The following is a 144,179-nucleotide window of genomic DNA, read 5'->3' as shown; positions in this document are numbered from 1 at the left end:
TTGTGCGGCGCGCCGACTTGACTGTTGCTTTGAGTATGTGCCGCCGCCGGAACACGGCGCGGTATCCTTGTATTCTCTGCATGTTTACATGTAGCTGTTAGTTTCTCTAAAGTATGTCATTCCACAAAAATTTTAACGTTAGATATGTGATGTATTCCCTTAGAGCGTCGAGATTTAAGAGTTTCTACTTCAACAGTGTTATCATGTATAATTTTGCGAATTCTATATGGACCGTTATAAAACAGAAAAAATTTGCGACACAAGCCTTTTCCTCTGTGAGACAAACGGTGAGACTTAATTAATACCTTTTGACCAATTGACAAGATTTTTAAACGACCAGGACGTTTCGCTGATTTCTCTCTTCTAGCAGCCGCAGATGCAATATTTCGTAGAGCCAGGTTGACAACTTCAGAATGCCGCAGTTTCCGTGTGGGCGGAAAAGGAACGATTTCAGAAATGCGATTTGTTGGGACTTTATTTTTTAATATCAATAGAGGCGGTAAAGAAGTTGAGTCATTAGGAAGTTCATTCAGAATGTTTTGAAAAATATGAAGATACTGATCCCAAGTTCTGTGATTCTGATGACAATAAAGACGGCACAATTTATTGATTTCCTTCATCCATCTCTCTGAAGCGTTAGATTGAGGGTGAAAAAGTGAAATAAAAATTGGTTTAATCTTACGACGCCGTAGAGTACGAAGCCAAATTTTAGAGCGAAACTGTGATCCATTATCTGATATAACCTTATCAACATGACCAACTTCTTTAAGAAAATGTTTGATGAAAGCGTTAGATACTGAACGAGCTGTTGCTTTGCGTAAAGGTGTAAAACACACATATTTTGATGTCAATTCCACTGCTACAAAAATGTACGCAAAACCATTAGTAGATCGAACCACTGGACCGAACAAATCAACTGCAGCCATCTCCTTTAATTTCGCTGGAATGATAGGAAACAACGGTGCTCTGTGAGAAATTGTTGGCGGCTTAGCCTTTTGACATAATTTGCATTTGGCAAGAACAGATCGAATACGTTTTTCCATATTACCGAAGTAGCAATTTTCTCGTCATTTATGAAAGCATTTTCTGGGACCAAAGTGCGCATAACTAAAATGTGTGTACCAAATCAATTTATTGACCACTCATCAGGAATACAAACTAACCAAACAGAGTTGTCGACCGATTTTCGTTTGAAAAGAATATCATTGCGAACTAAATAATACTGTCTCATCGCTGCGCTTTCCTTTCTCCTCCACTTCTCCTTAATGTCCTTCCAGATTGGATCCTTATTTTGCTCCTTAGCGATGTCCTGGAGCGAAGATGAAATAAAGTTCTCAAACGCAACACCTTGAATGTACATCACACAATAATGGTTTTCTTTGCAGTCCTCTTCAGCACTTTGTTTCAAACCCATAGGTGCACGTGATAAAGCATCAGCAACAATATTTGAAGATCCCTGTATGTAAACAATACTAAAATCAAATTCCTGTAGGTACAGCGCCCATCGTGACAATCTTCCATGAGTTAATTTTGTCGACATAAGAAATTCCAAAGCTCGATGAGCAGTGTAAACCTTAGTATGTCTACCGAACAAAAATGTGCGAAATTTTGTGAAAGCCCAAACAACAGCCAAAGCTTCAAGTTCCGTAATCGAATAATTCTTTTCGGATTTAGAGAGAACACGACTTCCAAATGCAATAGTCTTCTGTACTACAACGCCGTTTTCTTCTATCTCTTGAAATAAATGTGCACCTAGGCCTTTGTATGATGAGTCCGTCGCCAAACAAAAATCTTTAGACAAATCCGGATGTGAAAGAAGTGGAGCAGCAACTAAAGCATCACAAAGTTGTTCAAATTCTGACTGAGCTTCCTCATCCCAACACCAATTAGAATTCTTTCCAGATAGTTCACATAAACGAGGTGTGGCCAAATTGTCCAATCTAACAAAGCGTCTAAGAAAATTACAGACACCAAGGAAACTACGAACATCACGTTTTGTGGTAGGAACAGCATAATTACGAATAGCGTCTAGTTTCTCTGGATCAGGAAGAATACCGTCTGTAGAAATAATGTGACCGAAAAATTTCACCTGAGAACGACCAAATTCAGATTTTTCCAAGTTCTCTGTAATGCCAACTCTTGCAAAAATACGTAATAATGAATCCAAAATTTTGTTATACTCGCTCCAAAAACGTTTAGCAATAAGAATGTCGTCAACATATGAAGTAATATTGTCACGAAGATAAACAGGTAAGATTTCGTTTAAATTACGAATGAATGCTGCAGAAAATATAGTAAGTCCAAACGGTAATTTCCAAAGTCACTTTTGGGTAAAACAGTCAAATCCGGTTATTGTTTACCTACTGTCTAGATAGATTGATAGTAGAAGAGTTGTTTTTTTTTTAGATGCAAAGAATAGTGAAAGAGTAGGCAGCGGCGCAGAAAACTAAAAGAGAAATAGCACCACTACAGCTCGGGGCCCTGTGAGCGCTACGACACATATTCACTTAGTGTAGTGAATCCCCTGAGGACTTTAATAGCTGTACATAATTTTCAGTTTGTGACATAGTGGCACATCTGGCGGAAGTGCGTACGTAAATTGATCTAACCATGAACATGGATGTATGTCATTCTTAGAATTGCGGAAGATCTTAAATTTCCGAACAGTCAAGAAGTGTTTACAGTCAAAGTTTTCGCCTCGTGGCGACAAAGACCTACCGCGTCTGTCCCAGTCCGAATGTCGATTATTGTCAAGTTCGCGCGCTTGGCGCTCTCTTGTTGCGTCCCGTAAATAAAACAAATTACTTTCTTCAAACCCCTCTGTTATTTGTGATTCTAAATTTCTTTTGCTGTCTTTTCCTACGATTTCGCCTTCAATTTGTTTGACTTGCTTTTTTAATGCCTCAAATTCCCTTTTAACGCGTTCATTAAATTTTCCCTGATTGTCAACATGTTTATTTATGTTCTGGTACTCTTCGGTCTCTGCAAATGGTAATGGAGCTGTATCATCCGAATCTCTGTCCCCATGTAAACTAAGATTTGTCAATTTATCTGAAATCTCCTCAACTCTTTCTGATAAGTCACCTATTTTTTCTTTCTGTTAACTTATGTCTTCCGTAAGTGTCGCGACTCGGGTTTCAGTATTGACACATTTGGTAGTTGACTGTTCACACTGTTGCGTTAAGTCATTTGGTACTGATTCCTCAATTCTTTCAAATACTTCTTCATTATCGTGTGCACGTTGTAAATTTAACTCTGAAAATTTTTGAACTATCACGCGATCTTTTTCTTCCTGTTCCCTGTCCTGTTCCTCTTGTCTAATTCCTGTTGAAATTAAACTATTATTGTGAGCCTTCAAAATCGGTTGTACTTCTTCTCTAATTTCTTTCTTTGATTCATCTTTCATGTTTTTGAAACATGTCCCTGTTCGTGAGCCTAACTGTGTTTCCATTGTTTCCATCTCGGTTTTATTTGTTCCTATTTGTGATTCCCGTGAGTCTAACCGTGTTTCCATTGTTCCCATATCAGTTTTAATTTCAGATCGTAACTGTGATCCCACTGTTTTTAATTCAGATCTTAACTGTGATCCCACTGTTTTGAATTCGGTTTTAATTGTTCTTCGCAGTGATTCTAACTGAGATCCCAAATTTAATATTGCACCCAACAACTGCTGCATATCTTCTGTCGTTAATCTCGTATTCTGAAAATTTTTTGATTGTGAAAAATTTTGAACTAGTTCTGGACTATTTTCCCTGCTTATTAAATTGTTTTCAACTCCATTATTCATCATCCTGTTCTCCTGTGTTGGCGAGTTCGCCATGTTAACAATTTCGTTATTCTCGCTATTCATCATTTTTGCCTGTTTCGTCGATCGCGTAATCATTTACAAAACATACAAAGCTCGTCACTATATGAAAATTACACACAATGACACTTTATCTCCAACAATGCCATTCACACGAAATGTTTCCCTCAAACACGATTAACGAACAATTGAAATAATTGCACTAAATTGTCAAACCCGTATACAAGATAACAAAATTAAATTCTGCAAAAAAAAATACCATTAGAAGAATGACAATTACCAAATCTACACATGCAAAATAGACTACAATTACTAAACTACAAATTACTACAACAATACTACTGTCTACTATTTTTACAATCAGAAGAATTCCAAGGGATGATCCGAAGCAGCGGTCGCCACGTGCATGGGGGCTTAATTAATATATAATGAAATAATTTTAATTTTTTGTTTTTAGTAGTTGTTTGTCCGATTACGAAGTCTCGTAACGGTTGGCCCTGACTAGTATTATTACGCTATCTGACTGCATAGAACAATAACAAAGAATGAAATGGAAATTTTCATTAACACAATTAATTAATTAAGTCCCCAGCAACTATAAAACCTACGAAACCAAAGCACAAGTGTAACTGTTCTGCGTGTGGAAGTATAACTCAACGTACGCATCTGGCACGGTTCTTCTTCAACAACACAAGAAATTTTAAATATCATTTATACTGAATTAATTAAAGAAAATAAAAATACCATAATTACTCAAGAGAACCAGAATTACACTCTAATACAAGAACACAAGCCAGATGCTTTGTTGACTGAACCTGTAATGACGCATTATTTAAAACATGGAAATAATGAAAAATAAATCAAGTTTCGTTACCTTCATATATTGACCAAAATCACTCTAATCATTACAATATATCTCCACACCGACTCGCTATTACCACATCTCAACAAGAACTTTTCAGTATCACATCTCAGCAAGCACTCCCTACTAGCACATCTGAACACGAACTGACTACTACGAGTCCTCGACAAGCACTCCCACTACGACATCTCAATGATCACCGCCAGTGGAGGTGGCGGAACAATGCTCTCTAGCGATCTCTGGCGCTGTGGCTCAGTGTAGCCACCTTTCAATATCTGCTTCAACTCCTCCTACTTACATGTGCCTTTCGAGCCAATTTACATATAGACGTCTTTGGGTTCGGAATAATTCTTCGACAAAAATGTGCAATAACTTCTGTAGTGCAAATGAAGGAATTCTTTCTAGTCTTACATTTTGCACAAATCCATATGTGCGCCAGTTTTCATACAGATTCTGTATTGATCTCTTTGTTAGTAATCCTCTATCCAGATATTTCGCCTCCATAGATTTCGAGAATTTCCTTAATCCAACCTATTTTCACAAACGCTTCCACAATTTCAACTCTTTCTTCTACCAAGAAAGTCATTTTGCCGACTGCAAAGAGAACTGTCTAACTTCACTGATGAAATAAATTGAAAAGCTGGCTGAAGAATCCTGACAATCGACCATTGCCTAAAATTGTCAATTGTGGTATCTTTTTACTCTATTTCAAGAGTCGAAATATTGCATTCACGTTCAAAGAGGAGAGGGGCTACTTTTAACTGTGCCATACTGTGCTGTCCTGTGGCTTAAACATCAATAATTCATAATTAAAATCAGATGATGATGATGTTGATTTGTTGGGTGCTCAACATCGTGGTCACCAGCACCCACACAGTTTCCAATCTTTCCATTGCCTGCCTCACCACTACCCGAATGATGAGATGACGAGGACAACACAAACACCCAATCCCTAGGTGGAGAAAATCCCTGACACAGCTGGGAATCGAACTGGGGATCCCAAGATCCAGGGGCAGCAATGGTAGCCATTAGACTATATGCTGCAGACAATTAGAATAGCTAATCCAAATACAATCTGTAGGAATATGAACTGAAATAATCACATACGATCAGTCGTAGGTAAGGTAAATGGCAGATTTCGCCCATTAGTGGAATACTGCAAATATTAACATGTACAAAGTAGGATGGCATGAATGGTTTGATGACTATAGGTAGAACATTATGAAAATGTTCAAAAAATGAATTTGTGGACTCTTGAATGCAGATGCCAACAATTCCATGAAAGTCAACATATAAAATTTCAAGAATCAGTATTAAGCAAATAATCTGGAGTTATTCTTCAGGCGTCTATCAGTTGCTGCCACAGAAACCATGAACACGAAATTAGACTAGCTGCAGCACACACAAAGCTATTTAAACCATCATTATTTCTGATCCATGTATTATTGGTGAGTGAATAAAGTCTAACATGTGGTATTATGCTAAGTACACTCTGCCATGCACTTCACAGTGGTTTGCAGAGTATGTATGTAATATGGTGTCATTGTCCAACAATGATGTGGTAATTAGAGACAAAACAGAAATTCTGTTTTTTAAGGATGGCAATCGAAACTGACCATGTATTTTTGTTAATTTTTTTATTTATTTTTTCGAGTTTCTTAGATGTTCTCAAAGAGATCTTTAATTTGCGATGGGAGGGCAACAAAAATCTTGGTGTAGTTATATAAAACGCCCTTCTGCAGCATACTCTTTTTTTAGATCATATAGAATATTGAGGGAACATTAATATTTTTAGTAACAATACACAACAGGGAACAGTTATGTTGAGCAGTTTTAGTAAACGTCTGAGGATTTCTACACAGATTTCTCCGTGACTGCCAAGGACAATCTCCATACATACACTCCTGGAAATGGAAAAAAGAACACATTGACACCGGTGTGTCAGACCCACCATACTTGCTCCGGACACTGCGAGAGGGCTGTACAAGCAATGATCACACGCACGGCACAGCGGATACACCAGGAACCACGGTGTTGGCCGTCGAATGGCGCTAGCTGCGCAGCATTTGTGCACCGCCGCCGTCAGTGTCAGCCAGTTTGCCGTGGCATACGGAGCTCCATCGCAGTCTTTAACACTGGTAGCATGCCGCGACAGCGTGGACGTGAACCGTATGTGCAGTTGACGGACTTTGAGCGAGGGCGTATAGTGGGCATGCGGGAGGCCGGGTGGACGTACAGCCGAATTGCTCAACACGTGGGGCGTGAGGTCTCCACAGTACACCGATGTTGTCGCCAGTGGTCGGCGGAAGGTGCACGTGCCTGTCGACCTGGGACCGGACCGCAGCGACGCACGGATGCACGCCAAGACCGTAGGATCCTACGCAGTGCCGTAGGGGACCGCACCGCCACTTCCCAGCACATTAGGGACACTGTTGCTCCTGGGGTATCGGCGAGGACCATTCGCAACCGTCTCCATGAAGCTGGGCTACGGTCCCGCACACCGTTAGGCCGTCTTCCGCTCACGCCCCAACATCGTGCAGCCCGCCTCCAGTGGTGTCGCGACAGGCGTGAATGGAGGGACGAATGGAGACGTGTCGTGTTCAGCGATGAGAGTCGATTCTGCCTTGGTGCCAATGATGGTCGTATGCGTGTTTGGCGCCGTGCAGGTGAGCGCCACAATCAGGACTGCATACGACCGAGGCACACAGGGCCAACACCCGGCATCATAGTGTGGGGAGCGATCTCCTACACTGGCCGTACACCACAGGTGATTGTCGAGGGGACACTGAATAGTGCACGGTACATCCAAACCGTCATCGAACCCATCGTTCTACCATTCCTAGACCGGCAAGGGAACTTGCTGTTCCAACAGGACAATGCACGTCCGCATGTATCCCGTGCCACCCAACGTGCTCTAGAAGGTGTAAGTCAACTACCCTGGCCAGCAAGATCTCCGGATCTGTCCCCCATTGAGCATGTTTGGGACTGGATGGAGCGTCGTCTCACGCGGTCTGCACGTCCAGCACGAACGCTGGTCCAGCTGAGGCGCCAGGTGGAAATGGCATGGCAAGCTGTTCCACAGGACTACATCCAGCATCTCTACGATCGTCTCCATGGGAGAATAGCAGCCTGCATTGCTGCGAAAGGTGGATATACACTGTACTAGTGCCGACATTGTGCCTGCTCTGTTGCCTGTGTCTATGTGCCTGTGGTTCTGTCAGTGTGATCATGTGATGTATCTGACCCCAGGAATGTGTCAATAAAGTTTCCCCTTCCTGGGACAATGAATTCACGGTGTTCTTATTTCAATTTCCAGGAGTGTAGTTCTTCAACTCGCTTTGGTGCATAGAACACTTTTTTTTTGCTAGTGGTTGATTTCTCCAGAATATTATAACATAAGCCATTCGTTGATGAAAATAGCCAAAGTATGCTTTTTTATCATGCTTATGCCATTACTGTCAGATATGATTCTTAAGAAAACGTTACTTTGCTTAACATTTTGCAAGGGTAATGCCACTTCAATTTGCTACCATTATGCAGACCCAGACCTGTAAAATCTCATGCTCACACATTTTCAGATTTATTTCGTGTGTACGCTAATACTTGATAAAAAATGAACATAATTTCTCCTGTCTAGATTGAATGAACGACCATTTCTTTTAAAACAGTTTACCACACCTGCAAAAGTCTTATTTACTTCCTCACTTAATATATTCTCCATGGAATTACTTACTGATGCAGTCGTGTCACAACCAAACATGTTGGCTTTCCATGTTCTGTACATAGTGGCAAAGCATTAATAAATATTAGAAATACCAATGTACCCAATATTGAGCACTCTGGTACTCCATTGCAACTCCAGTATGAAGGTACATGTCGATAATGCATTTCTTCCAGCTATCTTCCAAACAGATTAGATCAAAGACATTTCCCTACTATAGTATTCATTCTTGAAGTTTCAGCTTTATTCAAGAGATTGTGGTAACTAGCACTGTCAAAATTTTTTGAAAGGTCGCAAAATATTCCATCTGCCATCATATTGTCATTTATGGATTCCAAACCATTCTCAACAAATGATGGTATTGCATCCTCTTTTGATATGCGCTTCTGAAAACGACACTGGTTATTGCTAAGGATGTAGCATTGTTTTACTAGGATGTCCAGCCTTTCTGCTGCCCATAAATATTTCCAGTATCCTATAGAAAACTGAAAGTAATAAAATAGGTCGATAGTTTGAAATATCTGTTTTCTCCCATTTTGTGGAATGATCTTTAAATGCACATTTTATTCTGTTGGGACCTACTCGTTACTCAAGTGACATATTAAAAATATGGTAGCGAACTTTACTTATTTCTCCACAGCAGTACATGAATAATTTAATGAAAATGTTGTCAATTTCAGCAGAAATTTTGCTTTTTAAAGACGAAATTATTTTTTCTATTGCCTTCACTGCCGTTGTCTGAACATGTATCTCATCTGTTTTTTGCTTAGAATGTAATGTAAGAATTAGTTTACTTACAGAACCCAATTGCCCTGCTGGACATGCTACTGTTAAGAAATAGTTATTGAAAATATTAGTTGGCAACAGGAACGTCCACTATATTGCTCCCACATCTTAAACTAATCATTTCGATAGCAGTTAACTATTCCCTGTTTCATTTTTTACATATTTCTACACAGTTTTCATTTTGTTATTAGATTTATTGGTTTCCTTTTTTAAATGCATACTTTTCGATTTTTGTATCATCTTCTCTAATATCTTATAGTACACTTTATATTGCCTCATAACTTCAAAGAAACCATCTCAGATTAGATTAGATGAACTTTTCATTCCACTTGATCCATAGTGAGAAGATCCTCCATAATGGAGAACATGTGAAAAAACAAGAATGCAATAAATATTTAAAATGAAAAACAAATGTGCTAACATATCTTCCTTAAATACACATGAAATTACAGTCATGAATGTAGAATGCATAAAAAATTTAAAGATATTTACATTTTAAAGGTAATAAATAATAAATTGAAAAATAATTTTACGATACTTATTTACAACTACTGCACTTAATTTGTACAGAATGCAGATTGTACTGATAATCACATTATTTGATATTATTAGTAGCATGTGCACATCAATTCGTTCTACTAAAAAATTATGGAGTACAAGGAGGTGGCCACCAATAATTCCTTTTGCTCCTCTATGAACTGAACTTTATTGCTAGTTAAATCTTTATGGCTGCTGGTGAGATACTGAAAATGTGTGTTGCTGAACAACAGACGCTTTCTGGACCAAAGTAAGTAATGTTAAATACCTGTGAAGACTATTTTCATTTCTAATACTGATTCAATGAACTGAGCTATTGATTTGAAAAAGAGGTACATCTTTAATGATAAATTTCATTACGAAATAAATACATTGGGAAGCGGTAGTTAATATCCCTAGGTCCCTACACACACCTCTGCAAGATGTTTTTGGGTCCACACCACAACTTATTACATGTTTTTGAACTTGGAAAACTTTAGCTTTGTTTCACGGGCTACCCTAAAAGACCATATCATATGGCATTATGGAATGAATGTAAGCATAATATGCCAGGTTTCTCGTTTTTATGTCCACTATGTCTGACAATATGCACATTACAAATAGAGATTTGTTTAGGTACTTCAGCAGTTCTGTTGTATGTTCCTCCCAGTTGAATTTATTAACAAGCTGTAATCTCAGAAATTTGACACTGTCCACACTTTCTATCGGTTTGTCGTCATAATTTAGGCTTCTACTGTGTGAAATCTCTTACAAGCTCTGAATTGCATGTCGTGTTTTTTATGCTTAGTCACAAAGAATTGGTTAGGAACCATCTATTAATGGCCATGAAAATTTCATTCACCAGTCTTTCTAAGACTACAGTTGTTTTGCTTTTTATTGCAATTTTTGTATCAACTGCAAACAAAACAGATTTTGCATCTGGTAATGTTGTTGATGAAAGGTCATTAATACATACAGGAGAAAGTAAGGGCGCTAATATGGAACTTTATGGGACTCCACATGTAATTAGTTCCCAATTGGATTTTGCCTGAGAGCTCAGTACATGTCTCTATCCTGATTACACATGTCAGAGGTATAGGATTTGAACCATTCTGCCATATTTCCGGCCACAGTGTAATATTCTAGTAAACTTAATTGGATATTGTGATTTACATAGTCAAATGGCTTTGAGAGCTCAAAAAAATATCAGCAGCATGTAATTGTCTAATCAATTAAGCAAAAAAATGGTTCAAATGGCTCTGAGCACTATGGGACTTAACTTCTGAGGTCATCAGCCCCCTAGAACTTAGAACTACTTAAACCTAACTAACCTAAGGACATCACACACATCCATGCCCGATACAGGATTCGAACCTGCGACCATCGCAGTCGCGTGGTTCCAGACTGTAGCGCCTAGAACCGCTCGGCCACATGGCCGGCTGAATTGAGTACATTTCCACTGTATGTATAGGCAGAATTCTCAATACAAGAGTCCTTTACAAATCCAAACTGCAACTTTATACAATATATTATTTTCTGTCAAATGGTTAAGAAGTTGGTTGCATATTATCTTTTATAAAATTTTTGAGAATGCTGGGTGGAGATTTCTTTATCTCCTTTCTTAAAGGAAGGCTTAACTTCAGCATATTTCAACCATTCAGAAAACATTTCACTAATAAATGACTGGTTACACAGGCACTTAACATGTTATTAAACTTTTTAATTAACTATGTTCATATTTTATTATAATCACTAGAATTTTTTATTTTAAACATTTTATGATGGATATTACTCTACCCATTATTTGATGTACATAAATGTTTGTGCATAGCAAAAGTTAAACTCATACTGAAATGTTTATCATTCTCAAAGTTTACCATGAGTTTCACTCACTGACATGGAAATAAACACTATAACTTTCCAAATTCGAAGAATTGAAAATCTGAAAGTCCATCTTACGAAAAACAGTCAAAAATAAAGTTAAAACTCATAGTTATAAACATTTTTCTTGATATCAGTGTGACATATTTCACTGTGCTCAATGAATCAATTGTAACTTGTTATGTGATCACCATGGTCATTCTTGTGAGCAACGAAGACAATCTTCTCTAAGCTGCTACAGTTAATTCCAGATTATCTTCACAGGGATTCCACTTCACTGTTCTTCTGTGAAGGCATAGCTGGATACGCTGTTCGTATAGTTAATTTGGATGTTGGGTACTAGTGATCCTTTTTTGATAATGTTTGTTGCTGTTGAACTAACAAAAAATCTAATATCAGGTTGCTGGAAGAAGAATCTTAGCCCCACCAGCAGGTGCATATATGTGGTGCACCCTCATACCCAGTTTTTGGATATGTTAGTTCCACACTTTTTTATATTTCTCATAGAAGTCACTTGACAATATCGTTAACCTCCTCTAGAGCTAATGCATTTCTGGTGGCTGGCTGAGTTAATCTCTGAAAAGTCCTAAAGTAGGTGGTTTTGCCTGCTTCAAAGCTGCTCCTTAAAGTCTCTATGTAATACCAGTAGTCCTCCCATTGTGAAATTTAAGTCAGTGCTTTCTGCTTCACATGTGTCCCTACTTCAGCTTGCTCCTAACCAGTATACAAACAGTAGTTACACCGTCAGAGACATATTTGCAACGAAATCTACAAATAGAGTAATTTGTAATTCTCAGACATCTGAACCAGTATGTCTGCCCATGACATAATTTTCATGACATTCTCGCTAGAACGTCCAAGAAGAAATCACAATGGACTACATACACAGGCTTCAAACACATTAATTTATCTAAACTTGCAACTGAGCACAAGAAACTGTGCGGAGGTGTCATCTATTCCATTCTCGGACATAAACGAAAAACTTCATGGATCCACTAACAAATTTATTCAACTATATGACAAAAATGCTCCCCCAAAGACCGTAAAAGTAAGATGAAAACCAGCACTTTGGCTAACTGAAGAACTAAAACAGCTCATGAATATCAGAGTCGCTGCAAGTCGGGCATAAAAATCATATTGCTTATAAGAGGAATCGGAACAGAGTCAGCCAAGTTGTGCAAAATGGAAAAGCCAGGCATGCCCATACAGTAAATGACAACAGAATCAGATCAGCTGTCCTATAGGAAAATATAGTTGGTCTTTGTAAAGGCAAAGTAAAAGCTGCATCTGATTCAGCTATCTCATCCAAAGAACTGAACTGGTACTTCACGTGGGCTACAATCATGACTGAACAACAAACGAAAAAGACTCATTGATTACTTCATAGGGGTACATGACTAGAGCAACAAAAAATTCTATTTAAAGCACGTTACTTACAGTACCGTTAAAGAAGCTATCGTGCATATCAGATCCATCATGAACATCAGATCAGTACCTAGTGGGCATGACAGTATCACAGTCCATGTTGTGAAGCTTACTATTGAGCCAATACTGCTTACTATAATAGACATCTTCAACCAGTCTTCAACCATGAGTGTTTTCCTGAGGCCTGGAGACAGGGACTATATAAGCCACTACCAAAAAAGGACATTGCCACAGCACCCCCTGATTTCCATCCTATTTGTATTGTTCCTGCTCTGACCAAGGCCTTAGAATATTTAGTCCATAACCAGCTAACAAACAACCTAACCGCAAACAATCCACTAGACAAATACCAGTCAGGTTTCCATAAACATCATGGCACAACACTGGCCTTAATAAAGGTACCAGATGACCTGAAACTTGCCGTTGATGCACAAGAGGTGACCATCATGTGTTTTTTAGACTTCAGCAAAACCACTGACACTGTTCACTTCGACATTTTACTTGCCAAACATAGTGGTCTAAATTTCTCGCCAAGTGCAGTGCATTGGTTTCACTCATACCTGATGTCTCGGCAGCAATGCGTCATGTCTGGCACCATAAAGTCACATGGAGGCCTATAGTATCAGGTATTATCCAGGGTTTGGTTATAAGATCCTATACGCTTATGTAAATGACATGTCATCAGTTTTGACCTACTGAAAATACCAAATGTACGTTGATGACATCCAGTTGTACCTTAGTGCAAATCCAATAAGCCTGAAGACAACTACTGAGAACTCCAATACTGACCTGTGTGCACTATCAAAATGGTTGCAGGACATGAGGTTAAAGCTCAACCCATCCGAAACCCAAGTGGTACTGGAGTAGTGTCACAGGCTATTTTGTAGGAAACAGCATATTACACTCAAGGTTTAACTTAGCCCACGAAATATGTTGGTAGTCTTCTTAACGTGTCAGTTAGGCAAAGAGACTGGGCAGTGAACTGTGTGGGAAATTTTGTGCAGAGATGAAGTAACCCACTGCTGCCATGTATATGGGGAGTGGTATGGTTGTTGAAACATCGCCACCAGCTGTGATATTGGGTTGCTTACTCCAAGCTGGTGCCATGCCAAAGATGAGCTCAACCCATAGAATAGCGCTGCAGACGACAAGGTGTGATTGGCTTCTGCTCCTTGCAGATGTTTCAAATGCTGTTGATTTGGACCCTGGGTGAAGGTCTGTCACACAGAGAACATTGTCTGCTCTGGCAATTGTAACATTAATCCAATGTTCTGCAAGATGTTAATGTGAAATGTTATTTAGAGTGCTGAAGGATATACAGTGTGGCACAGAAAATGGGAACATTTCCAAAAGCCAATAAAACTATAAGTGATGAAGGAAAGAAATTGCATTCATATTAATTGAAACTTTACAACTTTGCCCTTTACAAAACATTGATGGCATTTATCATTTTTAAAAAATTACCTCCTTTAGATGGCGTCCTCCTGTATGAATACACTCGTGAAGTCTGCTGTTGAGGTCCTCATTGACCGCTGCAACATCTCTTTTGGGATACTGTGAATTGCGTCCGGAATTCTCTGTTTTAACTCATCCAGGGTTCTTGGTCGAGTCGTGCAGACTTTGCTCTAGAGGTAGCCCCACAAGACAAAATCCCAAACGGATAAATCTGGCGATGTCAATGAATCGTGAGATCACACTGTTGCCAAACAGTGCCATTGATTGCCGTGCCGTGTGCGATACTACTCTGTCCTGTTGGAACCAGGCTTCTTGAACGTTTGGAAAGTTGTTCAATGCAGGTATAACGAAAGTTCGTAACATCCTTACGTAATGATCGGCATTGACAGTTATTGTGTTTCCCTGTTGATTTGCGAAAAAATACGGTCCGATAGTCCCATGTGGTGAAACACCACACCATACTGATACTTTACCATTGTGTAAAGGGCTCTAATGAACGTCATTAGGAATTGGGTTTGTCCAGTAATGGTAGCTTTGTTTATTCACATAACCTGTGAGATGAAAATGTGCCTCCTCTGACATCCACAACCCATTTAGAAAATCATCGCCATTGTTTATTTTTGTTATAAGACTTCTTGAACGTTTGGAAAGTTGTTCAATGCAGGTGTAACGAAAGTTTATTCCGTGTTTCTATGGAACGGCATGATAACATCATAAATTATGAAAACCTTGAAACTCCCTCTGCGCCACTACCAAACTATCATTGTTTTTATAAAATATTTTTATGGCTAACACACGCTGTTGTCATTTCCACTGATCCATGGTTACCGTACTGAAATGGTGGACTGTTTAGTAGCTAACTTTCACAAACCCGCAGTGCTGCCACCTGCACATGGCTGCAACTACTCATTTCGAACACTCCCGTTATTCTTTGTCACCCTGTATAAGTTGAATTGACATAAAAGTATTTGATGATTTCGTGAGATTAGTTGGAGAACAGCCTCTTTTACAGTTGCATGAATACTGCCAGGTGAAGAAGAACGATTAGCAGGGTGGAGCAGAACTGAATAGCGGGTCGAGTCCAAATTATTTAATGAAATCGTAAGTATTCAGAATACTAGATGAGACAGTGTAAGTACTTGCACATACCTTGTATGTAAGTACAGAAATCAATGAAGCTACTGCAATGCCGCACTGGATGATCATTCTGGGCTCATTAGCCTGAATTCTTGGGAATCCCTACCATCTTTAATGCTAGATGGAACAAACATCAACTTCTCAACTAGAGAAAATAATCTAAAAGTAGTAATGGAAATAATCTAAATTGAAATAAGTATATAACTGCAATTTGCAAGAAAGAATCAGTATCTCTCTATGCCCTAGAAAAATGCAAAAAGCTCTTACCTCTTGAACTGAAAAAGAAACTTGCCCAATCACTTACAGAAATATTATCCTGCAAGGCTTTTTATGAAAAGCTCATGGCACCTGGAAATGGTTATTGTTGCCTATGTTCGTTATATCTTTGGTTTGACTCTCTCATCATATTTCACTATCATAAGCACAGCTAACCCAGCTGGGTGCAGACTGGCGCACACATTTCCATACCCTCTCTCTTTACTATCTTATCAATGTACCCCGTCTCCCATATCTCTCCTCGATATTAATGCTCTTGTCTGAACTATGCTACGCTGTTCCAGTGAAATATGTCTGCCTGAGTGCCTCGTTTTTTACTTTTCACCTTTTTTTTACTGTCAGTCATACCCAACCTTGTGTCATACATCTACCTGCAACAATGCTCTGAGGATACATCCCTTCTCTAGTACTATGACTTCTGTAAATGTAAGACGTGCAGATGCCAACTTCCCCAGTTCATCTGCTTCGTTAAACCTGTGACACTGTTTTCTTGTCCTCCAGGTAAACCTTAAGTCCTCCCAGAAATCCCTTAAACAATACTTTAACAATGTCTCCTCTTGGTGGAAGCTATGGTTCATGTTAATTAGTTTTGCCATAACACAGATATTAATCACTGCATGAATCATTTGCATGTTCTGTTTCCTTGACTTCCATTTCAGTATACACAAACATTCCTTCCAGCTTACTGCCCACTGAAACTGCTGGGACTAACTTTCGACTCAAATTACTAAATGAACCATGTGTTTATAATTAAACTTTCCTATTTAAAACGTTATAGCATGGAAACTAATTACTGTATGAATACAAACTTGGTAGCATTAATGTCAAGATTATGTGATGCATGATTTCCATGTGTCACAGCACCACTGACCAGTTCCAACTATGCCCACCACACGCCGTGATTAGTCATCATGATTCATAGTCTCACACCCCTGACCAGTTGCAGTACAGTTGTTTATGTGTCAACATGAGCATTCCACATACTCACATACCCACTCGATCACCCATTTACAATTGCCACCACCAGGTACTCAAAGAGCAACAAAGTGCATACATTTTAATCTTTTACTTTAGCTTGATCTTAAATATTGCTGTAAGTTTTACAAATCATGTAGACTGCAATGTGTCATAGTGGCAGCTGACAAACTGTGCCCATGGGAGAATGCAAAGATCTACAAAGAAAAAGAAATTACGGCAACCTACTGCCAATGAAAATTGAAAAGTCATGGTCCTGTGAGAGTGTAAATTAGAGGTCTGCATTATCTCCGATTTTTACCGGCGAGTCCTGCTCGCCCCTCTGGCTCTCGGGAGTATGCGGCCGAGCGTCCTCTCCCGCCGGCTGTGGGCAGCCGATCGCCAGCGCTCGGCCGAGTGCGCCAAACGCTCGGCCGGTCGCCAGTAACCGGTGGACTCAGTGCCAGCGAGCGGCGCTTCGTCACGCTCCTTGAGAGCAGAGGCCACCGCTTCACATTAACCACTCACTTATTTCTTTTACAAATGTCGTTCGTTGTTTACTACTAGTTCTATGACCTAAATAATACACTTCTATATGTTACATTTGATATTTGTTAATATGTTGCAGACTACTGGAGTTTCGCCTTTGAGGTTATCATGTATTCCAGTAATTGTAACGTTAAAAACTGTAATGTCTGTATTTAGTATTTTGTTCCGTTCGGTAGACAAACGGGAACACAGTAGTCTAAACATGGACTATGTGTAGCCTATCTCCAAACTCGGCCACGTATACGGTTTACTAATATTGAATGCAGGATCGGGAAGGAATGACGGAGTTAAAAGTAATACTCACGAAATTTTGTTGCACAAACGTTAATTTCTGAACAAATTATGACCTGTAAATAACGTTACAAGTGAATCATGACTATACAATTCGTTTTTCGTCATTGGTGCTCCTTGATACACAGGCGTCATTTGTGTTCAAAAAATGGCTCTGAGCACTATGGGACATATAGCTCTCGCTACTATAGCTCTTGCTGATAGTAGACACGAAAGGATTTCAGGGGCTTCGTCTTCTAAAAACGTCTCTTGAAATGTGTGACGAAGCGCAGTCATCAAGCAGCGCTCAAAGCAAGGCAAACGGCCGTAAGATTCAAGTGCCTTTTTTCATATTAGCTCCTTGGTCGGTGACAAAGTAACATTTCGTAAGATCATTCTTGTTAATTCCTAACTCAAGCATCCGCTCTTGGATTTCGTGCCGTATGTTCTCTCCTGTCTTAGGTACGTCCGGAAACTCGGTTGTTATCAAAACAAGCGTTCCTAGATGACACACATCATTCACATAATGCGACGTCACAGTCAAAAAATTTCTCTTCTTGTAGTTATCAGACCACAGATCAGCGTCTTAAGCGCACATTTTGTTCTTTAAGGCACATATTAGCTTGGGCACCATTGTCACCCGTATTTTGTCTGCCTTTTCTGTAATTTGCCGCGATACAGTGGTGGGGTGCGGAAGAACATCTTCTATACTGACTTTGCCGTAAGTGGCGCCAACATTGATGAGTTCCTGCGAATAATTCTTGAAGTCAATCTAACTACAAGTATTTAACGGTAGCAAATCTATTCCACTCATATCGATCAACCTATCAACAACTTTTTTTATGCTACTTGGTACTGCAAGTGGCCGGTGGACTTCTGCTCCGCATTTACGTTTGCAGTGCTGAATCATACCTGTTGTGCTTGACTGGTACGAAAGTATGGTATCACATATGGTACATTGCACGAAACCAGGAGAAGCCTACGTGACAGGATCCCACTACAAGTGCAGATTTCCAAGCTTCACTTTTCGCCTCCTCTTCCGACATGTCTTTCTTCTACATGTACATCTACATGATTACTCTGCAATTCACATTTAAGTTCTTGGCAGAGGGTTCATCGAACCACAATCGTACTATCTCCCTACCATTCCAGTCCCGAACAGCGCGCGGGAAAACGAACACCTAAACCTTTCTGTCCGAGCTCTGATTTCTCTTATTTTATTTTGATGATCATTCCTACCTATGTAGGTTGGGCTCAACAAAATATTTTCGCATTCGGAAGAGAAAGTTGGTGACTGAAATTTAGTAAATAGATCTCGCCGCGACGAAAAACGTCTTTGCTTTAATGAATTCCGTCCCAACTCGCGTATCATATCTGCCACACTCTCTCACCTATTACGTGATAATACAAAACGAGCTGCCCTTTTCTGCACCCCTTCGATGTCCTCCGTCAATCCCACCTGGTAAGGATCCCACACCGCGCAGCAATATTCTAACAGAGGACGAACGAGTGTAGTGTAAGCTGTCTCTTTAGTTGCATCTTCTAAGTGTCCTGCCAATGAAACGCAACCTTTGGCTCGCCTTCCCCACAATATTATCTATGTGGTCTTTCCAACTGAAGTTGTTCGTAATTTATACACCCAGGTAATTAGTTGAATTGACAGACTTGAGAATTGTACTATTTATCGAGTAATCGAATTCCAACGGATTTCTTTTGGAACTCGTGTGGATCACCTCACACTTTTCGTTATTTAGCGTCAACTGCCACCTGCCACACTATACAGCAATCTTTTCTAAATCGCTTTGCAACTGATACTGGTTTTCGGATGACCTTACTAGATGGTAAATTACAGCATCATCTGCGAACAACCTAAGAGAACTACTCAGATTGTCACCCAGGTCATTTATATAGATCAGGAACGGCAGAGGTCCCAGAACGCTTCCTGGGGAACACCTGATATCACTTCAGTTTTACCCCATGATTTGCCATCTATTACTACGAACTGCCATCTTCCTGACAGGAAATCACGAATCCAGTCACACAACTGAGACTATACCCCGTAGGCCCGCAGCTTGATTAGAAGTCGCTTGTGAGGAACGGTGTCGAAAGCTTTCCGGAAATCTAGAAATACGGAATCAACTTGAGACCCCCTGTCGATAGCGGCCATTACTTCGTGCGAATAAAGAGCTAGTTTCGTTGCACAAGAACGATGTTTTCTGAAACCATGCTGATTACGTATCAATAGATCGTTCCCTTAGAGGTGATTCATAATGTTTGAATACAGTATATGCTCCAAAACCCTACTGCAAACCGACGTCAATGATATAGGTCTGTAGTTCGATGGATTACTCCTACTACCCTTCTTAAACACTGGTGCAACCTGCACAATTATCCAATCTGTAGGCACAGATCTATCTGTGAGCGAGCGGTTGTATATGATTGCTAAGTAGGGAGCTATTGTATCAGCGTAATCTGAAAGGAACCTAATCGGTATACAATCTGGACCTGAAGACTTGCCTGTATCAAGCGATTTGAGTTGCTTCGCAAACCCCTAAGGTATCTACTTCTAAGAAACTCATGCTAGCAGCTGTTCGTGTTTCAAATTCAGGAATATTCCATTCGTCTTCCCTGGTGAAGGAATTTCGGAAAACTGCGTTCAATAACTCCGCTTTAGTGGCACAGTCGCCGGTAACAGTACCATCGGCACTGCGCAGCGAAGGTATTGACTGCGTCTTCTTCAGGACTAATGAGCCGCTCCTAATTCTCTCCATAATACTTCTCTTCGTTTCATGAATGGAACGTTTACGACCTATACTTGGTTTATCCATAACGCTGTCTGCGCTGCTCAAAGCCAGGTCGTCAACTGCGTTTACACGCAGTTTCTAATTCGATTCGGCACTGTAGAGCGCGCGGCGGTTGTACTGTCACCGGCCGAGATTATGAGTACGCTCGATCGCCCGGAAGTGCTCGACAGTCCAACCGATAACCGAGAGGTGGAGGACAACCGGCCACAAGGTGCATTAGACGGCCACAGCCGTATCGCAGCGTGGGCCTTTCCCAGCCGTCGAGCAGCGGCACGAAATGGGAAATGCTCGAGCGGTTGTTTTCATCGAAATGCAGAGCTCTAGTGTAAATATCGAATTTAGCAACAGCAGAGCCAGTGCACCCAGTTCATAGTATTGGTCCTTAGTGTATTGAGAAACTGGCATCCAGTTAAGCATTTGTCGAGAATGGTAGTCAAGGAATTGGCTGTGCTTTCCCTCTCCACAGCTTCACCTAAGATGCCTCTTTGGCAGAAAGTTCTTGTGATTTTGGCACTTCGCCATAACAACAGATTGGCTCCTCATTAAACTGAATTACAGCCTGCAGTTTGTTGGCACAACACCAGGTCATTTTAGATGGTCTGAAGTCTAAGTTGGACACTCGTGCTGGGTGTTTTATATAACAACTCTGTCTGAATACCAGTATGGTGAAAGTTAAATATATAGACAGGGTGGCAAATCTGCTTTATACAAAGTGTGCAGCAACTGACAAATTCGAGTCTTGTGAGACTCTAGCAAGCATTCGGTGTTTTCATAACAGATGATCATTTGTCCTAATATGGCAAACTGAGGAGTGATTTCAGAATATACATATGTGAAACTGGCATAAACTGTACAATGCATCTGTACAAATATTTTTAGTTTCCTTTGTTGCTGTTCTGATCAGGAGATTTTAACATTATTCTGTCTAAAAATTGTAATGGTAAGTAATTCATATAATTAGTCCAGTGTCAGCCTTAGTTATTAGGAAGAATGGTGCTGTTCCTGTTATTACACCGTATTTAAAACTTAGCCTATAGTGGTATAAGAAGGCAGATAGTGTCATTCTTGTGGGACTGATTGTAGTGTGCACTTTGAGGTACATATAGAAAACTAGCATTAATTTTTGTGTTAGTTTAGGCAAGATTAAGGTCTCTACCCTCAGTAGCGTTAATTAAGGTTGATATGAAACAGACATAAAAGCAGTACGGTACATTAAGAAGAGACAGTGACAATTTTACATGTGTATAAAATTGCCAGTCAGAAGGAGAAACATTGGACCAATGTGACGTTGCCAATTACCAGGGTAAGATTTCTCCTTTTTGTTGTATATTACCCTTCAGATTTTTCTGTTGTTGTGGGATGCTACTTATTACTTCAGTATATAAAAAAAGGTTTGATTCTTGGAAACCACGTAATCAGCATCTTTACATTATTTGTACTACAAATTTTGCAGTGATATGGCAGTGTCCAAGTCTGTTGTCAAAGTTTATCTGTTTTTTGGTCCACAGTGACTTTACTCACAGGTGGCCTCAATGTTCCCCAAACCTGTTTCGCCTTACGAGATATGGAAAATAACTTGGTGAAATATAATGAAATTCCAGCGAATGAGAACAATTACATTCAAATATTTTGCAAACAGTAAGGCGCATCGCAATTCTGTTCATGTCAATGAGCCTAGAGTGACATGAACTTGTGCCACTGTTTCGAAGTTAATGTTACGGCGTGTAGGGCAGGGGCTTTTCTTGCAAGTTGTTATATGATTTTAGTCAAACACTATTATTTTTATGAAACTCTGCTTGCTCGAATGAACTTTTATCATTCTACATTTTTTTTACTGGTTACATCCATATTTGTAAGGAGAAGTTTCTTTAAAGTCTCTACAGAATTTAACCTCTGTAGTCTGTTTGGTTTGCAACACTTGAGTTCAGGAGTATATGTGGCATTCTTTTGTTTTTTCCGTTGAAGTCACACATGTTATCTTAAATATGTTTGGTAACGGAATTGTGTTATGATGATGTTGGATGTTCAATAAATAATATAATATTTTAATATACTTCGCCTATACTCGTAAATTTTATTGAAATAATAAAAAATATACCGTAATACGACACTAATTGCTCTGTATGTCAGCAGCTAGATATTTTTTTTCTATGCTATGGACTGTGCTGTTCAATTTCCAATTACGTAACAGATACCTAACGGAGCAACATTTGATTGAAATTTGTTCTAATTCGAAGAAATTAATTGTGTAACTGATCGTTTATGTAGGTATGTTACTGCTGCTGATAAATTTTCGACATCTTCCGATGTACAATTATTTGCCTTGTCGAGCGAGTGGTGCAATAGATGAGTAATACCATCAGAGTTGAGGACTGTGGTAATATGCACAATATTAATCTGCGTTCCATAAATAAATTGTTTTGATAGTTGAATTTTTTAAATTCTGTTCCCTAAATTTTGGAAGTTTTGATATTATGAAACTCAATGTACACACTTCCATTACGTACCTGCATAACTTCGTCAATACTGCACTTATTTGTCAGGGCACTCAGAAACAGCTGTAGATGGTGACCAATAGGAAGCTGCCTTCCATTCACGTGACCATACTGTGTGTTTTCGTGGAAATGCACTGTCAGCAGTAATAGTAGCGGAATATGCCAATGTCTTGTCCGTAATTAAAGTAAGTTCACTCCTAAAGAGTAATGTCTCGAAACTGTGCAAAGAAATATTGGTTTTCTGCCTTTTGTTAGTGCTAATCGCGGATAGTAAAGTGCATGCACGAATGGCCAACACTGTGAGTCGCCATTTTCTGCCGAATCAAAATTAAATGCCTCCGATGGGAGAATTATAGACGAGATTTAGTCTCTTCGAGAGATTCGAACGTGTATGGTGCACGGTTTTAGTGATTGGTGTAACTGATATCATGTAATCATTAACTGCTTATGGAATTGCATAAAGTGGGATAGTAAAATTTTATGCGCGTTTTATATTTTTATTAGAAGAGTAGCCAGAGTCATTCCCTACATATATACCGTATGGTAAAGAAATTTAATTAATCTTTAAATCTCTCTTACAGTGTTCTCGTGATTTTGTCGTGATTGATAGTGCCTAGTGGTTAGCAATGCCAATTAACTTAAAAGTGGTGTCCGGTTTGCCTCGTGTAATATTAAGTGATAGTCTATATAGGGACGTGTATTTACAATAAATTATAAATGTTGCTAAGTGTCATATTTTTACTTGTGAGTAGATTAGTTTGTGTTAAAATTCAAAGGTAGTGTGGGTTCCGTAAAAAAAAAAGTAAGGGGGGGGGGCGGCGGCGAAGAGATTCAGGGAGAGAACGTTTTTGAACTAACGGCAGCACTTTAAATCATAGTTCTGAAAGTACATATAGTTAGGAAATATTGTTATGTAGCTAAACAGTTATAAGCTAACAATTATTTTTGCCTTGTTTTTACCAGTTTTGAGCTTCTTGCCATTGCGAAAAGAAAGGTTAGTTTTAAGAATGATAATGCTTATAAATTTACAGCAAATTGTTAATAGTATTTAAAATATTTTGTTGTGGTCCATAAATGCTTTATTCAGCTTTGAGAGTTTCTAGCATGTAGTTACTTCCATTGGGCAATTGTATAATTTGAATACACATCTCCACTTCATTAAGGGGTATCGTTAAAATTCATTTATAGGTCTACAGATTTTTTTTGAGAGTAAGGTGTAACAGAACAGGGCAACTGAGGTCTCCTATAAATTTAACATGAAAACTATTGGGAATGCTGACCTAAAGTAAAATCTTAGATGTGTTTTCCATTGTGTGTACAGAAATAAAGGGTGGAAAGATTGATCTGTATGTAGCCCAGTGTATACCTTCTCACCAATTTTACGCATTTCTTATTTTCAAAGTTAAAATTCCAAGGTAAATTCAAAAACTTTCATGTAACAGGCAGATAAGAATATTTTGGTGCATATATCATACATGAATTATGAAAAATGCAAAGAGTGGCAGGTGTGGGGTGAGGCACAGAAAATAAGCTAGGTCCACTTCACTTTCATGTAGGCTAAGTTAAATAATGCAGTTTGTACTGCCTGTTGGGTGACTTCTGTATACTGAATGTATAAATGGTGAACACCTTTTATTCTTTTTACGTAGTTCAGCTGTGACATTGTTAGGAATGTTTTCACTGTGCAAGTGAAAATGTTCATAGTTTGATGTATATGGTACAGCAAACCAAAGTAACACACATGTTATGTGAATGACATCAAATATACAATTTTTGCGTTCACTTCAGATTTTGTAGTGGTAGAGCTGGGCATCTAATACAAATTACTAGTAAGGCCAATGTGAACTGTTATTACCGTAACTAACTTAAAAGCGTGTAGGGTGTATCAGAGTAGTCAGTTGAAAGCATGTGAGTGACAGTTACTTGGTTTGGTCAGGATGATTTAGTTTGATACATAGAGCAGAGTGTGAGAAAGAGATGACTGTATCCACTTCAAAACAACACTGTAAGTTGAGGCTAAGTTCTGAATTTGCTCAAAATTCCAGACTGGTGAAAGATAAATGTCCACTATGGCCTTGGTGTGATGCTGGTGAATACACTGATGAAGCAGTGAAATTCATGATACTTAATGGACTATCTGACAAGTATTGAGGAAGTTCAAAGTGCCAAGCTTCCTGAGGAAATGACAGTTGTAATATAGGTCAATACAGGAAACTGTGATATTTGGTATTACAGAAGTGTCAGATTTCACACTCTGCTTTGACCCATGACATAAAAATGGCTACTTCCAGCGTATACAAAATGATAACAATGATGTCACTGGATACACATGCCAACAAATGCGAATAAAAATGAAAATGGCACAATAACAACTCACTCCAAAAATAAAATGAAACTAAGGGGACAACTGCAGAAATTTTAGGGCTGGGACAAGTTAAGTATACAACTATAAAAAAACCCTCACCTTCCCAAAACAAATAATATCCAAAAAAATGTAAATTACAGCATTCTGCTACACCAACAAAACTACAGGCATTGAACATTTCCCTTAACCAATGTAGCTCAGCCACAGCTACCAGTACCAAAAACCAACACCTACAACTCCGAAAAGTGGGACCAAAACAACAACTCAAACCAAAATACCCCATGTTCACTCCATCAGTTAAAACAAACTGATGTACCATTAATATACAACAAACAAAACATCATAATTGCTATAGAATAAAACCAAAACAAAAATTACTTACCAATAAAAGCCTCCAGCAGTACTATCTAGTTTGCCCCTGCTGCCCCCCCCTCCCCCTCATCACCCCCCAAAAACATAAACCTCCCCGGTCTGAGCCACTGAAACTCTAGTCAACCTCACGTTGTCACAAACGGGACACCTAACATATTCGGCTATAAGACTAAACATCTGCAGAAACTGTGTGCCAGATGTCATATTGTCACCTATCATGGAACATTGATACACTCGTAAACTTCACTGTCGTATCCATACCTAACAAATAACACTGGCCAATGGCAAAATTTCTTCAAAAATGTTTACTTTGATAGCTGATCTTTATAGATTTTTATGAGTTGAATCCAAATCTAGCCTTAGGTTTTTTGTATCACCCATAGTTTTCGAGCAATTTGCTTTTTATTATACAGTATAAAAATCCTATGCTATACAGTAAAAGGGGAAATTAATGAAACGCTTTGATACAACATAAACATGGTTTGTATTTACAGTAAGCTACTTAAAACAATATGTGTTAATAGAGGTTTAACTTGTCAGTTGGAATTGGTTTGGTTTTTCCTTCTCTTTTTTTTCATTGAAGCTTCGTTTGTAGCTTTTTCTATGATGAGTTGTTCGTTGAACTTCTCACTAAAGTGACCAAAAGTAGTCCCCCAACATGTTGGTGTTCCAGTGGCCATGGTAGTGTTTCTGCATCACTTTAATGTTCTGGTGAAAATGCTCTCCTTGCTCCTCACTAACATCTCCCATATTGTCTGGGAAGTAATCAGGGTGACTGCTCAAAAAGTGAACTTTCAGGCTCATTAAACATCCTAAAGCTTTAATCTTCTTTAACATTGTAGCAATAATAGAAACATATTCTAGGTCTTTTTCATGTTCTGATAACTTCATAATGACTTGCTTGAATGAGAGCCATGTTTCTTTCTCAGTTAAGGTCATTGTGGATTCAAAGTTAACATCAAACATCAATTTTCTAATGTCAGGTCTGACAAAGATGCCTTCTTTTAGTTTAGCTTCTGAAAGGTGTGGAAACTTTTGGCAGATATATATAAACATGGTCCATCATGAGGCAAAGCCTTTACAAACTGTTTCGTTAGACCTAACTCTATATGTAGAAGTGGTAGGAGTACGTTTTTTGGATCTACAAGGTTTTTGCATAGAATGTTCTTCACATCAGGTTTTAAACACTCCCTCACAGGCCAGTTCTTTCTGCGCCAGTGTTAATCCCTAGCCCTTCACACAAGAAACATGGAAATTTGGTAAAGCCGCCTTGTTGACAAAGGAGCATGCATATTACTTTTAGATCAGCACATATCATCCAACCCTGAGCAGACTAGCCTATTTTATTTAGCACTATTTCTAGGTTTCATAGCCTTCTTTCATATGTGCAGAATTTCCGACAGGTATAGACGCATACATGTTACCATTGTGTAATAATACAGTCTTTAAACTAGTTTTGGATGAATCAATAAACAGCCTCCAGTCTTCCTTTTTGTATTCAATACCAAACTCGTCCATCAGACTGGGAATGTTTGAGCAGTACACTAAATCACCTTCTTGTTGAAAAAACTTGAAAAATTGCTGCTCTCTCTTTCTGTAAATGTATATGCTGGTTCTAACAGCCAATAAGTTATTTTCTTTTAATCTAGAGCCAAGCAATTCAGCCTTTTCTTTCATTAAGCCCAGATTCCTAACAAAATCGTTAAGCTCGGTCTGAGTAAACAATTTGGGCTTTAGACTTTCTGTATTACAATGGAATTCAGCATCATCTGATTCATCTAAATCAGATTGTACATCAGAAAATACTTCTGTTGGAATAGAATTTAAATCATCTGGTGGTTCAGGAACCAGCAAATCTAAACCATGCCCTACTGGTCGGATGGCTGATGGAAGGTTAGGGTAGCTTATAACCTTCTTGTTTTTTGAATTACGACCAGTAATATCAACACTGCAAAAGTAGCAATCATCTGCATGATTCTCAATATCATCTACATTCATTACACCTCCTTTTTAAATTATTTTAACTGTATAAAAGCTGTTAGTCTTTAAAAAATCGATTAATTTAATAAATTTAACTGTAAAATGTGAAGAAATGGTGGGCGATAGTTTTTTAAGTATCATATTTGGATTTCGCACCCTATAAAACGTAATAATAAGCTATTTCCAGCAAAAAAGTTTTTCCATCATTGGCCTGTGTAATCAATAAAAAAATTAGACTACTTTCTGCGCAACAAACACCAAACTAACCATATCTAACAAAAATGCAAAATATGCAAGCAGGGAAAAAAACACTTAATGACTCATTGAAAGCACTTCTACAACCCACATTACCATACCAACTACCTAAACTCAAAACCACATTAGCATGATGACGGCCAAAAACTGAAATGAACCCAATACCACACGTTAAACTCAGCACATCCACCACCAGAGGGCACCATCAGATACAACAGCTTGACATCTATCAGCACAACCAACTCAAAAACGTCACAAACCACACCACTATTACATCATGATGGGTGGAATGAGATTCTTCCATTGACCCCAATAAAATTGATGCCTCTACAATGGATGCAGGTTTAGAAAATATATACTTCCATCTCGTCTGGACAGTGGAAATGTTGTTACACAACAAATTGGAATTATTAATGGAAAATCATTTTGATCATTCATGTAGCACAAGAAATATAGATAGTAGTGTTCTTTGTTATATTAAAATCATATGCTCGCTCTTTCCAATATGTGGGAATGAAAATCAACAGGACATTTTAATCGTGAGGCTAGGTCTACTGGAAAAGAAGCTACATGATACTCTGATACAGGAATGTTGCTGCTCGGTGGAAGAGTTTGTGTAGGATGAAATACAACCAATGTCAGTAATCATTTCTTGTTACGTAAATACACCTATTACCATTCATGAAATTCATTCTGACTGCCATTAACTCTCAGGAAAATGTTAAGTTTAGTATACTACTCTTACCTCAGTAGTTATTAATTTATGCAAGCAAATTCTTAATGTCTCCAGAACTTTGAGATGAATTATTCACCGTTCATGGAAAATGTGCACAAAGATCAACAGTAAAGAACTGCATATTTGTTCAGTTATCTGCATTCATATATGGAAAACAGGAAAGTGTAGTATCTTGATTACTGCAGTTTCAAAAGGAGTCACATAGTGTTTGATCAAAAAAGGTTTAAATAGGAAAAGAGATGGGTTAGCAGCATAATTGGAATTATAAATATAACAAACTATTATGAATGAGACCCTTCATTTGTGATAGTAGTGTGAAAAAGATCAGAACTCATGATCAGCAGTCATTTGCTAGTGTGGTTTAACTTGCTGATTAGTTTTCTGCGCTGCAGCTTTACCTCGTAATGCTAATAATGATTGTTTATAATTAGGTATGTCCTCAGCTGTAGACTGCCGGAATATGTATTGCTGATTTACTAGCACAGTGAGGCTTTGAGGTACTTTCATGTGCTATTTTGCCTAACATTTTTGTAGTTCACTGGTACAGTACTCGAATAACATTTGCAAGTCAGATTAGATGCGCATTTTGGAAGAGTGACGTCCAAATTTTTGACTTGCATTCCTAATTGAGATTTCTGCAGTTCTCATAAATCTGTTAAGGTAAATAAAGATGTTCGTTGATTTCCTTCCCCAGCCTTGTCCTGCCAGAGCTTATGCTGTCCTCCTTATTTTCCTCCCTTTTTATAGTTTGTAAGAAGTCTGGGATACTTCCACTGATGAATCGTGATGGTTAATATTTATTTATGGCCATTATCAGTTATTTTTCTTGTTGAGCACTAATAAATGAAGTAATCTTGCAATTTGCCGTACTCTGCAGCCCCTCAATGTGTCAATAAAGGAAGATTATGTGTAGAAACATTGGTTTAAAAAAAAAGTTTGTAATGGAAAATTGTTGTTGGAATTTACGTAAAGAGGAAACAACTCGTGTGTGTGTGTGTGTGTGTGTGTGTGTGTGTGTGTGTGTGTGTGAGAGAGAGAGAGAGAGAGAGGGGGGGGATTTGTCCCATAGTTGGTAATGTTCTGGACAGAATAGAGATACTTGAAATGGATTGTTAGATAAATATTAGGTGCAATACAAAGTACAGAGGGATTTGAGGCAGAGGAAAAGATAGGAAACACTTTTTGAAATCTGAAATAAAACAAAGAAACCTTATTAAGAACAAAGTACTAAATTTAGAAGGCTTTCATTGCAGAAAAAATAAATCTGTAACAACATGAACAGAGGAAAGATAAAGGCAACATGAGGAAACAATGGACTACTACGGGAAATGGGGGGGGGGGGGGGGCAGCAGAGGGGAGACGAATGTTAATGTAGGATGGGTCACCATAGTCACGCATCATAGGAAAATGGTATGTGGCAGAAGATATGCTTTTCTTGTATAATTTTTCATATATAACTTGGCTTCTTTGAACCATTCTATTGTGAAAGGACAAGAGGAAATCATTAGAGAGCTTTGTTCTCTATTTTGTTACAGGGATTAAAACATCTGTGAAAAAATCTTTGTTTTGTCAGTAAGTTTTACTCACTTAATTTGTTCCTGCGAATAAGACATTTCTGATAGCTCCTGAACAAAATTTTTCTTAATTTGTGATAAACATTAAGGTCTGCAAGCTTGACAATTCAGAAGTGTATTATGAACAATTAACTTGCATAATGTTTTTTTTTTTTTTTAAATAATATATAGTTAAGTGTTAAATGTTATGTGATACCTGGACTGTCTTGCTGTAGCTTACATTTTATGTCCAACTGAATGTACAGATTAGGGTGAATGTGAGACGAGTGATTTTGTGAGCAATTTTACGGTTTCTCATTTTGTATAATAAAGTATGTCGTGACCTTCTCCATTAAGATGACTAAATTACAGAGTTGAGGTAAGTTATTTTACTCCTTTTTGATTTATTCCCATCTTCTTCGACACCTGTTGGTTTGCTGTTCATTATTAATATCGTAAAATGGATAGATTTTTGTCAACTTTGCGGTTTTTTTACCTATGGAAAACTACCCCCTTAGACTAAGCTTATATAGGCTAAACAGTTTTGTAACAGTAAGCCTCAGTTAGAAGTTAAAAGTATTTTGAGGCTGCACTGCTAAACCACGTGGGAACATGAAACTTGATGTATCATTTTATGCCCTAGATATTAATAGTCAGTATTCGACTCCTTGTATACATCTAATAAAGCTACTAATGCATTATTCTCCTCAAATAATATTTTTCACCTAATAACGTGTGACAAATTCATTCTTAATACTGTTTTCATTGTGTGTTTTTTCACCAATAACATTAAATGGAACTTGTTCATACAAATATCATGTTTTTTATTTTTATTTTAAAAGGAAAATACAAGAAATGAAAGAAGTGTAACTTGATAATTTTGCGTTAAATAGGTTAGCGAGGTGAAGATAATTTAAATTGTTTGTAATCCTAATTTGGCAGTCTGGTGATTAAAATGATATGCATTATAATGTAATAAAATGCTGTAACAGCCCAATTATGGGAAGAAAGACTATTACTTACAACAATGTGGAGTTATATTTTATTTCCGATAGAACAGTTTTCATGTTTGGTCTGTAGTTAATTGATTGGTGACTGCATGAGTTATTTTGTGACTCACTTGGCTTACTCTACAGATGTGTAACTGGATTTTATTAAAAGCTAACAGCATACTGAAGCTGGTAACATGCGGCAAAACAAAGCTTGGTCACCTTTTCACCAATATTATTGGAAACAAATTGTCATTTTGAATATTGATGGATATATCTACATTATTTCCTAGGTATCTACTAAGATACATAAATTAGTAAATAAGTTGTGTGTCCTTAGATAATAACTTTTTGCCGTGGTGTTATAAATCACTATCACGGAAACAACACTGATTCTGCAATGAAACATCTCACATAGTCTAGTACGTCAGTTATTGATGGTTAAAAGCATGTAACTATATGAACTGTCACTAGTAGGACTTACCATGTTTGTACATTGATGTCCTTTGGTACTCTCCATGTACCACTCATCATATTCTGTTACCTCAAATTGGTAAGCACTCGGTAAAGCTTGGCGAGTTTATAAAAGTCTATAGCAGAATACAATGGCAGGTTAAGATTTGTGTGTTTCTATGAAAATATGTTGTAATGTTGTTTATACATTATTTCATCACAACACAACAAAGTGTGCTACTACAAAAGAAATAATTTTATGCTGCAGCCTACATAACCGGCTACTCAAGTGTAGTGGTGACTTAGGCAGGCAGAGAAATCTTCACTGTATCTGGAATTGTCAGACATCAACCAGAAAAATGTTTTTCCAAGTTTGAATGGAATACCATTATTCTGAATCACACCAAATAATTGATCAGTTTGTTTCAAACATGTACGAAAGATTGAAATTTTATAGTTGAAATGTGGCAGTTCTGTTTCTTTTGTGTAAAAATTTAAATAATTACATTGAAAGTAGAATGTATAGACTCCGGCAAGTTTCCCCTACTGGCTTGGAACATAAGCTGAATATATTTAAACATATTGTAATTTCTGTTCACCTATTACATTTGGGTGGGCGGTAACCACAGTGGTGATTTATCTGAAAAACTTGATACTCTCAGGGAATTAAATTTTACCTGGAAAAATCAGGGAAATCTCAGGAAATTTCATAAAATCTTGTGGAATTCTAGGTCTTTAGTAGCATCTTTTTTTATTGTATTTTATTGAACTTAATTAACCACAAATTTTAAATTACATAATATTTGAAAGTGTGTGAATTATATTATTCCATATAAATTATTGATGTCTAAAAACTGCAGTTAAACTACTACTTATGGCTAAATATATCTTCTGAGAGTAAAGAAAAGTTATTGTGAGAAAGAATAGTTGTTATTGTGAGATGCTGACCCCTACCCCCAAAATCCTGTTGATTTATCAGGAGCTTCTGATGTCATCATCTTCCTCAGTATACCTGGGATTCTCGGTGATATTTTTTCGAAGTTTCAGCAGCAGTGCTGATAACAAAAATGTTAAGTTAGTCCTCGGTAGTGACTGACTTAAGTAGCATGTTTTGATAGTTGTAAAACTGGATTTCACTTAAGATCCCAAGTGTAAATTCTGAATATACTGCAGCAGAAGTACTTCTGCTATTGCAGACTGCAAAATAAGATTCCTTTGTGGTGTATTACCAGGAAAGTAAAAAATTGTGAAATGGATTGTAAATTACTTATTTTGTCTTGTAAAAGGTACCTCACAGGGGAGGACTAACTTCACTGTCACCAATGAAGACTATGTAAATTAAATTTTAAAACATGAAATCTTAACAGGTTGCAAATTACTCAGTACTCTGGTATTACGACCATGCCTGTCTTTGGTAAGCACTTGGTCCTTCACCTCAGGAGTCCAAATTCTACACTAATAAAACGCTTAATCAAATATCATCCTGACAACATACAATGAGTGCAGATTGATGTTTGTTGTTGTGAGCATCCCTGTACAAGCATTGTGTTCAGTCATAACCTCCCCCCCCCCCCCTCCCTCTCTCTCTCTCTCTCTCTCTCTCTCTCTCTCTCTCTCTCTCTCAGCCTGCATATGGTTAAAAAGCCTATGAAGCTGATACGTAGCAATTAAGTGAATCTTGAATTCTTTCATAAGCCGCATTCACAGTTCCAAATATCAGTGGCTAATCAGGATTGAGTTGCCATTGATTGTATGTTACAACTATGAAGTACAATTAATCAGTTTCTAATAGGAGGTACTCATGTGCTCTTGGAATATCTGAATGCTCTTGTATGAATTCTACCAAGAGTATTTCATGGTGTGAGTTTAATTATCTTAGTATTTCATGGTGTGATTTTAATTATTCAAGGAAGTTTTCATCACATAGCAACCACATTATACAAGTGTACACACGTCTATGGGAAATTTGCTATGATTAGTGACACTATCAGTTTGTTCAAATTATTTTGTGTACTACTGTGGCAGATTTACAGTGCCAGTGAGTGAGAACCATAAAAATATTACTGGAAACAAAAACTAGATAAATCTGAACTGATCAAGGAGAGAACTGTGAGAATTCACAGCCAAATTGTAGGCCGTAAAATTGTGCATAACTATGTGAATAGAGTCTTTTAACTTGTCACATTTATATCATTGTTGTCTGTGGAGAGGCATGATTATTTTTGATTTTCTAATAAATATTAATGCAAAAGGTAAAATCAATTGTAAAGGTGATAGTAATGCATGCGTCTCCTCCTAATTTACAAAGGCTGGGTTTGTTGTTTTCCATTTTTCTTTGTGGGGTTCCTATTTTTAATTTTGTATTATGATATCTGTGTTATTGAGCTGTATTATTGAGATATGCTATTTGGTATGAGCTGTTATATACCAGTTCTGTTTCCCGGCCTTGACAACCACTCACTGTCAACTGGCCACTGTGTCATCCTCTGCCATATGGCATTTCGATGCAGCACAGAGAGGCAAGTGGTCACCACATTACTTTTCCTCATTCTTCGAGTAGCTCCTCCGTTGACATCATGAGCCTGAGTGCACCAAGTTCCAGGTCCTCCCTGAAAAGAAAATCCCTGGCTAGTGCACGCCTTTAGGCCTACTGGTTCTACTGAGTTTGGTTTGTAGCAATTTAGCTCAGTTCGAAATTTGGTCCATACAGACTGCCATTGGCATGCAGTATTTACTTTGATGTGTGCCGTTTTTTATGTAAACAAAACTGAAAAACTATGCTTGTAAGAAGTTCCACATATCTATTTGAACACGTAACTTGTTGGTAGTGCAAGTTAAGAGAATAAAAGCAGAAAAGGAAATTATCCAGTGGCAGGAATGAGGAGTTAAACAGTTTTCTTTGAAACTGTTTCTTAAGACAGTTGTCAATTTTAAAAGTTTTACAGGTCCAGCATTTTGCTCTTCTATGATCAGAATGTAGAATATCTGCACAATTCAAGCCTATTATTTAGAAATGTACAATCCTTTCCATTAACATGACTACCAGAAATAAATTTTAGCTTGTGGTGATGTAGTAAATTGTATATAAACTTTAGCTGTTGAGTCTGAGTGCACTCACTTTTTGAGAAAAGTTAAACAGTCAAGCTATTGGCAAGAAATGTGAAGAAGATCTCGTACTATCTTGTAACATAGGTGATACATATTTTGTACAGTGAAGCAAAAGTTTTCTAGTAAGCAGACACTTTCCTTCCACCCAGCCTCATTCAGCAAAGCTGTCGATTTTCATAGTAGTACTGTTGCAGCACCTTTATAAGATACCTGAAGTGCACAGAACTTGTTCAGACAATGCACACAGTGAGCTCTTATCCAAACAAGCAACTGATGTAAATTTTCAGCGCTTCCAGATGCATAATTTGTGGTGTCACCGCCAGACACCACACTTGCTAGCTGGTAGCTTAAATCGGCCGCGGTCCATTAGTACATGTCGGACCCGCGTGTCGCCACTGGCAGTGATCGCAGACCGAGCGCCACCACACGGCAGGTCTCGAGAGACGTACTAGCACTCGCCCCAGTTGTACGACGACTTTGCTAGCGACTACACTGACGAAACCTTTCTCTCATTTGCCGAGAGACAGTTAGAATAGCCTTCAGCTAAGTCCATGCCTACGACCTAGCAAGGCGCCATTAGTAACATTGCATGTATCTAAAGAGTCTCACTTGTATCGTCAAGAGCGGTGTACAACTATGATGGATTAAAAGTTAAGTATTCAAGAAGCTACGTACTTTTCTTTATAGCATTCATTACGTATCCTGTTTCAGACCTCACTCCATCCTTCGTGAGTTAGCGCGTGCATCTTGGCCACCTCTTTCAATTAGTGTATGTAGTGTTGGCAAGTCTGCCGACACTACATAATTAATAAATCAAATTTTGGGCATGTGACCCAGTCTAACATTGTTTTCCTAGCTGTCAATATAAAATTGTCAGTTTGTACATAGTGACCGTCCTTCCCTGGACAGTGTCTCACTGAGACATTACTGCATGTTTTGAACACATCAGCTGTTGATTATTCAGTATAGTTTCCCTGCCATATTTATATGATCTGATATTACCATCTTGTGCTTCCATTTATTATTCTACTAAATAAAATTGTAGGAAACATCTGCAAAACAAACTGCATCATTATATTGCAAACAGAAAGGTGATTGCACGTCTTGCAGTGTACTTTCCACAATGTTAGTGCCGTTCATGCTCGTGTATAACACGTATTTTTAGTGATCATACTCAAAACAAGCAGTTCATTTCAAGTAAAGCTGAATTCCATCCGTAGCAGCAGTGCAAAACATGTACTATTTTGCAAAGTCACAATCACAAAAAAGGCAGACAGTATAATGGAGATAAAACAGATTCTACAAATATTCATTAAATTGTTTTTAATGTTATAAGCTGAAGAAAATGCCTTTGGTGAGGAAAACTGCACGCGGTAAGACAATTGTACACTAAGATCGTGTACTAAGATAGTTAAGTTAGAGCTCTAGAGACATTAGTTATCAGTATTACGAAACTTGATTGAGATAAAGTGTACAGTACATCATCAAATACATACAAAGCAAAAAATACATTTTTCTGATTGACAGAAGTAGCACTTTCAGTAATGTAGATGTTTGGTCACTCTGCTTGTGGGCCTGTGTATAGTAACACTCGTATCTATGACACACACACACACACACACACACACACACACACACACGTATACAGGGTGTTACAAAAAGGTACGACCAAACTTTCAGGTAACATTCCTCACACACAAATAAAGAAAAGATGTTACGGGGACATGTGTCCGTAAATGCTTAATTTCCAAGTTAGAGCTCATTTTAGTTTCGTCAGTATGTTCTTCCACCTACGCTCAATGGAGCACGTTATCATGATTTCATACGGGATACTCTACCTGTGCTGCTAGAACAAGTGCCTTTACAAGTATGACACATGTGGTTCATGCACAATGGAGCTCCTGCACATTTCAGTCGAAATGTTCGTACGCTTCTCAACAAGAGATTCGGTGACCGATGGATTGGTAGAGGCGGACCAATTCCATGGCCTCCACGCTCTCCTGACTTCAACCCTCTTGACTTTCATCTATGGGGGCATTTGAAAGCTCTTGTCTACGCAACCCCGGTACCAAATGTAGAGACTCTTCGTGCTCGTATTGTGGACGGCTGTGATACAATACGCCAGTCTCCAGGGCTGCATCAGCGCATCAGGGATTCCATGCGACGGAGGGTGGATGCACGTATCCTCGCTAACGGAGGACATTTTGAACATTTACTGTAACAAAGTGTTTGAAGTCACGCTGGTACGTTCTGTTGCTGTGTGTTTCCATTCCATGATTAATGTGATTTGAAGAGAAGTAATAAAATGAGTTCTAACATGGAAAGTAAGCATTTCCGGACACATGTCCACATAACATATTTTCTTTCTTTGTGTGTGAGGAATGTTTCCTGAAAGTCTGGCCGTACCATTTTGTAACACCCTGTATATTTAATATATAAAAGAGCAACTGATAATAGTTGAGGATAAGTTGAGTGGTTACCAAGACTTTGCTATGAATGTGGCATTTTTATAGAATAGACTCAATATATGCTATCAGAAGAAATACCGTTTTGTAAGATCAGTGGAGGGTAGGGAGGATGTCAAATTCAATGAAATTTGCCAGTGGAAGTTTTCCGGGAAGGGCAGTGAGTGGAGTGGAGAGGAGTGGATTGTGTTGACTGGCAGTGGCTGTAAGAGGTGGTACAGAACATTTCTCAATCTAAATTTTACCAGCTGTCAACACCTGCACTTGTTACACAATACTAGAGTGAAACTGGCATGTTTGCACTAGAGAGCCAGTGCAAGATTGAAGAACAGTGAGGACTTCCAAATTTGATGATTGCGAGCCATGGCTTCAACCAATACATGAACAATAGTTGTTAATTGGTCATTGCTAATAATCCTATTTGGAATATCACAAATAAAAATGGTTTGCTTCCCTACAATGTGTAAAAGATTAAAGTTGTAAGTGTAGAAGATTATCTGAGCTAAGTGAATTTTTATGCCATGTAATTAAGACCGAACTCTCATCTGTACTTTTCTTACAACTCTGTTAGATTTTTGTGTTACCTCCTTTACTAAATGGACATAATAATTTAGTTTTTGTAAGTAGAATTGCCGATACACTTGGAAAACTTTCATCTAAATTGGATTTGGTAGCAACAAAATGTTTATCATATTGAACTTGGCAGGGCAATTTGTCATATGTGCCCTGAGAATGACGTTACCGGACCATTTTAATGTAGTATCTGACTTGGTGGGTAAGTCCAAGACCCTTGGTATATAGGGCTGCACCCAGTTTTTTTTAATATTTTGTATCATCTTGGGCAATGATCTGTTGATGTGAAAAATGAATAGCAGCACTGTGGTTCATGGTCCATGTTAAATTGTAGGTTTCCAGTAACCGGCTGGATGAGTCAGTTCCAGAGTTGGAGGAAGGCAGGGCTGTAACACCTATGTGCAGTAGAATGCTGTTATTTTCAGACCAACCTTTAAGTAACTGATAAAATTACATTTTTAATATTCGTACAATTCTGGTTTGTGTATGTAGAGCATGAAAAATCTTACAGAAAAAGTAGCAGTGCGTATTGTTTACATAGTTTCTTGAGGAAAATGGAAGGGCATATGAAGATAATAAAATAGTCATATTAGCTTGTATGAAAAATGAAAGCAATTATGCCCAAAAAACATTTTGTGGTATGCTGTACTTAAAAAAAAAGTAAAGCTGCAATTGATCCAAAAGTTAGTTTGAACACCATAGTGGTGTACTAGGTAAGGAGCCTATACATTATCTTCCTCCGAATTGTGAACTGACTACTCGCCCAGCCAATAACAGGGGAACTATCTGCTTAATGATAGTCCTCAAACCATAGTGCTCCGTTGCATTTTTTTCACATCGACACGTCATTGAAGAGCTTGGCGACACTAGTAGTAGTAGTAGTAGTAGTAGTAGTAGTAGTAGTAGTAGTAGTATAATGAATAAGTAGCAGCAAAAAGTAGCATTGTGCTTTCCTGATTGCTCTGATGGATTTCCTGTTACATCTGAAGGAGAATAAAACCATAAATTTTGACTCAAAGGAATTACAGGTATTGGCTGCAAGTGGGAATTGATTGAAATCAGTAGGGAAAGTTGAAAATTTGTGCCAGCCCGAGATTTTAACCTGGGTCTCCTGCTTACTAGGCAGCCGTTTTGACCATTAAGCCATCGGCACACAGTGGTCATTGCACCTGCACAGACTATCCTAGCACGCCTTCCATCAGAGCCAAGTTCTCAACTTATCCACACACTCATAATATAGCACTCCTTTCCTGTTATCCTCTTTACTCGCAGTGTTTTGCTAATTCCCATATGAGTTCGAGCCTCGTGCACATCTGCACTGAAGAGATCGATGGCCGTCTTGGTTTTCTTATGTGTCAATAAGTAAACAATTATAAAAGATAACTCTGTCAATCTCCTTCTTTCCAACACGAAAGAAAGCTTGTATTTCTCAGAAATAATGAAATGCGTCAGTTGAAGAAAGTGCTAACCCACAAGAGCGTCTTTTGCATTGCTGCAATTTATGTGTTTGGTTAAATTCAAAGACTAGAACAACCAAGTACAAGAAGACAAAACAATTTATATCATAAGCAACATTTTCTAGTGATACATTTGAAACTATTACCTGCAGAAAAAGAAAAAAAGGGAAAGAAAGAGAGTGCGAAGCACCAAGAAGGGGAGGAGAAAATTAACTGAAACTTCACAAGTTGAGACCGTTATGTGATGGTGTTCCGCCAATATAGAGTCTAATTTACAAACAGTATGAGCCCACTTATCACTATGGCATTGGACCCCTCTGACCTGGGTGCGTGCATTGTTTTGATGGTGAGGGTTGCCACAAAGCCATGTCCTAAGGTGATGGCCCACAACTTGTAACTGTACTTGACATACTGGCACTGGAACAGAATGGACATGCAAGCTGCCCTCACACGTGTTGTATCAGGGACAGATCCTGGTATCTTGCTGGCCACGGGAGTACCCCAACATTGAGCATACAGTTAGTAGACACGTGTCGTGTGTGGAAGATCATTGTGCTGTTGAAAAACTGGTGCCACGTGAGAGGTAACACGTGGGGATGCAGGATGTTTTGTCATGATGCTGTCTAGAGTTCCCTTGATCACTGCAAGCTGTGACATGAAGTAATACACAATGGCGCCCCACACCATGAGACCAGGAGTAACAGCTGTGCCTCTCGAAACATTGGAAGACTGGGACCTCTCCCCAGGCTGCCACCACTTCATTGATAGTGTAGAACCACAATTCGTTGTCAAAAACAATGTGATGCCATCAGCAGTCCATACTTTCCAGTCACATGGTCAGTCCTAACGCAGTCATCTGTGTTGTGTTAAAGGTAACTTATGTGTGGAATGTGATTCTTGAGTTTCTCCCGGCGTATTTGATAATCAAAATATGCACGGGTGTACTGCCGGTCTACAGTGTCCAACGGGCACAATATTTTGGCGATCATACATGTCGCCATCATAAGGTGAACTGACGGACTGAGCTCCTGTGAACGTGTCGGCACGGAAATCCGTGGTGCAGGATAACACAGTATCTTGAGCAGAGCGTACATTATTTGTTCTCATATGGCAGCTGAAGATGAGAATGTGTCGACATGTCTTGTGCACAATATGGCAATCCTCCCCTATGGAGGTCTGATGTAGCAGACTTAAACCTTGACAAGCACACTTGGCCTCACGTTCCAAAGCAGTCCGATATTGGGTGGCAAGTATCAGTCAAAATACCCTACAGATCTGGATATTGCACGATTAAACGAGCTGGCCAAATTGAGGCCCAAAATGAGGGCCCTTCCAAACTCTGTCAGATGCTGATTATGCTGTCTCACACAAATACGGCATCCTAAACAGCGATCGCTCGACGTCTGACACTGTCCGCACTACTTATTGGTAACATCACTAATGCACTTTGGCCATTCTACCTGTCACAGAGAATTGCAATTCCAATCACGTACATACTTGGTGGTGTGTACGAGTATGAAGACATATTGACAACTGATGTGTTCTATGGGTGCTTCACAACCCCCTCCCCCTTTTTTATGCATTTGAAAAAAATGGCAGAAATAATCATCAAATTAATCCTTCCTAAATTGAAACTTAGTGTACCCCTTCTATTAAGATTGCAAAAAATTTTTGATTTTAACAGTACATCAGTTAGTAAAGCAAACTGCAATGGCATTATGATCAAGATTTTAGACAAAATGTACTGTAATAAATGCAAATTTGAAAGTACAGTGAGTCGTGTGTATTGTTCAAGATTAGTGAATTTTTCCATTCGTATTAGCTGTATTTTGTTTTTGTCCTGGAATGGAAGCTCTTAATTTTTTTTACTTACAGATGCTGCTGACAGGTTGCATTTCCCATTGAAGTATGTGTGAAACATACTGTAGACTAGGCACTGACTATCAGAATTTGAAGCTACCTCCATCCTCTCATTGGTAAGTACAATTAGCACTATTGTGCTCATCATATGGGATAAAGGTTTTTAAACAGTAGTTGGACAGCTAACTTAAAAGTTAACTGTTTAGTCTTTAAGCAAAGTAATTCAACATCAAGAAATAACTAAAGGTTCGAAGGGCAGGGGGCAATGGAATGCCATTTTACACTGGGAAGTGCTTCAGCTGTGTTAACAGCCACTAAAATATTTTGAGGCACATTGCTTAAATAATCTGCAAAGTATGTTCCTGTGTGAAGAATTGTGCTGAACTGTATACTGAGTTTCCTAGTTAATAGGCAAATGAGAAACTTTTACAGAAAAGGTAAGAAGTTATATTGTTTTATTGAATGGGAAGACTGAGTGCATTAGTTCATGACACTGGGAATAAGACAACTAACCAGTTGCTGTGCAAAGTCTTGTGATTTGGGGCATATAAATTGCTCAATAAATTCAGTCACTCAATTATCTTTTAGATATTTGGGGTTATTGCTTTTTGTCTTTTAACAGTGATTAGGAAGGGAGCTTTACAATTCATGATAATGAAATGTGGCTCTTTTTGCTCTTTGGTGATGGGGGCTGGGGATGGAGGGGAGCTGGGGGAAGCAACTTTCAAGTGTCATGTATGCTGCATTGCAAGATTTTTTCCTAACACTTAATACTGCTATAATTCGTGATGAACTCTGTATGAGAAAAATGCCGTGCTGTTGCATGGCTTGGATTCCATTTTTAAATGGTAGGTTAACATCACTCTTTTTGCCTCGCCCCTTTGTTTTCTTTCAGCTGTGGAGTGGAAAACTTCAAATTGTGGCTGAAGGTAAGATTACATCATTGCAAAGAGAACCATTTGCAATAACATGCTATGGTCTTAGCCATAAACTTTGTGCAGACTTTCTTTTTCTTTTCTTTATTTCTTCGTTCTAAAATGGTTCTAAAATGTCATACTGACAGGCTACTTACACGCTTTGAGAAATAGCAAGAATATTCTCTCATTGAAGTGGCACGTTCAGTTGTGTAATTGGACACTATAAATCTTATCATTGGGAAATTGACAGTTGATGACTTGTCTTGTAAGATATCACATTGTCTTTTGTGGTTTGAACTACAAACATTCTGGGCCATTCCATGCCAAGTGGTCTGATTTCTTAAAAAGTTTCTACATATCCATAATGGATTTTGAATAAAATGTGTGTAAACATTTGCATGGGTTCTGCAAACTTTGCTAAAGTTTTATTTTGACTAGTTTAATATTCCCATAGATATAGTCATTTGTTTGACCCCATAGTGCAGGTTTCAATAGTACACCCCTGAGTTTTTCAGTCATTTTGGGACAATCTCTTTGGCAGTACTTTCTTAAAAGAAACAAAACTGGGTGATCTTGTACAACTTTTTGTGCTTTCTTACATGGAATACTAAAAAAAAAGATTTCATGAGCAATTTTCGTATAGATGATTTCAAGTGAAGTCGGCTGAAAAAATTATCGCATGGAAAAAAATGTGAAGTTTATCATGCACTTACTTCCAGAGATATACAAAGCTAAACCTGAAACTTTGTTTGTGATAATTTACGTTCACAGTGTCTCAGAATACCATGTTTCATTATTTTACTGGTTTCCAGGGGTGTACAAATTAAAGTTTACATTTTGTGTAAAAGCACCAAAAATAAGCATTTTTCAGCCCAAATTTACAAAAAAATACTTCCTGTAAACTCTTTCAAACAGTTTCCAATATAAAGACCATATTGTAAACCACGTAAAAACTAGATTTACTTCTGCAGTGTGAGCATATAAGGGGCTAAAAAATAATAAGATTTAGGTATGTTTTACAGTTGTTTAGTAATGTTTGGGGAAAGTAAAATTGGCAGTCGTAATGAATAGGAAGTGAGTTTGAATCAGGAAACTTAAAAACTGCGAGAAAAGAGTCTTTTGCTATTTAAAACATGTCTAAAACATTGAGCTCGTTAAACTCTTTTCTTATAAATAATGGAAGTGCATAATGTATCCAGTAATAAGTATAGTCTTCTCTTTTTTTGTGTCTCGAGGTTATCACTTGAGCCTGCATGGCAGTTAGCATTCTGCAATCAGGACACTCTGGACACAAAGTAAATGGCAGTGTATGAATTTATTGAAGAAGGAACAAAAATTTGGAATCTGCCGTGCCATCATTACAGTGCTAAATATCAGATCTTCCATCTTTAAGCCCGTAAATTTGATCTAAAGGACGATGAATTTATCATCCTAGTGAATTCTGCCAAAAATTGTTCATTTATCATTCAGGATGCAGCGCAAGGTTTCCACAAGGAAACAGACAAGTATCAAACCATGTGAAAACACAGTTTGCCCAGATTTCCCACACCCATTCTTTCACTAATGGCTCCAGCACCCAGCACAAAACTTTAAAAAAAATTTCTTGATCTGTGCTATCATAAAAGAAGCTTTGAACTGACAGCAGAATGGAATTGTGTTTCTCTCCAAGTCATGGAAATTTGCCTTGCAGAGGAATTGGAGAAATAACAAAGTGATTAGCAAGCAGTCTTGCAAAGGCCTGTTAATAGGCAGATTACTGTACATATAGATTCGTTTCGCTTCTGCACTGTAAGCGTTAATGAGATTAAATTTGCTTTCATCACCAAAGAAGACATTGATGAAAATAGTCACAAGAACAGAGATTTAAATATGGGCTCACTCTATCAGAAACTAGAGAATATCAATTTTTTTCCCAACTGATGACATAGAGCAACTCAGAAAGAACTGGACACCTTATTGTTCTATGCACCAACATAGCCCAGAAACTTCATTTTGTTGGTCATCATTGAGTGGCAAGTGCTAGAGTCCAGAACAGCACATTATTGCAGTTATTCCAGCTCCATCAGTGACGGCAGTTGCTGGCAGTGCAGTATAGTTTTCGCAAACTAATGAAACTTGTAAAAAAAATTCAAGTAACTTGAAGTAACTGTAAACTTCAGATCTTAAAAGAAAACTTGTCTAGCTTGATACTCTATGAAAACAAACTCTTATCATACCTGAGATCCCGTGGTAAAGAAACTCACCCATAGCTGCTGTTGCACAGCTTCTGGTATGGCACCCATGATGATGGGGGGGATGCTTGTTCCCTCACTTTAAAGGAAATCAGCATTAGTGAAGCCAACATGGACCATAGGAACACATTTACACAATTTTTGAGGAGTACCTGTATGTCCCACATAACCAGCGAACTATGCAAATCTAAAATAAGCTATAGTTTTGGCCAGAAGTAAACAAGCACATCAGTAGCAATAAAAATAAAAAGACACATTCAGAATTCTCATTAACTTCAATTCACTTCAGAAATGTCAGGCAGACTGTTACGAACATCACCAAAATTTACACATGTGACAGTGGTGTAAAAAGGCAATTTGTAAAATATGTGTTCCAGCTGTTGTGCAACAGTTGTACTGCTGTGATCTCTATTGTCTTGCAAATGCACAGCTAAATTTTCAAGTTTATTACTAGTTTTAAGTGTAATTGTTGCAATAGGAAAACTGTTGAAATATATTGTCATGAGTTGCAAGAAATGACGTCCTCCTTTGTTTTGATTTTTTGGGTTCTTCTGACTTGTACTATCTTCCTATTTACCAGAATTTTTGATTTTCAGGGCCTTAGGCTCACGTTGCAAAATTAAATCTAGTTTTTTAGGTGATTCAGAACATAGTCTTTCTAAAGAAAATCGTTTAAAAGAGTTTGCGGAAAATACTTGTTTGTAAGAGCGGGCTGAAAAATACTTTTTTTTTTTTTTTTTTTTTTTTTTTTGCAGTTTGTATCATAGTTGCAAAATGTGCCCTCAATGTGTAAACTATTGGAAAGCAGTAGGAGAATGAAATTTTTATATTCTAAGACATTGTGATAGTAAATTATCACGTACAAAGTTTCAGGTTCATCACGCACTTACTTCAGAAGACATAAAAAGCTAAACTTCCCTCTTCCACCCCCACCCCCCCCCAGCGGCAATTTTTTTTTTTTTTTTTTTTTTGCCAACTTTCCTTCAAATTATCTGTATGAAAATTGCTTATGATCTTTTTTATTATTCCATTTAAGAGAATGCAAAAAGTTGTATAAGATGACCCAGTATTTTATGTTTTAAGAAAATATTGTCAGAAATATTATGTCTCAAAAGCTGGGAAAATTCGGGGGTTCACTATTGAAAGTTGCATTTTGGGGTCAAACAAATGACTTTCTCCACAAGTATTGAATTGGTGGTGATGATGGAACATTACCTCCCTGCCCCCCTCCAAATCCTAGCAAGCTATGTTGAGCTGGAAAAAAATGGCCAAGTGCCAGTAGGACTCTTATGTACAAAAGGAAATGTCCCAACTGACTGATTCACTGACTCCTCATTGCCCAGCCCAAACTGCTAAGGATAGAAACTTGAAATTTGAAGGGGTATTGATCTTATTCTGTAGGCATCATTTAAGAAGGGATTTTTTGATATTCCATCCCTAAGGGGGTGAAATAATGTATTAAGGGTTTTTTGAAGCTAGACCTATGGAAATTGGTATTTTGTTTCTTTGTCAAAAATGAAGAAATGTGTATATTAGCATTGGAAACTTAGCCACTATGGGTGTTGAATAGTGGGTGAAAGGTTTTTGAAAATATGTCAGTATTAAAGAACTACTAAAGTATTTTTAAAGCTAGGTGTATGAACATTGATATTTGACTTCTCGGTTACAAATAAAAAAAAAAAAATTATTTTTGGAAACTCAAGTCCTTAGGGGGTGAAAAAGGGGATGAGATGTTTTATGAAAATATTTAGTTATGAAAGTGTTTTTAAAGCTAAATTTATGAAATTTTGAATCTGGATTCTCAGTTAGAAATTTAAAAAATGTGTTTTTCATTGTTTCCGGAAATTCAACTCCTGTGAAAGTGTATTATGGGGTGAAGCATTTTATGAAAATATTTCTTTGTGAAAGTCAAACAACGGAAAATCCAGGGAGGAATGTAACAGTTATGAAAAAGAAAGTTGCCACTCACAATATAGCGGAGATGCTGAGTCGCAGATAGGCACAACAAAAAAACACACTCACAATTAAAGTTTTCAGCTGTTAAGGCCTTTGTCAACAAAACAAAAGCACACACACACACACACACACACACACACACACACACACACACACACACACACACACACACACACTCTCTCTCTCTCTCTCAGGCAACTGAAACCACACTGCCAGTGTGTGTGTGTGTGTGTGTGCGTGCGTGTTGTGATGATGAAGGCTTTTATGGCTGAAAGCTTTAATTGTGAGTCTTTTTGTTGTGCCTATCTGTGACTCAGCATCTCCGCTATATCGTGAGTGGCAACTTTCCTTTTTGTTATTGTTTCATTGTGAAAGCATTTTTAAAGGTAAATTTTAAAATTGGTGTTTGGCATCTTGGTTAGAAGTGAAGAAATATGTGTTTTGCTGTGTTTGGAAATTCAACTCCTAAGAACGTGAAGCAGGGGATGAAAGTTTTTACGAAAATATTTCCTTACATTAAAAAAAAAATTAGAGCTAAAATCTTCAGTGTCAGTTAGAATTAAAGAAATATTTTATGGGAATATCACTGGATGCAAAAGGCATGATTAACAAAATTGATGTTCTCCAACTACCACAATTTCTTTTTGGTCAGAAGTACTTTCAAAAAAGACCAAGGCCTTAATTAGCATGAAAAGCTTAGAAGACATTGCTGTTTGTGAACAATGTACAAATTTGACTAAAGTAAAATAAAAAAAAATCTATGCAGGCCTTACAGTGTTTGTGAACAAAGCAGCGGGCACTAAGCTAGTTATGCATATATGTTGAGGTGCCAAGTCATGGAATAGTGTTACGCCAGGAAGTTTCATATCAGTGAACACTCCATGAAAATTTAATTCTGGAAATTCCCCAGGCCGTGACTCATTATGTCTTCACAATGTACTTTCTTGGAAGGAGTACTAGTTCTGCAAGATCTGTAGGAGAGATTGTGTGAAGTTTGGAATGTAGGAAACAAAGTACTAGTGGAATTAAAGCTTTGAGGATGGGTTTGAGTAGTGCTTGGGTAGCTCAGATTGTAGAGCAATTGCCACCAAAAGGCAAAGGTCCTGAGTTAAGAGTCTTAGTCTGGCACACAGTTTTAATCTGCCAGGAAGTTTGATTTGTACATACACAGATAGTTGTAGTATCGCATACACCAGGTATAACAGGCCAGTGTATTGACGGAGCTGGAATTTGTATTCTGGTGATTCATGTGTAAATGTTGGACATGATTATGGCTGCACAGTGGAAATTAACAGACTTTGAACACGGAATGGTAGTTGGAGCTAGACACAATGGGTCATTCTGTTTCAGAAATCATTACGGAATTCAGTATCCTGTGATCCACAGTGTCAAGTGTGTGCCAAGGATACAAGATACAGGCATTACCCCCTCATCACGGACAACGCAGTGGCCAGCCTTCACTTAATCACAGAGAGCAGTGGCACTTGCGTAGAGTTGTCAGTGCTAACAGACAAGCAGCACTGCATGAAATAACTGCAGAAATCAATGTAGAACATAAGACGAATTTATCCATTAGGACGGTGGGGCCAAAATTCGACATTAATGGGTTGTGGTAGCAGATGACCAATGCGAGTGCCTTTGCTAACAGTATGAGATCGCCTTCAGTGCCTCTCCTGCGCTCATTACCATATTGGTTGCATTGTAGACGACTGGAAAAGTATGGTGTTGTCATCTGGTCAGATGAGTCCTATTTATAGTTGGGAAGAGCTGACGGAAGGGTTGTACTGTGGCACAGACCCTACGAAGCCAAAGACTCAAGTTGTCAACAAGGCACTACGCAGGCTTGTGGTGACTCCATAATGGTGTAGGCTGTCTTTGCATGGAATGGACTGAGTTATCTGGTCCAACTGAACCAGTCATTGACTGGAAACGGTTATGGTTGACTCCTTGGAAATCATTTGCAGCCATTGATGGACTTCATGTTGCCAAACAACCATGGAGTTTTTATGGATAATAGCGTGCCATATCACTATCTGCAGTTGTTTCCAATTGCTTTGAAGAACATTCTGAACAATTCGAGTGAATGATTTGGCCACCCAGATTGCCCAACATGAATCCCATCAGATGTATATGGGACATCACTGCGAGGTCAGTTCATGCACAAAATCCTGCGCTGGCAACTCTTTCACAATTATGGGCTGTGGGGGAGGGAGTGTGGCTCAGTATTTCTGAAGGCGACTTTCGATGACTTGTTGAATCCATGCCATGTTGGGATGCTGTACTACACTGGGCAATAGGTGGTCCAACACAGTATTAGGAGGTATCCCATGACTTTGTCGCCTCAGAGGACATAGTTCATCCATCCTGGGAATTGAGAATCTTGATGGTTTTTGTCTGTTGCCAATATTGGTACTAGCAAAATAATGGTATTGAAAATTCCAAGACTTTCAAGAATGATTGAGTTTTAAGTTTTACATTTAAATTTTTTGTGTAATTTTGCACTTACTATTGTAATTTCTGAGAAAGACAGGTCTTAACAGGGAGACAGACTGACTGTCATATAACACATAACAAAAAGATATTATTCTTGTGAGTACAGTAGAACATAGCCAGAAATAACTTCCATAATCAGCATTCCTCCATCCCTCTCTTTCATTTACACACAGAGCCATTGTCACAGACTTGGGTTGGCAGTTGTAGTGTTAAGTAAAATAATTCATTCTATATGGGCTAAATTATTTTATCAAAGATTGCTGCTATTAAAATAACTCACAAATAAATTGCGAGACACATGCATTTTGGGCAAATGCTTTTTTAAATTTTTTATTTCTCTGAATTTCTCAGAAGTTGTGCCAAAGTGATGGCACTTATGCAAACAAATTATTGTATTAAGGCATATAACATATCTTATTGTTGTTATTAAAATTACAGATATATGTTTTAATTTAAAGTAGGTGTGATGACAAGTTACATCACTGATGGTGGGGTTGGGGGGCGGGGATTGAGGGAGTGGGGAGCAGAACAGAAGAATAGTCACCACACCTCCAGAGGCGAACCCCGGATCCACAATTGAGGCTGAAGGAGAAACTGTTGTTGTTGTGGTCTTCAGTCCTGAGACTGGTTTGATGCAGCTCTCCATGCTACTCTATCCTGTGCAAGCTTCTTCATGTCCCAGTACCTACTGCAACCTACATCCTTCTGAATCTGTTTAGTGTATTCATCTCTTGGTCTCCCTCTACGATTTTTACCCTCCACGCTGCCCTCCAATGCTAAATTTGTGATCCCTTGATGCCTCAAAACATGTCCCACCAACCGATCCCTTCTTCTGGTCAAGTTGTGCCACAAACTTCTCTTCTCCCCAATCCTATTCAATACCTCCTCATTAGTTACGTGATCTACCCACCTTATCTTCAGCATTCTTGTGTAGCACCACATTTCGAAAGTTTCTATTCTCTTCTTGTCCAAACTGGTTATCGTCCATGTTTCACTTCCATACATGGCTACACTCCATACAAATACTTTCAGAAACGACTTCCTGACACTTAAATCTATACTCGATGTTAACAAATTTCTCTTCTTCAGAAACGATTTCCTTGCCATTGCCAGTCTACATTTTATATCCTCTCTACTTCGACCATCATCAGTTATTTTACTCCCTAAATAGCAAAACTCCTTTACTACTTTAAGTGTCTCATTTCCTAATCTAATCCCCTCAGCATCACCTGATTTAATTTGACTACATTCCATTATCCTCGTTTTGCTTTTGTTGATGTTCATCTTATATCCTCCTTTCAAGACACTGTCCATTCCGTTCAACTGCTCTTCCAAGTCCTTTGCTGTCTCTGACAGAATTACAATGTCATCGGCGAACCTCAAAGTTTTTACTTCTTCTCCATGAATTTTAATACCTACTCCGAATTTTTCTTTTGTTTCCTTTACTGCTTGCTCAATATACAGATTGAATAACATCGGGGAGAGGCTACAACCCTGTCTCACTCCTTTCCCAACCACTGCTTCCCTTTCATGCCCCTCGACTCTTATAACTGCCATCTGGTTTCTGTACAAATTGTAAATAGCCTTTCGCTCCTTGTATTTTACCCCTGCCACCTTCAGAATTTGAAAGAGAGTATTCCAGTTAACGTTGTCAAAAGCTTTCTCTCAGTCTACAAATGCTAGAAACGTAGGTTTGCCTTTTCTTAATCTTTCTTCTAAGATAAGTCGTAAGGTTAGTATTGCCTCACGTGTTCCAACATTTCTATGGAATCCAAACTGATCTTCCCCGAGGTCCGCTTCTACCAGTTTTTCCATTCGCCTGTAAAGAATTCGCGTTAGTATTTTGCAGCTGTGACTTATTAAACTGATAGTTCGGTAATTTTCACATCTGTCAACACCTGCTTTCTTTGGTATTGGAATTATTATATTCTTCTTGAAGTCTGTGGGTATTTCGCCTGTCTCATACATCTTGCTCACCAGATGGTAGAGTTTTGTCATGACTGGCTCTCCCAAGGCCATCAGTAGTTCCAATGGAATGTTGTCTACTCCCAGGGCCTTGTTTCGACTCAGGTCTTTCAGTGCTCTGTCAAACTCTTCACGCAGTATCTTATCTCCCATTTCATCTTCATCTACATCCTCTTCCATTTCCATAATACTGTCCTCAAGTACATCGCCCTTGTATAAACCCTCTATATACTCCTTCCACCTTTCTGCCTTCCCTTCTTTGCTTAGAACTGGGTTGCCATCTGAGCTCTTGATATTCATACAAGTGGTTCTCTTCTCTCCAAAGGTCTCTTTAATTTTCCTGTAGGCAGTATCTATCTTACCCCTAGTGAGACAAGCCTCTACATCCTTAAATTTGTCCTCTAGCCATCCCTGCTTAGCCATTTTGCACTTTCTGTCGATCTCATTTTTGAGATGTTTGTATTCCCTTTGCCTGCTTCATTTACTGCATTTTTATATTTTCTCCTTTCATCAATTAAATTCAATATTTCTTCTGTTACCCAAGGATTTCTATTAGCCCTCGTCTTTTTACCTACTTGATCCTCTGCTGCCTTCACTACTTCATCCCTCAGAGCTACCCATTATTCTTCTACTGTATTTCTTTCCCCCATTCCTGTCAATTGTTCCCTTATGCTCTCCCTGAAACTCTGTACAACCTCTGGTTCTTTCAGTTTATCCAGGTCCCATCTCCTTAAATTCCCACCTTTTTGCAGTTTCTTCAGTTTTAATCTACAGGTCATAACCAATAGATTGTGGTCAGAGTCCACATCTGCCCCTGGAAATGTCTTACTATTTAAAACCTGGTTCCTAAATCTCTGTGTTACCATTATATAATCTATCCGATACCTTTTAGTATCTCCAGGATTCTTCCAGGTATACAACCTTTTTTTATGATTCTTGAACCAAGTGTTAGCTATGATTAAGTTATGCTCTGTGCAAAATTCTACAAGGCGGCTTCCTCTTTCATTTCTTCCCCCCAATCCATATTCACCTACTATGTTTCCTTCTCTCCCTTTTCCTATTGACGAATTCCAGTCACCCATGACTATTAAATTTTCATCTCCCTTCACTACCTGAATAATTTCTTTTATCTCGTCATACATTTCATCAATTTCTTCATCATGTGCAGAGCTAGTTGGCATATAAACTTGTACTACTGTAGTAGGCATGTGCTTTGTGTCTATCTTGGCCACAATAATGCGTTCACTATGCTGTTTGTAGTAGCTAACCCGCACTCCTATTTTTTTATTCATTATTAAACCTACTCTTGCATTACCCCTATTTGATTTTGTATTTATAACCCTGTAATCACCTGACCAAAAGTCTTGTTCCTCCTGCCACCGAACTTCACTAATTCCCACTATATCTAACTGTAACCTATCCATTTCCCTTTTTAAATTTTCTAACCTACCTGCCCGATTAAGGGATCTGACATTCCACGCTCCGATCCGTAGAATGCCAGTTTTCTTTCTCCTGATAACGACGTCCTCTTGAGTAGTCCCCGCCCGGAGATCCGAATGGGGGACTATTTTACCTCCGGAATATTTTACCCAAGAGGATGCCATCATCATTTAATCATACAGTAAAGCTGCATGTCCTCGGGAAAAATTACGGCTGTAGTTTCCCCTTGCTTTCAGCCGTTCGCAGTAACAGCACAGCAAGGCCATTTTGGTTAATGTTACAAGGCCAGATCAGTCAATCATCCAGACTGTTGCCCCTGCAACTACTGAAAAGGCTGCTGCCCCTCTTCAGGAACCACATGTTTGTCTGGCCTCTCAACAGATACCCCTCCGTTGTGGTTGCACCTACGGTACGGCCATCTGTATCGCTGAGGCACGCAAGCCTCCCCACCAACGGCAAGGTCCATGGTTCATGGGGGAACTTGTTAAATGAAACTCCCTTTTTCATTAGCACATCAGAATATCCCAAGTATTATAGTGAAAAATAGACATGTTACTTAATTGCTGTTCCTTGGCAAAATCTTGTTGCAGAAAATTATTTTTCCAATCGTCAGTAATTGAAACTAGTGCTTCTAGATATAAGCAAATAGAAATAAAATATTTCTTCTTTGTAATTGTTGTTATGGCCTGGGAGACTGTATGCAATCCCATAACTCCTCAACCAATCATTTCTGTTCTTTTCACCTGTAGTCCATTCTTCTTTTCCCCATCGTCTCTGTATCCAAGCTGATATCATCATTCCATACTCCTGTGGCCTTTCTCGGCCATATGCCCGCCACACATCCTGAAACTGCTGCTTGCAGTAGTCTTTCCCATGTTAATTAGGTGTGCTTCCCACGTCAGTCTTCTTTCCTTCATCTTGCAGCCAATATCACCTTTTAAGTATAGGTCTGCTAGTGCCTGATATTTTTTTTTTTATATATATAGCTTTGTGACTGATTGTTTCTCTTGGGACCAAAGATTTTCCTAATATTTTTATCTCTAAGACTAGCAATTATTGTTCATATGTTTTCCGTAATGTAAATGTTCCAGACCCATATACGAGGCAGCAACAGAATTACACTCTGGTATAGCTTGATTTTAAGGCGTCTTGAAACTGCTCTACTGCACAGCATGTCCCACAAGCCAAAACATGCTGCGTTTGCCGCTGCATGGCTACCAACTATTGCGGATTGTCTAATTGTTTCAGATTTATCACCATAATTAAGAAGTTACTAAAAAAGTTGCAGAAATACACATTTTACAATGTGATATTAAAAAAATTGAATAGGTACTGTTTACATTTCGTTAATCATAGGCTACTAAAATGTTTTTTAGATTTTTATGATTTCCTTCCTGAGGATGTAGTAAACCTGTCTTCGAATGATTTATCACTAGGGCTTACTAGATATGTTATTCATTCCCTCTGTGTTGGCTTAAAGGATAAGAATAAAACTGCTTTTGAACCAAGTGAAATTACAGGGTCCAAGGCATTCATTTGTAAGCTGTTGGGAGTTTTTCTAAGTGGGTGACATCACAAAATGTGTAGTTCACCTGATTATTCATACTTAATACAGACAAAGCTGCTGCTATTACAGTAATGCCCACCTTCAATTTTTTAAAATTGTGCCGGGAGTAAATTATTATAGACTGATGAAATTTTCCATAATTTTGTGGCATTCTGTGTTTAGTGGTTTTATTCACATTTTTTAGAATTCACCACCAAAACACTAGTGTTTGCTGCTAAGAATTTTTTTAGTTGTTTTGTCAAAAATGCAAGGAATTAGACATTCTTTTGTTCCTTTGGCAAGTATTAGGTTTCCATTAAAAAAAAGGCCAGACAGATCATAATGCTAAATAAAACAGTGAAAATCATATCCAGAGGACTAAGTGAACAAAATAATACGCTTCTGTAAATGTTCCAGATACCAATAGTCATGGATTTGCTTATTGTGTCAATTGGAATGAAAAAATGAAACTGAAAAAACCACAATAAAAAAGTGTACTGTAAAAGTAGGCATAGGTAAGTTTTCTGTATTTAGGGTCAGAAAGTGGAATACAGCATTTAAAGGCCTAAATTGGCTTCTAATTTTTAAAGTTTTCCAAGGGAGGGGTCCCTGTACTGTCCCTCTATATTTGCCATGCGGTTGCTGACAGGCTATTCGTAGATTTGTCAGGTATGCTATTGCAATTGTTACCTTAATCTCAATTTCCACTCTGTTCTGCATACCAAAAAAACTTCTCCAGTATTTAAAAATGCCTGTTTAGAGGAGACTTCATCAACTGTTTAGTTGCACCCACTTGATCAGCTTCACCTTTGGCAATAGTAGCTGCATCATGAGTACATGGTTTCAACATAAAAATGTACATAAATGGACATGAATGACACCAGAAGGGCATACTAAAAACCAGATAGACCACATGTGTATCCAGAAGTGGTGTGCAAACAGCATCAAAGATAAGCAAATCTGTAGAAGAGTGGACTATGGCACTGATCACTTCCTGGTTACAAGTAAGAGGGACATTAAATTTAAGATGGTGTGTAGAATAGCTATATAGGCTACATATTGTGATATAAATAGATTTAAAGAGATAGAATTAAAAGAAAATACCAGTTAACACTACTAGGAAACGTAATGCGACATAAAGATAGGAGACAGTGATAAGGAAACAACAAACAGGGCAGGCTCCAAAGTTCTAAGCAAACAAGAGGTCAGACATTGTGTTGTTCAATAGTGTGTGCTAGGAAAAAAAGAAGAAGAGGGAAGGTTTGCTAGGAAGAAGTGGTTAGGAAATATGAGGGATCAAGGGTTAAAGGACAATATATCAGAATAAGTAAGGAAATGGTAACTATCCTAAGCCAGGACAAACAGAAATATTACAAGGAGCTAATACAAGAAGCTGCAGAGGACTGTATCCATCATAGGACAAGACATGTATTAGAAAGTAATACAGAAATAAAAGGGAAAGAGAAACAATTGTTAAAGACACACAGGGGAAGATCCTCACGAATGGTACTGAAGTAGCATGACAATGGGCAGAGTACTTTGCAGAATAACTAAATGGCAGTGACCCCATTGAGTCTTCTTTCATGTGATGTACCAGATACCATAAACAGCAAAGTAGAGATCTCCTGCAAATAAGAAATACAACAAATAAACACAAACCTAAAAAACAATGAGGCTTTCCGAGAAGATCAAATTTTGGGGGCACCTGATAAAGACTGGGGAACTCGTACTGCTTAAAATAATTATGAAATTACTAATGAATGTTTGGGAATATTAGAGATTGGGATGACTGGAAAACAGCTGTAATCTGTCTCAGACTGAAAAAGAACTGCCTGGTACGTGATAATTAATTAGAGGGATTGCATTCCTCGATGTAAGCTTCAAACTTCTATCTCAGTGTCTAGTGGTCTTAGATGCAAAAGGACTTACAGAGGACTGACTATAAGTGTGATTTCTGAAAGAACAGATCAACTATAGATCAGCCTTTTATACTCACACAGGTAATAAGAAAGGTTGAGAACCTAATGTTTGTATTCAAATGTTTTTGGAAAAAAAAAAAAAACCTTGTAGGAGCATAGGGGCACAGTCACTAATGTCTTGAAAGAGTTTGTTTCCACAAAAGTTAATACATCTAGTGCAGATGTGTTTGGAGGAAATGGAGACTAAATGTCAATAGAGGAAAGACAGAGCATTTTGAAGCCATATCTGACCTTAGACTTCAAATAAAATATTTAGAAGTATTATTTAATTAGCTTTTTTCCGCTCTTCTCCCACGATTGAGCAGGAGGAACCTTTTGTTCCGTCATGAGGGATTGCAGGCTGGATAGTGAGAACTATGCTGTTGCAGAAAGGTAAAAAGTCTCGAGTGTTAATATTCTGTGATTTCGTTTTCGAGATTGTGTTGTCAGTATTTTGTGTTTACGTGTCTGTACACGAAAATATACTTATCCAAGACATTTTGTGGCGAAATGACTACAAACAGAGACAAACACAGAAGTTGAATTGTGAAATAATGCATCACAATTACGTTAATAAAGGAACATGGAGAATTTCTACTTATCTTAATTATGTTCATTCATAATAGTGACAGACGAAAAAATAAATTTGCTTCGCTCAGATTTGTAATACAGCGAAAGTGCAGAAGACATTACTTTTAAGTAGAAACTGAAGCGAAGCTGCTGGCGATAGTCATTTGTTTTATGGAGCCATAGAAGTATCATTAGGCGTTTGTTTTGTTGTGCAAAGATAAGATGCAATCAAAGCAGACAGTTTTCATAGAGCGGGAGGCGGAGACACTCGTGTAATTTCACTTATTGTTAGCTGTTCGTAGCCTACATGACCGAAATTAGGAGGTGAATGGAATACAGCATCGAATAAGTATCACACCATTTTATTTACAATGTTGATGCGTGCGAACATTATCTAGTAGTTCTTAAATATTATGGTTCACGTTTTATTAGCAGATCAAGCGCATCCATAAGTCATACGAGTGAGTGAACTTGTAGGGATTATGCATATCACAGAAAATACGTTGGGAAGCAATAAGCATTCTGCAGCCTTTATGTTGCGGTAGTTTTGACATATAAGCAAAATTTGTTGGCCCTCATTAGGTGACTACGGCATCCCTCAGTAGTCGTGTGCTTTCGTTATGTTTCGGCTGTCTCCGCAAGGTTGGTACGTGGTGGGGGCAGGCGATAGGCTCTGCGCTACCAGCAGTCGACGAACAGCAGCTGTTGCTACATGGCGGTGGAGTGCTGTGCGCTGTGAAATGTGCCTGTCGCTGCTGGATAGTGCTTGTCGTGAAACTGTTGTCAGCTGACAAATAGCTTAGGCGTAGCAGAATTTTAAAATATTCAGTCTACGTGTGACAGTTGTAGAGGACGAGTATTCTCGTAATCTGGTAGACGTCCGTTTTGAACTTTACGCGTCTGGTGAGTTACGCAATACCTGAAAAAGTGCTGTGATTTGCTTCGTGTTTTCTATACAAGTGCATATTTGTCAGAAATAATTGTATTTTGTTTGTTATTTATGAACTGTTCTCTCTTTCATTCGTAAATACGTATGTGACGCATTGTCCTTGGTGCCTCCTGTTCAAGATGGCGGATTGCTGAATCAAAGCAATGGCATTTTGCTTGTTAAGAGAGGAGGTAGGATTTTAAAGAAGCTGTCATAGCCGAAGAGACTAAGAGTTGAGATTCTTCAAATGGTTTTATGCTGTAGGTTATACCTTCATTGAAAGGGAGCAATACTTTTCACCCCGGAGCTATTTGTGTTCGGGCGGGTATTCTAAAGGATGAGAGCTGTGGCACAAGCATAATTGTATCAAGAGCTCTGTGTTTTGTTTATAGACAGTGTGCGCAGTCAGCATTCCTAGGTAGAGGAAATTCATATGTATTGCGTAGGAAATGACTGATAGTTATAGCGACTACGTTCAATATTTTATGTAGCACATTTCTTAACCACTAACACGCTGCACAGATACTGGTTCTTGTAGGATGCCAATTCACGAAAGGATAATTTAGCATTAACCGCTAATGGTGAGAAGTTTATTAGTGAATGGTTCATATGTTGATTGGCTGGGGCGGCGACGTTGTACACTCGCCAAAATGCTTGTATTTTCTGATTCGTGGCTGCTTAGACAACGTTTTCCTCCGTACGTGCGTGAAATAACTAGGATAGCATACCTCTGCACAGTGAGAGTAACCCTGGTTGTTACATGTTAGTTTGTATTTAGTCTAACATTAGACATTGCTTGTGATTTGTGGCATTTTACGGCTATAAGAAGAATTTGTTTGAAAATGCATGTCCGTACTATCGTGACCCTACAGAACCGTATAATCAACATCTGGTTTTGAATTTAACAGAAATAGGATACATTAAACTTTTGTAGAGATATTTGTAGAGATATTCAGTGTACAAAACGGTAGTGAAGATTCCTGAACTAGTTCTGGATGTATTTGGGCAGTTATTCTGTTTCATCTGGCTCAGAGAAGCGAGTTACAAGAGTCTATGAAAATTTGGGTGTCAGTCAAAATTGGTGTTAGATGTCATGGCTATACTGCTCATGTAACAAGATTTACAAGCGCTATTAGTATTCCGCACGTCAATGCCTAAAGAGCCTTTAGTTTGTTCTATGCCAAGTCCGATAGGTAGAAATATTCTTTGGTGCTGGTGGGATTCATCCGATGTGGTTTTGATCAGTTTCGTACCATCTGAGCGATAAAATTGCTGAGAGTAACGAGCATTTTCTTTCCCTTTGGCAGCATCTTTTTATGGATGTCAGCTGATGACTCCTGGGTACATCTGGCAATTTTCCCAGCAACATTGGCTCGTGCAGAAGCATTGGACTTGTTATTGGAGGAAATTGCAGTTTAGGGCATTTGAATGTTGCGAAATTTGCACAGCCCGTACTGCTGAGAGACTAAGGTTAACCAGATGGAATTCGTAAATTTGGGTGGCCTAAAATTGTAGCAGCTAGCTATACTGGTTATGTTGTAGGTTATCACAGATGGAAAGTTCAGTTCCAAGTGGTTTTCAGTTTCCGATGTTAGGTACAAAATCGTTAACGTCGCTCTGCAAGCGATAAATTTCGGACACTTTCATACTATGTTCGGCAGGTACTTTGGTTCCGCAGTCAAGTGATTGATAAAATGAATTAATATTTGCGCATTGTAATTTCCTTGAGCAGGTTATTGCAAATACGGTTAGGTAGTAAATATACCCCAAAATGCGATGTCCGTCTTCAGCGATGGTATTATTATTATTGCAATGTGTTGGTTACTTCATAGTTCCCGTTGAAAGGCAGTTGATATGCGCCAGTTTGTCAGGTATTTTGTAAATTTTAATGATATAATCGGCCACTACTTTAACTTAGCCTAGTTTCAATAGAATATTTTTATTTTGTATAGTTGTCCTTCGAACTGGGTCTATGATTTTGCTTCTGTATTTTACCAGTTATTAGTCTGTTTACTCGTTGCTGTGTGTTGTGACCTCGTTTCTTCAGTCATTTCGCAAGAAACGGAATCCCCGACTAGTCGTCACCATCTACGTGAATGTTCTCAACACTCGTATAGGCTAATGTGAAGATTTAGGCTGGTAATGATCTTCGCTTGACCCAGCCAGCTATTTACTGCTCTTCCTCCAGGTCTTCTGCCTTCGATTTAATCATGTAAGATCGTCTTTTATATTATCCCCATCTATCCTCAAAATATGGCATGTGGGACAAAGGCTATTTTATAATCTACAGGAAAACTCAACTCATGTTCTTTCAGTTGGCTATCTGCCTCAAATTCATAATTCTCCAGAGTACCGTTGACTGTCACAAAACTTTATTCTGCAGCGGGTTTTGTGGTGTACGTTTACTCTGGAAGACAATCTTGAATTTGAAGCAATTATTGAAAAATGCGAGGTTTTTAAATTCTGTAAATCTTCATAGCAAGATTTTTATTCTTGTAAGGTATATTACTTTTGAAGCGCCTAGTCACAACAGAATATTAGTTGTGCCATATGCGTTTGACCTTTATTCTTTGAAAAACATCAGCAGCAGATTTCGTGGATATTGGCTCTTTGTCCTTTTATTCACTTCGCCATCTTAAATAGCGAACTCTTCTAGCAATAAACGAGGGGCATTAATGTTCGCTTTAAATGTGTTCCCTTGTAAGCTCAAATTTTAGGGAATGAGTGATAGGTTGAAATGCTTAGATATTCTACTGATTAATGGCTCCTGAGAGGGACGAACATGGTTTACCCGCCCGGCCAACTGCTCTTCTGGCGTATGGTTACATTCGCTCCAACAAAACTGCTACACCACGGTTCATCATTGCAATGTGGCCTGCTTGTGACGTCAGCCCTTTCTGCCGTGACCAACGGTTTTTGTTGAAATCATGTCTCCTTGGCAACTCCTATACCATAGGTGAATTCTTGATTAGGAATAAATATATTATATGCATGTTGTGCCATTTAAGGGAATGGGGTAAATAATAGAAATATTGATCTTTAACACTGTACTAAAAAAAAATCGTTTTATATTTGCATTTCTTGTGCAGTTGACACGTTCCACATCATAACGGCTACCGTACCGTGCGATTGGTCAATGGAACAAGCAACCAACTGTGTGGTGTGAGGTTTTGCTGACGTCAGGCTAAGCACGGCTGTTTCTTCGATACAGACGATCATTCAGATCGACGATGTAACTTGCTACATTAGTCCTGGCAAAGGACAGTTATCCTTGATAAACTAATCAAGACTTCGTGGTGGAACCGGAAATAACAGCGCAATTATTCTCCGGTTTTGGGGGCGTAAGGAAGTTAAGCAACACCAATTAGACGTTAAACCCGTTTTGTACTGAAACACATTGTGGCATAACTATACACAGGTTGCCCCGCCCCGAAGAGCTGTACTGGAAGTGACGTTATTGTTAATTGACGGACTGTTAGTCAACAGAGAACCGACATTATCATGAGAGGTAGGGCAAATAACGTAAGCTGGAGACAAATTACCACCTGCCTTGCTATTAATACCTTGAACTTCAGAAATCGTTCTCATTAGATTTTTTGAGAAATGGTTGTCGAGATACAGTACTAGATTATCCATAAAGGTGTAGGGGTATTGTTTGAAACAACTTACACCTTCGGTTTCAACTAGTAAACTTACAAATGCGCGTGGTGGTAAATGTGACACAGGAGTCGTTACGATTTTCCGTAGGTTGTACGGCTCGGATCGTGTGCGCATGCGTGAAGTCACGCACGGCTTGTGTGAAAGCCTTGTGGGCTCTGGCATGTCATCAGTCAGCATTGTGAGTTGGCCGCGGAAAGTCCCGTGACGAGGACAGAGGAGTCTATAGTCGCTCCTGTATACAAGCAGAGAGGAATTTGTCTAATATAGCATTCCTATGAAAGTAAAGTTTCAGATCACAGTGTACTCATTAATGACGTACTCGACAATCCACCCTTGTAATTGTTAGAGGCTTTTTCACGATTTGCCTCGAAGGAGCCAGTAAAAACAGGACAAAAAAGAATGAGTAGGATATATGTTGCTGGTCACTTTTCTCAGTATAAATTGATATATTTGTCTTAAATTGCTCATGTATTTCACTGGAAAGGGGAGCGAACGATAAGTAGAAATGACTGCACTTTGTACTGGCCGTGCTTGCTTTTCTCTGACGCATGTCAGTTGCGGTGGTACCATAGATAAGTTTATCGCTCAGTTTGCAGCGACGTGTTGGGTGCGTGCTAGTGCAGACATTTAGCACAATTTGTTTCAAGCTTCCGTTTTCTTCTGCTATGGAATTATCAGACTATGGCGTGCACTTAAACCTGGTTGTGCGTGGCTTAGTGGGAAAGAGGTTGCGCGTCTTCTGTCGTACATGGTCAGATTACTAGTGTGATTAAAAGAGGCCGTGCGTCGTAGGAAAATATTTACCTCTTAAAGGAACTCGTGCAACACATTGCTTTGGCTCGTTTGAATTCTCTCATTCACAACCTTCAGTTATTCTAATTAGAGGGTCGTCCCATAGTTACCAAATTCAAATATTGTTGAAGTTGAGGATAATGTCATTTATGATACTCATAAGTAACCTGAAAAGTTAGGATGTTATAATGTAGAAAAAAATCTAAGCAAAGGAATGCCATGTATGAGAACATTTCACATCATTGGTGAAAACACCTTCAAAACTATTTCGTTGGTAGCATTACAGAAACTTGACCCAATTATGTTACTATTTGTATTGAGGTTTTAGGAAGTTAATCTTCTGAGTTATTAAACATGAGGTTTTTCTTTGGTATGACTCTTTCGGATAATATATATCTGACACTTGCCATCAGTGGTCTCGAGAAAGTGCTGACATTCTGTGATCATGGGTGGTGTGTTATGAAGTGGGAGTTGGGTGTAGCTGTTTCCTGTGCAATTTAATTTCCAAGTATAGCCATCTAATCCTAAACATTCTTCTGTTCTTTTCTTACTGTCATTATCATGTAGCTTCTGTATAAGGCAATACACCATGCACTTTCAGGAAAGCTTTCTATATACCTGAATTTATATTTAATGAAACATTTTTCTACTAAAGAAATAACATTTGTGACTACATTATATTTGTGACTACATTTAAAGCTATTGTACTTCTGGAGTCCATTATTTTGTTGCGTAAGTAGCAAAACTTAACAAAATAGACCCTTTGCCTACAATCATTTCTCTTGTTTCACTTTTGCCACTCTTACAACCTCCTGTTCAAGATACTGTCACCAAGTGAGGTGGTGCAGTGACTAGCACACTGGACTTGCATTTGGTAGAACAATGGTTCAATACTGCATCTGGCCATCCTGATGTAGGTTTTCCATGATTTCCCTAAATTGCTCCAGGCAAATGCCCGGATGGTTCCTTTGAAAGGGCACGACTGACTTCCTTCCCTGCCCTTCCCTAATCTGATGAGACCAGTGACACCGCTTTCTGGTTTCCTCCCCCAAAACAAACCAACCCAAAATACTATTGGTTCCATTCAAACGATCTTGAAATGCTGTCATCTGACAGTTATAAGACTTTGACAAACATTATTCATGTATTCTCCCACAACTTAAATTCCTGTAAAGTAATTTGATATGTGGAACTAGACACTGCATGAACCCCATTTGCTAGCTTTTCATCAGTGCTTGTATTTTAAATTACAAATAAGTCAAAGAATGTTAGTGAAATGAGTTTGCAGATATCCATCTTTATTTTTAAATTTGGATATGTGACTAGGCATTATCATTCAGATTCTTTCATCCTGAATCTGTATATTTTACATTTGTGTTCTTGTTATGCTTGGGTGTTAAACCTTGTGCTGGAATTGGGAGAGGGAAATGATAAATTGACCTTTCTGTACATCACACCTAACATGTTTTTGTATGTTACAAATGTTCTGCAAAAACTGATGGATATTGATATATTCCGCTGTGCTCAAATGTCGTAAACAACGTATAGGTTGAGGAATTCATATTCTTAAAGCTGCACAGTCTGCACAGATCTCGTACTTACCATGTGCACACCAGTGTTGAAACACTGCAGTTTGCTATATTGTTTGTGCATGAGGACATCAAATCTTGGCCCCCCGAGACCTGTAGATGTTCAGTGAAAAAAATCTGCTGGCTGAGTGAACCACGATCGTCACATCATTGTTTTAGATGGTGGGAAAGTCTGAAACACTTGTGCTCCTGCTTATTTAATGCGATGTTTTGCTCTCTTAAAGGCAGAGGCCAGTCTCTTGTGACTTAATTTCGACACACTAGATGGATCCGTTCGATAGTAACTCTTGTGAAATGGTTTGTTTTCAAAAACATATTGGATCAAATGTCATGACGTAGAATTTGTTTTGAACCAATTACTGTCGTTAGAACATATAAAGAAACTTTAGTCCATGTGAATCAGGCCGTTACGTTAGTGTTTTATTCCAGTTGGTATGAGATATAAGGAAGTTACAGATTTATTATAGTTGCTTGATATAATTAGTCCAGTGTGCATACCTAAATATGTTTGACACATTCATGGAGTTTAACGAACATTTTTGGTAGTGGTACATAATGACCAGAATGTATTCACAGCAGCTGCTTTGGGTGGCTCCCGATGAGTGTTCTGTAGCTTGTCGGCTGTAGTAGGTCATAAGATTTGTCGTCGTTTTCATGCTATGATGCTTGTAAGCTGTAAAGAAGGATGTACCAAGTATAGGGGTGTGATTATGCTATTTAACTTAATTTTTCAGTAAAGGAAGCAGTCTTAAATCCTTGCCCTTGGGGCCATTCCTTTCCAAGGGGTATAATTTTAAAAAAGGTTCCCGTGTGACATTCAGATTGTGCCGAAATTTTGTGTTAACATTTGCACGTGTCCCCAGTAAACATGGATAAGATTTTATTTTCACCAATTTAATAATTACATAGATTGCCATTTGTTTCACCCTGTAGCATAGCTGTCAACACTGCATACATGATTTTTCTGCAAATTGGACACATTATCTCCAACAATATTTTCTTGTAAGAAACGAAACTAGTTCATCTCGTTCAACGTTTTGCGCTCTCATAAATGAAATAATAAAAAAATTTTCTGAGTGATTTGCATATGGATAATCTGAAGCAGTCAGCTAAAAATAGGTGCTTGAAAAAATGTGAAGTTCAACTTTTTGTATCTCCAGTAGGGATTCCGGGAACATCCTAAAACTTTCCAGTACAGGGTTTCAGAATGTAAAATTTCATTCCCCTACTGCTTTGCAATACATTACAAATTGAGGGCAAAGTTTATTATTTTTCAAAAAATGCCAAGTGTTTTTCGGCCTACTTTTAAGGGTCTTCTGCAAACTCTTAAACCATTTTCTTTAGAAAGACAGTGTTCTAAACCACCTGAAAATTATTTTTGATTTTGAAGTGCATGCATATAAAGCTCTAATAAAGATCAAAGTGGAGGTGCATTGAAAATGAGTCCATATTCTGCTTGCATTAAAGTTAAATCTGACAACTTTTGTTATGTTCTACAATGGTTGAGTACTCTATATGGAAGATATTAGAAGTTCTGATGACTAGAAAATGGGCTCTAATCAGAAAAACAGCAAGTTTTTTATATTGCTACAGTATTCAGCTCTACAGAATCATTTTTATAAAAAATGAAATGGAATAAGGAATCCAATACAAAGAGTAGTTTACTTTTTTGTGCCTCTAATGATTTGAGGTAATCACATTTTAAATGTTTTGTGTTCTGTGTTACCAAAATCTCTTCCCAAGTAATCCCATCAGTAACATCTGGCCAGCAGTAGAATTTGCTTCATGACATACAACAGCAAATTAATGAAACTTGTAAAAATTTGCAATAGCTTGACATAAACATATTAGGGTCATAAAAAGACCCCTACTAGCTTTGGCCTCTGGTACTTACAGAAATCTATCAGCTGGGGATCCTGTTTAAAGAAAGAAACCCTTATCAGGTTTGGGAACCTGTGGTAAAGAAAGTGTGTTCCTGCTGTTGCACAGCTGTTGAGGGTGGCCCATATGGTTACAGGATAGTGGTTTTTGCATTTTAAAAGGAACCAGTGGTGATTAAGCCACCATTGATCATACCATCACATTTATAAAAGTTTTCATATGTACATTAATTTCCTACATAAACACAAACTATGCTAACAGAAGATATTCTATGCCTTAAACCAGAATTAAACTGGCACATCAGTAGAATTACACAATAAAAATACAAACAAATAATTCTGTGCAACATGAATGTATTGCAAAAATGTCAGATTGCTGTAGACTTCACCAAAATTTACACAGTATGACTGGTGCAAAACTGAGGCTGTTTTTGTGTGCTGCAGTTGTTATAGAACAATTTTATTACCGTGGTCTCCATCGTCCCAGTAATGCATAGTTATATTGTGAAGTTTATAACTAGTTTGATTCAGTAACAACAGAGACACTGAAGTAGGTCACAATGAGTCATGACAAATGACACCCCTTTTTGATCTTTTTACTGTCTTGGTCTTCCTGACTTCTTAGTCATCAATGCTTTAGATGCTGTCTTTCCCTGAGAGTACTAAAAAGTGTACAACATAACAAAAGTTGAGATTTGAGTACCAGTGGAATATGAACCCATTTTCAATGCGCTTCCACCTCATCGTTGTCTTTTAGGGCCTTATTGGCTCATATTGCAACACCAGATAGTTTTTAGGTGGATTAGATTATGTTCTCTCTAATGAAAGTGGTTCAAAGTAGTTTACAGGAGACTTTTTTATAAGTGGCCAAAAATAGCCATTTTTGGTTCTTTAGCAAAATCAAATTTACCCTCAAATTGTGACTTATTTGAAAGTACTAGGAGAATGAAATTATATATTTGAAGGCCTTGTATTGGTAATTTGGTGTGTGCAAACTTTCAGGTTTATTCCACAGTTACTTCTGGAGATAAAGAAAGCTAAACTTAATGTTTTTCAAGTGCCTGTCTTTTTTGGATAACTTTGCTTCAGTTTATCCATATGCAAATTGCCAAGAAAATTTTTATTTCACTTAGAAGTGCACAAAAAGTTGTACAAGGTAGCCTTGGTTTGTTTCTTTCAAGAAAATATAGCCGAAGATATTGCCTTGAAAGTTACCTAAAACACATGGATGCAGTGTTGATAGCTGTGCTGTGGTGTCAAATAAATGACTAAATTCCTGAAAGTATTGAATTAATGACTGTGAAAGTCTACCAGTGTTTGTGGGGAACATGTGATTGTTAGTACAAAATTTCATCGAAATATCTAATGGTCATGCGGGAACATCCACACCACTTGGCATTGAATGATTCGTTATTGGTTTTTGCCGCATTCTGTATTTTTCCATGCTTTGTTAGTCTTAATATGTCGTGCCATTTTATACTTCTGCGAGGTATCGTGCGTGCACATTTGAAATTTTAATAATTGACCAAATTCGAATGTTTGGTTATTCAAATATCTCTTTTTGTACTACAAGAAATAAATTGTTTATGTACAAATGAAATGGTAGGTGTGGCTGTGTAGAACACGAAAATAGGCTGTTAGTTCCAAGGTAACAAATTTTTTACAGGGATATTTTAGTCTGCATAATCATTGGAGACTGCACTTCAAGGTGCAAGCTTGACAAGCATGCACGATGAAAGCTCTTATCAAAACCTTGAAATGTTCATAACCCCTAAAGCTCATGAGAAGTCGCAGTAGTGGTATCGGTCTTTCTTGTAGACTTAGTTTCAATCATAATGGTCATACTTTTTAATGCAAGTTTTTGGGAGTGCCAGGGAGTCTCAACTTTATTTTGCAATTGATTCAAAAATGTTTTTACTTCCATTAAAAGCTTAACACCACCACATAACAATTTTTCGTTCCTCATCAACGGCAAAGCTGGCTCTCTTCTTAGGTCCACATTATCAAAACCCAAGTGAATGCTGGTAGAAAAAATTCGACAAGCATGCAAGTACAAACATACTTGTGCATAAGAGAAATGTGTGCGAACATCGGGACTTTCAAGCAGCTTTATGGTTTATTTAATTTATAGATTGTATGCGCGTTTACCCAAGTCTCTAGGCATGTCCTTGCTTGCCCTTGTGTGCCAAGAATAGGCAGGCATGTGCAAACATTTATCAGTTCTGAGGCAATCTCTGTGGTGTGAATACTGTAGCCACCATGTCTGATCTCAAATATTGATCATGAATTGCAGTTTATTCATATCTATGAAAGGCATCCATGCTTAGGAAATTCTGTTCATTTAAAAAGTAAGGAATGCTATGACAAAATAGGGGCACTGCATACGGTGTTGCTCTTGTGAGTTACAAAGCATTAGATCTTGCAGAAGCCAGAGGCACAATGATAATATTCTTTTTAAAAAAAAAACTACAGAAACTACAGATGTGTATTTGAGATTAGTCATGAGAAAGCAGTTTTGTTGCTGTAGCCTCTCTCATGACTCTCCTGCTCTTAAAATCAAAGATGTAACTATGATCAGGGAATTCAAATGCTTCTTCATACATCTTGCAATAGTTACGTCATTCATGAGGCCATATTCAGTTAATATGGGAATATGGTTATCGTTTGACCACTCTTCACTCCATATCACGTTTCAGCCTTTTTTGTGACAAGCAAAATAGCCGCTAAGGGCAGCGCATCGTCGTCAGTGACATTATCTGGTAAACAAAATGATGGTTGCACAAGCATGCAAGAGCTATGTGGAGGCACGAGGAATTTGTGCGTGCTTGTCAAGTATGCAGTTACGTGTGAGGCTACCTTAAGCCAAACTTTCAGTTAGCGTCTAGTGGCCGTCTTTTGGGGGGCTATCGATGTCTTTGGGCGGCAGCTGCCGTGTGCCGACAGTAGGTCGAGTTGGAGATGTGGAGCAGGGAAGACGCGGACACGTGCTCGTGCCCCTCGCTGGGTCCGGCTGCCCGCGGCCGTCCGTATTGATCCCGCCTGCCACGTAATGCCCGGGGCGTCCGTCGGCACCGCCGCTGCCACAGTCATCCATGCCCTCCAGCGATCGGCTCCGATTGGTCTCGCACCGCGTTGACAGTCGCTTCTCGCGGGTAATTGCCCTCCAATACCGTCGGGTATTTCATACCATTTTTAAACACACTGCGGAGACTTCTTTCTGAAGATGCTATGAGGAGCTTTATACAGAAAGTCATATTCTCCGTGAGCTCAACGCATTAATGGCTCTTTGTTATAGCTTCTTTAACCCACATGAAAAGGTTTTTATTGTGCTGTAAACCACTCATCAGCAGCCTTTCTGGCTGTCTCAAGATTCAGAAATCGTCTACCCGTGATATTTCTTGAGGTTTGGGAATAGATAACAGCACCCCTCACGGTCAGAAGGGAGAATAGAGTGCATATTTAAGGATTTCAAAGTGAAGATCCGCCAATTTTCGTGTCTTTATGACCGGCTTGTGAGGAGGATATTCCCTTACAGAAAAAATTCTCCCCCTCTTCCTCCCTCCCCCCCCCTTCCCCACGATCTTTGGAGACGAATAGTTTCATTTTATCGGTAAGTTCATCGTATTACTTCGTAGTAATGGTGTTATTGCATTGTAAGTAGTCAGTAAGTAGGACTCCATCTTTATCCCAAAAGACAGATGCGAGCAACTTGTCCTAGTCCTAGTGTTTTGAACTACTTTGAATGTGGGAACCAATGTCTCCATTTCTTTTTTACTGTTCTTTGGTCTAAGTATCATGGTTATGTATCCATGTTTCATCCATGGTGAAGAGATGGTACAAAAGGTCTCGAATCGTGGAGAAATTGGACCAAAATGGACTTCCAGCCACTCATTCATACCTTTTGGTTTGCAGTGAGACATTTGGAACCAGATTTATCAGACAGCTTTTGTATATTGGAAATCTTGTGGAATAACATTCTTGGGATCTTTCCAGCAGTTAACGCCTGATCATCCAGGATCATGACAGGAATAGCATCCACAGTTTCTAGAACTGTGATGTGATTTGGCCTTCCATGAAGCTCTTCATTTTCAATGCTTAAATGCCTTACTTTAAATGCAATGTAAAGAACAAGGCTGTTCAATGCCAAAACATAATTAAAAAAGCTCCGTCTGTAGGCCACAAGTGGCCCTTCCGGGACCGTCCGGCCGCCGTGTCATCTTCCGAGGAGGATGCGGATAAGGAGGGGCGTGTGGTCAGCACACCGCACTCCCGACCGTTAGGACGGTATTCTTTGACCGAAGCCGCTACTAATCGGTCGAGTAGCTCCTCAATTGGCATCACGAGGCTGAGTGCACCCCGAAAAATGGCAACAGCACGTGGCGGCGGGATGGTGACCCATCCAAGCGCCGGCCACGCCCGACAGCGCTTAACTTCGGTGATCTCACGGGAACCGGTGTAGCCACTGCGGCAAGGCCGTTGCCACTAAAACATAATTAATCTACATAGATTTTAATGTGGGAAAGCCAAGCGCTTACGTCACCCTTGTACTTTCCAGCCCTGTCTGACTCTTTAAGATTGATCTTACCCACCTCGCCCTCCGAAAGTCACACCTAAGGTACTCGGCTGTAAAAAGAAACGTGACTGGTAACATTTCTGGTACGTCACGGAGTTAAACCCCGATGTGCGCTCTCTCAGAATACATACTTAGAACATAGTAGGGCTAACATTTCCATCCTGGGATGTTACCATTGTGGTACAGCAAACTGCGCCATTTTGTCACTGAACAAATGCTGAGCAGTGCTTTCTTTAGAAGTGAGAATTCAAAAGATGTGAAATTAGATCAGGACAGTGCCTGTAAACTGAAGAGCTGTTCACTTGTGGCGAGGAAAGTGGGTTTTTCCGGAATAACGACGTAACATTCCGTATAGAAAGGATGAGTAAGGTTCAGTTTCCTGTATAGGAACGCAGTATACCAAGCGTTGATTTACGTATATTGGTGGGCGTTTTTTTATTGTATTCGTTACTAATTTCTATATTAGGTGTTCTGTTAGCACATTTAGTGGAAAATACGCACCTATGCGTGTGTGAGCACTGCATTGCCACTCATTTAAAAGGCACGCACTGAAGGGCTGTTCTGACACTGACAAACACCGTGTAGCTGCTCCTTGTGACGTAGGGGGTAGTGTGGGGACCGACGTGCTCCCTGTTCAGTTTCCCGGCGCTTTATGCGAAACGATCTTGCGGTTTCGAACGCCTGGAGATGTTTTTAGTGTCGAACTGTGTAAGAATAAACATTCTCGTATGTCGACACGTCTGCAAGGGAGCATCCCGTGATTTTGGTTTTTAATGTTGGTTGAAATTTCGGTGATCGGAATCTGTCGAAAAATGCTAAGGAGTTATGTTACCGTAAAGCAACTGCTGTTTACATTACGCTGTAGAATTCGATCCGCGAGGTTCGCCATTGACACGTTCTTTGTGACTTTGTTGTTTGAAAACATTGCACGTTTGTTGATGAAACTGTCTAATATGGATAGGTGCTATATTTGCTAAAACTCAAATCAGATGGCTGGCGAACGGCAGTTCGCATTTACAGCCTTTAAAAAGACAATTGGTGCATCAATATCAACTGTCTTTTACGGTTGTCGTGCAGCTTCACCTTTAATGCTTGGCATGCCGTCCTATAACTCTTTGGTGTCCGCAGTACTTCACAGAAGTGTTTTGGGACCATCTGAACTCTTCACGGTGATACGTTGACTCTGAAATTAGTTTAGTTTTGTTATGGTGAAACGACGTGGCTATTAAGCGTACTGTTTCGTAGTCGGAGGGGAAGTGCTGTGTGCGCGTGTGTAACACGTGTAGCGAAGACGAACACCAGCCCGCCCATCGTTCGAGTGGACGGCGTTAGCTGACTTGTTTATCAGCTGCTGCGACATTCGCCTCGCGTGGATTAACTCTGTTGTAAGAGGCAATCTGATCATCAGAAAAATGTGTGGCGTCAACTGGGAGCGATGGGTCACAACATTCAAAGCGGGGAGTTTAGTCACGCACGTTGCTCGGCGCAATCGTTCGAGCTTCAATATCCCTACAAAACAAGTCGTTCGTCACGTTGCTGTGGCTGCAATCGGTCAAGGAAGCGAATTTGTGATGTTTAACAGTCTGGCATTTATTGGCGCTACTCACATAAATAAGTTTGCAAGTGCAAAAAGTGAGTTACACACATCAAATTATGAACATACAACTTCCCACAAAACGTTTTAAAGAGAAACTTCTATTAGATCACACGATTATTAAATTGTTCATTAAGCCGCCGCCCCCCCCCCCCCCCTATCTCGCAAAATGTCTGTATTATAAAAAAAGCGTGTACATTCTAATTTGCTTCTGTTAGAAATTTAAGTTCCGCAAATTGATTTTTACGTTGGAATATTTGTAAGTTAATTCGCCAAATCTGCGACACTGTTTAGATGGGATGCCTTTGGATATTTTAAAAAACAAAATAGGAATGTTTGGATCATGTAAATTTCAAGAAAATTAGCATCTGGGTTTGTGCAGAGGAGTAATTTGAGAAAAATACGCATTTACGTTGAAATTTCGTCTGAAGTGATACATTGCTGTAAAGGTCCAAAACTATTGTAACTCATGTCGACGCAACCTGATTCCTGAATATCTTTAATGGTGACTCCTTCCACATACTTAGTATAACGCGGGTACTGTTTCACTCACGTATATTCAGAAGAAATAAAACTAGTTAGTAGCCAGGTGGAGTCATTCTTTATATGGCTCTAATGCTGCAACTGGAGAGGTCCATTATGATGGAATGGCACATTTGGATACATCGTCGCTGCTAACTGCCGGTGTTCTCCTTCATGGGTACAGACGACGAACTTGTCAGACTGTGTGAGGCGATGTTGGCTTGTCACTGAGAAAGTGTAACACAAGCGCGGCGAAGAAAGTGGCGCGCTGCTCGTCTGCGTAGCCATTTCGAGTTCTCAGCGCCCTCGAAGGGAAAGTAATGATCCAACGAGACGATTCGTCTGCGAGGCTAGCGCCATGCAAGTCGTCGATAAAATGTCGTTTGCAACTGGCCCCTGCGTTGACACATTGCAGTGCAGATGATGGTGCCAACAGCTGTCAGTTACCCAATGATCAGCATCGCCTGAAAGCTCTTACTGCTATACTTGGGTAAATTCTGATATGATACATACTCCTCTGTAGGTCAAACGTGAAAGTGAGGCCCTAACCGCGTGTGGGATGTTCGGATAGGTTCCTGCTCACATTGCCGCTGTTTCTTGCATCGTGAGTGAATAGGACTCCTTTCGAAATTAGAGCATTACGCCAGCATATGTGGTCGTATGCCGTGCAAGCAGTTACAGGGTACACGCTGCTACGATCTGACTCCCTGCCATCCCCCTACCCCACACTGCCCCAGTCCCCTCCTACACAAGCTAACCTTGCCACAATGGAGACTAAAAAATAACAGGATATTTCAGCTGGGCCATAGTTTTGTGATGTGTAAAAAGAAAATCGAGAAAAGTGAAAAGGGAAAGAGGACGTCGTAGTAGTAGTAGTAGTAGTAGTAGTAGTAGTAGCCGCCGCAACCACTAAAATGGGAAGGGGGTTCACATGGCTGAACGGGCGTCATGCGGAGATACTAAATTGTGTTGAACGGCAGTTCAGTAATCAGTTTGGTGACTTCTCGTCGAAACTGATAACATAACTTACCGATTTAATAGTGCTCTTGCCCAAAATAAAATTGAAGAAAAAACGTGTACTCCCCACGCAAACTGACACCTCTCGCTGTGGCTGACTTGGTCGACAATAAACGTACGGGTATTCCACATTTATGGTCGCTACCATCAAGCACCGCGCAAAATATCAGCTTAGTTTGCGCGGACTAGACAGTTTTTTCCTCGTTCCATTTCCGAGTGGAATGGGCAAGGAAGATACTAGTCGGGTTAAAAGGTACCTTCCTGCAAGCATTTTTCGGCGTGTGTGTGTGTGTGTGTGTGTGGGGGGGGGGGGGGGGGGAGAGGAATCTCTCTCTCTCTCTCTCTCTCTCTCTCTCTCTCATTGGCGCATTCAAACGATGGGTGCTGCGGGGGATGAAACAAGGATAAAAAGTAGTGAAATTAAGGGGACTTGGAGATTGACGCAAGGCAATAATATTGCACCTGACGCAAGTTATCCATTTCGTTGCTTATTTTCACACACTAGTCACGCGCAATGTGTTAGCGTATGACAACGCCGTGATTACTTGATAAATTCGTAGAACTTAGGCCTAGACAGTCACAGAATTTGTAAAGAGTATAGGAATGAGGTGGACTGCCCGCAAGAGAACGTTAGGAACACACTCGCACACGCAAAGAATAGGTTGCTGCTTGGATTAAGTTAAATCTAAATACGTTGTTTTCTGAAAAAATGCAGTAGAAGAGAGTATCGATTGGGTCGAAACACTCGGCGAGCATGCCTGTATCGAATGTGGGGAGCTCTTGTAAGAGTGCCCGCTTCCTGACTGCCACCTGCGGTCAGACGCAGCGGTGAACCCTCAGCCGTGGGACTGACCGCGGCGCTCCTGCGCTGGCGGCGGTCCAGGCCTTTGTGCGCGCCAGTAAGCCCGCCGCCAGTTTGTCGCTTTTGGCATTTCCACCGGCCGGGTCCGCGAACAGCTGTGACGGCGCTGTCGCTGGGCTTGGATGTCGCACGACGGCGTATTGGAGTAGCGTGGAAGTAGGAGGGTGGATAGTGGGTCGCCAGCGTTCTTCTGGTTCCTTTTGGTAGCGCTATATCCACCTTGACTTGAGTGAAGTTTCACAGCAACACCGTTTTGTGCGTGGCTATTCGCTATTGGGAGAATGCTAGTAGAACAGTTCCAAATATTTAACGATATTTTCAAAAGATAAGGAATAGATTTTCTGATAATGTCCCAAGTTCGTCTCTATCATCCTACTGTTCTATTGCAGCATCGTAAACTCCAGAGTCAGGATGTCATCTTTTGTTTACATGTGAACGTTGTTTTTAAAATTTTTGTGAAGATGTGCACTTCACTTCCCGTGCATATGACTACGTGTATAATTGCAGATATTTCATTCACTGAGCAGCAGGTCGGTGTTAACAATTGAAGACTCTGCAAACCACTGTGAAGTACATCGGAGAGGGTTCTTAGCTTTGTCCACAATCAGTGTCCTCCATTCCCATTCGCCTACAGAGGACCGAAAGAATGACTAAGCTGAAATGTTTTTGTGCGATAATTAGACTATCTTCCCGTTCACTACTGGAGTGTTTGGCGTTAAAGTATAGTCGTAGATTTTCTCACAGCATACGTCCTCGAAACTTGCACTGGGCTTTCGTCCGGTAATTTGCGTCTGTGCAGTTCATTCGGTATGAGTGCTGCACCCTTCTGTTGTATTCTAGGATGGGTTGCATTAGAATTGACTAAGCAGCGACGTTCGAACACGGACTAAGTTTTCTTAGTATCCTGCGAACGAAATGGTCTGCGACCTATTCTATCTACAGCTGAGCATATGTTGTCATTCCGTTTCATATCCTTGCAAATTTTTACTTCCAGGCATTTGAGTTGTTGTGACTCATAGTGTTATAGAATATTAGTTTTCATTTGGTGAAATACGTAATTTTATGTTCCTGAACACACAGTGCAAGCTGCTAGTAGACGCAGTACTTTGAAATCGTATCAAGATTAGCTTAAATACTTATGCGTCTATTTTCCAGGCAGTATTTCGCTATAGAAAACATCGTCTGTGAAGATTCTGAGGTTGCCATGTTGTCTGGTGGCCCATGAATATAAAACATGCCGAGTAAGGCCACAACGCGCTTACCTGGGGCACGCTTGACTTCATCTATCGATAACGCTCTATCCAGGATGACATACTCCATAACAAAGCCCAATGTTTTTCTTAATGTCTTCAATTGCTGTTCGAATTGGCGAGGAAAATTCCTTACTCGTACATTCAGTGAATAAGTACAAACTCGTAATCGTACACTGCCTTCCGTTAGTACTGACAATGTTGTGAACTCCGCAATATTTACGAAAGTATATAAGCCTCTTTTACGTTTATCAGAGTGCTTGTTTATAGACTTGACATCAAACATCTCCTATTTCGTGCTCCACAATGCGGCACATACATGGTTTTTTTCCAGTTCAGTGTTTCGCAAATATTACCACTTCCCAGAGAAAATAGGAAAGGGTCATGCCGACTAAAACTTTTCGAAAACTGTCAAAATCAGAATTTCTTCCGTGACCTCGTTGTCAGATTTCACTGCTTGTGGCAGTTCGTCAGAATGCTGTTGTCTGAGAATTCCATGTTTCCTCATCTTCAGATTTCCTAAGAAAACCGTTTGTGACCGGCCTTTGAGGCCGAAACTATTGACATCTTTGTTCAGATCTGCTCAGCACAGACACAGTATACGGTACCCAAATTACCAAACTGTCAAGTCTTAATATAAACATCTGTTTGTGGAACAGCTTAAAGCTACAAGCTCACGCGCATGCTCTAGTTGATCTATAAACTAACAGTGCCTTTGATTGTCCGTCATTACCTGAACATAATCAAAAAAATTATTTGAATTTTGGTAATTGTAATCTGTATCGCCCTCCAGTCGTCGTTGGGTATTGCGGATAACAGCAATTTACTCTAGGCCAGACGGGTCGTAAACATGTTTACTGTTATCGGACGTTAGAAGTAAGCTTGCTTTCAGCTTTCCTCAGACCAAGGTGACCTTACGTGTTTCCTCAAAACACACTAAGGGAATATTCTGACGTAGGAAAATTACACTATTGACTGTACCTCTTGATACTCTAGTTATGCTCTTTTCACTTGAAAAAGCGGCGATAATATTGAAAAGTCACATATCGTAAATCAACACGCAGACGAGCGTCGAGAGTCCAATGGCTCATCTCAGCAGAGGGCCGTTTGAACGCGGATGGCGCACTGAACTCTGACGCCCTAGTTGCAGTAAAAGGTGTGTTTGGAGAGCAGACTTTGAATTTGCATGATCAGATGTTAGAGCGAAGTCAGCTATACATGAATTATTCGTTCATAGCTGAAATATTTCTAAGCAAATTAAAGTTATGCACCAGGATCAATAACGTTCGACTGACACGGACTTTGGAAAGTTCAATTCTTTCTGTAATAGTGGGTCTCACCAGAAACTAGTACGTGTATAAGTATCGTTTGAAATACTGTTGCATTTTAACACGTGATATCTTTTAAATCGTGGTCGTGAAGGGGTGGCTGGTTTCAGTATTCTATAATTGCTAATAGATGTTAAATTCCATACGGACTGAACTCAACAAGCAAAAAAAGTGGTGTATCATGGCTAATATGATTGGGCCGAAAACTCTTACAAATCTTGCATTAAATTTTCCTGGTTGTTAGAATTTTGCTGCAAAGATGTCGGTAATGTCACAAGAGGTTGAGTTAGGACTGATCGTAACGTATGCCGAGAGACAGATACATCAATTTAATAAATTTGCTTTGTTATGAACTGTTGTAGCGAATCGAACATATAATCAGCTGCAAGGAATATAAATAGTTTACATCCACATCCTAGCAGAAGTAAGAGAAAGTATCGCACAACTTTAAACGATATTTCCCCTTACACCATACACAACTTGATAAAAGTTGATTTTTCGTCGTATCTTCACAAGTCATACAGAACGCTTACGGCAGTGGTAAAGAGGCGTGTAGCTGCACTGGAAACTGGCCGTTTCAGAGAATACTTCCAGTGCGAGGTTCAGTGACAGTAAAATGTGACGAATTTAGCGTTTGAAGTAACTCCTCCGTACCCAACATTTGCTTGGAACCGCGATTCCACTAAAATTGCATTAAGCTATGTATCCCTGCACAAAGTAGCTACTTTTTCGGCTTTCGAATGAGAGCAGCTTCTTTAAGATTACTTAAAAAATGAAAAGACGTAGATTTGTTCCTCAGAAAAGTTATTTATTTGGTACCTGTACCTCTACTGTAACTGCTGTTCGTGCTTCTGATTGGAAGCGAGATCGGTTGTAGCGTCTACCTACGCATATACACGCGTCCAGGAGCAGGTTTGCTCAAGGTCGCTTTTGTTCTACGCGAAGAGCACGTACTGGATATACCGAAAGGAATAACGTTAACAACTTGACGTCCAGAGGTGGTGCATTATTTGCATCACCTTCTCGTATTTACTCGTCGCCACAGCTTTTCTCAGGTTAATGCTGATTGTTGAAGAAGCAGTAATGGAAGTTGGACGTAAAACATAATGCAGCTTACGTATTAGGTGGTTGACATATGTTTTAACTGTAATAATATATTTCTATTAATATGTCGGGAATGGTGGTCTAGCGCTTTCCTGGAAATCGAAAGGATGTCGTGAGATCGAATACCGGCCGGTCCACGGATTTTTTTCAGGTTGCCTTTAACGTAGCAATCACCTCTCAACGATGTGAAGATTCGCCGGAAACGGCACGTGGTTCCGATTCAGCGTCAGAATCCGAAGTCCCCTTACCCCTGTAGGATCAGTGGGGTAGGTTCGATGTGACGTCCAGTTGAAAGTTGCACCAACTCGTTAAGCCACACATTACTACGTTTGGGCAAAAAATATAAGGAAGCCATTGCAAAAAATGTTTGAGAATCACATTTACTGCCCCATTTATTCAAAGAATTTTTATCTGAGCTTTCTAAAAACGTGCTTATTTAGCGCAAGTGGTGCGAGAATGTTAGGATCTTCTTATAGCGGCTCCATTTTTACTGCACACGTGTTACGAATTTTCGGTCTTGGTTTGCTGTAACGCTTCCTTATTTAATACCAGTTCCATCACAACAAGCAAATTAAATATTAGCTACCGTAGTTATATTGCATGTCAAATTTCCTTATTTGATAATGTCGTTTATCGGTTTCCGCCTAAATAAGTTTTTAATTTTGTTTTTTTAACGTTAGCAGAGCTGTCTGTCAGGGAAATAAGCTGAGAATATTTGATCTTTCGCTGGAGGAATTCACCATTCAGAAAGTGCTATTGATCAGTGAGAATAAAGATCCTGAGAAGTTAGACAGAATTAGTCATATTGTGAATTACTTTGCCGCTACATTCGTTTACTTCAGAAGACAGCCCCTTACCGCCATCGCCACAGCACATAACACCCTGTGGAATTGAGGGAAGTCTGATTTCGCTAGCTTGTATGTCACTTAATGTGATGATTATTAGTAGGAAATTGAAATCTTCAAACTGTTAAAAATTGTTGCTTTTGTTAACATAATTATGCTTAAACACTGATAATTTAAAGTGTGGTGTCGACGGATAATTACTATGGAGTGTCTCAATCGCCGTGGGTGAGACTTACAGGAAGAATACTTTAGGCGCTAGTTCTTCAGTTTAGCTTTGTCAATTCCCTAGTGAACGTAATGAGCATGTCGTGGTACCTCCTCTGGTTCCTTAGTCTTTGTGAGGCTGAGCTAATGTCTGTGAAAAGTTAAAATGTGCCTGTGAGAAACTATTCTTTGTCCAGTTCGTATATTACAGTTGATTTTGGAAACACTCGCCTTTGGTATGTTCATATTGACAGTGTAACAAGCATGTATCGATATGTGAACAGAAATGGAGGCTATCATAGTTTGTGAAAAACGAATTTTTTTAATCTTTGGTCATAATGTTTTCGATTTGCAAAGCGAACATACTTAGGCATCGCACATCGCCTTCAAGTAGTCGTCGTTTGCCTGATTTGACAGGTGGACTTCAGCATTACTTCACTAGTCACGGTCGCGAATTCTGCTGACAAATTCCTATGTTTAACGAATGCTGTACAATTGCTGGCCGTTTACTACCACTTGCTCTTAACGTAGGCAAAACAGTTACCATGCTGTTGTTCGATTTCATAAAACTCTCGACTGCGCAGATCACTGAAGGCACACGGTCCGTAATCCTCGACGTTGTCGTGCCCCATACTATATTGCGATTGAGTACCGTTCCCAACCCGCGGAGCAACTGGCAGTAGGCAGGCCTGTGGCGAAGTCTGGTCGGCTCACACAGCGTATCAAGTGCGGCGTTGCCGCGCGACCCGCGAATAGGCCGTCAGCTGTTAAGTGCGCACGGTTGCCGGCTCGCGCGGCCAGCAGTCCAGCACCTGCTGTCTGCTGGCGCGCGCGCCTGCGCACTACAGCCAGTCCCCTCCCACCCCTCCACCTCCTCCTCACACCTCTCGTCCCTGCTGTGTGATGATGGAACCCAGTGGTCGCCGCTGGCTGTGGGTTCCATTTGCCCAATCTTAACGCCTGTAGTTTTTAACAAGATAATGAGTCTCCATACAGTCATTAACTTGGTAAACGGAGTATATCTGCGCCGTTAAGTGACTGCGCGACAGCCAAGTCCTAACAGTTATGTAAGTGCAGGTGGTTCCGAACTGGGAATGAGAGCAGCAACTAATAGTCGCGTTAATCCCTCTCTTCAGAATAGTCATTGCCAGTTTAGAGCATTTTAATCCCGGAACTGCTGTAAACATTTCGTCAACGTGTAACATACAAGGGATATCGGCGATGCCCTTCGGTGATTAAAGTTAGGCTGTGGTCACAGAGGAACTGATAGGTGGATTCCGCCGACGGCCGATCTTTTCAAATCAGTACGCCACTACGTGCATGATCAGTGTAGGGGACCAAATAGCCCCCAAACTTACAGATTTCGGATGAAAATAGTAAAAATTCAAATTTTTTTTTCAGTCATGGCCGACGCGAACGAAACATGGACTATGGGAAACTGATAAGTTTAGTCAAGGGAATAGTTCGTGGCATCCTGAGGATGAAAAATATCGTAATCGGAATATAGCTCGGAATCTGTGGACTGAAATCGCAGGTTTATCGTAAACCACAAGTAGGCAAAATCTTTATCGGGAATTTTAGGAGTACATTATAACCGCGAAAAATTTGTTGGACTGACAAGGATGGTGTATCTTATGATCAAAGTTACTGTAGTGGATATTTTTGGGTTATGGTTGGTGGAACATTAGCTGTCTACAAATTATTGTTATATTGGCGTTTTTATGCCAGTTGGCTGGTGTTTCATGAATCGGTTTGCAAATGAATGCGTATGTTTTTGCACCTGACAATGCTTCAGGTGTTAAGAGTATCTTATTCCAGACTTTGTGTTTGTCTTTGCCCGTACACTGAATGACAGTCGCTGAAGGTTAACTGACATGTCTGCATTTCAGATAAATTAAGCAAAACAGGTTTCTAGGGCATGCCTAGGTGTTATTTGAGCTCTATTACAAATCCGATACTCACTTTAGATTCAATTCTGGCTCAAGTAAAACTAGAAGTGACCTTTATATTTATCCGGCGATTACCACTTTCCAATGTTTAGGCATACACCGCGTTCTGAAAAGAATAGTTTCAAAGTTTCTGTGTGGCATGTGGGATGTTATTTACCATGCCCTAAATACCAATTTAAAATCCAATATTTCAACTACTAGGAAATTTGTAATTCTAAATCGAATTTTGGATTGTGCAAGTGCTGTAAAAGACACTGCAATATAGTTTTTTTTTTATTAAAAGCTACACTGAACATATAACAATGTCGCCAGAAATCTTATGTCCTCTCTCAGCTCCACTGACAACCTTTTATGGAATAAAGTTAATTAAATGATACTTGCTTACACCCAAATTCTATCCATTATGTAATTGAAACATTGACATTAACCACGTAAGTTAACCATTGTGTGCTCTTAATGCCTTTGGCAAAACCTTTACACAACGAAGACACCACTGTAACATAAAAACCAATGCTGTGAACGTGTTGTGTGGTGTATCATTGAAACTGCAATTTTCGTAATGCATGGGTATTTCGTAAAACTTGCCTGGTTATTTCACTAACTGAAGACTAACTGAAGACACGGTTGTGGTCTTCAGTCCTGAGACTGGTTTCATACAGCTCTCCATGCTACTCTATCCTGTGCAAGCTTCTTAATCTCCCAGTACTTACTGCAACCCATATCCTTCTGAATCTGCTTAGTGTATTCATCTCTTGGTCTCCCTCTACGATTTTTACCCTCCATGCTGCCCTCCAATACTAAATTTGTGATCCCTTGATGCCTCAGAACGTGTCCTACTAACCTGTCCCTTCTTTTTGTCAAGTTGTGCCACATATTCCTCGAAGATACGGTACAGTACTCGAAATGTTCTTTTCGAGGCAGATATAGCTCGTTCATTATCTTCTAACAGCGAAAGTATTTTATGTCAGTTGAGAATAACACGTTGATACGAGACAGGCATTCGGACTCTTGAGTATTTTCAAGCGACATGTCAATCCAGAAAACTTAAATCTCAATATTAATCTACATCAACACAATCGAAAGTACAGAAAATGAAACTCGTAGACAGTCTGAGGATACCGGTCGCGAACAGGCAACGGTCCTGTTGCGGATGATATACAAGATGTCTTACAGCCTTCATATAGTTGATAAACACTTTTAATCTATGTAAAAACCTGTCTGCTTTATTTTTATATTTAATTTACTGGAACAGTATTTAGCTCATGCTCATCAGCAGTCTTAAATTCTGTGTTTGTCTTCTTAGAATCTTTTGCAGATGTTCTATTAATTTTGTTTGTATGGTTTGTAGAGCATTCCCATTTTTACTGAGAATGAGCTGGAAACCATATAAAATTAATAAGACATCTGAAAAAATTTCTGTGAAGGCTTAAAAGTAAAATGTAAGGTCGCTGGTAATGAACATGTGCTGGGTAACGGTCCGGTAAATTAAAAAAGTGCATGAAAGGCAAGTAGCAGTGTCCTTACACATGGTCTTAGCAAGAATAATGGTTTATTTTCCGTAAGAAATGACCGGTTTTCACCTATCACGTTCTCAGATTACATTTAGAGCAACATTCCTTTTGCAGGTTCCAGTAAGCGTACCACAATTGCAGTACAGAGATTTTCGTCTTCAATACATATTTACATCCTTCATTCTTTTCGAATAATAAACAGACGGAATGTATCAGTATCCATGTAGCCGTCTGATGTGATCGCCACCAGTGGTCGAACAAAGTTCTTACCACTTGAATGGTGTCTCTCAGTTGATAGCTTATTCGCCTAGTGATGATAGTGACGTCCTGTGTGCCCGTAAGTACAGTTAGGCCTAATCCCATCTTGTAGGAGCGCAGTTAGTTGGCCGATGTCTTCAGTGTATCAGCATGTGAATATTCCTTTAGCTATTAGGTAAGTATCCCATGTTTTCAAACCGTTGTAAAGCAGGCTACATGTTTGATTCATCATGACTCGTTTGTAGACACATCTCAAAGGTCAGGGGTTCTCATTGATTACCGCTAGTGGCCAAAAGATAGTGCTACACACACACACACACACACACACACACACACACACACACACACACACACACACACACACGTCTGTCTGTCGCATGTTTAGAGGATCCATTCGAAAATGAAATGGAGCGAAACGTTCCGTATCGTTGCTGACTAAGATAATCTTTGTAATTCCGTCTGTGAAGTTCGCTGTTGTTCTTGGTAACAAAGCTGCAAATGTAGAAGTTATCCTTGTATGTACATTTCGTGCCAGTTTTATTAGACGTGTGATAAAATAGGACTAAAGTCTTCGTTTTGTTAACAAATCTCAATTACTCAGCTTTCGTAGATCACTGTAATGTTCATATCATAGGTTAATCACAGATTTGGCAACCTTGTAATTATTTGTGGGGAAGACGTGGTGCTATACCTATCTAAATATTTATCGTAGTAGGCGTAAACGTACACCACGGTAGGAACAGACGTACTATGGTATTATGAGATCCTTTGCATTCCGTTGCGCCACAAATAAGGTGGTCATCCCATCGAATACAAAGAATTGTATACTTTTTGTAGCAAACATATGGGTTGAAAAAGGTTTTTTTACCCTGTTATTATTGTTCATTTTTAAAATTGCGTGCACTGGGCAGATGACAGGCATGGTAACCTACGTTGTTCAGTCTCCTGGAAGTTGCGTTGAAGAGCTTATTTCAAAATGCTTGGTTGTAAGGTGAAATGCGGTGGAAGAGAAGTTTGGCACCGTCGGCAGGCGATCTTTTATCTGTAGTGCGGCCGTTTGGCGGTGCACGCACCTGGCGGCTTTTCCGTTGAGGGCAGCGGTGTGGCGGAACCCCGCCGTGTTGCACGGTAACTGAGCTCTGGGTCCGGGGATTCACTTTCATCTCTGCTCTAGTGACTCGGCTGCGCAGTTTTCCTCGTTAGTGCCGCCAAGGGCTCCAGTAAGCCACGGCGGAGTCGCACTGGGCCACCACGTGTACGAACGTTTCAATTCTTAGAGCTGTCGCGATGCGTAGACCATGCTTTCTGTGGCCACTTTAATGCACACGTTCCAGATATCGTCTCCTAGCTGTCGTTTCTCTTCTTCAATATATAACAAAGTGTCGATAACCTTCTGTTATTTGAAGCCGGGTGTTAACAAATTACAGCCGGTGCGGTGTTCCTGTGCGTAATCGTGCAGTATTTTGGTAAATTTGTGTAATGAAATGATTATTGGCAGTAGAGGATCATTGTTCGACTACAGTAAGCAATCTCAGATGGATGTAGCATGCAGTAGTTGTGCAGAGATAAGAGGCTTGCAGAGGATAGAGAGGAAAGCTGTTGCAGCAAACCGAACCCGTGTTCCTGCCAAATGCAATGGCAACAAAAACAAGTACAAATGTGACGATGCCGTTGTCTTAATCAACAAATCAGATGCCGCAGTTTCTGTATCTTATATATTGTGAAGTGCTTCGATTGGCGGTCAACTGACCGGATAACTTTGCGATAGCAGATGGTGGGAAAACCACCGTCATCTCGCATAAGCAGTATTTTGTCAACCACACTGTAAGCAGTAACGTGTGGATACGTTCCGATTTCCTATTTAAGATGTTTCTCGTTACATACTACAGCTTCCTCCTTTCTACCCGAAATGTGCGCCCTTCGCCACTTAAGATTTGAGTGACTGTTGCAAGATATATATATATATATATATATATATATATATATATATATATATATATATATATATATATATATGAAGGTATCATCTGACATTTACATTTTTTGTACAATCGTTGAGTAGTGAATCTCTGGCTACGATAATTACAGAGGGACACTGCCTAGTGACTATTTCATTTTCCAAATAAAAGCCACGTAGTTTTAACTCGAGAAACCTTCACCTATATTGATCGGGTTTTATTTTAACGTTATTATAGTTGGTTTCCTCTCTGCATTAATCGAAATGTCCTGATTCCTAATCACCCATTGCAAACTGCCGGTGATAGAACCTTGAAATTTGGAGGGGTGTTGTTCTTAGATTGTACGCATTATTTGAGAAAGGGTTTTTCGCACTTCCACTCCTGTGGGGGTTAAGTAGGCGATGAAAGGTTTTTTAATTATATTACTATCAATGCAATTTTGATGCCAGGAGTACGAAAATTGGTATTTGGTTTCTCGGGTCAGAAACAAAAAAGTACGTGCTTCAGCAGTTAACCTCTATGGTAGGAGTGACCAACTCAAGGGCCGCATGCGGCCAAAATAAGTGTCACAGCAGCCCAAGAACTGAACATCTGTCACAAGATCGGTAAAAAAATTCCATAAAATTCCGTTATGAAATATTCGATAAACTGAATGTTACATTTGGAACTCCTGTCATACTATGCTGTTCTCTCGTAGGGCTATCTTTTGTACGGCTTTTTTTTTCCTGGCGTCTTGTGTTAAGTATATTATATGCGGCCCAAATGTACTCGCCTTCTTTGAAAGTGGCCCGGGTAAGCTAAAAGGTTTGGACACCATTGCACTAAGATGATAAAACAATGAAAGTTTCTAAAAGTAAGTAATTAGTAAAGTACTTGTAAAGCAGTTTATAACTAAATCTATGGGAATTGGTATTTGACTTCCGAAGAAATATGCGAGGGGATGAAAAATTCTGTGGCAATATCGCCCCAAGGACTCAAAAGGCAGGATTAACGAAGACCGTATATTCCAGCTACCAGAATCGCTTTTTGGTAAGAAGTACTTTTGAAAAAAGTGCTTCTATGGCCTTAATTAACGTGGAAAGTTCAGTAGATTTTACAATTTGTGAACAACTTAAAAAATTCGGTTAAAGAAAACTAAAATAGCGCAGACAATACAGTCTACGCGAGTGAGGAAGCGAGCGCTAAGGTTGTAGGAAGTGTGATGTGACACTGCAGTAAGACGTCAGGTTTTCTGCGCACAAAGTGTAATAGAAATTAAAAAACTATGGATATTTTTCCGTTTTCCTGGCTGCGCCTTCGTAGTGCTGAAATGTGTGCTACTGGTATCGATAAATAAAACTAATTATCATTCGCTTGCAAGTTCTTTGTTGTTCGAAATGGATTTAAGGCGCGAGGCAGACAATCGCATGCTTGTGTGGTAATCTGGAATAAAACTCTTGGCATGGCCTCGTCGAACCGATAATGATCTCGGACGACTTCTAGTCGTCGACTAGGAGTTACGACTAGCAACTGACAGTTTTTCAAGGCTCCCCATTTTTCTTGCCTCGCGAACCACTGGGGGTGGGCGTCTAAACTTAGGACCAGGCGCTGCGTACTTCGGCACAGCTTCTTGGCCTCCACGCAGCGGCCGTCGTATTTTGGATGGCGTTCTTGGCACTCGCCACAATGATCTAGACTGCACCACCGAGAGCCGTGTTTATATATGTTGCTGCCGCTTGGCGCTCACCGAAGGCGGTGTATTAATGAACCGGAAACCATGATCCTGCTCGAGACACTGCGTTTCTATATTGCATTTGTACACTTATATAAACCTTCATATTCTTCGCTATATTTTTTACATAGAGGGTCATCAGCTTGCTGTTCACAGCTTAAGTCATATCCGTGAAGTGGATGCATTGTACATGATGCATTGTTTGCATTTCTCCAGTGGACTAATGTTCACTGGTGAATGTTCAGTGGTAAGACGTATGTGTGAACTCAGTTTATCAAAGTCTGAGTAATCGTTATCGAAGTGTGGAAGGTCGGGTGCGTGCGCATGCACTGTTGCAAGCGTAGAGTAATTTTTAGTTTCATCGGCTGTGCATTGTTCTGCGTTATCGACTTTTCCCATCATAACTCGGTTATACACAGTTTGACTGTCATATATACAAGTATTTTTGTATCGGTGGAGGATTGCGAGAGACATCCAGGTTTAGGTTTCCCACGATTTCCGAAAATAACGGCTGTTGTCGGAATAGTTCCTTCCCTAATTCGAGCTTAGTGTTTCGTCTCCAATGACCTAACGTAGACGAGATATTAAATCCGGATCTTACTACTTTCCTGTCTTCAAGAAGTGCAAAAATCTGCAATAACTCATGATATGCTCGTAATTGTCCAATGCGATTTAGAAATGAAACAATTTTGATGAACAACTGAGAATTCAGATTGTCGCATAGCACAGACGACAGGCTAAACGCTAAATAACATTTTATTTTTATTTATTAATTTAACTAGCCATTATACATATATGACATTACGCTCGTTAGAATCTTTTTAATGTAAGATATAACCCAAAATTAACGAATTACTGTGACACAAATACTGCAGAAAAAGTTTATATCAATGCGTGACAAGTACAGCAAGAAAAACTACGTTTTTAAATCTCTTATAGGCTTTCAAAATTTTTGGCACCATTTTTGGGATAACAGCGATCTTGTAATCTATTTGAAATCAGTGCAAAAGCAGTCTTGGTTGAGATGGATATTTTATTAAACGACCGGTTTCGGCGTAGACTTCGGCCATATTCAGACAGCACCGTCAACTGAAGTTGACCTCAGTCGCTGAAACTGTGATTATAATGCTGAATCAGGACATCTAGATTTCGATTTCCTTTGGTTTCCTCATGCTATGGTGTATCCAGTGATTGTTCCTTTGGAAAGGACCAGTATTTCTCCCCATTCGTATCCAAACAGTCCCAGTCTTTGATGCCATGACCGACTAAAGATTGAACCCTAATTTCCCGTTCTAACTATCGTACAGGGTTTTCTCGTCGTCAGATACTCAACGACGTTTCAGAAATCGTTAGCCATATTTTCTCATGAGAGCGCGAAGCATCAGAACCATGCCATTTTTTGTCAACGTATTCCGAACACTGCTGTGGAAACTCATAGATGCGAACAATGGACGCTTGAGATAGTGCCTACCTGGCGGCCGCACAATGGATATTTGAACCTGGGAAACTGTAGAGATGGCTTCTTCGCTGGCGGTTGGAGTTGTCTAGCTGGTGCTCGTTTTTTAGAAGAACACGTTAGAGATGGGTCGTTCGCGAACTAACGGGTCCAAAGGAAACTGTTCATCAAGAGGAACGGAACGAGTGAGGAACGAATTGTAAGGAGCAGTCTTTCATAGTTCACTTCGGTCGCGACTTTCTACTTACACTTCCCGGGAACGGGAAACGGTCGGTCTCGTTCCCGCAGCGGCACGTCGGCCGGTCGCGTTCCAGCCTCGGTCGCGTTCCCGTCTGTTTCGCTCGGCCGGACTCGTCCTCCTCCGCTTGGCCACTCGTCGCAATTCCACTGCCGACTACTCAGTTCAGTATCGAGTTGTTTCGTTCGCTGCGCACGCCCATTCTAGATTCAAACGTTTTTAGAAGTCTGAACTTTTGGTTCTTTTCATATTATATTCAGCGTCCATGACCGGTATTTAAAATGTATTTTATAATTACGTAAATTATATAAAAATTACGTGGTATGTAATACATCTTTTCAGGTAACAAAAGGGCATATCAGCTTACTTCACTGTTTCGATAATCAGTAGAAGAAATACAGTACTTGTAAAAAGGCAAGACTTTGTTAGTCCACATGCAAAGGAAGCCGGCACGGCACACACACACACACACGAGTGGCCATTTTCCGTCTTACACTTACAACCGAATGAAGCTAGCGCTCCACAGTCTAGCGTCTGGTGTCACATTTTGTAAGGAGAATGATAACTTCTACAATATTTCAGTGGTACAGGGCGGCGCACGAAAAATCGGCCCAGAGTACTAGACTACTCATTGTAATCCACCAATCGTCATCTGTTTTATCGAAGTTGTTTGCATTATCTTATTTATTTCTTCACTGCTTAATTATTACATGTTTATCTATTCTGCTCGCGACTGTCAACAAATCGCGCTTAACTTGGGAACAGTCTGTACTCGGGGCCGGTTTTTCGTGCGCCACCTTATTTTATTTCACTGCGATCAGCCACATAACTCTACAGTTTGCTAAACGAGAGGTTTTGTAGACGCACGAAAATTGTGTGAGAATTCGGTTATGAATAAGAACTCTGTACTCCAGGGGGGGAGAGGAGGCAAGTGCCCCTCTTGGCGTCTTCCGTCTTTAGTCACCTATGCTACTAATTTGCAATTTTTTTTATAAGAACCATATACCAAGCACAAATGAACTGTGAAAGAGTGAAAATGAACGGTCCCCAAAAAGAGTGATCACTAGTGAACTAGTTCCCAAGGATGAACTAGTTTGCCAATCTCTAGAACACGTACCCCTAACCTTAAATACCGTCTTGTCCATGGAGTAGATCTCGTTACCTGTGACTAATTTGTACAAATTAGTTCGCGTTTATAAATATTCTGATGCGCAGTTCTGGTAGGTTTCACAATTGCGCTAATGTCGTCACACCTGTATGTGAACTTCTAAACAGTGTAGGAATTATCTGCATACTGTAAGTTTTCGTAGTTTCAGGTTTTAAGTATGGCTAGGGAAAATATGAAACACGGTTCGCAGTGACGTCATGCCTCTGTATTTATTAAACTTAGTTTCTTCATTTTTCCCGACGACTGTAGTAATATGTCAACAGCAGGTGATAAAGATACCGTATCAGGTGATTAGTATAGCAGAAGCCACAGGGTCATACGTCATTTTACAAATTCCGCACGTCACCTTACCCAGTTCGTCATGTTTGCATCGTTTAAATCAGAGCATGTAGGAAACACATTTATATTTAAAGTAAGCTGTGGATAGTTTTATTAGATATTTCGAAGTTCATTCCATCTCCTAATCACGTTCAACCTGAAAAACAAGAAAATTGTCAGTACACTTGTGCCTCCAGGTGAATACTAGTCAGGTGGATGACTAATTTCAAAATAAAGCCCGACTAAAGGCTTAATGTTAACGCAAGAACTCTTTTTACGTGCAGTCGTAACCCATTTAAGCGTGCCAGTACCACGTGAAACTCGTTAAAACCAACACTTTTCCTCGAAACTTCGTCGTTAAGATGGTGACTGCTGGCAAGAGACCTTTATTTCTGCTGGGCGGACTGTTGGAGCGATAAGGCGAGGAGATAAAATGGCGGGCCCGACGGCCTTACTCAAAAACACGCCGACGCTGCGGTTGCGCCGTCACGGCGCAGGAATTAGGCGTGCTCAGCCCTTTGTCTCTGCGTCGGCCGCGGGCAGAGGTGCGGACTAGCCGTTTCATCAGTCTACTGCCGCTTCTTATGCGTAGGAGTCTTGCAATTGCTTTTTAAAATGAAATTTTCGTCTTTATTTTGCCTTGTGTGTGATAACTCATTAAATATATTCTTGGACATCTGCTTCTGTGTGTAGGGGTTAGAGATATACCGGATACGCTAATCTGCAATAGCGGAATCACCTTGAACTCCACATTGGAAGTAAAGGAGTTGTTATACTAAGGAGCACAGGCGAAAAATTAATAGTTGAGGAAATTACTACTGTACGTATGTATGTATGTGGACAGTTCACCATAAAACCAACATTGTTTTATGCCCGGTCCTCCTCATATCCACCCTGAATTACTCAAGACACGGTCGGTGTTTGCAGCACCTCGCGTTCGGTATTGAATTGTGGGATGGTTGTACTTCGCATCTTTGGAAGACTAGCACGCGCTTTAGATACTTCGGGTTATTGTGTGAAGTATAGTAGCTAGACACTTTCACGGTTATGTGGCTTATTTGTATCCAATCACGGCGTTAAATGAGCGATGGGTTTCGCGTACTCAATTCTCACTGTTCCTAGAATATCCAACAGTATTTAGGGATCACAGGATTTCAAAGTTGAACCGGTTGGTCTATGTTCATAAGAGCTTTCGAAGGACTGAAGCGAATTAATAAATACGACTCAAATTTATGTGCATAGTTTAGTTCTATTTAGAGTATGGCGTTGTTTACTGAGAAACGTCGTACTTACCAATGTAAACTGCCCAGAGATTGTAACTCGTGGAATTTACATATACCAGAACTTCATTAATATGATTAAAACGATGCGGACACTATATAACGTGTATTTACGTTCGTGGTTTTTTCCCATCCAAGAGTAAGATTTACTGTGGGTAAGCAGTATGGTGCGTGGAAATCTCTTCACTTCATTATAGTGGATTATTTGCACGAAATCTTTGGTATATCCGTAGAAAACTGGTGTTACCTGTGGAAAAAAAACAATGCGAAGATGTCTTACTCGAGGCACAGCGTTTAGGGGAAGGAAAACAGAGCGCCTGCAGCGATTTCCAGTATTTGGCGTTATTGGTGTAAGAATTATCAGTATCGTTCTTGCTAACGGATTGATAGTGTGGTCATACAATGTAGGCTTCCGCAGTGGGTATTCACGTCCTAATGATTTTGTTGTGGACATCAGATCGTGCTATATGGTGGATTTTATTCCTTAACTAATGAAATCGTAATGCGGGAGACGTTCTGAAAGGGGCCGTTAAGATGTCGTTAGTTCGGCTAGCTGAGCTGCAGCTCGGAAATCGACTAGCCTCTGAGGAGAAGACACGTTAGGCTTCGATCATCTCTTCGACCTCGGCTCTAGTGCGCAACAACAGAATCGCCAAGGAACGATGGTTGTGCATTCAGTAACCACTACAAAAGATCGCCTTTCGCAAGACAGGCGGGTAGGCAGGCAGGTATGTTGGTTGGCTGCAGGCGTATTTTTGGCCGCCGCCTGCTTGCTTACTTGTTCGCTCGCTAGCGAGCGGCGCTGCCAAGGGCCGCCCGTCATTATCTGCGCCGGCTGACGTCACGGGCCCGGAGGCCGCCTGGGAGGCTTCTTTGTGTGCCGCTGCGGGCGGGCGGGCGACTGCGCCGCTGCTCCTGCCCGCCACCTACTATCACGTGGATGTGACAGTAAACAGCTGGCAGCTGATAAAGGCCTTGTCGGCTCCCACCGTGTTGCCACTTCCGCTGAGCAAAGCGAGAAACTCCTCCGGACGTGAAAGTTCGCATTTTCAAGTAAAAACCAAAACACGATGCGTAGTGAAAACTAAGAATAGATTTTCACTTTCTTGAGCCCAGTATATAGATCAAGACTATATGTGAATTTCAGACTTTTTATACAACATGTTAGAAAAGATGGACTTCATGCTTGGTGCTTGTTCTAAATCGATAAAATTGCAAAAAGAAACCTGTATCCTGAAGCTTATACATAGCAAATGCAATGGGATGCGAAACTGCAGAAATCAGTTGCCGAGAGATAGTTGGTGATTGACGGAAAATGACAGCTCTTTCGGTGTCGTAACTTCCTATCTTCAACGTCAACCGAAAAAATGATTATTGTACCCACTCGTGGCGCACTTAACTCGGGATAGGAAGTCCAGGTTGAGACACCAACGTACACGTAGCCCATCGGTAAACTTCGAAGTTTGGCATCCAATGAAGCTTCTTGCATCACTACGTATGGAATTAGAGAATGTGTCATGCCGCTTGTATTAATTTAGAGAATAACCAATTGGATCAAGCTGCCGAGGATCATTTTCCGAAGTAGTTTGGCGAACCATGGTGTGTTGAGCTAGTTTTGATATGCGAAAGGTTGTTCGCTGTCGGTGCGCCCTATCAGGGATCAGTCAACTCACATGCGACGTAAGTAAAGAAAGAGGAAGCTCGAATTTCGTAAATAGAAAATCGCTGGGATGTTTAAATGATACATGTGAATTAGATTTCTGTAGCCCGAAAGATAGGTTGTCTGAGCGTCAGCTGTTTTATACGAATAGTCACCAAATCAGCTTTCATATTTCGTCAGCACTGCGAAGTAAGGTTCAGTTTATTAGTAATACTTCCAATAACGGACAAGTAAGATTTCCTCCCGGATGTTGAGTGAATGGATAATTAAGACACTGTTAAGAGGTAAGATTATATTATTTACGCCAGAGGCTTGGAAAACTTCGTTTGTATGCTCAAAACTAGTCTGTTTTGTCATCAGTCAGTGCCTGAAGACGACAGGTTTTAGCACTGAGGAAATGAATGTGGTTATTGCAGTCGATAAAATAACTATGCAGTGTTTAAGGATAGTTAGAATTGTGCTAATTCACCAGTTAATCAACATTTGTCTTTACATTTAGAGAAAATAAAAATTACGTCTCTACGATTAAATAAAGGAAACGAATGATTTAAAAATCCCAAACTAAGACTTTTCTTCTCGCCCCATAAAATCACTTCATAATTTTGAAAAGGTAGTAACAACCTTACAACCCAATCAAGAGTCAGATGTGATAGTGCTTACATGGAGAGGTCACATTGGTAATTAAAATATGATAGCCAAACCGCACTTCCATAGTCGATATTGGAGAAATGTTATTGGGAAATTACAGTAAACCGGATTTGAGTGTCCATGTAAACTTGCTGACTTGGTCGTAAAGAATTCACTGGGAGAGATGAACTTATTGACTGAATGAAACACGCAGCCTGTCGGACGGAATGACTTGATGTCCAGTAGACTGTTAATCAGAAAAGGAAAAGTGAAGGAAAACAGTCCAAACAGATTGGTCGTAAAAACAATATCAAACGGAAATCATTTCGCTAAAAGGAATATTTCATTGGTACCCAGAATTGACACACTGTCCTTTACTTAGCAGAATAACTGAAGAGGTTCGCTTTAGAACCATTTGCAGTGCCTTAATCTGAACAGAATAAGAAAATCCTGACTAGACGCAATAGGCGTCGAACGAAGCCGTTCACATAGTTTAGTGGAACAAGCTCAAAGGAGGCGGCTGCGTGCCTGCCGTGCTCCACATCTTAAAATTTGCTAATTACCCGTTGTTGTTGTTGTTGTTGTTGTTGTTGTTGTTGTGGTCGTCAGTCCTGAGACTGGTTTGATGCAGCTCTTAATACCTACATGAATGAGAAAAATTAAAAATGTCGCTATAATATGGCAGCACGTGTTGTCAGAAGCATTGGTATTGGTAGCCTCATCTAGAATCTGCACCTACCGGCACTGGTGCCCAAGAACAGTTGAAGTTAGATTTTGTGTATATATTAGGTTGAGTGCTACTCTGAGATGAAGAGGCTGACATAGGAGAGGAATTCGTGGTGGGCTGCATCAAACCAGTTAGACTGATGACCCAAAAAGAAAATTTGCGAAGCGTCATGGATGCGTAAAGTTCGGAGACAAGTTCTGGCGTGGTTGCTCTTAGTCATAAATGTCTAAAATGATTGTATTGTTCTGAAATAACGAGTTTTGGGCGGTTTCAGATTAAAGCATAAATTGCCAGGTGTTTAATTTTCGGTTGTTGAACTAGGTTGAGTATCCTCGGGCTAGATACTGAATTTACTGTTTTCAGAAACAAAAAGCACATGTTTTGTGGTTGTCAGGCATGAACGGCAGTGAGATACGTAATACAGTTGCGGTGCCATCGAAATCCTGTTCAGTCCCAGGCAAAGAGTTCCTTGAAATAATTAAATGGACACCCTAGCTGCAAACAGGCGTTGATGTACTTCATTGGGGACATGTTGAAAATGTGTGCCCCGACCGGGATTCGAACCCGGGATCTCCTGCTTACATCGCAGACGCTCTATCCATCTGAGCCACCGCGGGCACAGAGGATAGTGCGTCTGCAGGGACTTATCCCTTGCACGCTCCCCGTGAGATCCACATTCCCCAACATGTCCACACCACTACATTCGTAGTGCGCCTAATAGATGTTTGCCCATCATACTCACTGCTCGTTCCTTCACTGTAAGCGATGAGTCACACAGAGACGGTTGCGCGCTCGGTCGTGCAGAGGACGTCATATGATTATCTGGTAGGCAGCCCATTCGAAGAACTCAGCCGTCGTGCGGAAAAGTGAAACAGAGCAAAGGTGGGAAGCCTTGGAATCCACCACACAATATGCGTGCTCGGCCGACAAGACAGCCAAGGAATTGACGTAACATGATGTTGTACGTGATAGCGTAACGGAAGAAGCTAAAGACACTTGGACGGAGCACGGAGCATAGAAAGTGACCGGTACGAAGTTAAGGTGGTAACAGACCAACTGGTGCGTCGATGCAATTCGAAAATTCCAATTCTTATTCCATTTTCTAACAAATGTGTGTAACGTCCTGAAATAATACGTAACTTGACATACCTCGACTGAATTTATATTCTGATTCCATAACTACAGCAAACGATAAATGTAACTAACTATTAGAGGAATATAAACTTCGTTCGGAATATACCGGCACTAGAAGAAATAATATTGTTTGAGCATGGATCTCAGGTTGTTGTGCTTTTATATCTACTCCAGGATGCCCGCAATTGTTTACTTTTACTTTTTTACAATTGAAAAATTTCAGCGTTAGGCTCAAGTATCTAGATACATTTGTTAGTTTTTTGATCACGAAATATCTGCTATAGCTAGTGTTGGCAATTTAGCGGAAAGGGTGTTAAAATTATGGAACTAAATGTGCAGAGTTAAGAGGATGGGACCGATGGAAATTAAAAACTTGCGCTGTATATAGCGGTGTTAAAAGTCCATACGTTCTCAAACTTTACACTGTTCCGGGCAGTACTTACAGAATGCTCTTTGTGTGGCGTAGTTAGTTAAAATATTAAAAGGTTATTTATTTACAGGGAAATAGTAGAAACATGGCATTGTAGTGAATTTGGGAGTATCAGTTATCAGAAATTAATAAAAGCTCTGTTCCCTAGCAATTAGATACGTATGTCTCTTAAAGAATGAAAGTGGGATGTTGTTAGATTGGCAAGATGTCCAGTTTGTATCGACAGCTCACAGGTAACCATTGTACAGAAACGTAATGTTTCGTATGGAGTTAGTCACAAATGGAGAAGTTACTGCGGAAATAGGGTTTTCTCAGCTTACGATATTCAAATGTATTTTATAGAATGTGCTTTCTTGTATTTAGTACTGCGGCACGTCATTGATACTACTATTAATGCCACTGCCTTTCTTTGACGTTCAATACAATATAGAGCCTATACCTTATAAATAGCATTGATATTCATTCATTTTCAGTGTTTAAATTTTCCGCCGTAAAACTTCATGATTCGCAGAGTTACGAATGACTTTCACATTTATCTACTGAAAAAATTACCATAAGCCACGATCAGCCTCGCCATATTCTGGCAAAATCTGCTAGTAGTGAGATGTAGCCGATTCGCTCACTCAAAATCAACGGCAGTGCGAAAAAAGTGGTCGCTTCAGAAAGTATATACGATCGATTAATGTATTTTAGCGGAAGCATAGGGAGATGAGACTTAGCGTACCTCCAACTGAATTGTTTGGTTTGTACTCTCTTTTTCGGTGGTAAAAATTATCGAAACCCGTTCTTTCATGTTGGGATTTGGCCCTGGTTCTGGTCCCGAATAATGGAATGTGGGCAGTCGACTGTCATTCCAAAGCAAATGCTGCAAATCTCTCCGTTCTCGGCAAGTCCAGTCCTGTGTACCGCCTGGCAGGTAGGTTGAGGGAGGACGCGCTGAAACTGAGCCAGCGGCTAGCCCAGCAACTGCGGGAAAGTGTGCCGCGCCGCCGTTAGATGACGTCGCCTTACGGTGGTGACGTAGCCGTGACGGCTTGGGTGAGCCGGCAGGCGCCTCGTGACGTCAGCGGGGTCTTGCGACTCGCCAATCGCGTGTTCATGTGTCCGCAGGCTTTCTTCCCGATAACGCTCTCAAGTGATTCTTCAAGGTCTAAAATAGTAGTTTGTGCCAAGGCTTCCACGGATGGTATCTTACCTTTAGAGGTGACAAGAAAATCCTCAAATTTCTAGCATACACAAAAATTCGTCAGAATGTCAAGTCAGCGGCACATGTTTCTGAGAATTAGTATTTAAATACTGGATACTTTGCCGTAAGTAGGTTTCTATCCTGATAGCTGCGGCTCGATGACATAGCTGCCACTTTTCATATGCAACATATATCACTGTGTGAATGTAGTTTAAAATAGTCAAATTTGGTGTTGGTAGAGGTCTCGCTTTCTAAGTATACATTCACAGGCTCTTTGCGACGACTAGTTTATTTCCTTCCTTCTGCTCATCAGTTTCTTGTCGAACTGATGAGGTGTACCATTTGTTTCGGAAAGTAATTAGACAAGGAATTCACCTAGAATTCATTGTCAGACGTACACATGCAAAACAAGACGACTTGTTGGGCAGAAAGCCGAAAGCTGATATCCCCGTCTGAAAGAAAATATTAAATTTCTTCGGTTTGACCGATGGCAATGAATCGGGGAATGTTTGGTGCCTGTTCTGCCATGTGAACATAGCTAGAAATAGTAACTCAAATAGTTAGTAAAGTTCGTGCAGAATTCTCGCACTCTTAATTTACGACATTGGGGCATAAAAAATGACAAGACAGTTGGAAAAGTTGTAACCGGGAAGTATGTGTAGACTTGGCGTAGGTGAAAGATGCCTAAGAACAACCCCTGAAGTGTGCATCTCACCCCTGCCTTCGAAAAATTGGAAATAATTCGCGTACATGATGAAGCAAGCAATCACTCGAACATTTTACTGCTGATGCTTTAACATCGGTTTCCAGAATTTGTAATTGTTAATTTTATCGTCCTTGTTCCCTTTTCTGTAGGAGTAAAGAAGAAAAGAGCAGTTATTTGGCCGACTAGTAAAGCAATCGTTCGGATTTTTGAGAGCGTAGAGACCAGTGGTACAATGTTGTCTTGCTCTTCGTCTAGATTTTCATTAGTGAGTCGCACAGCATAGTCAAAGATTCACTCTACGCGGTTGCTGCGCAATCAGTGAATGTAGATTTAGCGGTAAAGCGCATGCCTGGAAACGACGGTTTATGGATCGACTCGCACTCGGATCACGGATACTAGTTTGATCGTTAACAGCACTCACTCGTAAGTGATGTAAAGATTTGTCAAGAAAGTACGCGTGGTTCGGGTTTCACGATAAACTGTAGTCCCCTTTCCTTTCTTTGGTAACGGATAGATTGGAAACAAGTCACCGAAGTGTCGTTCAATTGGGAGTTGTACCCGGCCACTAAGACACACTGAACAATGATAAATATTATTATAGTGAATGTAAGAAGTTAACCTTTATATTGTACTAGATGTTGGTAAGTGTCGGAATTACCAACCGGAGTTGAGGTACTAATTTAAACGCTCCTAGAATTGTCACTTAGCTCATCGTGGTTGGTCCCACTATAATTGCGCTGGTGCATCAACTAAAGCGCCAGAAGGCGGCAACGGTAGGCTATGTACAGTAAATTAATCTGGTGTTACGATCAACCTTGCACAAACTTTGTATGCAAAAGGTTATGCGTTCGAATCGTGTCAGATATGTAAAATTTATTTTGTCGAAGTGACTGTATGGTTAAATGATGCCGTCCTCTTGGGTAAAATATTCCGTATGTAAAATAGTCCCCTATTCGAATCTCCGGGTGGGGAATACTCAGGAGGACAGTGTTATCAGCACAAAGAAAACTGGCGTTCTACGGGTCGGAGCGTGAAATGTCAGATCCCTTAATCGCGCAGGCAGGTTAGAAAATTTAAAAAGGGAAATGGATAGGTTAAAAGTTAGATATAGTGGGAATTAGTGAAGTTCGGTGGCAGGAGGAACAAGACTTTTGGTCAGGTGAATACAGGGTTATAAATACAAAACTAAATAGGGGTAATGCAGGAGTAGGTTTAATAATGAATAAAAAAATAGGAATTCGGGTAAGCTGCTACAAACAACATAGTGAACGCATTATTGTGGCAAAGATACATAAGCAGCCCACGCCTACCACAGTAGTAAAAGTTGATATGCCAACTAGCTGCGCGGATGACGAAGAGATTGATGAAGTGTATGATGAGATAAAAGAAATTATTTAGGTAGTGAAGGGAGACGAAAATTTAAGTCATAGGTGACCGGAACTCTCTAGTAGGAAGAGAAGGAAACGTAGTAGGTGAATATGGAACGGGGGTAGGGTATGAAAGAGGAAGCCGCCTAGAATTTTGCACAGAGCATAACTTAATCATAGCTAACATTTGGTTCAAGAATCGTAAAAGAAGGTTGTATACATGGAAGAAGCCTGGAGATACTGGACGGTTTCAGACATTTAGGAACCAGGTTTTAAATTGTAAGACATTTCCAGGGGCAGATGTGGACTCTGACCAATCTGTTGGTTCTGAACTGTAGATTAAAACTGAAGAAAGGTGGGAATTTTAGGAGATGGGACGTGGATAAACTGACAGAACCAGAGGTTGTAGAGAGTTTCAGGGAGAGCATAAGGGAACGATTGACAAGAAGGGGGGAAAGAAAATACAATAGAAGAAGAATGAGTAGCTTCGAGAAATCAGTGAAGGCAGCAGAGGATCAAGTAGGTAAAAAGACGAGGGCTAATAGAAATCCGTGGGTAACAAGAGATATTGAATTTAATTGATGAAAGGAGAAAATACAAAAATGCAGTAAATGAAGCAGGCGAAAAGGAATACAAACCTCTCAAAAATGAGATCGCCAGGAAGTGAAAAATGGCTAAGCAGGGATGGCTAGAGGACAATGTAAGGATGTAGAGTCGTACATCACGAGGGGTAAGATAGACTGCCTACAGGAAAATTGGAGAAGCCTTTGGAGAAAAGAGAAAGACTTGTATGAATATCAAGAGCTCAGGTGGAAGCCTAGTTCTAAGCAAAGAAGGGAAAGCAGAAAGGTGGAAGGAGTATATAGAGGGTCTATACAAGGGCGATGTTCCTGAGGACAATATTATGGAGATGGAAGAGGTATATGAAGATGAAACGGGAGATACGATACTGCGTGAAGAGTTTGACAGAGAACTGAAAAACCTAAGTCGAAACAAAGCCCTGGGAGTAGACAACATTCCATTAGAACTACTGATAGCCTTGGGAGTGCCAGCCCTGACAAAACTCTACCATCTGGCGAGCAAGATGTATGAGACTGGCAAAATACCCTCAGACTTCAAGAAGAATATAATAATTCCAATTCCAAAGAAAGCAGGTGTTGACAAATGTGAAAATTACCGAACTATCAGTTTAATAAGCCACGGCTGCAAAATACTAACACGAATTCTTTACAGACGAATGGAAAAACTGGTAGAAGCTGACCTCTGGGAAGATCAGTTTGGATTCCACAAATGTTGGAACACATGAGGCAATACTAACCCTACAGCTTATCTTAGAAAATAGATTTAAAAAAGGCAAACCTACGGTTCTAGCATTTGTAGACTTACAGAAAGCTTTTGACAATGTTGACTGGAATACTGTTTCAAATTCTGTAAGTGGCAGTGGTAAAATACAGGGAGCGAAAGGCTATTTACAATTTGTATTGAAACCAGATGGCTGTTATACGACTCGAGGGGCATGAAAAGGAAGCAGGGGTTGGGAAGGGAGTGAGACAGGGTTGTAGCCTACCCCCGATGTTATTCGATCTGTATATTGAGCAAGCAGTAAAGGAAACAAAAGAAAAATTCGGAATCGGATCACATAACTAATGAGGTATTGAATAGAATTGGGAGAAGAGAAATTTGTGGCACAAGTTGACTAGAAGAAGGGATCGGTTAGTAGGGCATATTCTGAGGCAATAAGGGACCACCAATTTAGTATTGGAGGGCAGCGTGGAGGGTATAAATCTTAGAGGGAGACCAAGAGATTAATACACTAAACAGAGTCAGAAGGATGTAGGTTGCAGTAAGTACTGGGAGATGATGAAGCTTGCAGAGGATAGAGTAGCATGGAGAGCTGCATCAAACCAGTCTCTGAAGACCACAAAAACATCGAAATGACATTTTTTGTTCAGTTAAAGCGGTTAAATATATTTTACATTTGTATTCAGGTAAAGTGGTTAAAAGTGTTTTGTTTCTATTCCTTTGTCATGTGATTTTAATCACCATATTAACGTTTTCAGTTGCTCTCGTTTCGTCTTACCATCATTCTTCTACCAGTTGGAGCCCATGTGAATTTATATTTAAAATATCGATTAAGGAACAAACATTGAAGTAATATATTTACATGTGTGGAGCGTCAAAAATATAATTTTCGTTTCATGACATACGTTTTCTTGGATGGTAATCATAACACAAACATTTAAAATAAGTTCTTACAGCACTATCTACAAAATACAACATGAAACAATGAAACAACATAGAGTAAAATATAGGACGATGAAGCGGAAGAAATTAAACCATTGTTGATAAACGGAAATAATGGAAACCACACGCACAGATTCCAGTAGGAAAAAAAATTACAGAAGAAAAATGAGAGCTACTGAAAAAGTTAATACGGTGAATAAAATGTGAAGGAGTGGATGTAAATTTTTTTATTTAAACCAGTTAATTGAATAAAAATAATGGTCAGGCGTTTCGACGAAGATTTAAAAATTATACCTGGCGATATTGGAACTCACAATTCCTTTCGCAGGATTATTGAACTTTAACCAAACGCCACGCAACAGCTCCCCGTATAACGTTTAGTTTTTAAAGCTGTAGAGCATTATGCGAAATTTAAAAACTTTTTTCGCCGATTAGTTGCAAGTGAGGACCCACCTGAGTAATGATTGCAGGGTGTGGTACTTGCAACTTTAACCTAAAGTACCGTATAGGCGGTTTCAAAAAGTCGGGACCATTCCTTGTGAGACGCTTCCAGTTTATCCTGCTCGGTAAGGGCCTAGAAGTACCAGATAGTGTTCGCGTAATAGCTGGCGCCCAGCAGTTGCTCTGTGGTCAGCGTAATACGAATAGGGTCAGCTGTGAAGCGGGACTGCGCACGTGCCTGCAGAGCCGCCTAGCGACAGAGGCGGCCGTGTTGTGAAATCAGCTGTCTGTCTGCCGGGCTGCGAGCCGTCCTTGGGCGGCGGCTTTGTTCAGCGGAGGGCGTGAAAGTCGCCCGTCGGAGCAGCGCGCGCGCGCACGAAAGTGGTACGGGGAACCCACGTGCCTAGCCGAGCGTGGGGACGCGGCCTTCTGCCTCTGGCGTATCATCCCTGTACTGAGACTCGCGTCCCGCTAGTGACTTTGTTTCTACATCGGCATCAGAATTGCGGGCGTTATCTGCTGTGCAGTTAGTCACCCGAGTGACGTTCTGAAGGAATAAACAGCAAAGAAGCTAGAAACGAGAATACCAGTGGTAGATACGTTTTAACTATCACCTCCAAACAGTAGTTAATTAAATTTTTGGTGGCAAGTATTTACCTGCTTTATGGCACAGTACGTAGCCCGCCACTAGAATCCCCAACAAAATGTCCCAACACTCTTGACAAAGTGGAGTATAGCACAATGACTCATTTTCAGGCCAGTCAAGAACACTAAAGAAGTCACTAGGATTGGCCTAATACAACTGCAGTGTTTCCATAGTTGCCAGAAACTTATTACCGCACGATACTGCACTTAATCTATGGACTGCGTCAATTTCTTTTGCCCAACTACGCTATTGTGTCGCGACGATTTCAGTGTGGAGCACAACTTTTTTCCGAGATAATTATTAAATCTTCGACTGCTCTTCTTCGTTTATTAATGACTGTAGCAGAATTAAAGGGGTCGACGGAAGGAAATGCTCGTCCCAATTTAATAAAGATCAATCTGATAGCATCTGTTTTCGACTGCGCTACATGAAAGTATCGAGGATATGTACAGCTAGAAACCTCTGTCCACCATATGAAGTTAAACTTATTCTGTTTAACATCTTGGTTTTGAATTTAATGTGAAGTATTTTCATGTGGAGGTACGCGAATGAAACTGATAAAAGCCTAACGACAGTGTTGGAATTCAGAAAAGGCAGGTAACGAAACTGCGATAACTATAAATACGTTCTTATGTATTAGCACCTCATCCCGTCGACTTCTAGAGTTCATAGTGGATACATTTGACAAAGATTGTGTGGTAAATTCTCCTCACTGCTGAGAAGTGAAACAATAGTGCCAAACAAACATTTCAAAACATCCATTTACGTGGCTGAGAAAATACATAAAACACAAAATTTGTAGACGGAAGTACTTAGCATATTTTTAATTTATACTTTCTAAGAAAAAAAACTAAGTTCCAAGTAACACCGAAAACTAGGTCTTCATTCAGTTGAGTTGACTTTGTCACCGTTCAAACAATTTTCATTTGCGTTTTATTTATGTACGATGTGAGTTTATTTGCATGTATATTGTGAAACCCATGTTTAAACGTGTCTGTGTGTGTAGGGGGTGGAATCTATGCTCTTTATGCAGCTATTGTAATGTACAACGAAAGAAAGCGAACAAAAATACGAAGACATAAAGCGACAAACTGTCACTATAGCAGGACTGAGGCGCACAGTTAACCTCGCGCGTGAGCAGACGCCCAAGTTCTCACTTTACCGCATGCACAGCATTTTACGTAGTCAGGCTTTTCGAGCTCTACAATACGCACAATTAATTGATGACTGACATGGACTTCCCACTCGCGATGTGACGTGCATCCACCACGAATAGTGGGAAGGGAAAATGTCGACCAGTAAAACAGGCTCTAAGTTGATCCAACTGAACCTGGATCGCAATAACTGATAAACAGCTAGTCGTTTAAAGGACAGGTACCATAGCGACCACCAATCAGGGAATAGGTTTGGCCACACCTGTTCTGTTGAAAGTTTTCATTCCGCGCTTTTACTTAGTCCTAGCTAAGACAGTCCGTTGCAGACGTCGTATTAGGCCATTAACGTTACAGGTTGATCATTTTTCGTTGTCTGTATTGTTCCTGTTTCGGCTAGTTAGTTTAGAAGACAGTGACTGAAACTAGTACAAAATTATCCTGCAAATTCATAAAGCTGTTATCATTTAGAGCCAATATGAGATACGTTTTGCCTAAGTAACTTAGACCCGTTATCTTGCTGCATATGACTGACACGTGCACGAGAACTTCACTTGGCACTGTTTAAACCAAAATAACATACCGACCGTCTTGCCTTTCACTTTTACACTTTTAGCACTTTTCTGGAATGTTTTTGCGAAGATTTTCAACGCCAGCATTAGCTTGGGTTTTCTGAATGTACTCTTTTTCCACGAGCGTTAGAGCGACGTTAGAAAGTAAGTTTGTACGCAGTTCACTAGCAGGCCTCTGTTCCTGCGTTGGTACATTGAAGTTTTGAGTGTATAGTGCGAGAGGACGTACTACCCACCTAGCTGTGCACTCACGGAACCCAACTTAGTTACATAAAAATATTTTCCATTCCACTTACAAAGTGTAAAATTCCCTATTCGGCAATACTTGACAAGGTGTCCGCGAGATGTAGCCCTTGTTGGTCGAGGCAAACGTCTGCTCGCTGCAGATACTCAACGCTACCTGCGCATCCGCTCTCAGTGCAAGCTCCCATTACACACACCCGAAGTTACGTCATGTCCTGCTAGTCAGAGTGAGTGAAGAAACTCAACAATGAACCATTTAAAGTAACGTAATTGCTTCTGTATCTCGGTTGATACGAGAGTTACCATACAACAGAATTACGTGCCCTTCAAATTCTGTGATTTGACGTAAAGCTTTTTTAAATACTTCGAACGGTTCGCGAAGTTAAAAGGTGTTACACCTTAAGCGACTCACCCTGTGAACACAAATGAGCTAGTGGTTGACGTCATGGTGCCCATTCGCGGCTAATGCTGCGTGCAATGACGTAGTGACGTCAGTAAACTTATGCGAAATGCCGGAAGAGTTAGACGCCCAGTAAATACGTGGAGGTATGCGAATGAAATGATCAAAACAGTAACAACATTAAAATAATCTCAGGTAAGAATTTGAAATTGATTGGAAGAGCCTTTGGATGTCCAGTTCACCCGCGGAGATGACATGAGACCTCATCGTTCGACCGATGCTTGAATGTTGTTAGAGATTCTTGCAAGGTTAGATTAAGAGACAGAATAAAGATCTGAAGAAGAGCAGTGCGTTTTGTCACTTGTTCGTTTCGTAAGCGCGAAAGCTTCACAGAGATGCTCATCGAACTCCAATGGCGCACACACTTCAAGAGACGTTTTGCTTAACTGTATGGTTTGCTGTTAAACTTGAGTGTCATCCAATATATTGCTTCCGAACGTGGAAGTAGTCAGATACATTGCTCACGCGGAGAGGTATCAACAGTCGTTTTACGCGGCCTCTCGCAACTGCGACACATTGGTCGTAACACTTGTAGAAGAACGCACTCAACTCCATTCAGTCGGTTGACACTTTTCTTCGGATGAAAGCTGTAGAAATAAGCGAATAAAACTTTGGAATGTGTGTGGATACGGCAGAAACGTAGCAAAATAAGTCAGCATATCATTGTACTAACAGTACGGCAATGAATTTCCGCGAAGAATCGGAAGTGCGTCGCCCCGTGCCTGAAACGAGGAAATCTCAGTATCGGAGTATTACTTTTGGACGATGTATTTAGCCAATAATGGGTGCACGACGATTTGGAATATAGCACAGTTTGTTACCGGGTAATCTCAGGATACTCAGCTCTTTGTTACAACTCGATGGATTTTTCCCGGTAGTTGAGTGCATTGCTGTCGACGGGTGAATGCCTGAGAAGTTAAACGCAATTTTCTTTCAGCGAGTTGTCTATGAAGTAGAGGCTATTTGTAAAATTTCATTCCACTTCCGTCGTCGGTTTCCCTTTCCGGAGGGATCGGGTGATTTAGGTTTTCCGTGAATTTCCTAAATTGCTTCAGGCAAATGCCGGGATGATTCTTTTGAAAGTGCGCGGCAGACTTCCACATCGTTCTCTAATCCGATGGGACTGATTACGTCACTGGTCACCTCCCTCAAATCGACCTGCCAACCAATTAAATTTCGATTGGTCCATTATTATCGTACTGGTAACGCGTTTGGTCCACACTAAGACGCCAGAATTTTATGCCGTGTAGTGTTGTGCGGTGTAGATTGTTACTATTTTGGATAATACCATGCAATTTGAGGGGAAAACCGCTTGCGCTTGGGCTGCCAGCAATTTTCGCTGAAATTTAGTCGCAGATTGTATCTCCTTTGTTGGAAATGTTAAGGTTGTGTTTTGAAATAATACAACCGTAGTAATCTCGAGACGGCGCGGTGGGAAAGTGCTCCAGTTTGTATTTTGTTGTGTTGCTTGCCACAGAAAGCGCGCAGTGCTCTCCTGATGTCATCGCTGTAGAAAGACACGCGTCCGCATGAGAATTTAAGACATGCTTTGTTCCAGCGTTGCAAATTCGAGAAACTTTTGTCCTGTAGGGCGGTACTTCCCAGCAAGTGAGCCATAGTACTTGAGGTTGCCATCGGGCGTTAAGGAAGTCGCGAATCTTTCCGTTGTCTCGTTGGGCCATACTAGCGACAGACGTAGGTAATAGCAGGGACTTTTCTTTTCGACCTGCCATCGCGCTGCGCTCTACCGGAGCAGTGCGAAGAGCGAAAGTTGGCCACGCCGCTGTCTCAACGCGGGCTTAGCCGATAACGGGATTGTGTGTTGCAAACCGTTCCCACCGCGTTGCGTACGCCGACTTACAGCAATGGCACCGCTGTAGACAGCGTATCAGGCGTGAAATTCGTAGATATCTAGAATGCGCAAGGTAGTCACCATTTTATTTTTGCTAAATGAGAATACAAGTCTTCCCGTCCATACCATTGATGCAAGATTACAGAATTGTACGTACCACAAAGTTTTACTCCTCCCAAATGTTTGGCAGGTTTCATAATGAGAAATGATCGGTTAAGAACATCGTGCAAATTAGACTTCAGTTTAAAAGAAGCTAAAACAGTACAAAAACCCAACAAATTTTTCTGTAGAGTTAACCATCTACCGCAGAATGCAGTTATATACCTCACATCCACACTGTTTGCTAATGTCTAGATAGAGTTTCTTCACGGCAGCATTAACTCGTATCATTTGCGCAGCAAGACGTATCGGAAATAAGAATCTACGTGCGATACTTCGTTGTGTGCATCATTATGACCATGCGGAACTTCCATCCTACTGGAGCATGGTGCGAGTGCCACTACTGCTGTCTTTCAAGGTATATACTTCCCTAAATAACCCAACGACAATGGGTAAATGGGTGAATTTGTTTTTCGGGCTATTGTTTTTCCCACTGTCACTCAACCATTGCTTTCCAGTATTGTCTCGGACGGTTACCGAAGATGCAGTGATGCTATTAAGGCAAACTATTATAATGTGGAGAAAAAAGTTTTTGGTGATCGCAGTTCAGGAATTGAATATTCACACCGCGTGTGCTGAACAGTGAATAGGAAGAGTTAGGGCTTTCCCCATAGCTCATGGATTTAGGTACTAAAAGTTGACCTACCAAGAATGTAGTGTAATAGATGTGTCCAGGGCAGATACTAAGTCTGCGCCTGAACAGTCTCGGCAGCTTGTAGCTGCGACAGCTCACTTTTATGATAACGACTTTGCTACTTGGCGCACAGGTCACTTCACTCTTAAGCGAACCGCTCTCCCCTCTGCGGGTTTTGGTGCCCAGACCATAGTACCCGCTGATATTCGTAAACTATAAAAAATACTGACAGAATTTAAGCGCACATTTCAGCAAGTATTGTAAGTTTTGTATTGTCTTTGCTTGCGACTGGGAAAAGTATAGATGTTGACGAGACTAAGTTTCCGAACCGCTGACGTAAAATTCGTAAAATAAGTGATCGAAGGCTCAGTACGCTTACATAAGATTTAAATTTATGTGCGAGATCGGAAACATTTGGTTTAGGTGGTGGTGGTGGTGGTGGTGGTGGTGGTGGTGGTGGTGAGGAGGAGGAGGAGACTGCTATTACAAATCGGCCCGGTTTCGCCTAGTGTAATATTTTGCAGTGGATTGCGGCAAAACAGTTATAATAATAGCGTGCTTCTTGTTTTGGTGATGGGACTGTTACCTTAAAGGCCGGCCGGGGTGGACGAGCGGTTCTAGGTGCTACAGTTTGGAACCGCGCGACCGCTACGGTCGCAGGTTCGAATCCTTTTTCGGGCATGGATGTTTGTGATGTCCTTAGGTTAGTTAGGTTTAAGTAGTTCTAAGTTCTAGGGGACTGGTGACCTAAGAAGTCAAGTCCCATAGTGCTCAGAGCCATTTGAACCATTTTTGTTACCTTCAAGTGAAAAGTACGGATATAGACTATAATGTTGGTATGCATTTGATAAAAACGTGCTGCTCATGTTTCCTGTTGCGTCACATTCATAATTGGAAGTATTAAACGGCTTAGAGTAGTACAGTTTTCCTTAACATCATTTCTTGAAATGACAACCCAAACAAATTCTAAGAAAACTACTAAGGAAACTTGAGATAACCGTGCATGTTACCAAGAAATAAAGTAGCCGGTAAAACTGTTACCTGTAGTTATCAGGTCGTTTTAGCGGACATACTTTCACATCTTCAATGTGGAAGGTGTATAATATTTTTTAGTGGCTTTGTAACTTTTAAGGAAAAATTTCGTTGGAAATCGTTCGGCCATCGGGAATAGTTCGTGTAGTTGGCCAAATTAAAAAAATCCTGTAATAATCCAATCATTAAGAGATGTGATTCTAAAACCTTTAGCACACTAAGTATTAGTGTTACAAACTGTTTGTCTTGATGCAGCGTAACTGACGGCGCCCAAATACACGGACTTCATTTAGTATTTGAGAATGAGCACTTTGCGACTTCCCATACACTTTACACACATTTTCAAACAAACACCTGTTTCACAAAATAATGAAAGTAGTTTATCGCTTACTACATTTTCTGTTCATGCAGTAAAACTTCATCATGCATGAAGTTTTATTACTTCTTTACAACTCTCTCTCGCAACCGTGCGAGGTGGCGCAGTGGTTAGCACATTGGACTCGCATTCGGGCGGACGACGGTTCAAACCCACGCCCGGGCATCCTGATTTAGGTTTTCCGTGATTTCCTTAAATCGCTTCAGGCAAATACCGGGATGGTTCCTTCGAAAGGGCACGGCCGATTTCCTTCCTTACTTCGAGCATGTGTTCCGTCTCTAATGACCTCGTTGTCGACGGTACGTTAAACACCAATCTCTCCTCCTCCCGCAACGCGCGCGCGCGCGCGCGCGCGCGCCTGCAAAATTATATAATTATTTGACAGTACAGCAGAAATGACGTCAAAAACGTGTAGATGCGCGAAAAACTAGCTTTTACTTAAAATGGCGTGCTCTTACGATTAGCAACAGACTTTAAGCATAATTCCAAATCTATCGAAAACTTTTACTCGCTTACATGCTTATTAGGCAAATACAGGGTCACACACGAAAACGGGAATATTTCCACAATACAATAAAACTGGAAGTGATGAAGGAAAGAAATTACGTTTATAGTAATTGAAATTTACAACTTTGCCATTTACGAAACATTGATGGCATTTATCATATTTTAAAAATTGCGTCATTTAGATGGCGTCCTCCTGTACGAATACATTCGGGAAATCTACTGTTGAGATTCCTCATTGACCGCTGCAACGTCTGTTGGGACACTGTGAATTGCATCCCGACTTCTGTTTCAACTCATCCAGGGTTCTTGGTCGAATAGTGTACTCTCTGCCCTTGAGGTAGCTCCACAAGAAAAATCACAAACTGATTAATCTGGCGATCTAGGGGGCCAGGGAATGTTACCGAATCGTGAGATCACACGGTTGCCAAACAATTCCCGCACATATGCCATTGATTGCCGTGCAGTGTGTGATGTCGCTCCGTCCTGTTGGAACCAGACTTCTTGAACGTTTGGAAAGTTGTTCAATGCAGGTGTAACGAAAGTTCGTAACATCCCCACGTAACGATCGGCATTGACAGTTATTGTGTTTAACTGTCCGATAATCCCATGCGGTGAAACACCACACCATAACACCACTTTACTAGCGTCTAAAGGACACGCCTGAACGTCATTAGGATTTGTTGGCCCAGTAACGGTAGTTCTGTGTATTGACATAACCTGTGAGATGAAAATGCTCATCTGACATACACAACTTGTTTAGAAATTCATAGTCTTTGTATCTTTAGCACTTGTTAACAGAATCCGAATCGTAACCGGTAATCGCAGTCCTTCAATTGTTGCATCATGTGCAGTTTGTACGGAAGAAATTTTAAATAAAGTTGAAGAATCCCGTGAACACACTCCCGGGACATTCCTACTGCTGCTTGCTTACGAATTGAACGCCATGGGCTCCGTTAAGACTGGCTCGCGTACATCATCAGTGTTCGCTGGAGAACGCACACGTCTTGGTCGCCCTGTTGGTTTCCTATTAAGGGCAGATCCAGCCTCTTCTAGGTATTAATCCAACATTTTATCGCGTGTTTCGACGGAACGGCATCATGACGTCCTAAATTATAAAAACGTCGAAACTCCCATTGCGCCACTACCAAACTCATTATTTTATAAAAAAATTTTATAGCTAACGCACGCTGTTCCCGTTCCAATGATCCATGATTACGGACTGTTTCCTCCCTAACTGCCACACACCCGTAGTGATGCCACCTGACCATGGCTGCCACTACTCATTTCAAACATTCCTGTTATTCTGTCACCCTGTATTTACCACGTGAACTCATTTGTAAAGGAATCAGATGTTTGAAGGCGTTTTGTACATGAGAAGACAGGTTCTAAAAGCCTTGGAGCAAATTTAAGTGAGAAATCATGGTCATAAGTTATAGCAAGAGAGCGGAACACACAGCTGAGTGCTGGTTACTAATGAGATAAAAGTGCTGGTCCCCAGACATTAATTGAAGAAAATTTGTTAGCAATCGGTGTATTGACCTCAAAACAACCGGAACTGGACTTGCCAAAGACGGCGCCGAAGCAGCACTGTAGCCCTTCAGAACGACGATGGTTGCCGTGTGTGGCAGCAGAACGTAGGAAATAGCGATGCGGTTGGTAGGCTCTGTGCCTGTTTACAGAGTGGACGACCTTTCCTGCCGCCGCTGGTGGGCGAGGTCAGGAAAGTTATCGTCCTCGACTCCTCTCAAAACGGTGCGCCCCGATACCAAGGTTCCGTGGTTTGTTTCTAATGGCAGATTTGCGTCCCATAAAGCTAGAACTGATAAGCTCGGTTTGGTTAGTAAGTTATATTTTGGAGAGGCTTCCACGTGCTGCAATTGCCTCTCCGAAAAGCGTGAACAGAAGAATTTGCTGGATTAATTTTTTAGGTTATTTGTATGCAACTGAATAAATTGTATTTATGACCTAATTCCATTCAAAGACTGTACGGGCACGGATATCTGTTGTCTTAACCAGTAATATAGTTGGATTCGAAGTCTCCCTGGAAGTTTAGATATAAGTCGTACATATAAAGTTAGTAGAGTTCTGCAGTCAAATGATTTGTGAACACCTATGAGTATTAAAGTGTGAGGTTTACAGTAAAACGGTCACTGTATAGGAATGCGCCAGCTTTGAAGTTTCCTATTGTTGTTTTGTGTAAATACCACTGTAAAATTAAAAATTTTCCATCTAAATAAAATCCTGTGCACTAAATTTCAGAATTGAACTTAACAAATAATTAAACAACAAGAAATCAAATTGTCACCCGTATGACGAAATGAAACGGCTGCTACGTTTTGCTTGAATGACAATGTCTCTTTGGATTTTGTCAAGACAGTCCACTGAGTCGTCTGTTATTACGGTTTTGCAGTCATGAAACTTAAAGACGTAAATGACTTATTGAAGTAGACTGCGGTTTTTTACCATTTAATTCGACATGATTCCTTCATAGGGGAGCTCACGAACGTTCATAATAGAAAAGCACAACGCTGCGGGAGTGCATTCCGTATTCCTTAGTACTTTTTTTACACACTCCGGTAAAACCGCTTGCAGGAACGAATTTCTCCGTGGATTTGGCCGTCGATTGTTCCTAACTCCTTAGAGGGAAGCGTTCCGGAATGTGGCAACAGGAGGACGTTCGCGGAATGCAACGGCTCGCCCTTTTTTCCGCCGGACACGATGGGTGGAATTGCGAAACGCCGCCGCTACGTGGAAGTGAAGCCGCCGGCCGGCCGGCTGACTGGGCACGGGCCGCCCCCGGGGTCAACGCTCTGGCTGGGGCGGCGCCGGCCGGCGCGGGTTCGACGCCCGCCGCGGCCAGCCTCAACCCGCTCCGCCTCGACTCGCCTTGCAGTGGCAGTCATTGTGACCTTACCGAGCTGAACAGTCTGATATGGAAAAGCAGAGATGAAAGGAATAAGCAGCAGCTGAACCGTAAATAGAAATAAACTTTGCATCGAAATTCGGGATCGCTTAGTAGAAGTAACGAAGCAGTTATTTCTTACAACCGAAGTAACGCAAGGATCATACTAGAAGCAGAATAGCAAACGCGAAGATGGAATTCTTCACTAAGAGGATTCTGCTAGTATCGAAGATAAACCGTAATCGGAGGAAGAAATTCCACGTAATGTACATATGGAGCACAGCATTGTATGAAAATAACTTTGGGAAAACCAGAAAGTATAAGCATTTGCAGTGGCACATAACGGACACCAGGGAATTAGTTGCGTGGAATAAAAGGGAGCCGTAAAAGGCAAAAACTGTAGGGGAAGCTGAGATCGGTATATTTCCATCGAATATAGAAACGTCGGGGATAAGAATAATTTGCGACAGGAGAAGAGGTCGTGGCCCATTGCATCAAACCAGTCTTCTGACAGGTGACGGAGTTAGCGACGGATTTTGTCTGTGATAGGACGCGCGAAGAAGAGGCTGGTGAAGTTGAGTTCGCACAAATAGTGTGTGACAACTCTGTCCGGCCTACCCCAAGAGCTCATTCTTAGGTGTTCACCTCTTGTAGACTAGAGTTCATTGAAACTACATGTAGATATTGAGTGCTTTGCATCTACATTTGTATACATCAAACTACTGTGCAGTGAATAATGTATACACATGTTTTCCAAAGTCTAAAGCACCATTACTCTCTTTCGAACCCTTCCTTACTCTATTCACCACGTGTATGCACGTACGTTGATAGTCGGCGTTTCACAGTGTGAAGGCAGAATTCTCAATCTATTGTGGTGCTGTCGTGGTGTACTTGCTTCCAGCCACGTAGACGGGACGAGTTGTTCTCACTCGTCTTCGCATAGGCCATAGCCCTATGACGCTTGGCTTCTTGCTCCGGCGAGAAGACCCCCCCCCCCCCCCCCCGCCGCTCCTCCTTTCCACGTGTGGCGCTTGTGGTGTGCAGATCACTGTGCGCCACGGTTCATTGGACTGTGTTTTATTTTCCGATCAGTGGGCTGCGGCTGATTTGCCGACGGATCTGCAATCTATTTTCGGCAACGTTCAAACAGATTTGGTTAGAGTTTTAAAGTTTTTTGAATTGTCCAAGGGTTTTTCCAAGTTTCGAGGGAGATGGTTTTAATGTGCTAAGTGTGACTGGCTCACCTACATTTTACGTGGGGGGTGAACCACTGACATTTTTGTGCCTCCCTTTTGTCGTTTTGCTTGTGTTTTAGTCTCTTGTAAAGCATCTTGTAATCTTTCCAGTTGTCTTAGCGTGTATGATCACATTTTAGTGATTTTATCCACATTCGTTTCTTTTAATGTGTGTGAGGGCGCTGTTAATCTCGCTGTTTAGCGCCCGTAAGCAAAACACACGCGGAGAGACCTAGGGCCGCTGACGTTTACTTGTTGGTGCAACTCAGTTGCAAGATAGTATTCACTTTCGGGTCACCTAGTGACACAAAAATTCATGGCATTTGTCGCGACTGTTGGCAAGAGTTCATTTCAAACCCTTTTTTTCTTTCCAATAAACTCAGCATAGAAAGAAATGCTCTTCTGCTTTATGGTGATTTGTCAAATAGCATGTAATAAAGTAGACTATCTCATCGCTTAAAATTGGCGCGTGTTCGCGTGCAGACAAAGTGGCAAGTAGTAAGTAGCCTAATTTTTTGTGGCCAGTCCGACGTAGAACTATATTTAATAAAATATACGTGAAATGTAATTATTCGCGGCTGGAATACTTTGCAGATTCTCCATATAAGAAGATAGTGTTGTGGAGTGTTACATAGCTCAGCTATATCCTATAACCGTGTGTATCGTATGTGTCGTACTAAATAGCATGCCAACGGAAATAAATAAAAATTCTGGTTCGTATGGCGAACTGAGGTACATATCGTCATGAAAACTAGGATTAAACATTGCTGGAAGATGTAAATTTTGCTTTGACGTATGTTTGGTGCAATGTTGTTCCAATGGTCGCGGTATCTTCTGCCTCGGTGTCTGTAGTACTGTGCGCCACGTACGGAGGTTTGTGAAATACTTCGACGCACTTCTTAACTTTTGTCACGACTGTTGGCAGAGTATATTTCGCTTTACGTCGCTTTTTATACGGGAAGCATGTATAGTGGCCCTCTGATCCCGCAATATTTTGTTTGGTAATGTCGTGGTCTGACATTTGATGTCGTTCGTTGTGAAAGTTGAAGTAATGTTGTTGCACGCGAATGTCTAAAACGCTTCTTTGCGCACAGGCAATATAATTTTAACTACGTGTGAGGAGACAGTGTTGGAGGCAATTTTCGAGATACGCAGTCAAGTGGGGGAGTTCCCAGTATTCCCTGCGCAGAGTGCTGCAGCAAACGGCAGTGCCCTTCAGGGCAGGCAGCACTCGTTCCCAGTATGGCGCGGAACTGCTGTGAACGTTCTAAGTATCCAGTTAAGCGCCTCGCAAGGACTCAGCTAGCTACGCCCAGGCGTCCTTCGTCCCCTGCGGCATTAGCAAGAGGCCCAGGAAGCAAACACAGTCCGTGGCCTCGCCTGGTGTTACCAACCGCGTGTGTGGACATACGGCGACTTTCGATGAGTCCGTAACTCCACCATCAGCGAAACATCAGTCCGAACGCAACAGTCGTGTCAGCAGCTAACTGGTGATTAGTCTGTACAATCGAAGTCATTGACGAAAGATTAGTTGGTCAGGAATAACATATGCGCCTTAGAAATTATTAAATGTTTTTAAAGGGAACGCACTGTCGCTTCCACAGTTGATCCTTATTTAGTACTGCCCTCCTCGTTTCTAGATATGTTAGCACTTTACTTGCAGAAGATCGCTTGGTCGCTGTCTGTTTTATTTCTTGGCCTCTCCTTCGTTTTCTTTCTCAATTTTTTTTCTTCCAGAGTTCTTGTTAAAAACATGTCTGTCAGTTTTGTTTTCCTAATTTGGATAATTTCTGTGAGGTTACTCTCGTCGCTAATCAAGGAAATTTGCATTGCTTATCTTTCTGCTCAGCTGATCATCGTTAGCGTTCTACAGAGCAACATTTCCATAGCTTCCAAGCGCTTTCATAGCCATTTAGGACCACACTCCAGATAAGCAGCGTAACAAATTTTTTATTCATTTCTATACTACACTACTTGCCCACTAGTAGTTCTGCGTTCAGTGAATACACGTTTGGCTGTTTTAAATTTCAGTAACAATAAAACTAGATCCCACCACCATTGTTACAAATCAATCTTTTTCGCCTTGCTTCTCGTAGAAGGAAATGACTCTTCCACTCCAACCCCCCTCCCCGCCCTCGAGTGCATGTATTGCAAACAATAGACTGGTCAGTTGTATTTTTCCGAGTCCCTTAGGCCCTAGCACTTTTCGGATCGGACCTATCTTCGAGAATGATACAGAAGCAACCACTCCAAAGGAACCATGGCACAGATTGTTGTACGAGGGTTCGTTAGCAATACGTAAATGCGTTTAAAAGCGGGGGTAAGTACTTGGAAATGTCACAACCGTTTGCGATCAGAACCAGACAGAACCCATTGGTCAGCGTTCGGCCTTGCGATCGATGTAGGGACGTAAACTGGCCTCAGTCCGTGGCTATGCGTTGTGGCTGACGACGAATGAGGCGGAGCGGCTGAGGCAGCGGCCACCCTGGCACCTCTCCGCCGCTTCCCCGCCCCCACTCTCCCAGGAGCTGCGCGCGCAACTCCGGCTCTGCAGGTCGCGCCGCGCGTCTGCGTGCAGTCGATTCCGATTCCTTTCCGAACTTAAAGCGGAAGGAACGTGTGGCGTAAACCCAGCTCTGGCAGCGCCCGTGAACTTTACGAAACATTTCGCTCCTGCCAAGTTTTGAAGGTGTGAGCAAAATTTTTCATTATTAAGTCAAACAATTCTGGTATCAACTTGGGAAGTCAGTTTCGTATTGTAACATAATTTTCCTCTAAATGCTTCCCCTTTAACGTGTAGAATACATGAACGAATTTTCGGGTATGCTCCCCTAAAACACACACACACACACACACACACACACACACACACACACACACACACACACACACACACACACACACGTTTTGAAAGGATTCTAGTGTAGCAGCCATAGGATTGGAGTTCCCCATTGACGTTTTTATCAAGCTTCGGTTGTTGTCAGCGACAAATGCCCCCGTTCTAACTGAGCTGTTGCTTCGCAAGTGAAGTCTGAAATATTGAACTTGGCTTCTTGCGTTGGCAGTTTAGTATATGGTGACTTCTAAGATGCTAAATACTCAGTGAAGGCTTCAGTAAGTACTGACAACAAAAGCACGTTTATATCAACATTATCAACAACGGAAATCTCAAACTAAACGTTGTAATACGAAGAAATTTTAGTAAACGTAAATTCCCCTCGGAAAATGTCAGATTTTGGCGTTGGGAGGTTCAAATGGATTTAGGTTGTAGTAGTTTCGCATACACGGAGAGAGTTGCGCAGGATAGACTAGCGAGGGGAGCTGCACCAAACCTATGCTATAGCGCATTGTCTTATATTTGTACGCGATTGGAATACACTGACTAGAAGGGTGACTGATACGGGCATGTTGCGAAAGAACATACGCAAATTCTTCTCCAATTATACTTACTGAAGTTCTTTGCTGTTTTGTAGATGGCAACAAACTCGGTTTCATTTTTTTTTTCGTTTTCTTCGGAATGAGCATAGCTTCTGTGAAGGCGGATCCGTGTACGCTTAATGTATTCTAACTGGGAAAATGAAATAACACACCATTTAGCGAACTCGTTGCACGTTTGTTATATACGAGATAGCTGTACATCTTAAGCGGCGAACACTGGGGTGTCCTCCCACTGGTGAGACAGTAGTGCGCCATTCTGGTGATATTTAAATCGCTTTAGGCCACATGGCGCGAATACTGTCAGATTCGCCCTACTGTTGAGTCGCCATAAGCTCCCTGACAGCTAGCAACACTGTTGCTAACTTTGAAGCGCAAACGGCTGCAGGCTAAAACGAGAGTCGTCTATAGACGAAACGTTGTCAGAAAATTGCAAAATCGCATGATTGGTTTCAGTAGGCGCGCGAAGCTGCTGCGTCCAGTCTACTGCAACTCGGATGTCATCTTAAGGTGCCTGTAAACGTGCAAACTTGTTTGTCAAACGCGCTATTTTCCAACCGCAATTTTGTTAAACAAGCCCCGGTAACATACAAAGAAAGTTTGTCAGTTTAACCTCACTTTGAAGCAGACGCTATTGGTGATCGTAAGGATTTAGATAGTAATGAGAATGGCACAAATGGAGACAAAGCAGTCCTAGCATTGACTTTGGCCCTGGTTGAAGAGGAAGAAAAGGCCAGACAATACACTGGTACCCTTGAAAATCTGCTAAAGGAAATACTACAGTCCAGATCCGATTATTGCATCAACTCTTGGAATGGCGTAAAAAAAACTGGTTAAGTCCCTCGTAAAACAGCAAAGTTACCCGTCAAATTCGCTACGGATAGGTCAAACAAGCTGTGCACGCACAAAGAAAGCTTGTCAGTTTAACTTTATTTTTGAAGCATATGCTTTTCGTTCATTCCCAGTACTGCCAAAATACAAATGCAGATAAAGCATTTCTAATATTAACTCTGGGACTGTGAAGAACAAGAAGCAGCAGCAGCAAACGAGACGCTTGGCCAAGGAATTGTTTAAAATGAGAAATATGCACATGAAAACCTCCTAATGGAGATGTTAAACTCAGACCCTAATGTTTAAATCAACTTACTGCGGATGGACAGTGAAACGTTTAATAACTTTAGTTATTTCGCCTTCACATTGAAGAAGACGCAGGTATGCGAAGATGTTTCTTCTAACATTTCATTAAAATACCACAATGCGGGAACATACAATAGGAATAATTGTGAGAAGAACCGAGCACATAAATTTCTTTAATGTTATTGCACTCCGGCTTGTCTGTCAAGCGTAAATATATTGTTCATGACCTATTCTTGTGTGGTATATAAGGCTGGGAAGGTTGTGATACCGTTACTTTTGTTATTTGTCACCGCTGTTTTGTTTTTATTCCTGGTCGTACAATACCATAGTTACAGAAACTCTCCATACAGTGAGATAAATTGTAATAAAGTAGTTTTCCACCGTACATATGCGGCGAAACATCGAAACGACGTCCACTGTCTTGTCAAACTTTCCGTGAAACGCGATCCGTGCTTGACAAACACCAAGCAGCACCATACGCGGTTAGACATTTGGCAAGCATAGTGAAGTTTGACAAAATGTTTGATCGTTTACGGGGACCTTAACAGCTCTACCGATCCGGACAGAGCTTCCGCCAATTCGCTCGAAGTATGTTGTCATGCTTAATTGATAGTTTCCAAAGTGCTTAAACACTTCTAGAATTTGTTGCGCTAGCGTCTTGTATCAGATTTTCTTCACAGGTCTAATCTTCTATTCCCGTTCCCTAATACTGATTTTACGAGATGGCATTATTAAATACCACTTCTTGACATAGCCGCTAAATGCGTGCTCAAGATGTTCATCGTTCGTCACCGGATACTAGCTGATTCTTCCTCTTGGTTGTAGGTATTACCTTGCAATTATCCACAGAGCTGCCATACATGACACAGGATGGACATTCAGTCCAACTCGTTCTGAAATTCCTCACGATCGTTCAACGACGATACTTTCCTTCTGCACAACAGCATCACACGCGAACAATCTTAATAGTGCTGGTGACAGTACCTTATAAATCTTTTATATGTACTGATTATTTGAGAAGCTGCTACGCTTCCTCGCCACATACCCCATGTTACTTCCGATCCTGTAGAACATTGGCCGTTCTTAATAACGTGGTGGGTACTGTTAGCCAAATATTCTTCTAGCCACGTCCAGATACTAACGGTCGTATCTTATTAGTGTCGATCGCCTTTCCAAAATGTAGGCAAACAGACTCTGACAGTTCACCTGCATCCATTGTTTGTGAAGTGCCGTGTGTGAATAAAGCAACCTGTTTGACACGAATTATTTTCTCTAAATGCGTTTTGATTCTTTGAGAAAAGTTTCCCTCCAGGAGCGGCATTGCTTAGAATAATACCTAGAATCCTGCTCGAAGTAGACATGCTGTTCTTTCCGTCTCCATCAGCAGATTTGCAAGACTATCGGGTCTATAAAAACGGGCAACGTTACGATCTAGGGACAATTTCTTCGTATGGCGCCTCGAATGCCACGAGTGAAGGGCACGGGTATTGGAAATAGCGCGGCCGCCAGTGCTAACGCAACTGCGCCCGGCTGGTACGCAGTACGCATGCGCGCCGCCGCGCCTGCCCGGAAGCCGGGGCAGCCGCAGGCGGCCTCAAGGCGCTTCCGATGGGCGGCCTTGCGGCGCGAGACACGGGACGGACGCTGCGAGCGGCCGCAGCCAGTGCGCTCTGGGCTGCCGCCGTTGCCTGCCACGCGACGGATGGGAATCTCACCGCGAGGTCCGGCCAGCGAAGCTCACCAAGGTACGATGACGGCCCTGCGGGAAGCTCAGCCCGGAAGCGAGCAAAAAACAGACGACGAGCGAAAGTGGATTTACTCCTTTACAATGTTAACTAGATCGCTAGAAACTGATGCGGATATCCACAGTAATAATTACTTTCTGCATAAATGTCCCCGCCATAGTGAATCGGCAGATAACTTTTGTGGTAATAACTTCGTGGTTAAGTTGGCAGCTAATGTCGATCCTACCATTTTTTAAAATTTGTATTATGTACGATTGCTGATAATAATTGGTTTAAATCACTACTTTCGCCCACTTGGGACAGTGTGCCACTGGTTGGCTGTAATGGCAGTTTCCTGCAAGGACTAGACTGACACATCCTTTCACACAATTATACGTACATCCTGTTTTCGTCATACCGGCAGCAGCCTTATGTCTTGAGCCACCACTATTCAGCTGTCACTTAACCAATTATTGACAGTTTGTGCAAAGTATGTGACTGTCATTTGGAGCCTTCGTTCCATGTTCAGATTCCTATTTGTGTTTCACGTACAAAATGCTGTGCAGTAACAAATCGGCAAATCTCTAGACATCCCTCTTTGATATCTGTCGGTAGTTCCGCATTGTGACACTTCCTATGTTGAGAAGTTCAGTGTGTCAACAGGACTGTGTGCTGTGCTGAATTAATGTGCATTTGACAGCATGCAGTATGTGTGCAACTTATAACAACTTCGTTTTACTTCCCAATGTTGGGGATATGTTCCACAGAAAACTTCACAGAATCGTTTTTCGAGTAACTGTAATTTCTGGACTGTGTCGAGAATCGCAAACTGTGTGGACATAATACAATAATAAATTCCTTAATAAAGCTGTTATAGTGTGAAATGAAATTGTATGCAATAATTTAGTGGTCTCCAAATACATCTGAAAATCTCATATTACATCAACCATTGAAGTATGTAGAAAACTTTGTGGTAAAACACACATAGTCTTGAGCACTTCATGCCAACTATCACTACTTTTGAGAACATTTCCAGATGTGAGAGGAGGAGGTTGTGACTTACATTCATTAGGACCAGGAAGAACATTTCATCTGTTTCCTGTATACTGTGACACATCTAAAGTGCTCCAAACATGACCTCAACAAATTGTTACTGAAACAGATTGAGCCTTAGGAGTCACCTTCTATACACTGCTGTATTTCTTCATGTTCACCAGCATGACAATGTACAGTCTTGTTCTTGGCCTGCCCCCATGTGCTTATTCCACAAATATATGTAGCAAATCCAAGCCATAGGTATGTTATGTCTTCAGTCAAGTGACCTACACACACTTTGCTCCAAGGTGATTCTGCACGACTTGCAAAATGTTAGTTGTTACAAATGTTTGACAGTTTGTCTCTGAGCAGTCAGTAGCTCTCACCGCATGCTGCAAAGAAAATATTTTTGTGAAAGTATATCGTGGGAACGACTAACATTTTGTAAATTTAATTTCATCAGTGAACAGTGTGATCAGGACCTTTACAATGCTTTTTTTGATTCTGTTTGTGTAATTTCACTTGTCTTTTGTGTGTGTGTGTGTGTGTGTGTGTGTGTGTGTGTGTGTGTGTGTGTGTGTGTGTGTGTGTCAGTCCACCAGAAGAAAATTATTACATGCCAGTTTGATTTTTCAGTGCACTTCCTGTGGAAAGTGTTCAAATACCTGAATTGTTTCGATTTTAATGCAACACACGAGTTCTTGAATGCCAAGTGGGAAAGCCATTACTTTCCAATTTTGACAACAAGTGTTAGACACTGAATATCGTAATTTCTCTCTTTTTAGGGTTTCATACCCCAATCTGTTGTCCATATCTCGTGTGTTACGGACTCCGTTCTATCTTCCCTTGATGGTGTATACAACCTAAACTTGTAAATAATTGCAATCAAAAGATGCAGCCATATGTCAGGTATTTCGATACTTACAAACTTGTTTTTCAGAACCTATTAATGACCTATTTACAGACATGTCTGTTGTGGTGGTGTAGCCATAAAGTACTCGCCCGGAAACCGAGAAGTCATGGGGTCAAAGCTCGGTCGGACCACTGACTTCCCAGTGTTCATTTGAACCTAACCTTCACCTGTCGACAATGTAAAGAGTTGCCAGAAGCAACACGTGGTTCGGGTTCCACATTGAACTGTAGGCCAGTCGCTTCTCCTGGGTTGGATGACTGAGGTAGTTCAGGGATATACATCTACATTTACACTCCGCAAGCCACCCAACGGTGTGTGGCGGAGGGCACTTTACGTGCCACTGTCATTACCTCCCTTTTCTGTTCCAGTCGCGTATGGTTCGCGGGAAGAACGACTGTCTGAAAGCAAGTTGCCAAAGTAGCATCCAGTATGAGCCCTGCTTGCACATGCCAAGTTTTTTGCAGTAGTCTGAGGAATGTGGTTTGAGTTTTGGTAGCACTTCCTTAATTGTGTGATTGACGGGCATTATTCCCACACTTTGTCTCTCAATATGTTTTCCCGTCATCAGATGTTGTGCTTTAATCCAGTTTCAATAAATTATATGGACAAGAGGTCAGAGGAGCTGAATAGTATTCTGTTACCACACACAGTAAGACGGTTTAAAGATTATTGCTCATTGTACTTGCACACTAGTTGAGCAACGAAAATGGAGACTATCTGATTGGAGGAGTATAACTTTCATAGATAACCAAAAATTTACTTCATATTTCATTGGCATTAAAGTAATTTGAAGAAATAAATTTCCTAGACTGGCTAGAAATCAGTAATTGGGCATTTAGATTGTGCAATACATTTGTTTATAAGGGTTGTATGGTGTGACAAGGTAGAAATGCTCGAACTGATGATTTTGCAGAACCAGAAAGTAGGTAGAGCACAGTTTATTGCATTAAAAAGTGGCTTTGGCGATGGAAAAGTAAAACACTTGTTGAAGACAATATTTTAACAGACCAGAATAAATAAATTGCTTTAAAATGTGAATATCCCAGACATGACTTAGTTATCTGTGAGGGTATAGAGCAGGCAAATAAAAATTTTTTGAAGTGTATTTACGAGCAAAGATCAATTGCATGCACATTTCCAATCGCATGTGAACATTACGGAAATATGAATGTATACATATGTTTCATATAATTAAGTATGTGACCAAATTTGTTTACCCTGAGTTTAAGATAAAACATGCCCACTTTCATAAACAGATGGATGCAAAAAGTGTGGATTACTTACCGTTAATCAGTTGTTTGTATTTGTACGCTTCTGACGCTTTTTGTGACTACTAGTGGACTGCCTTCTCAATGGCGACACATTAATCCAAAGAGGTAATTTATTTCAGTTTTTCTGTATCTGCTCTTTGTATCGTATACAATTCATGGTTGTAGACTGTCATTTACCCCCACACACCTCTCTGAAAACTAGCCCAGATATATTATGTTCATAACCTGTTGTTTCTGTAAAGTGCAAGGGATCTTGAATTTTCAGGTGACAGAGTCCCAGTTCTAGGCGGAGACATAGACACAATCAAAGCAGCGCAGTGCAAGGAAGGCAGTCCCAAGCAGCAGCCTGAGCCATTAGCAACACACACTAACGAACACACGCATTACTTGGACATAAACTTGCCAGAAATGGAGAGAGAGTCAAATCCCATGCAGGCACTTTGCCGTTCTGGATGTGGTTTCTACGGATCACCAGCTACTGACGGTCTCTGTTCACTTTGCTACAAGGTACAGGAAGTGAAAGTGCTGTGTAAACTACACAGTTTTGTTATTTTTAATTATTGTGAATTTGATGTTGACCATAGATGCAGTTGCTTGTATAGTATTTAAGACTAACACTAGTTTTGATTATATCTTGCAGTAATTGCATATCTGACTGCATTCTTAAAATTTGAAAAGTATCATGATTGTCTTCAAATGTTTCCTTTGTCTGGAGTGCATAAATTTTTCATTTTCATTATAAGTCTGTTAGTCAGGTTTTTTTTTCTTTTGGCGGAGTTAAAAAATGGTACTAAGCTGCTCCTTTTTGTGTAATAAAATTTAAAGTGATTCTTATTTTATGTAATATGTGTTGAATCCTGTAAAGCCCTAAACGAAGTTTCTTACCTTTATAAGTTAAATTGTGTGTCATTTCAATTTGCTCATGGTACTTCCCGTTGACAATAAAATTGCCCGCCGTATCTCATTCCTTAACTTGATTCAGTACGGCTCAGTTCTCTCAAAGGTTTTGTTTTAAAGTTGAGCATTAATGGTGATACTCAACAGTACTGCAGACATGTTTATTGACTAAGAGCTGGCCTATATGCATTTCTTATAGGTTCACTGTGAATACAGTGGAAGAGCAGTAAGACAACACTACTGTGCTTTCCCTGATAGCAACCACCCATGTAAGTGCTGTCATGTGTCTAAAGATTGTTGCGTTAAGCTGTTTGGTGCCCTATGTTTTGGTGATAGCACACACAGGCATATACTTCCACGGAAATAAGGGTGACTGTGATAAGACGGAATAAATCGTGATTACATTACTACTCTGTAAAGAGCTGTTGGAGTCCATTCATTCCTTACATTAAATTACTCTGAAGGTATCCGTGAACAACCTCTGTTAGTTTGTCCCAGTTGTGGTTCATGTGTGCGCGCTTCTCTCTCTCTCTCTCTCTCTCTCTCTCTCTCTCTCTCTCTCTCTCTCTCTCTCTCTCTCTCTCTCCCCCGCCATTATTGGAAACATACGGTGAAACTACAGTAAACAAGTACAATGGAGACTAGAAATGTTTGCAGGGGTCAGTTGTGCATATACTGTCAACCCCAATCACATGCTGACTTGAGATATGCTGACTGAAGCATCCTCACTCCCAGGAGCAGTAATAATGTAGAATAATACATACTTCTATATATAAACAGCAAAAACAATCAGTTATTGACAATTATTTAATTGTAACTTTGTGAATAATTTTGTCATATATACATGTATGTACATACGTACTGGAAGGGTGCCTGGGTGGAAAAACAGAGATTTGACACAGGTTACTTAATTACATTGAGATTAATTAAAACTTTGTAGCAATTCTGTTACATAGATCTGTCTTGAACAGATGATAATCGTAACACTAACTCTGACTTCACGAGATTTTCAACAATCATTACATAGTTTGCCTTCAGGTTTCGACAGTGATCTTGTTGAACACACAGCAGACCCCTGTGGCACTCTGTGCAGTGTTCGTTGCCCTATCCCGCTCCTTCTGTGATGTAGGTATGTCTGCTGACAAACTCTAACCGTCGCATATCACACGGGGAATACCTCGAGGAAACAATAAAACTATAATAGAAGTACTGCTCTGGTACAGATACAGAAATGATGCATTTTGTGGTGTAATCTGTGCTTGTTCATGTATAGGCTATAAGGGTACAAAAAATGGGCTGCAGGAGGAAGGTATGATATTTTAATGTATTAGTAAATTCGTCGTGCACAGCAGTTGGTATGTAATGACAGTGCCACAGGTCCTTAGTTATACTCAGGAACTCGTGTGCTCTTCTCCTTTATACACTGGTACAGTCCACTTGCATCAAATGAAAGATTCAGCTGATGAGTTTTCAGTTAAATGGACAGTGGCGGAGATGGGTGAATCGGGTTTTGGAGGGTATGGAGATTCACAATTGTTAAGGCTTTCGTGGCCACTTGTTGACAAACTGCCTATTGGCTTCTGTCTCGGGTTCTTCGGCCGACGTTAATCTAATGATTTTTCTGACGTTTTGCCAGCACGTGTGGCTGGCATTGTCAAAGCTTCGCCCTCCATTGCTGGTGGTGAACTGGAGCCGAGCTCGCGGCCGCAGACTATATGTGATGGAGATTGCAAGTTCAGAGATGACTATGTAGGATCATCTAACAAGTTCAAAGTATCTCATTCCTGATCTTTGAGCATTTTCATTTCCCAGTTACACTATTTCTCCTTTATATTTTGTAATGTATGAGTAACCACTGATGAGGATAGGTGAAACACGTGGCAAACCTTCAGCAGAGCTCATATGTCTTAATTGTCAAAATGTACATAGTCAGCGGTTCCTTCATTTCAGATGTACAACCTGTGCTTACTCTGGGAAGTGGACCAATAGTAAGATTGTTTATTTTCCAGGAGGCATTGAAGAAGAAACAGCAGCCACCTCCTACTTCGTCACCACCGGCAACAAGCCTGGACACTGCCCAGCCCACTATTCCTGTAATCGCGCCGCCTTCCACACCAGCTACCTCATCGGACCACACAGCAGCCACCCCAGTAATTGGGGGGGCCTCAGCCAAAGACGTGAGTGTAGTGTGTCACTAATGTGGCGATGTGAGAAGATCGTGAAGTGTGTGGCATAGTTCTGAAGCATCTGTCTTATGTGTAAATGTTTCTTACTGCCTAAAATCACCTCTGGTGAAAGCTTCATATAGCAAGCTTGTATTCAGTAGCTCAGCTCATGTTTTTGTTGTGGTCTCCCTAATAGAAGATACATTGTTCAGTTATGTCTAAATTTCCCCATAAATGTAACTGAAAACTATTAAGACAAAATACGTTGATGTAAAGGAAAATATCCTTTCCATAAATGTGTGAATGGCTTCATACAGCTGATATAACATTCACGTTCCTGTAAATGGATAGATAAAAAATCTGTTCATCAAGAAGCTGCAGCAGCAGGAGAATACACACAAAAAAGGTTTAACTTTTACAAGCTTTCTGAGCCTGTAGCAGCTGCTCCTGGCAGAGTAGTTGAAGTGTAAGAAAGAGGGGTGAAGGAAAAGGGGTACAGTTTGGAAAAGTCATCCAGAACCCCCAGTTCATGGGAGACTTACTGGATGGCATGAGAAGGGAAGAAGAAAGACTGTCACCCACCCTGACCTGCGGTTCTGGGCGACTTTTCAAAATTGTACCCCTTTCCCTAAACATCTCCAGTTCTTTTCCTTCACTTCCCGTCCTTCCCTTTCAACTCTTCTGCCAGGAGGAGGAGCTACTGGCTCCGAAAGCTTGCTTAAGTTAAACCTTTCTGGATGTATCTACTGCTGCTGCTTTGTGAGTTGATCCTTTTATCTACCCAATTATGTTATATTGTCAACAATTACATTTGTTGTTCGTGTGCACATCATGCTCCATTTTGTTCCAGAAGGACGCAGAGGGAGCAGCGGGAGGCTGCAGCAGCAGTGCTGATAATTCTGTCAGCAGTGGGGATGCAGACGAGAGCTACGATGGCAAAGACTCTGAGAAGGAAGCTAAGAAGAAGAAAAACCGCTGTGCAACCTGCCGCAAGAAGGTTGGCCTTACAGGTGACGTCTCACTACCCTTCCTTCACATTAATTTGCCTGTTCATTCTACTTCTTTGATTAAACATTTGTATGCTTTTTATGCTCAGTCGTGGGCTGGGAGCAAGCTGCAAAATGTGGTAGATCAGATGTTTCTTCAGTCACCTGAACTTCCATAAAGTTTGATGTGGGTGGGGTCTTTAAATATGTGTACCTTTTAATTTCTGAACTATGTGAGCAGTTAAATTTTGTATTTACTTCTTTCCACATACAGTTTTTATGGTATGGTACAAGCAAAACATGCATAATGTGTAGAAGCATATAAAATATTTGAGTGTTAGTGTTCTTCTCTCCTCTGCAACAAACAAAACATCAATGTCGGGCAGGGGCAACTGTCACCTTGATATTTGTGGTAATGTTACATAGTGTTCTAGCTATGTTGCAAGATATTTGTGTATTCACTGTTATGTACATGTTCTTAGATAATCGTCCTTTTGTGACAAGTGTAAGCACATAAGATTCAAATATTTGAATATTTAGAATAGATAAGAACAGGAGGTCTACATCCCAGGACAACCAGGAAATTCAAGAAAAACCTGGGATATTTTTAGAAATAAAAGAAATTTTCATTGCTTTGGTTTCCAGTTAAATTTTTGTAATTTTGACTGGCAAGAACCGATGCTCTAACAAAGAATTTTATTTTGTCGCGCTACTGCAGAATAATAGTGCAGTAATAAAACATGCAGGAGAGAATAACACCAAAATAAAACTTCAGTTGCAAAGAAAATTTGCCATTTTATAAAGCACAGTGCCCACACAAGTGATAGCTGACAGTAAGATGTGTAAAAGCGTTCAGGACAAAGACTATACAATACTTCATAACAGCAAACTGCTTTCAATGAGTGTAACATGGCAACTGTATGCATCAAAGTAAATTTAATTCCACACAAGATAAATTGTTAACTGGGAGAATGCGCGATGAATTTCGTAAATCATGGAGCATTTTACTCAGATTCAAAACTTAACATTTTCATGACCATCTATTTATGCCTGACTTAAAATTTTTGTAGCACATTTGTGCTATATATCTTAAAAGATACATACACACACACTCTCTCTCTCTCTCTCTCTCTCTCTCTCTCTCTCTCTCTCTCTCTCTCTCTCTCTCAAAAACCAATATTATATGTGGAAGCTTAGTTTTTCTTGTAGCTACGCTGTTTGTGTATTAATTCAAACCATTAAATCTTTCCATTTGTGTGAATGTGTTACTGAAGAGGCATGTTTATACTGGCTGAATACATTACGTGATATGCTCTGAATTTCTGCAGTCCTTAGCTAGCGAAATGACTTGGCATAAGCTATAACTGGCTGACAAAAGCACATTGTGATACGGATTTCAGTGCTTGGGAAACTACGGTGCTGAATTTGTGTATTTGGTGGAATTCATATTTATACTTTCCTAATACGAAAATATGTAGTGTACCTGTGGCTTCGCATTGATCTTTCCAAAACTTTTTTCCCGTCCTTTGTTTGGTTGCATAAAGTGCCGGCTATTTTTATGCTGTTGTATAAAAACTTTACCATTCAAAGGATTGATAAGTTTTACAGCTATGAGGGAAAGTATGTTGTCATTTCACATTAGGAAAAAAAAAGAAAAGAAAAAGTGTATGTGGACACCCTGAAGAAGCAAATAATTCAATAGTTTCTTTGTAGCTCTGTGAAATGCCATGTGTAAGCTGTGATCCAAAAGTAATACATATTTAAAAGCATTTCATTCATTTGTCTACATCAATGTTATTCTCTTCAAAATAGTTCTCATTAGTGCTATATGCTTACACCAGCACTTTGTCCACTGCTTGAAACGCTTTTTCAGGTACTATCTTCGGAAAATTTTCAGCTCTGTTATGCGTTTTTCTCGTTCATACTTATAAAATGGCAACTCTTTAAGGTTTCTCCTTAATTTTAGGAACTGAAAATAGTCACATGGCACCATGTCTGGCAAATATGGAGGCTATGACATCATTACAGTATTAGTTCCAGCCAATAATTCACTAACAAGCAAAAAATCATGATAAAGTGTATTATTGTGATGCAAAAGCCATGAATTTTTGCCATGGCAGTCAGTTGCTTGCATATACATTAATGACAATTGAACTTGCATCTTACTGCACTGATATAACCATGCAGTGGTTGAAATCTATATCTGCAATAAACAAATTATTTGTGACGGACTGCTGTATATTTTCTCAAATTTAGTTGCTGAGCACACCCATTCCATAGGGAGTCAAACCCGATATACCCAGGTTTCGCCACCTGTTAGAACATGTTTCACTATTTGTCATTTTCGACTTTGTATAGTGACTCGTGATCAGCTTGCATTCACAGCTATTTTTGTTCAAAGTTCAACAGTATTGAAACATACCCTCTTATTTCATAGGCAAAATATTCAAAAGAATTTCACGGCATGACCCAGTTACTATGAGCACCTTATCAGGGTATCAGTCACTTGTCTTGCTGAATGTTTTCATGGCCTCCATCAAAAAGCTTATAGCTCTCGTAAACATTTGTATCATTCATAGCGCACACACACTAAAGCAATATTTACATTGATAAAATTCCACTGCTTTATATTCTGTTCTCTTAGAAAAATAACACCCCTCGTATTTGGCTGCTGTGTATGTAACCTTAGTGGGAATTTGAAGTTGTAAACAAAACTGAGCCAGCAAAAAGATTTCCGGTTTTTGTATATATGTAGTTAGTTTTATGGGCCACTGCATTTTGAAGATAGTTTTATACAAACATGGTGCTAAAGTGCTGACAAGGTTATTAACAGTTAATTAGATATGGATATTTAGGCAAGTTTGCTCCTTTTTCAGACAAGGTACTTGTTTCATTTCTGTTGGTTGTGCTGCACTCTATTTGAAGCCTTTAGAGTTGAAAGCTAGAAACTTTGTTAGTTCTAAAGATGTGTCCAAATAATTCACACAATAAGCCTCACAACTCAAGAGTGAAAAGGTTTGCTGATTTAGGTTTCAGACTTGAGGATTGTACAAAGCTGATGATACAGACAGCCAGTGGCAAAATAAAAAATTGGGTAACATTCTATACAATCTCGAGAGAGATGTGCTATTATTTCAAGATTTCCACAAGGGATGCATGGAAAGGACTCTGAAAACTACAGTTTCATTGAGGTATTATCTGTACCATTGAAGCATTATAACGAGGTTTTAATTAAGTGTTGTGGCAGTTCCAGTAATATGTAATATTTTGGCTTTGGTCACATGCTACTTTAACTTAAAAAGAATTTTGCATCTGCATTCGCAACAGATATTGCTAAGAATCTTAAAACGTTAATTTGTTTCAGGCTTCGAATGTCGCTGTGGTGGCCTCTTCTGTGCGGTCCACCGATACAGTGACAAACACGAGTGCACGTTCGACTACCGCGAGATGGGCGCCCAGGAGATCCGTCGCAACAATCCTGTCGTCGTCGGCGAGAAGATTCAGAAAATTTGAGCCACCACACGATCCCGTCCCCACCACCACCCTGCACTGTGCCTAGTTTAGAAGTCAGGACAGCTATTTCGTAACTAGGGATCAATACACAACTACTGACACAGAATTACAGGGAAAGGCAGAAAGTCAGCTTATACATTCACAAAATCTTGGAAATCGTGTAAATGGCAGCTGTCTCAAAATCCACGAATTTTTATTATTCATTAAAAATGCAGATTGCATTTGATTATTATGAAAAGCAATTGTGCCATTGTGACAGTGAACAAAGTGAACGTTCTGCAACAGTTTTCTCAGATTGGTGAAGGAAGTCGTATACAGGGACGAGACTGCTGAACGGAGGCTGCTGGTGGGGTGACTGGAGCCCGTGTGCACTTTTATATATAATATACATTCTATATACCAGTTTCGTGTTTTTCATATGTAGTGACAATAATGGATAAGTTAAGATGGGATGCACATCATCAAAGATATGCGTGTGAGTTATTTCCTATGCATGACAAGTGTCCGCGAAAGAAATTTGTCGTGCTTACTTGGACACAATCATTCTTTCATATTTTGTTGCACTGAGCTGCTTTCTCAGGGCTACAGAATACGAAAATAGTGTAGAAGGTTAATGCGTTTAGTCAGGGACTCCAATGGAATGAACTCTTTTGTTATTTCACAATGCATGATGAATTTGTCCCAGTGAGTGGTTAAGAATCTTGTAATTGAAATGCGGTGCTCATAAAATTAAAAAGTTTTTCACAGTTAGTATTCTGTTCTGCAGGGACGTGTAGGTGATTCCATAAATTTATTTTGAAATGTCAGTAATGAATAACAATATGCTCATATTACTTAGGGTATAATCTGTTGGTTGTTTGTTTTTGTTTGTCGCTTTGGCAGTCTTGCAAATCTGTACTGTTTTTTAATTTTAGTGTTTGTAGAAGTCGGTAAATTTCTGATTACAAAGTTAGATGTAACTGACCACCATTTCAAGTAACTGTAAATAAATAAGGGGACTGTCATGATACTACTTTCAGAATGCAAGTTTTTGTTAAATAGGGGATGTTGTGTGTGACCTTGTTGTTTCAAATTGCTTTTTGGTCTTGATTTACTTAAGAAGCATGGAGTAAAATTGTAGAAATTTGTGGAAATTCTCTTCAGTTATTGTTTGCATTGTGCGTGTGATTGTGTGTTGCCCTTAGAGACACCACGATGTCAACCAGTTTTCTATTCTACATAGACAACATTATTTTCTGCTCTTTGGCATGCTAACAGCTTTCTGAGGGCTCGCAGAACGGAAGCTACTAGACTTACATTGTTACGCTGTTGACATTTGGTGGCTCTTTCGGGTATACTTATTACTACGTGATATTGGGACTGAAATAAAAAGTATATATATTGCTTATGTAATCCAATAATTTTTTCTTTGCACATCAGTTATCTATTTTCCAAATGTGTTTCTTCTAGAGTGCCATGCCACTTTAGACAGGCAGTCAGCTTTGCCAGCTGTTTCCAGCAATTTAAAATTCTGTCGTGGTGTTGTGGATAGGAAAATTGTATTATGATTTAATTTTTGATTTCACCTGTCATTCACATTTGGAATGTGAGAGATCTTCCTGCTCTCTCTCTCTCTCTCTCTCTCTCTCTCTCTGTCTGTGTGTGTGTGTGTGTGTGTGTGTGTGTGTGTGTGTGTGTGTGTGTGTGTGCGCGCAGCAAGATCTCTCTGCACGGGATTAGTTAGTTGTGATTAAGCTGAGTCCATTAGTCACTGTCTGATGCTGTATGTTTAAAAAAGTTATCGTAAAGTTTTCCCCTCTACCTAAGAATTTTTATTTACTATCACAATTACACTGTAACTTATTACGAAAAACAGTGTTTAATTTTTAATCATCTACATTATTGTTCTGAAAACATTGTATGTGAGGAAATAATAAACCTTCCAATCAATTATTATTATTCTTCACTAAAGAAAGCATCCTCTAAACAAAATAAATAATTACTGTACCAATCATTTGGCCCAATGTAACTAATTTTCATTCAGTTGGGTGCTGTGAAATGCAGTTTGTTGCATCAGAACAATCTTTGTAATATCTTACTCGATTAACCTCAAGGATTAGTGCTAATATAGACTTGCTATCTCCAGATTTAAGGTTCCTTGATAAATAAAATGACAAGCATCTCACTTGGCGGATAATAAAGATTGAGAATTCAACAGGTAATGTTATGAAATTGCTGTTGAAATGCAGATTTCATATCACCTACATTGACTTTCCCATGTATGCTGGCACGTTGTGAGTGTTGTGTTGAAGTCCAATTTTGGTGTACCTGTACAGTCCAAACGGGGAAAAGTACTTTTCTGTTTCAAAGTAGATAAACTGACACTGAATACATGCAGTTTTTCAAAGTTAAGCAATGGTTTCAGAGTAAAGCCTGTTAAGAATTCAGTAGAACTTCCTCTTTATAATTGGAAATTCAATATAATGAGCAGTCAAACAGAAGTAGATAGCCAGTTTATGGCAGGTTGTGAGATAGTTTTAATTGCTCATGGCCGTGTCATTAGATCCTCCAGCACACAGATTTAATGGAGAATGTGTTGGATTATAAAATTGTAAATACTGCAGAAAAATGCCGTACATTCTTAATTCTTACTTGTTTGCTGTAATTGTCAACTATTGGATTGCTAGTCAGTTTCCTCAGGTGGCTCCAGGAGTCTGTTTTTAAGTAGTCTATTAACATAAAATAAAGGCTTCCATTCAAAACTGAAGAAAGGTTTCCTTAAGATATTTGTAATACTACAAATTTCTTAGATTTCAAAAATTGCCAAAGATAACGGATAGAGAACAGCAAGTCTACTACTTTAACATTGTCTAAAATGGGGAGGCTAACTTTGTAGCTAGTGAGCTATAATATAGTAGAGGTGACACCTACAGCTGTATTAAGAGGTCTTATTGTATTTGCAATTGCATTTGATTTTGCATTAGAACTTCAAGCACTCATTAAACTAAAAAAAATTCCAGATTTCTTATGTACAAGTGACCAGCAAAGTGTTAAACTAGAACTATGGATAGTATCTGTACAGCACAGTATAGTTACAGTTTTCCAGGTATTGTTGGAAAAGTCAGTCTGTATTTCATAAAATACACAATTACTATGCTCCATTCAGACAAAATTTGAGATAACGTTATTAGGAAACTATCTGTAGGCTAAGTAAAATTAATAGTGTGTCTCAGTTGCACAATCGTTTATTATAAATGAGATGAGTTTTGGCCTCTAGTAGGAGGCCATCTTCAGACAAAGCACCATCTGGATGATGCTTGGATCAGCTGTGCTGACCTCAGTCGCAAAACTGCTTCAAGCATCGTCGTCAGCTGTGTGGTGTACTGTATGAAGATACTCTTACTAGAGGCCGAAACTGGTCATATTTTTAATCAAAGATTGTGCAGTTCATACTTTTTTTTTACCAATTTTACAATAGGAGGATATGGTAAGAGTTGTATTAATAGGTAAGATCAGTGAAGAGACACAGTGATTAGATATACATGGGATTATTCAGTAAGGTGTAAAGCACTGTGGCGCACACCCACACATGGAACTTACCAAACAAAAGTATATTCCCTCCTCCCAGTCAATAGTCGGTTATCACTCTCACTGAAAAATGGAGGTATCTGCCCACTTAGACTGGACTAAATTCTTGATGATGGACAACTTTTGCCCTCCTTTAGATTTCTGCTAATTAAAACAGATAACTTCATTCTGACATACTGAGAATGTGACCTTTTACATCTCAGATAAGTAACTTGCTGTTTGACAACAATTTCTTATTGTTCAACTTCGTGTGTATTTATATGACTTGCACACAATAATGCAGCATATCTATGTTTCTTCAATGCTAGAAACAAGTTGCTGGCAGATTACATTTATTGACAATTCTGAGCAGAAAAAATGGCAGTTAACTCTTGAGATTCTAGGCACTTTTTGCTGAAAGACACTTCCAATGGTAACTGTAAAACTGTGGTAAGATACTGCCTGTGTATTACCGTATATACTCGAATAATCCGCGCACCCCAATTTTGAGGAAGAGGAAAAAAAAATTATTTTTTGCTTTAATTTGTTTTGTTTACAAAAAAAAATTTCCAACGTTATGATGTGTTCAAAAGTATGTATAATAACTACTGGTTTGAAGCAACGCTGCTGTACAGGTTGATACATTGTTAAAACACAATAGATTCAGCAGCGTGCAGCTGGCCGGCTGGCCCATTAGACGGGCGTGCGGCCAGGGAACATTATATCCACCAGCCGGGACTCTATGCGTACCTACAATAGCAAAAAAGAAATGTGAATTATCTTGTGTAAGAATTTGTTAATACGGTATGTACAATAAAATATTTTAGTAAATACCGGTACGTTTCTTCTCTTACCATTCTGTTCATCACTTTCATCGTTATTACTAGCGGGAGAATCATTGTCGTCTTCACCATCTTCCCATAGTGTGTCGTCCTCTGTTCCATCCAGTGAATTTGTGATTTCACCAGTGGTTGCGGAATGGAGTCTCATGCACTTTTCACCCATTCACAAATCTGGGACAAATCCAGCCGTTTGATTTTTCATCTAGGTGTGAACTTGTGGTTTTCATCAGCCATCCATTGCGTATATCGCTGTTTAAGTGCAGCTTTGAATGGCCGATTTATACACACCTCTAGTGGTTGTAGGATGGATTTAGGCCTCCAGGGGTAATGACCAAGTCAGTTTTCCCTTTTTGTATTTTGTCTCGCACTTCCTTAGTTGTATGTCCGCAGGAGCTGTCCAGGACCAACATGTTGCGTAAATTCAGTAATGCACCAGGATGACGTTGCCAAACGTGTCACCCAGTCAATTATAAGTTGATTGTCAATCACCCTTTCGGATTCGCTCTCACTAATACCGGTATGCCTTTTACTGATATTTTCGGAATAGTTTTTCTTTTAAACATCATGTAAGGTGGTAGCTTTCGTCCCTCGCCAGTTACACTTGACATCACTGTACATCTTTGTTTCTCATTGCCGCCAGTTCGTATCATGATGCTGGATTCTCCTTTCCTGTTCACTGTGTTGTCGAGTGGCATCTCAAAATACACTGGCGTTTGATCCGCATTACCAATTTGCGATAATATATAGGACTTTACGGTGCAGATTTATCACATAATGATGAAAATTCACTATTTTTTTTCCTCGTAATTGCCTGGAAGCCGCTGAGCGATAGTTGTTTTCCTCTGGAATCCTAAACCATTTCGGTTGAAAAATCTTGATAGCCAGCCCCGGTTAGCTTTGAAACTGGTAATGCCTAGTTCTTTGGCTAAACAATGCTTTGTTGGCACATTTCACTCGTCACCACGCATCCGTATTGTCGCTTCTCATCTACATAATCGCAGAGCCTTATCTCGAGGTCCGGATGCTTTGCTTTTTGGCCGCGAAATGCCCGGCGATTACCGGTACTATTAGTTTCTTGAAGCTGTGTTATATTTTTTCGCGAGTCGCGAATACAACTCACGTCGTACTTTCTTACGTGCTGCACGGTTTCCAATATTCTCAGCTTCTTCAATAATTTTCACTTTTTCTTTAGCAGTGTACAAGCAATAAGGAGAACTTGTAGCCATAATTAACAAGTTTGAAGACGTTAATACTTCTCTCCTAACGTGCTACTAATGCGTTACAGACTGAGGCCACAACAGTGCAATAGTATAATGGGATGTATTGTTGGAGGCGGAGCAGTACCAACAATATTTCGAATAATCCGCACACCCCAGTTTTTCGTCCTAAAATTCAGGGAAAAACATGCGCGGATTATTAGAGTACATACGGTATAATACACATTATTACGGCAGCACGAGTAACTTTTATTAAATGCTGCTGTACCCTTCAAAGTGATGCACACACACATATAGACTGTAAACAGTGTTCAGAATGTTCTACCAGTTGTCCATTTCCTTAACAATAGAATGGAGACATTTGAAAAGCCGCATATACAATATCATCATCATTGGAGAGTCTCTTTCCCCCACCCCCAGATGTTCTTTAAATTTGCTGGGTAATGTAAATCGTGTAGTGCAACATACAGACCTCCCAATCAACATCACTCGCATCTTTGTGGACTTGGTTAAATTGTTAGCACCATTTCATTAATGCTGGGTGTGACATTGCATTTCGTCCATACACTATGAGAATTTCGTGGTGAATATGTGCAGCAGAACTGTCTGCAGGAAATCTCGTCTATGCACTTGCTTCTGAAAATGCACTACTCTTGTTGCCAAATTGCCTTATAATGGAGCAGCATGTGTAACTTACTTTCTGAAGTCCCTATACAGAAACAATGTAATGAAATGTCTCCTTAGCAACTGAGAGAGCTAATTTTGCTATGAAATAACAGTACTATGTTGTAACAGTTAGAAGAATTCCTAATATGTACAATCTTTGTTCTGGAAATAATTATTACAGCTGACTGCCAATTTTTTTTCTTTTTGAGTGAATTATTGTAATAAAAACAAATCTTTCATCTTGATATGCAAGATGAATATACTTGCTTGCATGTTTGTATATCCATAGATGATATAGAAACACTGAAGAGGACAGGACTTTTTTTCTCAGTAATCAATCACCTGCAGCAAAGACTGTTTGCATTCAGTTGGCAGAATTTTGTCATTGTCATTCTCCTAGTAGCGGCAGACTTTGAGGTCAACCAAAATCAGTTGTCATTAACCCTAGATCGGACAGTCTGGGTCTCTCAGAACCAAGCGGATTTAGTTTTAAAAATATCCACAAGAGTATACTACTTGAGTCAGCCAGCCATTGTAGCTTTCAGTTAATGTTTCTAAAGGACACTGCTTGTGTCGTCATTTTTCTTTGTTTGCCAGTTGATTGTTGACGTGGAAGGAAGTGTGTTGTGGGTCTGAGAGACCCAGCCCGTCTGTCTATGTTAGCTTTTTGTACTTATGCACACTTCTTTTTATACTGAATGCGAGCAATAAAACTGCTCGAAAATGGCCTGGCGGCGTCCTCTAAGTCATAAAGAAATTGAAAAACTGTTACTAGAAAGTGATGATGATTTTGGATGTAGATTCCGATTTTATTCCCGAAAGTGATCACTACACAGAAAACGAAATGTGCGACGAACAGCTGGACAGCAAAGATTATGTCGTTATTCCTGCGAGAAACGTGAGTACACTCACTAATACATCTAGAGATTCTGTATCAACTAGTGTGGTTGGTTCTGGTCTCTCTTCCAGTGAATAATCACCTTACTGTTTGTCGAGAGATGGACGAACTACATGGCAGAAAAAGGTTCCCAACCAAAATGTACGTACCAGCTCACACAATGTAATTACGCATTTGCCTGGTGTCGGTGGGGAAGCCAGAAATGCTAACAAACATTGTCGAGGCCTGGAAGCTGTTCATTGACGACGATTTGCTAGATTTCATCATAGAGAGCACAAATACTTACATAGATCACGTAAAACCACTTTATAAAAGTGACACAGATACTGTAAGGAACTTGAGGAGTTCCAAGCATTTTTGAGTCTTTTGTACATTTCTGGCATTCTTCATGGAGGCAAAATGAAATCTTCCCTCCCAAGTATGCCACTGCGAAGATTTTTTTTTCTTCGGAGATGTCTTAGGTTAGATAACATTCACAGGAGAGGAACATGAAAAAAAAAAAAGTTATCGAAGGATTCACAAAAAACTGCACAAGGCATTACACAAAAAGTGAATACCTTACAGTGGATGAGATGTTACTATCTTTTCGGGGATGTCGTTCTTTCAGAATGTACATTCCTTCAAAAACCGGAAAGTATGGGATCAAAGTATTTATCTTGGCAGATGCAAAAATGTGCTATGTAAAAAACGTGGAAGTGTATGTAGGGCAACAACCTCCTGGTTTCTTCCATGTGAGTAATGCAGCTGACGATGTTGTGTTCAGACTTGTGGAGCCTGTGAAGGGAACAGGAAGGAATATTACCCTTGACAACAGGTTCACAAGCTGCACTCTTGCAACAAAACTGCTCAGACTGTAACCTTACACTCGTTGGGAAACTGCGCAAAAGTAAAAGAGAAACTACATTGGAATTCTTAAGTCACAAGAAAAGAGAAATACATTTGTCCATATTCGCATTTTGCAACAATTTCACATTGGCATCATATGTGCCAAAGAAAAGTAAATGTGCAGTTTTGCTGTCTTCAATGCATACAAACAATAAAATCGATGAAGAAACCGGTAATATGAAGTACCCAGAAATTATTACATTCTGCAATTCAACAAAAAGTGGAGTGGAGTGGACGTGATTGATGCCATGTGTTCAGAATATAACGTTGGACAGCAAATAAGACACTGGCCATTGTGCATGTTTTATGCCATTTTGAACATTGCTGGTATAAATGCATTTGTGGCATACAAAGCAAACACAGGACTGGATATTTCTCAAGCAACTCGATTTGGAACTCATAAAACCACACATGGCACAGAGAGCTAACCAGAAGAATCTCCCAAGCAATATTCGAGAGCTGGCAGCACGTCTATCTGGGATTCCCATTGACAAGGAAGTTGTTCCAGAAGGAAAACGAGGTCATTGTTATAAATGCAAAGACAATAAAACAAAATATTTTTGTAAAAGTTGTGGAAAGTGGCTGTGTCTCTCCCATTCTGTAAAGTTAGGTGAAGATTGTGCAGAAAATACAGATCAGTAATATGTATATCATAACGAGAGAAACTTTTTTATATTAGATTTTGCTATGCACTAAAATGTACAGGGTGAGTCACCTAACGTTACCGCTAGATATATTTTGTAAACCACATCAAATACTGATGAACAGATTCCACAGACCGAACGTGAGGAGAGGGGCTAGTGTAATTGTTTAATACAAACCATACAAAAATGCACGGAAGTATGTTTTTAACACAAACCTATGTTTTTTTAAATGGAACCGCATTAGTTTTGTTAGCACATCTGAACATATAAACAAATACGTAATCAGTGCAGTTTGTTGCATTGTAAAATGTTAATTATATCCGGAGATTTGTAACCTAAAGTTGACAGTTGAGTACCACTCTTCCGCTGTTCGATCGCGTGTATCGGAGAGCACTGCAATGTACATCGCGTTTCTACAGAATGATCTGCCAACATTGCTCGCAAATGTCCTACTGGAAACGCGTCGACGTATGTGGTATCAGCATGATGGTGCACCTGCACATTCCGCAATTAACACTAGGCTGACCCTTGACAGGATGTTCGACAGGTGTTTCATAGGACGTGGAGGACGCATAAATTGGCCAGCCCGTTCTCCTGATCTTACACCTCTGGACTTCTTTCTGTGGGGTACGTTAAAGGAGAATGTGTACCATGATGTGCCTACATCCCCAGAGGATATGAAACAACGTATTGTGGCAGCCTGCGGTGACATTACACCAGATGTACTGCGGCCTGTACGACATTCATTACGCCAGAGATTGCAATTGTGTGCAGCAAATGATGGCCACAACATTGAACATCTATTGGCCTGACATGTCGGGACACACTCTATTCCACTCCGTAATTGAAAACGGAAACCACGTGTGTACGTGTACCTCGCCCCTCATGGTAATGTACATGTGCGTCAGTGAAAAAGACCAATAAAAAGGTGTTATCATGTGGACGTAATGTGCTGTTCCAGTCTCTTCTGTACCTAAGGTCCATCACCGTTCCCTTTGGATCCCTATGTAATTCGGTGCTCTCAGATACACACGATCGAACAGCGGAGGAGTGGTACTCAAGCGTCAACTTTAGGTTACAATATCTCCGGATGTAATTAACATTTTACAATGCAACAAACGGCACTGATTACGTATTTGTTTATATGTTCAGATGTGCTAACAAAACTAACGTGGTTCCATTTAAAAAAACGTAGATTTGTATTAAACAATTACACTAGCCCCTCTCCTCATGTTCGGTCTGTGGAATCGGTTCGTCAGTATTTGATGTGGTTTACGTAATATATCCAGCGGTAACGTTAAGTGACTCACCCTGTATAATATTTTGTAGTAGCGTGCTTGACAATCCTAATTTCATAACTTGTGAGGATGTGAACTGTCAAAAATAAAATAAAACTGTTTGAAATGTTCAAGAACGTTTTTAAATACTGAATAATTTTACTTTCAGATTTTCGGAGAAATGCAATGTTATTTTCAAAGAAATCTATGGTAAATTTAAATAGTAATAAACAGTAAAAGAAGTATAGGAGCACTGGTGTTGCAAATTTAAGTCTTACTTATTCTGGAACGTAAATAAAACGGTGGATCTGTCAGACCCAGCCCGTCTCTGTTAATTTTTTTTCGCCTGTCCGTTCTAGGGTTAAAAACTACTGATGCTGCGTAAATCGTGACTGAAGAGGTTTGGCACATGACTTAGTATATTGAGCACTGCATTACGAGGGTTGCCCAAAAAAAAAAAAAAAAAAAAAAATGTAATTATTGTCTAAGAGCTATATATTTTCAAATTGTTTGCAAAACAATCTCATCCCCTTCAAAACACGGTGAATTAAAATTAGTACATTTGTCCCGCCTGTGCTTCCACTGTTTGAAACATTTTTTTTTTTTGTAGCTATCTTTAGGAATGGCTGACAGCGCCCCCCCCCCCCCCCCTCGAACTTCTTCAGTATTGTCAAATCGGTATCATTTTATGTCATTTTCATATATGGAAATAAGAAAGTCACACACAGGTCAGGTAAGTAAGGTGTATGGGGCAGTGGAACCATGCTGTTTTTAGACAGTTTTGTCTTTAACAAAGATGGCTGTGTGTGTAAGTCCTTTGTTGTGGTTGGAAGAACCAGTCGCCTGTCTGCCACAAATCGGATCTTTTTTGATGAACGTGGAGCTCCAAGATAACACTAATTCCTGTCTACGGTCTGTGATTACAAGCGCTCAAACTTTTTCAATATTTTCGTCGATTCGGGAAGTTGCTGAAATGTCCAGAACGAGGTCTGTCATCAGTTGACATGTGGCCTTTTTAAATCAAGTAAACCACTCGTACACAAAAGTTTTTCCCATAGCATCATCTTGGTAAGCTGTTTTCAACATTAATAGTTTCACCAGCATTTTGACTGAGTAGAAAACAAAATTTCACAGCTGCATGTTGATCACTTAAACTTGCCATCATCAAAAACAAAACAACGCTAGCAAAAGCAACTACTGCAGATGAACAGAACAAGCCAGATTGACAACATAGGTGGCACTGAACTGGCAGAAATGTGTACTACAAAAGCTCCGCCCACAGCAATGTTGTTTTGACTTTTTGGTTACCTTAATGTATATTTCGCACAAACATTCAGGAAAATAAGATAAATTTCCAATTAAATCTACACAATTTGGTAGCCCAAAAACAGGCTTCTCAAGTGATACAAGGAAATGCTCAAAAACTTCACCCAAGGAAATGAAGAATTCATAAGGAACATTGTAATGGGACAGCCAACTTGAATATATTCTTAGCACAAACTGGAAACTAGGCAGCGATCACCTGTTTGAGGGGCAATTAGGTGACCCCAAAAAACATAAGTGGTTTGTTCACGAAGTACTTCCAAGCAAATACTTTACTTACACTGAATATAACACAATTTGTTCATCACAAGTCACAAATGATATCAGAAAGAGAACCGAAAATGCCTCACTATTCTTCGTCACATTGCCAGCTGTCATATGGTGCGTCAAAGGACTGTTTGACAGAGGAAAACATCAAATTGTCTCCTTGTGCATATTTTGCTGATTTATCATGTATGGATTCCTTTTTATTTCCCATGTCAAACAAAAAAATTCGTGGGCAGATATTTTCATCTCTTCGAGAAGCTGTTATAAAATATTCCTGGTTTTCTTGCAGTTTAAATACTGCATGTAATGAAATACTTGGTCTTCGCCAGGAAAAACTGATTTTCACAGCTGATATGTTAGCTACATCCCATAGATGGCTTTTCACTGGTTGGCATACATTGTGTTGCCAGAGGTTGTGTCCACATCTGCACTGGTGGTGCTACTGCTTTTAGGAATCTACTACCACAGTGTGTGTGGCAGTTGATTTGTTAACAGAATCCCAGCATGTAGAACCATGGGACAAGAATTTGGTTTGCTCTGTAATTTGACCCATTGAGGAAACCAAAAATGTTTTATAAGTGGGTGTTGTTGTGAGAAAGTTGTTTTCATACCTCAATAACTCTGTTGGAGGTACTGACATCCCAGTGGAGAAAATGTTTCCAGAATTGGTTCAAACACATGCAAAAGTGCATAAATTTTGAAGGCAAGTATTATGAGAAGTATAATTTTTTGTAAAAATGTAAAGGCAGCCTTTCAAAGTAATTTTGGCATTGAATCTGTATGATTGTGTATTTTAGAATGTTTCTGTTGATACTGCTTTCCATCTAGATTCTTTTTGGATATATCCTCATTGTATTCAAAATATGCTGTTCAAATGTTGTTGGAAAGTTCTTGTAGAATGTAAATACGTTGGATTAAAGGAGACTACTGACCCTGTATTCCCGTAATAGCTGTGGCCCACTGTCCCCGCACCCACCATCCAACAGTTTCCCCTTCCTCCATCTTGCTCCCCCCCCCCCCCCAATTTACATCCCAACATTGCCTTCAGCATGTGCCGCTTCGCACCGGCCGCTACAATCAGAAACGTTAATTTATTGTGTAGATGCTACCTGAAGTATGCATTTCTAAAAAATTATACCCTAGGTAAACTTATTTTCAGTTTCATGTTTCATTGATGAAAATAACAAAGCAAAATGTGGATTCCACTGTAAAATTTCTACACTTGGTACTTGCTTAAAATTTGAGTTCACTAATCACCAAAAGTTTAAGATCTTCATCTGTAATAGTTTAAAGGGGTGGTTGCTGTATGGAGAAAGTGGTAATAACCTTTGTAGTGGATGATTAGAAGTGGACAGTTGACTTCCTTTATCACAGGGCCAGTCACGACGTGCCAAACTGCACGAGCTGGCAGTGCGGGTTGAGGCTCGTCTCTGCCTGATCCTTCTTGGAAGTACTTGGTACAATGTGACATTTCATTTAGTATTAGGGTGTGGCATTCTTTGGTTGGCACAACTCTGTTCACTTCAGCATCATGGTGCCAGCACTGTTTACTTTTGTTATTTGTTTCTAGTATAGACATTCACAGATCCAGTGCCTCTCGCACAGAAAGAGGCAGTGTAGTGATCTATCGTCACAAGCCTTATGCCAGTGACAGAAGAGAGGGACGAGAATTCTCAGTATCTGTTATGCAGTCACATAATCGATGGATACTGCAAGTTTGCTATGACACGACATTATAATACCGTGCACAAAGAATTTAAAGATTTGGTTGACAATGAAAGAGCAAAAAATTAGTGAATGACAGGTAGGATTCATTGTTCTGTACATCAAGAAGTAGTTTGTGCTAAATTTGTACGTGAAGAAACTGGTGGTACAAATAGTAAATTTCTGAAGTCACAAGCATTATTCCACTGTCAGTTGCAGCCATTGCATGAAATGAATATGGAATTTGTTGGTTAAGTTGAAGAGCACACGTGGAATGATTTTCTGATGTTATTCTTGAATTTATGAGGGGAAAAAGGAGTGCAGGAATGGAAATTAGAACATCTGGACTATATTTAAGACCTCACATGTAAGTGGACCTGACTGCACACTGCGCACAGTAATACCGGGTGATCAAAAAAGTCAGTATAAATTTGAAAACTGGATAAATCTCGGAATAATGTAGATAGAGAGGTACAAATGGAGTAGGAATATTGATAGGGCAAAAGTTGACAAATAAGATAATGAAGGTACAATATATTGATGGAAGACAGGTGATGATACACCTGAAGGGTAGTTCAAAAGATTTGGTGTTGATACAGGTGTAGATGCCAACCAGCCAGCATAGACATAAGGAAGTGGAAGAATATTATGAGAAAATACAAGAACTCATTGAAAAAGAAAATGGGGGACTGGAATGCAGTGGTGGGTGGAGGAAGAGATGAAGATACAGTAGGAAAATTTGGATTAGGAATAAGAAATGAGAGAGGTAAATGACTAATTAGTTTCTGTAAAGAAAATTCATTAGCAGTGGGCAACACATTATTTTAACACTACAAAAGGAGACATAACACATGGATATTAAATTTGAATAGGGAAAGATATCAGTTGGACTACATCCTGACACAAAAAAGGTTGAGGAACTGTTTGAAAAATGCCAAAGCATATCCATGAGCAGATATAAATTTGGACCACAACCTAATAGTGGGTGACATACAAGTGAAGTTGAAAAAAGTCTGGAGAGGTAAAGCAAAAGAAAGATTAAACATAGAAAGACTCAAAGATGTAGGAAAGGCATCAGATTTGGAAAACTGATTTATGGAAAAGTGGGAAAGAGATAGTGCTGATGAAAGTGTTAATGACGCATGGATAAAAATGAGGGAAGGACTCGGGGACTCTGTGAAAGAAGTACTAGGAATTAGAGTATACCAAATTACCAGGAATGAATGACTAACAGAAAACATATTGAAAAAGATGGAAGAGTGGAGAAAGTGGAAAAATGTAGAAACTGAAGAAGGCAAAAAGAGGTACAGGAAACTGAATAATGAACTAAGAAGAGAAACTGAAGAAGCAAGGGAAAAATGGATGAAACA

General features: G+C 40.0%; 1 protein-coding gene across 4 annotated transcripts; it reads left to right on the top strand.

Moving 5' to 3' along the window:
- The first annotated feature begins 22,982 nt into the window (after positions 1-22,982).
- On the top strand, positions 22,983-130,932 carry LOC126215368 (AN1-type zinc finger protein 6). 4 transcript variants are annotated; one of them, XM_049942062.1, is made up of 6 exons: positions 22,983-23,121; positions 41,118-41,218; positions 122,245-122,486; positions 124,886-125,053; positions 125,892-126,051; positions 129,392-130,932. In XM_049942062.1, exons 3-6 carry the CDS (start codon positions 122,388-122,390, stop codon positions 129,538-129,540), a joined length of 576 nt encoding a protein of 191 aa, XP_049798019.1. In that variant the 5' UTR covers positions 22,983-23,121; positions 41,118-41,218; positions 122,245-122,387; the 3' UTR covers positions 129,541-130,932. The 4 variants fall into 4 exon arrangements, with proteins under 4 accessions (XP_049798019.1, XP_049798020.1, XP_049798018.1 ...); XM_049942063.1 differs by lacking the exons at positions 22,983-23,121; positions 41,118-41,218 and adding an exon at positions 56,858-57,081; XM_049942061.1 differs by lacking the exons at positions 22,983-23,121; positions 41,118-41,218 and adding an exon at positions 118,657-118,781 and having other exon boundaries at positions 125,895-126,051.
- The last annotated feature ends 13,247 nt before the right edge of the window (positions 130,933-144,179 follow it).

Source organism: Schistocerca nitens, chromosome 12 (assembly GCF_023898315.1).
Source record: "Schistocerca nitens isolate TAMUIC-IGC-003100 chromosome 12, iqSchNite1.1, whole genome shotgun sequence".
Lineage (NCBI taxonomy): Eukaryota > Metazoa > Arthropoda > Insecta > Orthoptera > Acrididae > Schistocerca > Schistocerca nitens.
The sequence above is the reverse complement of the archived record's forward strand: the minus strand, read 5'-3'. Positions and strand labels throughout refer to the sequence as shown.

Coding starts and splice junctions, on each gene's coding strand:
- LOC126215368 (XM_049942060.1), top strand. CDS start 118,739: ATGGGAATCTCACCGCGAGGTCCGGCCAGCGAAGCTCACCAAG. Junction 118,782..122,244: donor GGCCAGCGAAGCTCACCAAG/GTACGATGACGG, acceptor TTGAATTTTCAG/GTGACAGAGTCCCAGTTCTA. Junction 125,054..125,891: donor GGGGGGCCTCAGCCAAAGAC/GTGAGTGTAGTG, acceptor ATTTTGTTCCAG/AAGGACGCAGAGGGAGCAGC.